The 144179-nt window shown below is 37.0% G+C and overlaps 1 long non-coding RNA gene across 2 annotated transcripts; it reads left to right on the plus strand.

The window, feature by feature from the left end:
* Positions 1 to 41728: 41728 nt before the first annotated feature.
* On the plus strand, positions 41729 to 97988 carry LOC116860450. Of its 2 annotated transcripts, none has more exons than XR_004381313.1 (3): positions 41729 to 41890; positions 45170 to 45396; positions 95357 to 95942. It is a non-coding gene; the product is annotated as an uncharacterized LOC116860450 (long non-coding RNA). The 2 variants fall into 2 exon arrangements; XR_004381312.1 differs by lacking the exon at positions 41729 to 41890 and adding an exon at positions 97891 to 97988 and having other exon boundaries at positions 44766 to 45396; positions 95357 to 95444.
* The last annotated feature ends 46191 nt before the right edge of the window (positions 97989 to 144179 follow it).

Genomic DNA, 144179 nt, shown 5'->3' on the forward strand with positions numbered 1-144179 from the left:
ATATTTAAGGTGGTAATTCAAAACATTGAACAATGAAAATGATCTGGACAACAGCTAATCATGAAGGGACACTGACCAATGAGAAAGGATAATATCTACATGCCACCAGGACTGTATTCTGATGTCTTCTGGCTAAATATCAGTTGGTATTTTATCTTCAAGATATCTTTGAAGATAGCCATTAAAATAATGAAAATGAGTGCCTAATTTCCCAAAATGTAGAAGGAAAAAAGGAATATAGAAATTTTTATCAGTTCTGCAAGATTAGGAAACTGAGGTCTAGACAAATCATGTGACTTTCTCACATCACATAGTAAACCAGATGGGGATAGGAGTAAACTTGGATTTTTAGCAAAGTCTAGTGTTGCTTTACTGTGGTATTTGGCAGTATAGATACAATTTTTTCAAATTGTTATTTTATAACCATCCAGTACATTTATTTTCTTATTTCAGGCATATGTATACTATCGTCATTATTGCTGATTCATATTTTAGTAGTTTTTAAACATCTCCACTTATGCTTTATAGAAGATTAACATGTGCAGTTCTAAATGTTAATGTTCCTTTAAAAAATTACCTGTAATTTAAATTTTAAAAATGTGTATATACTTAAATTTTATTAAATAGAAAAGTATTGCTGATTCTTTTAAAATCATAAGAAAATGGCCATTATTAAAAAAAATGAGAATTTGTTCTGTGTATTTATAAAAGGACTTTATTTCTTTTACTTCAATTTTCCTGAGGGAAAGTTATTTTTTCAAATTATCTCTCTCTTTTCAATATGATTTAATTGGGTAAAAACATGATTTTATTGATTAAATAATTCATAGTTTCCAAAGCAACAAGTTTGAAAGTGTAAAAAAATTCAATTTAGAAATAATTATCATTTTTTTATCTTACATTTATCTTTTGACCCCACATACTCCAGTAGCAAGGTAAGTTAACCTCTTTTTTCAATAGAAAAAGAAATAAGAAAAGTATATGTTTAAGATTCCATTAAAATTGTGTGGTATCACTGGGAAATTGCTATTAAAGTTCAATAATGATATAACTTTGCTTCAGAAGTTAACTGAGATTTTAGCTAGCATAGTTTTTAAAAGTCCAGTTAAGTCACATCAAACTATTACAAAATGGATATCTGTTATGTCAGGGAACAACGATTTTTGAGTGCCTACTGAAAGCTAACTACTCTTTTATGACAGGTAATTGATATAGTATCGGTAGTATTTTCCTTACACACAGTGCTGAGGAACTTACATGGAAGGGAAAATAAAAAAGAGAAGGAATGAAGTTATCTCAGGAGAGGGAAAAAAAAAAAGTCCGAGTAAGAAACACAATTACCACATTGGACCCAAGTTGGCCATTACCTGCAGAGGGATCCGATAGAAAATTGTTTTCTTCTCATGAATCAGCCTAGGTTTGGAGAAAAGAAATGTTGTTACTGGATGAATATATGTAATGAGGAATCAGAGAGAGAAGCTGCTGAGTATCTTTCTGCATGAAAATAAAGGATTAGCTTGGGCAGGCATAAGGGATTGAACCTAAAGCTATGGAAATTATACTTATTAAATTCCTAAAAACCCTTCGGGCCACTTTATTTAGTGCCTTCTTTCTCAGTTTCACACTCTACTTTCCTTCCATGTGTACACTGAGACACGAGTTTCTTCTGGGAAAAAAAAGGAAAGTCTGATCTCCTTGAAATGACTTCCAAGGCTGATTGGCCCCTTCCTCCTGCCACTAGCATGCCTTCTCTCCGTTACCCACTACACGTCTGGCAAGATGATAGGAACTGCTGCGTCAGTAGGTGATAATGTGTGCCAGGTATACAAGCTCTGGTCTACCTCTGCAACTTGGGTCACCTCTGAGGATGATGTCATGTCATCATGCTCCATCATTTTTAGTCATTCATTTTTTTCTTTAGACCTGTCAAACAGAGAGACTGTAGCGCTTCCGTAAGGCAGAGCCCACGTCTTTGGAAGACTGTTGTGTTAGCCATGCAGGTGACATTGCAGCTATGACATTATAAAGTCTACAATGAAAATTGCTCTTTGTCAGGAGTCTGGGTCAAACAGATGATGGTTCATTTGCACACAGACCACCCTTGGCCATAGTGTAAAATGGATTGCTTCCTTGGCACTAAGAAAAGTTGCATCTCCAAGATGTTGTTTTTGGATCAGAATCCTATTGAATTTGAATTTTAGGATATCTTTCTGTTCTACTTGATTTCCTTGATTATACAGCTTTACCTCTGGTATCAACTGTTCCCCATTACATTTTCACACTGTACGTTTACCAGAAAAATTCATGCCAGTTATTATTTTTATGAGTTTATACGCTCAAATACAAAACACACATAATAGGCTAGAATTTATTAACATGAAACATTTAATACAGAAAGAGATAGGGCATTATAAAGTTATATGTCACGAGCATATTGAATGTGTCCAATTGCTTTTAAATGTCTAAAGTATAACCATTATGTGCTATTATAGGGATTATAAACTATATTGAAGTAATATATTCAAGCATCCAAAAAATCAAAGTAAATAAAAATAATTCTGCTCATTGGCTCACAGTTAGGAAGGAATGAGAGTCATAACAATAAAATAATAATGTGCAGGCGAAGACAAATACATCGTACAGCAGCCTGAGCTGCAGCAGGCCCTGATTCAAGGGAGGGAGCCAGAGGCTTCCAAGTCATAAAAATGAATATTTGCCAGGGGAACACTGCACACATCGCTTTCCCACTCTTGCTCCCCAGGGGCCTCTTCTGACCTCCTTTTGTCCCCAGTGAGGAGGAGAACAGAGGGTCTGGATATGGCGAGGAACATTTTGTTCTGGGAGCTGGTGACTCCAGGAGCAGTTAGCATCTGCATCTCAGGCAAGTAATTTAGAGCCTGGATCACACTGACCTTGCATAGTGGAGTCTGTGATGAACATCTGACTTGGGCTTGGGTTTGTTCTCATTAGGAGATGAAGTGAGGGACCTTTTCAAGTCTGATCATTTAGCAAATGGGGAAACTTTGTTCCTACATGATGCCTTACTTTGATTTTTCCTAGAGTTCCCTTGCTGAAACCCAATGTCAGTATTGTCCAGGGTGGTGACTGCAGACTTGTTTTTCCAGAGCACAGGGTAGAGGCAGGTGTTGTAGGACGATGCCTATTTGCTGACTTATCTTGGGCTGCCTCAACCGTGCTCCCCGGCAGGGATTCCATGTACTCCTTCACCATGGAACCTCACTTGGGGTGAGCAGCGGGAGAGAGGCAGACCTTGCTTGGGCTGACAGGCTGGTGCTGGGGAAGGGATCAGGGTAGAGAACACTTCCTTGTCAGCCCTTGTTAGTCACAGTCATAGGCAGTACAGCAGAAGATCAAGCTCATTACAAGGAAACATTTTTTCTTATGGCAAAATGTATGAAAATCTTAAAGGTCAGGCTGTATGCTAGGAATTGTTGAAGAGCCTTTGAAGCATTTGCTAACTGAATCATGAATTATAGTGTATGTTAAAAATGATCATGTGTAAAAATAAGGCACATACAGGGTTGAAAGTGACTTTGAAATTCCCCTTATCCATGTATACATCTGAACTTGAAGGATGTGTATCCAGTTATATAGCTATTTTTAATAGAATTTTTATTTTAGAATAGTTTTGGATTTGTGGAATGATTGCAAAGCTAGTACAGAGAGTTTTTTCCACATATGCCAGACCCAATTTCCCCTATTATGAACATCTTGCATTAATATGATATATTTGTCACAAGTAATGAACCAATATTGGTATTTATTAACTAAAGGACATACTTTATTCAGATTCTCTTGGTTTTTACCTATTATTTTTTATTCCAAGAACTCATCCAGGAATGTAGTTTGCATTCTCCTGGTGACAAATTATGTGGATTATGCTTTCATATCCTTATCTGCCATCTATATGTTCTCTCCAGTGAGGTGTCTTAGATCTCATGCCCATTTTTCCATTCAGCTTTTCTCTCATTCTTGTATTCTATTCTGCGACAATCAGATTTATGTTTTGTAAATATTCCTCCAAGATATGGCCTGTTCCCTCATGCTTCCAATACTATTTTTCAAGGGGAAGTTTTCAATTTTGATAAACTATAACTGATTGATACTTCCTTTCATGAGTTGTGCTTTTTCGTGCTGCATCCAAACACTCATCACCAAATCCAAGATCACCTAGATTTTCACCTATGTTTTCTTCCAGAAGTTTCACAACCTTGGATTTTACATTTAAGTTTATGATCCACCATGAGGCAATTTTTGAGAAAGGTATGAGGTCTATATCTAGATTCAACTGTATGTATGACTGTCCTATGTTCCAGGACCATTTTTTATTTTTTTAAAGATTTTATTTATTTATTTGACAGAGAGATCACCAGTAGGCAGAGAGGCAGGCAGACAGAGAGGGGCGGGAAGCAGGCCACCTGCCGAGCAGAGAGCCCGATGCAGGTCTTGATCCCAGGACCCTGAGATCATGACCTGAGCCGAAGGCAGAGGCTTTAACCCACTGAGCCACCCAGGCACCCCCAGGATCATTTTTTGAAAAGAGTGTCTTTTCTCCATCAAGTTGTACCCTTATCCAACGTCATTTGACCATATTTGTGTAAATCTATTTCTGGACTCTCTATTCTATTCCATTGATCTTTAAATATTTCAGGTCACAGTCTTCTTTCCATGAATTCTGGTGGAAAATCTACTATAAATCTTCTTGTTATTTCTCTCTAGATAAGGTGTCTTTTCCTCTGTTTTTTTTTTTTAATATATTTTTTATTTATTTGACAGAGATCACAAGTAGACAGGCAGGCATAGAGAGAGGAGGAAGCAGGCTCCCTGCGGAGCAGAGTCTGATGCAGGGCTCGATCCCAAGACCCTGGGATCATGACCTGAGCCGAAGGCAGAGGCTTTAACCCACTGAGCCACCCAGGCACCCTTTTCCTCTGGTTTTGTTCAAGTTTTTATTTTTGATTTTTGGTTTTTTTTTTGTCTTCCATTTATTACAGTTTGACTATGATATGTCTAGGTAGGTTTTTTTGTTTTGTTTTAATCTGTGTTTTAAGTTCTGTCCTAAATCCTGACAATTTTAATTTAAATATTTCTCCTACTTTGTTTTGTCTTTCTTCTCCATTAGAGATACTCCAAGTAGGTATTTGATATACCTTTTGAAACTGTCCCAGAGTTCTTGGATGTCTCATTTGTTTGTTTTCATTCACGTTTTTCTTTGTATTTTGGTTTCTTGAGCTATCCCCAAGTTCACTGATTCTTTACTTGGCATGCTGGTCTACTAATGAGTCCATTAAAGGCATGCTTCATTTTTTACTATGTTTTTAATTCTAGCATTTCTTTTGAATTCTTCCTTATAGTTTCCATCTCTCTGCTTACATAAACCAACTGTTTTTGAATGCTGTTTTTTTTTTCCATTAAAGCTCTCAACATATTAGTCATAATTATTTTAAAATTCTGATAATCCCAACATCTGTGTCATTTCTAAGCCTGGTTCTGATGACTGCTTTCTCTCTTCACACTGTGTTTTCTTCATTATTTTTGTCATACCTTGTAATTTTTTTTTTAAGCCAGGCATATTGCATTGGATAAAAGCAACTGAGGTAAACAGGCCTTCATTGTAAGGATTTATGGACATCTGGCTAGGAATTTGGCTGTGTTTAATGATTGTTGTAGTTATAGGTACTAGAGGTTTTAAATCTCTTTCTTGCCTTTATTTTTTTTTTCCTTCTAGACTTTGAGCTTTGCTCACACTTCTCCACAGAGGAATCCAGTGCTTTGCAGCTTTTTCAGCTATAATCCACCATTATTATACTAGAGCCCTGTTGGTATGGTGGGAGGATATGAGGGAAGGAAAACATTCTGCTGTCTTCCAATTAAATATCCATGTTCCAATGGACCTTAGTCTTTTGGCTATGACCATCAAACATGTGTCTCGGGTTGTCTCACTCCGCTACCTCCCCTCTGGTCTCCTTTCTGACTGCAAACTTTCCACTCTTTTCCCTTGAAGCCCTGATGCCTACTGAATATATATATATATTTTTTCTCCTTAGTAAAGCAGAAAAGCTATAGGGAACAGGAGTAGAAAGGAATAGAAAGAACAGGGACAAAGTTCTGGCCAAGTCTTTCTCCCTGAAACCCATGTCTGTCTTTGCTATGGAGAAAGCTTTGGGAAATTTCACTATGATTCCCCTTCCCTACCTCTTCCAGAGCCATAAGCCTATCTTTCATAGATCTTCACTATGAGAACCTGATAGGGTTCTTGGTAGTAAAGTCCATGAAAGTATGAAGGCTTCCCTGAGATTGTAGTCCCTAGCAGTTTCTTACTATCATACAGTCCAAATTCAGTTTGTACAAATTAATCTTTAAAAGTTCCTACCAGCTTATAGTTCAAAATAAATACATCTTGGTTGCTGTATCTCAAGATGTTTCTGCTCTTTTCATTTTAGGATGACATTTTGCCCTGCAACCTCAGTGCTCTGAAAAGTCCAAGAAAAATCATTGATTTTCAGATTGGCCAGTTTTTTTTTTTTTTTTTTTTTTTTTTTTGCATGGATGGGGTGATGTGTTCTAAGCTCTTTATGAGTTGGAGCTGAAACTGAAAATCTGTATCTGCTAATTTTAATTTTCTTCTGAATGTAAACTGTAGCGTCAGTGATACATGCTAGATTTACACCATCATTATTTCTACTCTTGTCATTTTTTCTTATATTTTCTTGTTCTTATTGGAAACAAAATATTCAATCATCCAAAACTTCATAAGGCTTCATTTCTCTGTTTTGGAAAGCTCTTCATTTGTTGGATATCAATCAAAAGCTAAATAAATTCTAGGCAACTGAAAGAAACAAAGTGGAATACATTTGCTGTATTGGAAGAGTTCAAGGTCTAGTGGAATAAAGAGAGAGGAACTAGGACAAATAAATGAGCAGAGTGCTAAGAGCACAGAAAGGCAGATAAAGCAGAGACCTGGTTGAGGAAGGTTCTGGGACAAGCTGATGGAATCAAGAGTAGTTTTGAAGTAGGTAAAGTGGAGATTGAGGAGGTGGGAGAGCCATTGGGATACCCTGTGAAAGCCTGAAGGATCCGTGAGGTAGTATGTGAATGTGCTGTGGAGAGGTTGGCTCTGCTAAGGCATTTGATTTTATCCTGAAATCTATGTGGGAGCTATTGAATGATACCAAACTATCATATATTTGGATTTGCATTTTATACTGAAGACTCCTGCCATAGAGGGGAGGATGAGGTGGAACGTCTGAGACAGTGGCAAACTGGGCAAGGGGCTAGGACATTTGTGGAGATGAGAATTAGGAGGGTCTGGGTAAAAGCAGTGATGAGGGGGTGAACTAAGGCACAAATAGGTATGTTACCAAGGTGTACATATTGTGTATGTATACAGTATATGTGAGAGCATATAGGAATTAATAAAAATCCAAATGAGTTCCTGGTTTCTGTGATTTTGATAATAAGGGAGAAGATAGTGCCAACAACTGAAATGGGGACTGAGGGGGCAGGAAGAACAGGTTGTTTGGAGAGAGGGGGGGAAGGACAATAATAACTTTTCCCCTATATATTAAAACAAAACAAAACAAAACCAAGAAGTATTGTTTTAAGTATTCTAAAACCCACTATATGGAGAAGGAAAGGTATAAAAAGCAGTTGCTACAATAAATCAAATTTATATAATTTTCTATTCTTGAATAGAAATTGGAAACCCTTATCATAGCTAAGTTTCAAAATCAAATGCAGTCTCTTATTTCAGACCATAAGCCTCCATAAAGAGGGCATGTTCTACTCTGCTGTGGAGACTCCAGAAAGAACTGTTTTTGGCTCTCCTATACAATCAATTATTGGATAGGAAGACCTGGTTAAAAGGGTAAGAAAATAGGTGGTGGAAACATAACTGTAGGTTAAACACTTTCTTTAATCACTTCCCGACTGATAAATGAAGGTTTCGGTAAGGAAATTCCTGACTTCTGTAAGATTCCATCATACTTGGAACCACACAAGTAGTTGTTCAGGATCATGGAAAATTCTACTAAAATTTTAGAGGGGCATCTAAACTAAGGCCAGAATATTATTTCATTAGGCTAACAAATAGAATTTAGTAGATACTTCATAGTCCATGATAGATATGTTTCCTTTCCACCAACTACTCTAATAATCATCATGGTAAGTAATTTCTTATCATTGTTCAGGTATCATTTGAACTTCCTTCTTTGTTTTATCATTATTTTGCATGCTGTTTCTGTTTTTATTTTTAGACTGTGAGCTTCCCAGGAGCAGAAATGAGTAACATATAATAGTTATTAAGTTAAAATTAATCTTTGACGAACATTTATTGAGTATTTAGGAAATATAATATTATCACTGCCTTTAAGGAAATGGCATCTTAGGAAATGGCATACTTAGGGAGTAGATAAATTTTGGCTATGACTTCTCTGAAAAATCATGACCATCTTTTGAAAGAGATCATCATGTTAAGTAAAGCATTAAATCAGATATTCCTTCTCTGAAATTAAGAGAGAAAATAATTTTATTATGATCCATCAGAAAAAGCAGGCATTTTTGCTTTAAAAATAAAGATCTACTTTGTTGACAGAATTCATGTGGAAGCATATAGTAAGTCACTAAAAATAATAGAGCAAATTAAAAAAAAAAACTTGAGTGTATTGATATTAGAGCATATAAAATCTAGTCAAAAGAGATGTCCCAGGAATCTTTAGGATCAGTTAATAACACATACACAGTTTCAGTTAAGGATATCCTTACACTTAAAGTTCTAGTTCTTTGTACCGTAATGAGAACGTATATGCCTAATTATTATTTCCTATTTATCAAAGACAGTGAACTCTCTTTCACATTAAGCTATGCTCCTCTTTAAATATTGGATTTGGGAGGTTTTACTGATATTCATTTTCCATTCTGCATTGGCAGGTTCACCTGTGCTCTCTTCAATTCGCAGAATGAATGGAAACCATAAACTGAGCGTATACTATATCAGTTAAAGTTTACCAAATGAGTTCCCATGGCTTCCCTTTCTCACTAAATGCATTCCCTCATGTTGGAAAAGATCTCTGAAGCGGAATGCATCATGGTCTTTAGGCTTGAGGGTACATTATTTCAAGCATATCATGCTGCCTGGTCTAGTGCCCTTTAAATGGGAAACATCTAAAGACCCTGTTCCCTCACAAAGACTTCAATAAAAATCCAAATGAAACTGATTACTCCTTTGGCTTGGTTTTAACTTTGGAGATAGGAGCTCTGACGTACTTATTCTCTTACATTGTTTTAGCTCCCCCAGCTAAACCCAGGAGGAAGATAGCACAAATAGTTGGTTTACATAAATTGACACCGTCTTTTAAAAATCGTATGCAGTTTCCTTTTTATTAAAAACAGTTACTGTAAATCCATTAGTAGGTACTATTTAAGATCTACTGTAAGAAGTAAGATCTATTAATTACTAAAATTCATATGATATAAAAATAATTCTCTCTTGCAAATATTTAAACTGTCCTAGGTTCACAAGGCTAACTTAAATGAGTCTAAATTAATCAGATAAATGCCATATGCCAACTTCTAATGAATATTTTAAAAAATCCCACATTTTCTTGATTTTTCTCCCCTTAAATTATAAATAAAGTTACATATCATACCTTAAACTTCAAAGGTTGGTTTGTTGATTTATTAAATCAAGTAGGATATCAGATCATAGAGGTGATTTGCCTCATTTGGGAATGTCATTTGGTGATTTTCTAATTAATGCACTACCATGAGCAAAGGCGACAGATTAACTATAGCATGAACAGGAACATGCTAATTCTTCACCGAAACTCTCAACAGTTGAGTCACATGCAGTTCCAATTATTTTGCATGTTTGGCAATCTTTCTTCCCCAGTGGAACAATAAACATTAACTCATTACTGTGAAAGAAGCTTATGAAAACATGGTTGACATAAATTACTCTCTATTAAAAAAATTTTTTTTATTACAATGCCAGTTTTCCCTTTTGCGATGTGATAGAGTTGTATTTTATTTTTAAAAGAATATGATCAAACATCCCCACAAATATTCCAAATTTGTCATGGGCCACTAAAATGTCAGCTCTCTGATCGCTCTGTTAATTCATTCTTTTTCAAGACGATGTATGAAACATAGTGGGGAATGGGACATATGATAATCTGAAATTTAATACTTGAACAGAGACTTCTTAATGGTACTAAGGTGACATTAAAAAATATAATAAAATATGAAAAATATAATAAAATAAAAGATACTAAGGTGACATTAAAAATCTAATAAAATATAAAAAAATATAATAAAAAAGTAATAATGCCTTTGTATTCCAAATTGGTTTGCCAACACCAAACATTCCTAGGAATACTTAATGTCCTAATGTTTACAACTCTGATAGCTTTAACATGGGTAGTTTATGCCACGTTTTCCCTTCTTCGGTTTTACGGAAAACACAGATAAGATCATTGGACACTCTCTGCAGCCTTTTTAGAGGCAAAGCTGACGTCCGGGAAGGCTTTGGTGGGCGGCCTCGGCTGTCCAGGCCCCCTTGTGAAGGAACCTTCTGTCCTGCAGTGGGATCGCAGCTTCTTGGAAAGGGGAGCCATTTATCACAGTCCTAAATGAAAGCATTCTTTGAACACAAATGTCTTTTTCTCCCTTTGTCTAATTACTGAGAGGAAAAGTGAGAAGGAAATGTCAAAACAGAGAAACAGTGATGTATAGAGAGAGCAGCCACTCTGGAGCTCAACCGGCTTTTGTGAGGGTCTGGGCGATTTGTCAAATGGTTGTGGCATAAGTCAAGCTCTGAGGTTGAAAGGTCTTGACCTAAGGAGTCCTGGAATCAGACAGTGTAAGCAAGGGGTCCGCTAGAATTTTCAGCTGTAGTGGAGATGAACAATAATGGGAGCTGGACATAACAAAACCTCATTTGCATAATTCAGGTAAGTAATTTTATTGAAACTGACAAGGATGTGACAGGCTAAGAAAGAGACGAGAGCACACTCTTGCTGGGAACCACTAAAGCTCCTCAGTTAGGTATGTGAGAATAAATGACAGCTAATCTCTTCACTAAAAAATCTGTAAACAATGCTATTTTACCCAGGACTCACCCATGACCTTTTGTAGAGCTGGCTATAGATTCTTTCATTTAATCTTCCAGAATATAGCAAATAGAATGGACTAAATTCAAATTCTGTTTTAGACTTTAACTGGTAATAATTACTTCCCTGAATAGGAGATCTTTCCTAGACAGTTCTAAGGAAGAGAGAGTAGAAACTTTTGTAAGTGAATGGTTATCAAAGATTTGAGATCGATGCTATAAAAAACCTTATTTTTACTTAAGAATAGGTTTTTCTTGGGGGGAGAAATCTTAACTCAGGTAGCTTGTACTATGAATCTAAAAAAGTGAAATGCCTTTAGCACTTGAGGTTGCTGATATATGTTTAAGAGAACGTATTATTATCTTTACCAGCTGATCTTTTCAGCTGTTTCTGTCTTTCTGTTTCAAAAGGTGGGTATTTAAAGACCCAAATTTACTACTGATGCATATATTTTAAATACTGCAATATTTAATACCTAACTAATAAGTTCTATTTTTGAATCTTGATAAAAATCTAATGACATCAGCAAAATCTACAAATTGGATTTTATGTGGCCTGGATATACCCATCCATTAAAAAAAAAAGGCAACAAAAATGGTAAGGTTATCAGTAAAAGGATTTACTTATTTTAGATAAGAGAAAGACATTCTTAAAAGCACTTTCTCTGTCCTATATTTGGCTTTGCTTTTATGTGTGGATCACCAGGAGATAGCTACATATCTATTGTAAATCCAGGCTGCTCACCAGTCATTGGTGACTTTTATGGGCAAGGGCAGTAACGGATGGAAATAGTAATCAGGGTAGAGAAGAATGCTACTCAAACCTAGTTTGCCAGAGGAGAACCATGTCTGCTATGCCCTTCAAACATGAAAAAAATATGAAACCTACTTAGTCAGACACGAGTAGCAAAATCAGATTTTCTGGGTAGCTAATACACAAATACTCCTTCTGCAGTATATGGAACACATATATAGTTTGACCAAAATGTGGATCATTCCATCGAATGGGAAGCAGTTGAGAGTTCTGGCTAGATCAAATGTGGATCTCAGTATTATAAGCAGTCTAATGCATAATTCATGAGGCTTAATGAATATTCCAATTCATGACAGCCAACTGGCTCCATAGGTCACACCTCCTAGTCTCATATAAATAAAGAATGAGATACTGGAAAGCATACCAGCTGAACCAAACTGAGTGCCAAAAACATGCATATTAATGAGGCACTATAATAGATACTTGACTCTTTGGAAGTGCCTATATTGGTTTCCAGCTACAGAGGGAAAGAAAGTTCACAATGTACCTTTAAACACACCATACTGTGTACCATAAAATGCAGCTCTTTCTATGAAATATGGAATGAAATTACACTGATGTGATTTCAGATTCAGTCATTAACTCCATAACATCCTCTGACACTTCCATCAACACTGAAACGTTCTGGAAAGATCCCTACCCCCTGCTCCCATGTTCCTTTGCAAGACTCAACTTGGTAACTAGGGAGAGGAAGTCCTTCAACAGTGCTGTTCTTTTATGTGTTCTGTTTAGTCCTTGGATCAGGATGAATGGTAGCTCAGATGAATGCATTTGTGCCATTTTTCTTGGCCCCAGACTATGTTTCCTCACTACCATGACATCTGAACAGAAGGAGAAAACATCTCCCTTTTGTAGCAGGCTAATTTAATTTGTACCTTCCACCTAGGGGTAAATATGTTTGTCTGTCTGTCTGAACTTTTTGCCTACTTTCTTTTCTCACGGGAAACCCTACTGAGTCGAAAGCAGGAAATTGCTTAGTGCTTTAACTTTATTTTAAAGTAATTCAATTTTAAGTCTTCTCACACCCACCCTAAAGTGAAGCAACTGTTGGAACCCCCTCGGGATACCCTTAATGACTTCTGCATGTCTCCTGTGTCACAGATGTCAAAGGCTGGTTGTTTTGAAGGTATTTTATCTTTTGGAATAGATGGCTTAAAAGAGATTGCTTTGAGTTTTACTCACAGAAGATGTGTATTCATTTTAAAAGAATGAAGAAAAAAATCTTGTAGCTTTTACATTGACTCACATCCTTCCAAATCCATATTACAAGTTATTGATTTTTACTTGATCTTATGTTGATCTTGGGCATTATTTGTGGCTTGACCTTGTTTGATGTAGAGTTTGTCAAAGATTCAAAGTAGACTACCAAAAACACATTTTTTTCCTAGACAAAATAGCAGTACTTCATTACTCAAAAACTTTGAAATAGCTAGGTATTTGATCTGGATATTGTTACTATTTCTCAGGGCCTCTGGAGTGAGCCTCTCAAATGAAAATTATGGCAAGGAGTAAATAGTCTACTTATTAATAAAAGCTTTCAAATAGGGGAGAATTTCTTATTTATATGAAACGGACTTATCGATAAAAGCTTTCAAATAGGGGAGAATTTCTTATTTATATGAAATGAACTTATCAACATGCAATTTTGTTTCTTTTAATTGTAATAATTTTCAAATGCACTATAAGAAAAATATTGCTTTCTTATTATGTTTATGAGAACACGTTCTCATTAGTTTCCGTTTCATGGTACTTTTTATCTCTTTATATCACTTTTCATATGTAGAGATCTAACCACAATTAATAATTCCACATTATAAGAAATAAGACCTATTTGACATTGTATTATAAACCGAACTTGTTTAAAAGAGAAAATAACTTTGTTAAAATTATTTAATTAATTCCTATTCAATGTAAAAGACCATTCTGAAATATATTATTAGCTTATAATATAGGAATCTTTAACTGCTCATGGCCAGACCAATCTTAGTTTTTGGTATACCATACCATAAAAAGTTATATTTTTAATATATATATTAATATTAAAAATATAACTTTTATGGTATATATTATATTATGGTATATATATTATATATAAATAATATAATATAATATAATAATATATATTATATTATTATATTATATTATAATTATATTAATATAATAATATAATAATAAATTATATTAAAGCATATAATTTGAAAGGAATATCAATTTAATGACAAAATTGTATTACTTGGGCTTGAATTCCGAACTGTATGAGTTAGATCACAAGATAATTAAATATTTTAAAAGGATTTTATGTTATTGAATAAATACATTTGAAAATTTCTGAACATATCTTCACATGAAGCTGCATATTCAAAAACATGTGCAGAGATATGGCTTTTTCTAAAGAAGAATTCATAAGTAAGAATATTACAGTTGGGTATAAGAATTTTTCAGTGCTTCCAGAAAGTCTGAATTTTGCACTTCAGATCCATATTTCTTCAAAATGTGTCAAAAACATTTTTAATTCTAAAATTTTCATTGGACAACTTTATTTCTAAGGAACCCAAATCTAGTTAGTGTGATTATATTAGTAAGAAATTTGAGAATTTGATTTGTTGCTAGATAAATTTTTCATCTTCTTGGGGCTCTAAACTGGCACAAGAAGAAGAAAGGTATCTCTGGTTTAACAGAAGAAGAGAGGTATCTCTGGTTTAACAATGTGGCATTTCCAGTTGAATCCAAAATTGAATCTCAAGGCTAACCCCTAGTCCATTAGAATCTAAACCTGGGATTGACAAGGTATTTCTGTAAATGGCTAGGTAATAAATATTTTAGGGTTTGGAAATTACTATGGTCTCTGTCCTATATCTCTCGTTGTTTTGTTTTCTGTACAACCCTTTAAAATTTTGAAAGCCATCCTTAGCTGGAGGGCCATGCAAGAACAAACACTAACCCTAGTTTATGAACTCCTAATCTAAACTTTTAAAACCTGGTTTCATGTCTCAAAACATGTGCTTATCCTCAGACATAAGATCATTTCAAGCTCAGGATTTCTTTCTGATTTTATGCTGTGCCATAATTTATGGAAGAGTGTCTTATCTATAAGGCTCTTTATATGTATTCTAACTGGTGGACATGAAAATTTTAACTTCCAGTACGCATTCACAACAGTCCAAGAACTACTATCATATATCTTACTTATACTTGGTACTCTTCTGTCCAAAAGTTGAAATTGTTGTGGTGGTGACAGTGGGGGCTCTGGACAACTTTCAACAAAGCATTAGCTTTTCTATGTTGCTGCAAAGTGAATGATTCTATGTAAATGTTTTTCCAATTAACTTTGAGATAAAATACTAGGAGATACAATACTATATGTATTCTACTTCTGGAACTTTCTTTTAACATGCACTTAAAACCAAAGTCTTTTAATTCTAAATAACACAGGATCTCAAAGAATTCGGGGTATTTTTCCAGTAATTACTCCAAATATATCAGTAATATGGTTTCTCTAATCTTTAAACTCATAGGATATAGATTCCCTTGGACATACCCAAAATAGTATGTCTGCCAAGGCAAAACTCTCCCCTTTGTAAGAATGCCTTTCTTTAAATAAAAGGCTTTGGATGAAGTGACAGTTGTCTTTAAAATACCAAAATGCATTATCCAGTCTGCTTCTCCACCTTCATAATCAACACGGTGGATCCTTAATGACTGTGCTTGTGGGCCAAGTTTTCTCTAGTCCCACCACATATGCTTTGTTCCCCCACTGCCTGTCTCTCCCGGGTTCTCCACTCATACCATTCTCACGATTGTCCCTCACAGTGTCTGGGGATGGGGCCGCTCACGGAGCAAATGCAGAATGTGAAATAGAGATTCACCGTGTGAGGAGTGGCAGAGAATTTTGCCTTTGGGCAGGTTGTTATTTTAAATGCAGTGCTAAAGGTATTATTTCATTTTACAGAAATACTTAGGCTCTACCATTTTGTCTTAATACAAAAGAGATCATGGTCTAATGGCCACAGGGTTGATTCTTACCAAGAGGAGAAATGCAAAGGCTACTCAGACCCTGTGGAGGCAGTAGGGAATAAGAAGGGGGTGAATCTAAAGGGGAATCATGACCTTAGAAGTAGAAGAACAATTCAGCATCAGGCAAAGAACTGTAAGAATGAATATTTAGTTGTTAGCTTATCCATGACCTTTGCTTTTTTTAACAAAGGAGATTTTGCACCTTCCATTCATATGTCAGGGGTGGCTTTTTGGCTCCAGGGAGAGAACATGAAAAAGACTATCTTTGCCCCTAAGTATCTCTGAATTCTGTCTTCCATCTTGATTGGCTTTTATTCCCACACTTTTTCAAATCCTATCTTTCCAGTCATCACAGAGTGCTCCCAGATTCTAAAAGATGTATAATTTACTTCAAGTCCTGTAAATATCATGATCTTGCAAGTATAGTACTTACTGTAATCACTAGTGAATTTGGCTGTTTCTTCCATTAACTGGAGTAGGAGTTTAAAAATCCCCTGACCTACATTAAAAAATGTGTGTGTGGGTCCACATGTGCACTAGTCTGTCAAAAGACCCATAGAAATTTTTTCTGTATGTCAGAATTCCATAAATCCAAAAGAGATTAAGAAACAGTGAATTAGGCTTTCATTTCTTAAAGACTTTACTTATTTGCCATGAGAAATTTGGTATTACTGTGAAAATAACATTTTCCACACCTAATAAACTGAAACTTATTCCTGCATATCATCTCATGCCTGATCCATTTTCAGTTCTTAGATACACCCCAGATATGCTTTCCACCATCCACAGTGTCCTTCAATACCTTTTTGATGATGCTCAGACTTGCCGAATGGTCTCCACCAGGGATTTCTCACGTTGGTGGAAATAGTCTGCTCCCCTGGGTCCTTGTGTGAAAGAGTTGTTTTGAAACTGATGAATTGAACTTTTACTAGTGGGATCGGACAACCTTTTTTGTCAGATAGGGCAATGACTTCATCTGTGACAGGAGTAGGAGTACTGGGCAGTACGGAGCTTTGGAATTACCATGCCATCCATCCTGGGCTCAGATTTATTGTCCTTGGAAGATAACTGTCCAAAGTGGCTGGGGACAGAGTTTGGAGACTTTCTTGAGATGTCAAAAAACAGGATGTCTGACTCTTTTTGTGCTTCCTTTTGAATAATTATTTGATATTTGACAAATATTGGCTTAAACTTGCTTTCATTACAGCATTCCATGTTGTTGAGATGCTCAGAAGAAAAAAAAAGAAAAATTGAATTTATTCATTCTATCTCTGCCTTCTTTTAGTGTAAATAATAAATGCTTAATTACATCAATATCAAAATCCATACACACGACACAAAATAAACAAATAAGTGCATATAAAATTTACTTACAGATTTGTTTATTTTTGATGCCAACCAGTAGAACATTTTGGTATGGTCAGACTGATCCAGCCTCTACAAACAGTGTATAGAGACCGATAGATTTTTAGATATTGGCACATGTACATTTATAGCTATTGACAAAGCTTAACTCTTTTCAAGAACATTCCAACTAATATTGGCATTCTGTTTTATCGTTGACACTCAACATGATGTACTATGCAAGACTTTAAGACTTTCAGTGTTTGACTAAGCTTTACAGTCATTAATGTTTAATCACTTACAATTCAGTAAGCATTGTACTTTCATTTTTTATGTGGCTTGTTTATCTATGTAATGTAAATCAACAGTGCCTTCCTGATAGTCTCCCCAAGCGTTTTTAACCAGTCCCATTTAGTGATCAGCGATGAAGATGGACACAGCTGCTGTTTGGAATTACTTTATTGCTTCATACAGATTCTGAATTCAATTTCCCCTTCACAATAATTATAATAACAGTGAAGATGAGCCAAAGTCTCCTAATCAATGAACACCTTGGTGGGGGAAAGCCAAGATAATATTATCTTTTTTTTTTCCCCTAACATAGTGTTGAAAGTGTGTTGTATGTTCATCCACTATTTCTATATCCTAAATGAGAAAAATGGTGATATTAAACAGTATTTTGGATGAAAGAGATTTTTAGTCATCGAGAGAGTCAAAATTTTATAGTGCTCATCCTTAAGGATGAGTACGACTCACTCCCAGGAATGGTTACTCTGAGGAAACAATGAGGGAACCTCGAACCGTAGTTCTGCACACGCCACGGCAATGAATGCACACTATTGTGTCATCATCAGGGCACTAGGAAAGACAAAACGCACTTGGCCAAGGCTAGGGGAAATGAGGACACAAAGAACCCAATTCAAGCAAAGCATAGTGGGTAGAGGGCACATTTGTCGAATTTTAACAGACTCCTGGCATTTGTATTTACTCTTTGTTTACATTTGGGCTTTTGCAGAAATGCTGAAGCTACTTTGCAAGTCCTCTCTGTATTTTGAGAAACTGAAAATGTAGATAAAAGCACAATTTGTTGCTTAAGAAAATTTATTAACGTTCTCAGAAATATTTTTAAAAACTAGTTTCAAAGAAACTAAGAAACAATTGGAAACTATTCATATAACAAATAAAAATGTCATTTCCTTTTTACAGTGCTACAAATGGAAAAATACGGTTCTGCTTCTCCCTTTCATGAAACTGGCCCTAAGTGTGAACAAACAAGCCACAAGCAGGCTAAAAGATACTCAGTAATACTTTATTGCCATTAGAGCGCCGTGATCATGTCAGATATCATATTCTCCATTCATCTGTCTGTATTTGCAGGAAAAAAAGAGTCTCATGTGTAGCTTTTTTTTTTTTTTAAAGTCTGAATGCGTTGTTTATTCTGTACTGCCTGTTTTGAATACATTCTCATCTTTTACTGGCATATGATTCATGGTCACTGAAGATGGTGTGATGTCAGTAAGCAGAAGATGAGAAAATCCATCCATGGTAACCTTTGAGATAATTAGGTAAAAGGTTGAAGCCAGCATGTCTGTGTGCTGACCCAAAGGGTGGCCGTAACTGAAATGCTGGTAAGGGAGTGGCACGGCTGGCTTCCTGCTGCACTTACCAGGTTTGGCTGCGGAGCAGAGCTGTCTGGAGTTGCATAGGACTGCCTGGCAAGTCAGCTTCCAAAGTCAAACATAAGGCCCATTCTTGGAGGTCATTCTCTGGCCTCCCAGGCTGGTTTTCCAAGGGCCTTTAGACATGGCAATGCCTTACCTCATGTGCTCTCCACTTTGCAGCTGGGTGTCTCTGAGACACATCTATGACTCTTGTGTGTTGGTATGGGTTAATTTTTTTGCTTCCTCTGGATCAGTTAGTCGAAGACTTGTGTGCATCAGCAACTCCTGGGGGTTGTTACCCATTCAGGTTCCTAGGTTCCGATAGGTCTAGACAGGATCTAGGTTATCTCTGGGCCTCACTTTGAGAAATCACTATTCCTCCATGGTGATAAAGAAAGAGAAATTTCTTTTAGATTTCTCTTTACAGTGAATTTGTAAAAAGTCACATCACTTCTCTGGAATATTGGATAGTAACCCAGTTAATAATGAAATCTTTATTAGCTAGAGACCAAAATACTGACTGAAGTCACATTAAAATGATTTTGTTGGGGCCCCTAGGTGGCTAGGTGGGTTAAGCTCCTGCCTTCGGCTCAAGTCATGATTTCAGTGTCCTGGGATTGAGCCCCAAATCGGGCTCTCTGCTCATCAGGGAGCCTGCTTCTCCCTCTCTTTCTACCTGCCTCTCTGCCTGCTTATGATCTCTCTCTCTCTGTCAAATAAATAAATAAAATCTTTTTTAAAAAATGAAATGATTTTGTTCTGCATAATGATAAAGTTGTGCAGCATTTTCCATCATTAAGCAGGGAACTGATTGGTTAAGTCATACATGTTGGGGAGGTCTGAAACTCAAAGGAAATGCTTTATGTGTCACCAGATCACAGCTATCTGACTACTCACTCATAAGTGCTGAGGAGGAGTGAATTTTTTTCTTATTTGTTTGTTCATCTGCTAGGCTAATACAGGGTGTCATGGTTGATTTAATTTTTATTTCTTTCATTACTAAAGAAATTATATATTTCTTTTTCTAATTGGTCATTTATACTCCTGCTTCTTTAGGTTGTACTGTATATCATTTGCCATTTTTCTCTTTCTCATGGAGAAATCAGACTTGATTATTGGTTTGAAAGAGGTCTCAATATATTTATTATATTTGTTGAAAATTTTTGCTTCTCTTAGACTTTAAAATGGCATAGCAGACATTGCTAACTAAACCAAGATGAAGTTTTGGAATCATATCAGTACATCAATCAGACTGCAGCTAGCAAAAGATAGATATTTTGGTCAAACTGAAACAACCGATTTAATACTCCTGTTATAAACTTTTTTTTTTTTAATATTTTATTTATTTACTTGACAGCCAGAGGGGCAGGCAGAGAGAGGGGAAAGCAGTCTTCCTGCTGAGCAGAGAGTTTGATGCGGGCCTCGTTCCCAGGACCCTGAGATTATGACCTGAGTCGAAGGCAGAGGCTTTAACCCACTGAGCCACCCAGGCACCCCATCCTGTTATAAACTTTCAATTTTTGTGTTACTTTGCGATGGTTTTGTAATTAAGTAACATTTAGAAAAATGCACTTAAAGTAGTTTTTCCATGAGAGACTAGGGACTCTGAGAAACAGAGTTTTAGAGGGAAAAGGGGTGGGGAGTTAGGTGAGCCTGGTGGTGGGTACTAAGGGGGACACGTATTGCATGGAGCACTGCGTGTGGTGCCTAAACAATGAATCTTGGAACACGGAAAAAATAAAATAAAATAAAATAAAATAAAATAAAACATAAAAAATAAAGTAGTTTTGCTAGTATGGGAATTAACTTTTCCTTTAAATTTAAAGTGCTATTTCAAAAGTCATTCTGGCCCTGGAGTCTTCTTTAGAATATTATATTCTCTGTTCAATAATTACAAGTAGTTTAAGGCATTACAGGTTTACTTCCGCAGTTTGTGTCTGTTGACTCTTGTTTGTTTTTGCTTTTAAAAGTGCCAGGTTCCTGGGGTTCCCATCCTAGAACTACTTTAAATTAATTTTAACCTGCTCTCTTCTGTGTTCTAAAAGAACACAGTTAGTGGCTGTTTTGGATATGTAATACTAAGTTAATCAAGTGTAGATACAGAAATCAAAATTCTCATATACAAAACTTAGAACAAAATTTCAGGCAATGCATTAGACTTCTTTGTGCCTGAGGACATACTGGTCTCCTTGCTGTTCTTGAAATAACTTAAGTCCACTTGAGTAGGATGGCCTTGCACAGCCTATTCTTTCCTCCTAAAATGATCTTACCCTAGACTTCACATGCATGGTTCACCCTGTCTTTTCAGTGAAGTCTCTGCTGAAATTTGATTTCCTAAGATAATTTTATATATTTTTTAAAGATTTTATTTATTTTTTTGAGAGAGAGACAGTGAGAGAGAGCATGAGCAGGGAGAGGGTCAGAGGGGAGGCAGACTCCCCATGGAGCTGGAGCCCGATGCGGCACTCGATCCCGGGACTCCAGGATCACAACCCCAGCTGAAGGCAGTTGCTTAACCAACTAAGGCACCTAGGAACCTTCCTAAGAGAGTTTTAAAAAAGTAGTCTTCTGCTTTGTTTTTCTTAATACCATTTTTTATTACTTAACAATTCTTCAATTATATGTAATTTATAATTACTGTATGTATTGATTTGTCTCTCTCTGTATGTTATATGCACAGTGGTGTCTCCAGCTCTTAAAATATTTATTGAATTAATGAATATATGAGTAAATCTGAAGTAGCGAACTTAAATTCTATATAAATTTCTTCCAAAACAGTTTTTATTTTCAAATCTCACTAGTATGAGATAATATCAGCAAAACAGAGGACTGGGCAGTAAGTATGAACATTCTGAGTATAAATTTATCTTGGTGTCCTGAAACTTAACCAAATTGTGAATAGTAATAAAAAACTAATAATAATTAATATTATGTTCATAATTCATTAACATCTACTTGATAGCATCACTAAGATGGTTATTAGACAATTATCCTTTCATTCTTCATGTACATTAAATCTTCAATTCAATGCTCTGGGCACTATCCATACACCAGCAAAAAAGACTATTGATTATACAATTACAGCCCAATTGTTGCCTTTGTTTAAAAAAAGGACCACTTCCTCATTTCTTATTGATATAAGCTATGTTAATTTCCCAGAAGCAAACTGAAATGTAATACTTGACATTGGGTTACTTGGGCTACTCAAATTCTTGCTTGTATTAACTTTTTATGATTGGCTTTTTTTCAGCTCATCAAATAGAGATTGATTTCCTAGAATTACTTAATATTTGGATGATGGTGCGATGGTTGTGTTTCCTGACAGCTGACTATTTAATGTGTATTGCATGTGTGTGAGTTGTGGATAAAAATATTGAAGAAATCATCTCTCTAAATATATTTATATATGTATATGTACTATATATCTTATTTCTGCATTTTTGTCTGATAATGAATGCTATTACTATTCCAATCTATGAACTCTATTCTCTAACCCCCCTATTTGATTGCCTTTATTATTCATTTGATAGTTAATTGTCTTGTGTTAAATATATTCCCCATGTATCATTTTAACTAGATAGTTAGTTCTTTAGGGTCGACACCATGCCTTATTCTTCTTAATTGGTATCCCCCAGTGCCTAGTACAATGTCTAAGACAGTGCCTAACATGTGGTAGGCAGTAAACATTTTTCTTAAGAGTTTGACTTATTTGAGTTTGATCTATAGCTTTGTGTCCCCATGACTGCCATTATTGCTACTGATGTTACCATTCGTAATGTTAAGTACTTATTTTTGAGTGCTTACTATGTTCTAGGATTGTGCTAAATGCCCTCAGTACATTTTTTCTAACCTGAGTCTTACACTGATTTTATGATGTAGGGTCATTTTACTGGTGGAGGAACTGAGCCGTAGATAGACCAGCACTGATTACTTAGCTTTTAGGTCTTGATCAAGTTCTGCTTTAAATTCAAAGTCTTCACTGGACTGAGCATCCAGGTCACCTTCCCGAGTGCTCAAACCCTGTCTCTAAAAGGACAGTAGACTAATAAATAAGGACCTTGTCATGGTGACCACCAACTGTTTCTCTGTCTTCTTTATTCTGCTTTGTCTTTCTTTTTTTTTTTTTTTAAAGATTTTATTTATTTGACAGAGAGAGATCACAAGTGGGCAGAGAGGCAAGCAGAGAGAGAGAGGAGGAAGCAGGCTCCCCGCAGAGCAGAGAGCCCGATGTGGGACTCGATCCCAGGACCCTGAGATCATGACCCGAGCTGAAGGCAGAGGCTTAACCACTGAGCCACTCAGGTGCCCCTCTGCTTTGTCTTTCACGTGGAACAGAAAAATATTGGTTCACATCTTGACAATAATATGCTACATCAATTAGAAAAAAGGAATAAAAAGCCAAGAAATGATAGTGTGATAAACATTAATAAAAGCTGATTTGGAAATTAAGTCTTTTCCCCAAGAACTGAATGATTAGAGAGTAAGAGATTAGCTTATGGTGGGAAGGTTAAAATGATTTTAAAAGGGCTTTGATTAAAGTTGCACTCTTTTGGCCTTTTTTTATGGAAATATGGAATAAAGTAAAAAAAAAAAGCAACATCAAACATAAACAAAACAAGTAGGCTTCTTTAAGTCAGTAAACTTATTTAAAATGTTCCTTTTATTGTTGAACGCAGTGAAATATCTTTGCATCTTTCCAACTGTGTTTTTCCTACCCCAAGGGAAAATCGCTTTGAAGAATGCGGCAAATTATTTTGTATACTACATCCAAGGCTATTGAACCAGAAGAATAAGGACATACTGCTTGTGAGTTCAGCTGGATCAATAGCTCAGCCCTGGGATTTGCTCGTCTGCTAGATACTGAATGAAAAGCACTAAGCTGCCAGTTTGTACCATGGATATTTAAGACCCCAATGCAGCCGAGAGACATTTTTCATAAGACAGAAAGCAACTTACCTGTAAAAATGTTTAGATATATGAGCACACAGCATACAGAGACTATGAAATGTATTTGGCATGTCATATAGGAAATTCTCTTTCTGTCCTATTACTCAAGAAGAAGAGCGCGTACACATACACACACACACACACACACACACACACTCAACACAGACAACTATACATAGAAATAGATATTTGTAGAACGCCTTTATTCCGAAGGCCTCAAAGCAGTCCACAGACATCATCAAATTCATTCTTTTATCTCTGTGAATAGAAAGTGAGGGGTTGTGATTACCTCCTTTTTCTTGCTGGAGAGCATTACACAGTTGGCCACACAGGGTCGGGAGCCAGGTTGCTGGATCTCTGTTTCCCGGGTGCGCTCTTCCCCACTGGATAATGGTTGCGTAATGTGGGTACAATTTGATGAGTCATCGGATCAGAGTTCTGACAAATTGTTCCTGTCCGCTTTTCTGCAGTAAACATCCACTTGGACGTGGTATCCCAGCAGCGAGACTCACAAGCGGGCCTATTAGATTGGAAAGCCGCAAGAAGATACTAGATCCAGGCTTCCATGCTTAGCTTGAGATCTCGGTGGTACTGTCACTGATCTGAACATAAAAGCCTCCCCAAAGAGGTATTTAGAAATTGCCACGAGGAAAGGGACAATACAAATAAAGCAATTAAAAATGCAAAAATAAAAGTCATCCAGCGGAAAAATAGATATGCACTGAGGCAACGAGAAGTTTCTGGCAGTTGGCTGTGCTTATTATTCTTCCCTCTCATCCACAGAGTCGACACAGGCAATCCAGAATGATGGGATAAGTGAAAGCTTCCTACATCCCATTCAGGCCCAGTTGCCATCCTGAGGATGGAGGAGTGCTTTCCTGGCATGGGGCCCAGCCAGGATGTGCGAGAGAAGGAGAACTACCACTTGAATTGCTTTGTGACCGAAAAGTGGCCCTCGCCTCTGGCATTTTCCCCGACTTCCGCTTCTGCTTCAAGCAGTGACGCAGTGACTCAAAGGACAGAAATAATGAAAAAGCAAAGTGTGAAAATGTTTGGGAGGACAACTCCTTCCCCTGGAGCAAAAGGAAGATTCTGCTGTGGTTTCATAATCCATCTGCTCATTTGCCTCAGGGGTTTGGGTCTGACCATCACCCCAGAAAGGAAGGAGAGATCTCCCTTTCTCCTTCCTTTCTTTTAAGAAATGGTTCTTTGATCCTTTTTAAAGAAGAGATTACTGGAAATTTGCTATGCCTGCATTGAAAAAGTAATCCTGGATCGCGTAACTGTCAATCTTATTCTCTAATCAAGATAGTCTTTCAAGAAAGAGTGCCCACAAGGGGCCGAGATGCAGCTCACCCAAATGGTTATTGTCCCATGATCTCCAGAATCCATCAAAGGCAAGTCCAAATTTCTGCTTGACCTGTTAAACTGTATAACCTTAGGTAAATTGCATAATGTCTCCAGGCCTCAGATTTCTCCTCAGTAAATTACCAGGAGTAATGTTTTTGCCATATGGTTGTGGTGGAGGTTAAATTAGATACTGTCTATAAATGGCTCAATTCAGTGCCAGGCATTAGGTAAGCCCTTAATGAATGATGTGTGATTGCTACTTCCTGATGCTCCAACTTTTTTCTTTTCCTACCCTTAATAAAATCTTTCAAATCAGTGAACTGTCAAAGATTGTTCTGCCTATGACAAGGGCATGTTGATAAGCATAACATGGTGGTTTTTAAAGGTTTCTTCTCACAACTAATTTTTGTTGACTTTTGTATGCTGATTCTGAATGGCATAGTCTATCTTGATAGGAACTAAGTGGAAACAAAAAAGGAAAAACCAGAAGTAGAAAAGGCTGAATCAAAAAGAATGACTAGGGAAGAGGAAGGCCAAGGTATAACAGGAAATCCAGGTCCATGTTTAAGCAAGTGGGATGGAGGTTAAAGACCAGGGTGAGACTCAGATACCACCAGCTCACTAGCTTCCCTCTGCCACTTCCTGTTTATGTGGCCATTGGTAAATCATTTAATTTCTCCTAAATTTCCCCTTTTATCCCCTTCAGAAATGTAAGAATATTAACTACATTCGAGAATATTGGAACTATTAAACAAGGCTCATATCTCTTAGTTAAAATGAGATCTTTCTTCTGTATCTTCCTTTTGGAATAATATCCTTAAACATGCTGTGTGACCAGCTCGTTCACAACCCTTGACACAGTAAAATAAAGATGTACACGGTATAAACAAATAAAAGGCTAAAAAAAAGTTAAACATTTTTGGGTATAAAATAAATTACTTAAATGAAATCTTAATGTCTTCTATTCTATTATTTATTTAAATTCCCCAAACAAAATGAAGTGTTCAATTTGGTACCAAGTCTGAGAGTACAGCATTCCAGCCCTATCCACCAGCATACTGTATTTTTACCAATAAAATCTGAAGACTTCAACACAGCAAACCAAGGCATTTATACTAATATCCACTTCAGCCATATCTGTTGGCTAAACATGGACTCTTGACTGATTTTTATTGAGACATGATATTGAGATCCTAAGGAACAACCAGCTCATCAATATTACATAACATTGTTTTTTTATGTAGTGGACAGTGAATTGTGCTGAGCTCAAACACTATTTAGCCCAGTAAATGTTCCATAAAATAAAGCCTTCTTATCATGCTTTCAAATATCTTAGAGAAAAATGCTGTAAATAATAAAATATTTTAAATGGTATTAGAAATGTCCACTACAGCCTTAAAGAATGAGCACTGAAAATAAGAGTGTTACAAATAGACTTTACTGTTTGCTTTATGGATAGCACAGCAGTTTTTTATTTTTTATTTTTTTTTTAATGTAAAACTATAGAAAATGGCCACTAGCCTTCCAGTGATCAATCTCTAAGCTACCTGTTGTTTTTGGAAGTAAAAAATTGTCATAAAACTGCTGATGTCAATATAGCTTTTGGGCATAGGGAAATAATTAGGTTTGATTGCAAAATCAGACTACTTCAAGTAAAAGATTACTTGGATCTTACTTTAGTTAAATAAAAAACTTAAATAAATAATAATCTTAGGTTAGGCTGGGAAAAAGTTTTCTGCTTGTTCTTCTAAGTCTCACTAATTAAACTTCTATTTCTAATTGATAACACATTTTCAAACAACAAGCAAAATATCACATAAATGAAGCTCTCTGCTATAGTAGCAGAAAATGTAATTTTATAGAAATTATTTTGGAAAACTTAAAGCAAATGTCCTGGTTTAGTTTTCATCAGGCATCAACATACCTTCATCATGTAGGGGTTGAGACTATTAGATTGGCTGATATTTGAAATACATAGGGTGATTCAAAAGTGAGTCATAAATATTTTATAACATAAGGTAATTGGCTTTTCCCAATTCTTTTTAGTTGTATTAGTAATTTGGTGGCAAAATGATGATTTCTGTGTATAAATATGCATGGGGGTTCTGGCAGCCATTATGACATAAACCTTCTGAAATGTCAGCTTGGGGCCTAGAGTTCAAACATGTATCACAGCCAAAAATGGTGACTGGGATTTTCCAACCAGAAATTTTTCTGTGTAGTGGGAGAGTCTTCTACCATTTTACCTCCCTGTTTTAATGCTTTATTTATTTTATAAGAAAAAAACACAACTTTTCCCCAAGTTTTGTCCACCCAATTCTCTTGTATTTCCTCTGTGAAAGAAATCCTAGTCTGTTACTGTCACTCTATAAAAATGACACATTTTAATATAAATAGTGTATCATTACAGAATCATCTACTGAAACTTTTCTTTCCACTGGTGCCATTCTGCCTTTGTCTTGTTCTTGATGGGGTGCTAAGGAGACAACACACTCTCTCTTCAATGTCATGGACGTCACCTCAGACCATCTGGGGTTTCCATAGTGTCCTATCACAGTTGACCTCTGCTCACTATATCTAGATATTTCTGTGAGCCCCTGAGTTTTACCCTGGGTGGGGGGAGCCTTTTAGTCCTGATCTCACATCTTTCTTCTCCCCCTTGAACCGAAGTGATTATTCCCTTTGTCTTCCCTTCAGGTGAGAACTTGTCTCTATTTATCCTTTTTACCCACCTCCCCAACCCCCCGCTGTGACTTTCCTTGAAATTACCCTTTATTTCTGGCATAAATAAGCCTGTTAACTTAATGTTGGTGGCAGAAAGTGCATTGATTTAAAGTTTTCAAAATTATATTTCCAGAATATTATAATTGTGTCAGATACTGAGGTAGGTTCTGGGAAACCAGGGTGAAGAGGCACAAACCCAGCCTTCAAGGAGCTTCCAGTTTACTGAACAGACAAGACTGACTGGGAACAGAAGATAAGCCTTGGGCTAGGGGCAAGTGGAAGGGAAAGGGCAGGAGTATCATTGGAATTAAGACTTGAAGTTCTCCTAAATTGGCATCCTAGAGAGAAGAAACAGTATATTCGAAAGCCCAGGAGAGCCTGTGGTATGTGAGGAATGAGTTTAGTATGGCTGGAGCTTAAAGCATGAGGGCGAAATGATTGGAAATGGTTTGGATGGGTGGGCAGGGCTCCTTCAGGGCATGGTTAGTGTCATGGAGCCTGTTGTCATTGAAGTCATGCAAGTAATTCAAACTCAGATTTGCATACATAGATACCTCTAACCATAGAGTGGAAAATAAATTGAAGGTGAAGTTTGGAGTTGGGTGAGAAGAATTAGAATTTGAGAGGTGGGGAAGGAGGTTACTGAATCATCCAGGTGTTGCTAATGGCTGTCAAAGATCAAGTAGATGTGAACATTTTGGGAAGTGGTGTCCGTAGGTTTGGGGGTTGATTACATTTTGGGGTTATTCAAGAGTGAGAAGTGAGGCTGATTTCTGGGTTTCTGGGTCAGACAATTGAGTAAATGCCTCCCCCCCTGCCTATGATTCAGAACAAGAGAGGAGTTTGGGGGTAGATTTGGTGGGAGAGGTAAATGAGATCAAATAAGTTTGAATTTGTGGAATTTGGAATGCATGTGTTAGGACCCAGTGGACATGTCTTAAGGAGTCAGTTAAATATATAGCTGGGGGTTTATACATTTAGAGCAAGGTGTTTGAAAGTTGTGTACAGTGGCACAGCAAGGGTGAACTCTCGGGGGGCAGTCCATCCTGGGTGAAGGCAATAAAAAAGCCATTGGTTTTAGAACTAAAAATGAAAACATAACTAATTAAAAGTCAGGCTTCCTTGGCAATTTAGAGGGAAGCCATTGAAAAAACTCTTCTCCCTGAAAATATCTTTTGTTTGTTTAAGCTTTAAGCAATTGTTGTGTTTGCTGTCCCTTTTATAAAATCATGGTGGACATGCACTGAGAAGGGCTACAATATTACATACACTTTTGTTGTGGCAATCCAAAATTGACCAAACAAAATTTCTGAGATTGTCAATTAAGATAATCAGTGGTGTTATTAGGGAAACCCAATTGCGTTAGAACAGGAGTCTGGGGAGATGAAAGCTGAATTAGGTTATCATGGAAATCTATAAAAGACATATCTATAGATAAGGTAAATCTGAATTTATTTGATTAATTTCAGTACACATAGAGGTCTACCTGATGGTCCAATCCTGGGTTATTCCTCTAACTGATTGCTGCTGATGGCTTCACTCATGTTGTTTTTTCCCGTGTTCCTCATTCCTTGCTTCCTCAGGGTTTCTACAGTTGTTCTTCCCTTTGCCTGGAATGCTTTCCCCTCATATACTCATGACTTATTCATTCATTTTTTCTTCAGCTCTCTTACCAAATGTCTTCTTAATAGTGAGCTCCTTCTTGTTTACGCTATCTAAAATCATGCCTTCTCTCTCCACCACTCATTTGCTCTACTCTTCCATGTCTTTTGCTCTTCTTAACACTTAGCACTATCTAATGTCAGTAGATTTGATTTTTTTAATTGGTTCTTTTGTTATGAATTTACCCTGGAATATAGGAGTGAACAAGGATTATCTTCTTTCATTTATTGCTATATTCCAGTTTCTAGACGCTCACAGTCATAGAGTAGTTACATGAAAAATATTTGTCGAGTAAAAAGAGGAAAGATATTACATGACTTGTGAAAGTAGTTCTATGATAAGGAAAACATATATTAATAGAAATAATAGAACTTTTTTGTGGAAGGACCCATGTCTTAATTACTTTCACAGTGCCGACCTCAGTTTCTGCAGAAAAAATTCTCAATAAATGGGGTGACTGTATGTCCTGGTTTATTCCTATGGTCTCAGCATTAATTATTAATTGCACCTCCTTTAATTTTCATAAGTGTCTCAGGATAATAGTATGATCTTCCAATCAATAAATGTTTGATGAATGAAATATCGCAGACTACTGTGGAAAGTAGAGCTGTTTGAAGTACACCATACTTTGCGACTATTCCCTCAGCTAATTATGCATTTAATTGGGTGAAGTACCCAAAGAAAATAGCTTAATATAATTTTTTTTTCTGATTTTACCTTCTGTGACTTAGTTTTATATTTCCACTGAGTTATGATATATTATATATCATAATTCATTATATATATTCATATCATAATTCATAATATACATAATATGTTTATATTTGTTTATATGTTATATATATAAAATATATATGTTATATATATACTATATATATTCATTCCATTGAATGGTTCAGTTCACTCTAAGTACTTACTGAGGCCCTACAATGTATTTGGTCCCTTAAGGAGCTCTCTGTCTGGTTGGGGTACTAATGGAATTTTGGGGCCAAAATCATAAATGTAAGTACTTGATATTTTTAGAAACCTTTTGAGAAAAGGAAACCATGCTTTTCATGCAAATTAGAAAAAGAAAATGAAAATTAGCTGAAACTGGATTTTTCTAAAATAACAATGATGCTCTTAAACGTTTTCTTAACTCTGCCCTTCTATAACCCTCCCCTAGCCCCCCAGTCCAAACACCCTAAAAATAACACTGTCAGATTTGGCATTCATTTAAATCCTTATTTTATAAATGTTTTAAAATTTTATATTTATATACAACTTTTGTATCCCACTTTTACTTGTTCTTGTATCAAATGTACTTTTAGACCATCAAACATCACATTATATCATAAGCACACATCATAATTGTAAGTATGGCTGTAATTTATGCAAACTGCAGATCCTTTTTTTATAGACATTTGATTTATTATTACTTTTAATTATAGAACAATTTTACAATAAATGTCCCTATGCTTCTGGATTACTTTATACTATGATTTCCTTTGAGTAAATAAAAAGTAGAGTTACTCAAGTCACTGGATTTGAGCTAAACTTTTTATAACCTGTGATATGATCTTCTAAAATGTGTTTATAAATTTATAGCTTAAAAATGACAATTTAAGTGCTATGTATGTGTGTGTGTGTGTGTGGATATGTGTATATATATATATATATATATATATATTTTTTTTTTTTTTTTCCCCTAAGTCTAACCTTCATCTTCACTAACTTGGGTAGTATTACTATTTTCTCTCCTGTTACTAGAGGGCAGATGAAAAAATTTGCTGAGGAGACAACAAATTTTGTAATGCACCAACATATTTTTAGTATCTGTTGGTCTGGTAATATAATTTAGTGATTGAGAGACAAGATTTCAGGAGTACCTGGGTGGCTCAGTAGGTTAAGCTCAGCAGGGAGCCTCCTTCTCCCTTTCCCTCTGCCTGCCATTCTGCCTGCTTGTGTATGGGCTTGCTTTCCTCTCTGTCTCATTTTCCTTTCTGTCAAATAAATAAAATCTTAAAAAAAAAGTCTAGATTTCAGGGGTGCCTCGGTGGCTCAGTCAGTTAAGTTTTGGACTCTCGATTTTGGCTCAGATCATGATCTCAGGGTCATGATCTCAGGGTCGTAAGATCAAGACCCATATCAGGTTCCACACTTAGCTTGGAGTTGGTTTGAGATTTTCTCTCTCCTTCTGCCCTTTCCCTCACTTGCACTGTCTCTAAATAAATAAAAGAAATCTTTAAAAAAAAAGCCTAGATTTCAGATAAAATTTCAGCCAAATCTTACCTCTGTTTAGTACCTGATAGAATTTTGTAGTTTTATACAAATTATGTAATCTCATTGAACTCCAGTGTCCTAACATGGATACAATTCTTGCTTCACAAGATTGCCACAGCCTAATTATAAAACTGCTAGTAGAGTACCCATACATGGTAGGTACACACAATATTTTAGTTATTTGTATTAATAAACAGGAATTTGGAATAAGAGGAAAAAGGTACATCTTTGTTTTTGCTTGATGATTTTAATATTTATAGTTTAAATTTTTTGTGTTGAATGACTTGTTATACATTCCTATGATATTATTCAAGACTCTTTGTACATTGACAGAAACCATTGCCAAGTCGTTTTTAGGAAAGTCGCTTTTGGCAATTAATTGTAACCAATTAATTCATGAGTGGACTTGAAGTTGGCTGTCTTGAGTTCAGAGACTCTACTGGTATTACCAGGTCTCTCACGGCCTCTGGCCCTGGCTTTCACTCTCACGGATCTACCAGTACACCCTGCTCCCTGTAAAGTGCTCTCATTCGCTCCTATGCAGACAGATACCCTTCATGCACCTAAGGAACCTATTCACTATTGGTCCACGCTTCCTTGTTCCAACTAGAAAGAGAGCTCTTGTTTCCCAACATCTATGATTAAGTCTTCCGGGATCTCCCCTCTCAGTCCCGACCACGATTCAGTCAGCTTGTCTCAGCGGAGGCCCTATACCCTGAAAGCATCCAATGTATGTGATAAATGAACTCATCTCTTGCTTCCATAAAGGTACTGGTTTTGTCTTTTGGATTACTTTCTGAGTTCTCTCGCTCCGATGAGGAATTTTGGTCGAGAAAGTCTGGATACAGGTGTTGTGAATGTCTAGGCCAAGGTCAGAGAGGGGAGCGGGAATACAGGTTTGGAGAATCTTGTTGGATATCTAAAAACTATAAAAAACTATAGCTACCACCTATGCTTAGCTGTTGACATTATAGAGGACACTTTGTGTTTAAAAGAACTATGATATGCTGATTTTTCCTGGTAAAAATTCTGTTTCCTAAGGCATTCGCCCACAGTGCTGAAGGGAAGCCATTATTGCTACCTTCTGGGGGCCCAGAGGAAGAAGGGTTCGGCTGCGCACATTCTTCTGGCTGGCTTCCCAGGTCTTCTTCTTGAGCTCTTTATCGAAGTGCCTTAAAAAGTGGGGGGGAGAACTTTTTGAGGTAAAAAAGTAATAATATTCTTTTGGTTGCTAGAGTAACATTCATGCTCTGCCACAAAATGTCCCTTGGTGCCACTGTCAGAGCCATAATAAGGCTCGTTTGTCTGCTCCAATGTGACATTTCTTATGTTTCCTTATAATGCTTCTTAGATTACAATCCGTAGACAGTAATCATTGTCAGCGGGATCATCTTGGAAAACAAAGAGAAACATGAGCATCCAACACCCCAAATCTGAACTGTTTCTTTTGCTCTAAGCAGTATGCGCCTGCTGAGGTGTGAGTCGGCTGCCCTCGGCGTCATTTCAGTGAGGAAAGTGATTGAGTTTCCCCCTGCTATGAACAAGGCCCAAATTTTCATTCTGCTTCTAGGGCTGTTCACCTGGCCTTCGTTTTCTGGTGTGTGTGTGTGTGTGTGTGTGGCGTTTTTGCTTGGAAAGGTATTACCCCTTTGATTCGATTTTAAAGATTACAAGGACATTAGGCCAGGAATGTGAGGATTTTGCTGAAGCCTCAGTGAAAAGCAGTCATTGCTGCTCAGTTTCCTTCACACACATATTGACAAGCCGTATGCTTTCGCCCAAAGTATGTTACCTTGTTTACGCCTTCATCTTATCCTAAAAAAATCCCAATTTTAGGGATATGGAAATGCACGTAGACAATGTGGTTCTTGGTATCAGTTAGCAGGTAGTGATTTTTAGCTTGTTTCATTTTTAAACAATGTTCTTTATAGAGTGTAAATCACCTATAAACTCTCTATGCAGACTGAGAAAAGCAGAAAAAAAGTAAATCCGATAATAGACTTTCTCATATAAAATAGAGCCTGTTTTTGTAAAATATCCAACTAATTTGGACTAAAGCTTTTGTGTGAGTATTTAATTATTCAGATAATCACCTTAATTTGCCAGTGGAAATACAACTACACCTAAATGGAGTGCAAGTTGGGAAGGTTGCCCAGTGCTTTTGATTATGTTTTATTACTTTACTCAGAATATTGGTTTCTTCAATTCTCTATTGTTCTCCATACACCTTTATTCCAGGCAAATTTATTTTTATAGCCCCAAATTGCACTTATGTGTGAATAAAATCTAAACTATGGATAATTCCAATTCTGTCTTCTCAGACATTATCTGTCCCTGTATTCTAGATGCCCGCTGGACATTTCCATTTGGCCCACCATAGTCTCAGACTTCATGTACCTAAAATCAAGCTGTTATTCTAAAATTGCATTTCATTTTTTGACTCTGGATTATCTGGACTTCCTGCCCTCTCCACAGTACCAACTTCTACATCCCTTTCCGGCTTCCTCTTGCATTGCTTATAGCAATATTCTTCAGAGATGCTTATACTTGCAGTGTCCCAGTCTTCTCCTCTCTTTCTCTCCTGAATCCAATCTAACTGGGCTTTTGCCTCTAGCTCTCCCCGGAAACATTTCTTACCACTGATGACCTCCATGTCATTAATTAAATTCAGTGCTCATATCCCAACTCTCTTTTTACTTGGGCTATCATCAACTTTTCCTGGATATATTTTCTTTCTTTGGTTTCCAGCACCATCTTCTGAATGTCCTGCTATCTTTCTGGCTGATCCTGCTTAATCACCTTTGCTAGTGCCTCATCACTTGTCATTGGCAGATTGGACTGCCTTGTGGCTCAGCACTTAGACTTCTCTTTCAAATTTATATATATTTTTAAAGATTTTATTTATTTATTTGACAGAGATCACAAGTAGGCGAGAGGCAGGTGGGGGCGGGGGGAAGCAGGCTCCCTGCCGAGCTGAGAGCCCAGCTTGGGGCTCGATCCCAGAACCCTGGGATCACAACCCGAGCTGAAGGCAGAGGCTTAACCCACTGAGCCACCCAGGTGCCCCTCAAATTTATACTCTTTATGCAGGTGTTCTCTTTCAGTTTTAAGGCTTCCAAATATTGTCAGTCACTTTGACTTACACCTTTGGCCTGAAACTCCCCTTTGAACTCCAGATACCTCTACTTGGATGATAATCTCATAAAAATAAACATCTCAAAATTTATATGTCCAAACTGAACTTCTAGTCCTTCCTCCAAAATTTTATGTTTTCCACAGTCTTTTCCATTTTCCGAAATCCTTTCTTCCAAATACTCAAGCCAAACACCTTGGAATAATCATCAGCTCCTTCTTTTTCTCTTATATATGCTCACCTCCAGTATATTGGTAAATCCTGTTATCTTTCCATTCACAATTAGCGGGATCATCTTGGAAAAAAAAGAGCAAAACAACAACAACAACAACTGTCTACATAACTTGTAGCACCTAGTGCAAATAAAAATGTGAGGCCATTTACTAAAAAATTATTAAGAATTTCAAGACCGTGACAATAGAGCATTAAATCTGAGGTGGAATCCTGCATGCCAGCCCAAGATACCCACCCATGAAGCCCGTTCACAATGTAATGATTGTAGCTACTCACCTCTTCCACTTATGTGAGATCCAAGCCACCATCATTTTTTCCAGAACTTTTTAAAGATCTATTTATTTATTTTGTGGTGGGGGGAAATGCACATAAATGGGGGGAGAGGCAGAGGGAGATGGAGAGAATCTCAAGCGGACTTCACACTGAGCATGGAGTCCAACGTGAGGCTCGAACTCATGACCCTGAGATCGTGACCTGAGCCAAAACCAAGAATTCGATGATTAACTGACAGTACCACCTCGGTGCTCCAAATTATAAATGGGGTCCACTCAGGTGTTCCCATTCCTCCTCTTGGTTCTTTCAATGTATTCTCAACTGAGCAGGCAGAGAGACCCAACTAAAAGATAAATCAGATAATTTCACCCCTTTGCTCAAAGTCCAGTGACTGCCATTTCACTCACAGTAAAACCTCCATTTTTCTTTCCCCAACCTGAGTTAGTGTCATCATGTCACCCCTAGATAACTACAATGTCCTCCAAGCCTTCTTACACCTGTGTCTTCTGATTGTGCTCTGCCTGCATACCTTATCAAGACCAGTCTTTATGAAATACTATTTTTATCACTTCACTTCATAACATTCACTCCTTACCTTATGCTATTTCAAGTGAGAAACTCCTCTGGTTCTTACAGCCCTCCACAGTCTACCTCAACTATACAAAATAACCCATTGTCCATTTTTTCTCCACTCGAAAAGCTCCATTCACTTCAGTCCGGCCAGTTTCAGATGTACAGTTGGCACTTGAACAACATGGGTTTGAACTGCCTGGGTCACTTGTATGTGGGTCTTTTTTTGATAAATACAGTACATACTATAAATGTATTTTCTCTTCCTTATGATTTTCTTAATAACATTTTCTTTTTTTCTAGGTGACTTTATTGTAAGGAAGCGGTATGTGATATACATGACATACAAAATGTGTGTTAATCGACCGTTTATGTAATTGGAAAGTCTTCTGGTGAACAGTAGGCTATTAGTAGTTAAATTTGGGGGGTTTCAAATATTGTATGAAGACTTTCAACTCTGTCAGTGTCCCTACCCCCATGTCTTTCAAGGGTTAACTGTATTCAACATTCACCTATAATCCTGCTTATACTATTTTTCTTAGTAGGAAGCATTTTTTTTTGCTTTATGCCTGTCTTGATTGGGCACATCCTCCAAGGCTTACTTTGTTTCTACTTTCTCCCAAAACCTTCTCTGATGATCCTGGTTCTCACGTATTTACCCTGCGTTCTAGTATCTATTGAACTTAGATTTTGGTACTACCTACTTTGACATAAAGCTGGACTCTATTTGGTCACTGAATAAGTACCTTTGGGGGGGTGCCTGGGTGGCTCAGTCAGTTGAGTGTCTGAATTTCGGTTTCTGCTGAGGTCATGATCTCAGGGTCATGAGACTGAGCCCTGCACATTGGGCTCTGCACTCAGCGGGGAGTCAGCTTGGGATTCTGTCCTTCTGTCCCTCTCCTGGCTCATGCTCTCTTTCTCTCTCAAATAAATAAAGGAAAGAAGTTTTTTTTTGTTTGTTTTTGTTTGTTTGTTTGTTTTTAAATAAGTACCTTATGCACTGCACTGCTGAGCCCAGGGAAAGTGCTCAACACACATTCATTTATTAACTTGTTGTAGGCATGATATTAAGTCATCTAATGTTACTCATTTACTAAACATATTATACGTGTTAACAACGAGCTAAATATAAAACAAACCAAATCAGACCTTTTTGGAGTGTAGCAGAGATGGCATGAAGAATACACAAAATAATAAGAGTTATCATTTATCGAACATTGGCAAACACTGTTCTGATAGTTTTATACAGGTTAGTTTATTTAATATTCATAATAAACCTCTGCGTTAGGCATCACTGCTTTCCCATGTTAGCTATGGGGAACCTGAAGTTCGAAAGGGTTAAGGAACTTCATCAAGAACACAAGGCTAGGAAGTGGGTAGAACAGACTTGAACTTAAGTAGTCTGCTTGCAGAGCCCATCCACTGGGCTGAATTGCCTCTTCTAGTGTTCATTTGTTTGCCATAAAATTGTAAGGCCCTTGACCATTATCATAATTTCAGTACAAAGTTTCTTATATGCTTTCCTAAGCTACAAATCACGTCTTTTCCTTTTTGCTATATTGGAGAACTGTGGAGGCTTTGTACTTTGTTTCAGACTGAGAACCAGAGAAAAGCAGCCAAACATTCAACCATTTTCTCGGTGGCGGGTGCTTCGTAAATTGCTCTGGCCAACCCAGGGCCAACATGGTTTATGCATAGGCCCATCTTTCAGTCATTCTACACTGAGGCAAGAATTCCACGTATTTGCCAGTCTTACAAATTAGTTTCCAGAAAGCCTTATTTTCCGTAGTTGAGTTTAAAAACATTCTAAATTACATTTACTACAGTTTGTTTAAAGCTTTTTTTCTGGCCTATCTTTCTGAGTTGCAGCTTAATTTTTCACTGTCTCATTTTAATTTCTCTCTTTCTTTCTAGATTTCATCCTCTCATTCATTATTCTTTGTCTCCTTTCTGTTTCTGGCTTTTCTTCCTGCAGCTGGGCTTTTGTTAGAAGGGGTGGACACAGCTGCCCAACCGTTTTCACATTCTTCACTGGGATGATTCTCTTGAGGTAAAACATCATTTAAGTATTACTCTACAATTAAATACTTCTGTCGTTCTCAGATTCTGAGTCTGCCAGTGTGCCAATAAGACCCTTTGCACTTGTTTGTATCGGTTTGGATTGTTCCCGGTTTGCATTATTTTATTTGTTCTGTGCTGGTTTACGTTTTATGTGGTATTTTGTTAGAGTGCTCATTTCCTCTTTCTATTTTATCTCAGACACCAACTTGGTTTCCCTGTTGTCTTTCTTTTTTACAGGGGGAGATATTCACTGACGACTTTCCACTCCACATTTTGACTGCTTTTTAAACAAAATGTTGCATCGGTTTGATGGGCCAAGTTTTCACAGGGTTTGGGGTGCAGTCCTGGAGGCAGGAGATAGACTCTTTCTCCACCTTTGAAGATTCTAACTTGTCCATTAGTCTTTTGGATTGAAGCAGGAATGGTTTGTATTGGTAGCACTACTTAAGGGCACAGTGTTATACCACAAGAAAATAATTTGTGCCGGAAACTTTAGACTACATGCTTTGAGTCTTATTTCTAAGCAGAAGTGTCTTTTAATCTTTCAACAGTTATCCTAGACTTTCAGAGTGGCACATTAGCAGACTTTTCAATGGAACATTAGATATTTAAACGTCCAATTCTTATTAATGCATTGAATAGCGGTTATTCATTATGCCTAGTTTATCTCCAGATAAATAGGGAGGTAACAGGGTACTTGATTCAAAGGCTGCCATTTAACATTTACAGAAGGGAAATGGAGGAGCTGGTCCAGGGACAACACCAACATATTTAACAACCATGATCACTTGGGTGCCTGGGTGGCTCAGCGGGCTAAGTATCTGCCTTTGGCTCATGTCATGTACTCAGGGCCCTGGGATTGCGTCCTGTATTGGGCTCCCTGCTCAATAGGGGTCCTGCTCCTTTCTCTGCCTGCTGCTTCCCCTTCCCCCTTTGCTTGTTCTCTCGTTCTCTCTGTCAAATAAATAAATAAAAAACAAAAACAAACAAACAACCAAAAAAACACAAAACAACCACGATCACCCATGAATGAATAGAAGCCAGTTTCAGAGTTGGGTCTTAGAGAATCCTATCATGCTACTACTTAATACTTTGATCGCTGAATTATTGGGAGGCTGGAGTCCCAGTAGAGGGCACCAATGTGTGCACATGGAGTACTTGTGTTAGTATGGAATTAGTCTAATACTTTCATAAGTAGATATGTGTTAGTCTAGGTACGTGTTAGTCTTGGGTAAGAGTGTACTCACAGTTGATTTATTAAAAATAAATCAGGTGTTCAGGCATTGTTGTCTCTTTCCAAGTTACACAGTGTGATTCACAAGGAGGAGCATTAGAGTGGCATATGATTTTCCATGGTGGTTCCTAGTGAAATGTGTCCATATCAAGCTTAGATCTTTTTATTTATTTATTTTTTAAAAACTTATTTATTTATCTGACAGAGAGTGAGAGAGAACAGGCAGGGGGAGCTCCCAAGTGAGAAGGAGAAGCGGATTCCCCACTGAGCAGGGAGCCTGATGCAGGGCTTGATGCCAGGATCCTGGGATCATGACCTGAGCAGAAGACAGATGCTTAGCTGACTGAGACACCCAGGTGCCTCAATCTTAAATTTCTTTAAATTGAAGTTCTCAGCTCTGTGGTGATCAAAGCCTACCTTTGTCTGCAGGAGGTTTTTTTATATTTTGAAGGCAGTGAACTTGGGATTGGGTTTTGTTTGTACTGGTTATTAACTGGCATTTTGAGGAAATCTCTTAATAGCTATAATTTTCATGCCCCGTCTTTATCAGTAAAAAGAAGGGAATTGAATCAATGAGCTCTAAGTTCCCTTTAAGATTTAATATTCTCTACTCCTATTTAAATACCAGTAAGAAGGACACCTGGGTGGCTCGTCCATTTATTGTCTGGCTCTTGGTTTCAGCTTAGCTCATGATCTCAAGGTCATGATCTCAGGGTCATTAGATTGAGCCCTGCATAGGGCTCTGTGCTCAGCTTGGAGTCTGCATGAGATTCTCTCTCTTTCCCTCTGCTGCTCCTCCTGCTTATGCACTCTGGTTCTCTCTCTCTCTGTCTCTCTAAAATAAATAAATAATCTTTTAAATAAATAAATACCAATTAAAAAAACTTATTTAGCCTGGCACCTAACAGGAGATTGAGTAAAAATCAACTCTTCTTTTAGGATGCATAGGAAAAGAAAGAGTATGACCAACTTCTGGGCATATAAACCATCCCTGATAATTCTATACTCATTTTTTTCCCACATGTCCACCCATACTTGAAGACTATCTAACTAAAATCTTTTCTTCTCCTTTAATTTGAATACAGATCATACAATGATTGTGTAAAATAGTTTTTCTCTATATATTTAGCATTTAATTACATTCCAGTTCATCATTATAGCCTTTCTGCAACGAGGGTACAGTTCCTCTTCATTCTTCTCTCTGCTTATATGGAAGATGTAATTTTCATTGTTGATTTCAATTGAAAGCAGTTGAACTTTGTGGAAGTTCATTGTTTAGATTGCATTTGTCATTCTCAGAATCATGTAGAAGGAGCTGTTTTTCACATTAATGACACCTGTGCACTAAGTCAGAACTATTAATATGTGATATAAATAGTCCATGCTTTGGTGAGAAGGAGGAAACAAGAAAAGACCATTTCTTCTTAAACTTTAAAAACTGCTCTGAAATTAATCTGGATCACACCTAAGAATTCTGTTAGCTTTTGGCATTTCCATGGGTTTCCAAAGCAGAACAGCTAACTTGTTTAGGTCATGTGGTTCTACCGTCAACCTGATAACCTGGTTTACAGACAGAAGCTTGAGTCCCTAATGATCACATTTTGATAATGCTCTTACTTAGACACTAAATCATGATCTTTCACACAAAACTAAATATATTCCCCTTAAGGTTAAGACCAATATTCTGCCTGTCCTAACTATAGTATCAGTTATCATGCTTTAGGTCTTCTGTGACAAACATGCCATTAATGAGGAAACTGCCCTAAAAAAAAAAATAAAAATAAGAGCTTTGTTTATGGTTGAGGTTCAAAATATTTTTATTGACTTTAGGTATAATCTTTGTTGGTTCTAATTTACCTGGTTCTAATTTAACTATGTAACTAATTAAAGGATGAAGCTAAGAACCAGAAGCAGAAAACAGAAAGAGGGACTGTAATAGGGAACATCCAACTTGATGTTTTGGCAAAAATGTATTTGTTTTTCCATTTACTTATCTATCCACCATTAAAGAAATATTTATTTGGGATCTAATATGTTCTAGACAAGTGCTAACTTTGGTAATATAAAAATTCAGGAAACAGACTTTGATCCAAAGGAATTCATCTCTTGGGATACATCAAAGATATAAATTATTATAATATACTCATGTTTGTGAAACTATAGGATCATATTACAAAGCATGGTGATAATGACGTAAGGAAAAAAATATATAGGTCCTATCCATGCCAGACAATCATCTAAGCATTTTATATTTAACCTTTTATGATAACAAGTATGAGGTGAGTACTATAATTATTCCCCTGTTACAGATTGGAAACTGAAGTATAGAAGGTCACTTGTCCAGTGCCACTCAATGGTTCTGAGTACATCAAGAGGAATCATTTCTCATACAGTGATGATTGAACTTTCTCAAAGAAGAAATAGATTAACTCCTAAGAAGAGTCATAAAGGACCCAGCGCATGGCAACTACTGAGTGAAGTAAGTCCTTCTAAAATCACATCTGGTATAAGGATGTTTCTACCCACAATATCTAGAATGTTTTATTCTGATTCTATGTTTCTTGTACTCTGCATAAGGCTGCAATGGGCACAAGTCTTAACATCACATTTCTCTTTAGAGATACATGTATGTCACAATTTAATCTTGATTTTAAAAGTCTATTTTTTGAAAAGAGTTTACTTATCAGCTAATAAGCTTCCCCACTTTCCTATCTTAATCAATACTTATTGGTCAGGCATCTGATAGGATATCTATCATCTATCTATCTATCTATCTATCTACAGGGACAGAGACAGAGAGACTTACTTATTAGGAGAAACTGGCTACATGACTATGGAGACTGAGAAGTCTCACAGTCTGCCACCTGCAAGCTGCAAGCCAATAGTATAGTTCCAGTCCAAGCATGAAGGTCTAGTCCAAGGACAGGAGAAGACTGGTGTTCCAGCTCAACAGGCAGGCACAAAGAATGAATTCTCCCTTCCTCTGCCTTTTTGTTATATTCTGGCTTTCAGTAGATTGGCTGATACCCACCCACACTGGGGAAGAACACAAGCTGCTTTGCTCAGACTATTGATTCAAATGCTAGTGTCTTTGGGCAATGCCCTCGCAAACACATCCAGAAATAATGTTTAATCAAAAATCTGGGCACCCTGTGACCCAGTCAAATTGACACATAAAATTAACCATCCCAAGAACCAATGCATGAACCATCTGATTAGCACCAAGTATCAGGGACCCAAAGTGGGGGAGCACCTTTGCTGCTGGCTGATGTCCAGGTACTTTAGCTGTCAGCCCGCAGACATCTGTCTGGATGGTTCCCATTGCCTGGTGTTAGTTTGCTGATGCTGAAGACTGCTAGATAAACTTATCATTCCAGTCAATCAAGAGAAAAATCATTAAGGAAAATAGTCATTCAGCTGGTTTACGCAGAAGAAAGCTTGTTTTGTAAGGTTAAAATATTACATGATCTATTTTCCACCTAAAATAGATTCTACCCAATTTTGATGAGAAGGCAGGGAAATGAATTCACTTATCATAGTTGTAGGATTGTAAACTGACACAACCTTTTGTGAAGGATATATACATATATTTTGACATGAAAAGTTATAATAGATGTACACGAAGATAAGGGAATAGTTGTTAAGTAAAGATACTTTATTGTAAAGAAAAAATTGGAAAATGTACCTGGTATAGGGGTTTAGCCAGGTAAGTTATGTTATATCCAAACAATGGGATACTATGTAGCCCTTTAAATACCAAATTGTGGCAGATTATTGATTGAAATAAGGAAAAGTTGATACTATATTTAGTATTTTGTGAAAAAACAGCCTAATAATATATTAACATATTATTAATATATATCAAACAAAATATCTGATATATAATTTTTATAAAGAAAGGTAAGTATATATGTAATGCAGAAATTCTTTTTTCTGCTTGAGCATTCATTGACATGAATTATATAACTGGAAAAAACAGATGAATGGATAAAGAAGATGTGATATATATATACATACATGTATGCATGTGTATATATACATGTATATATGTATATGTATATATATATGTATATATATATGTATATATGTATATATACAACGGAATACTACTCAACCATCAAAAAGAATGAAATCTTGCCATTTGAAATGATGTGGATGGAACTAGAGGGTATTAGGCTAAGAGAAATAAATCATTTAGAGAAAGACAAATACCATGTAGTTTCACTCATAGGTGGAACTTAAGAAACAAAACAGAGAAACGTAGGGGAAGGGAAGGCAAAATAAAATAAGATGAAAACAGAGAGAGAGTTTCTTAACCCTAAGAAACAAATTGAGGGTTTTGGGAGGGGAGGTGGGTGGGGAGATGGGGTAATTGGGTGATTGGCATTAAGGAGGACACTGGATGTAATGAGCACAGTGTTCCATGCAACTGTTGAATCTCTAGGTACTGAGTACCTAAGTAATGAGAAAGAAATCCAGATAAAACCAAATCAAACAAAATTTCTCACTCTTTATTCATTAAATTACTTATTATTATTGGGTTTTGTAAACCTGGTCCTTCTCATCCAGGTTTGAGCTACTCTTTGCCCACACCATTTATGGGTTCTTTGGCTAATGCCCTGCCTAAAGTCTTTAATAAAGATTAGTATAGGTTGTTTTTACTTGAATTAACTAGTCTACTTTATTATCATCATATTCACATATGAGAAAAGGGCTCATAATTTATAAATGGTAGTGCTTTGCATTGACATTAATTTCATTTCAGTCGATTCTAGATCAGAAGTCATTATATGGCAATACTCAGGCTGAGGCTGGGCCACAGTATGGGGCTTAGCTCCCATAAAGTATCCTGTAACATTTAAAAGGATGAGTTTTTTTTTTTTGTATAAAAATACAGATATGGGGATTCTTTTGAAAAACAGATATTTGTCACAATGCAGTTTGAGTGCAAATGAGCACACTGCTCCAATCTGCTCTGTTTCCCACCACTGCTTACTTCATCTCAAGGATGAAGATCCCGTGATCCCTGGCTCAAATCCCTTGCCTAAATTTGTAGGCATTTTAGTGTGCTATCCCATTTTGAATCATCCTAATTTTCATCATTTTGAAGGATAAGGATGATAGAATTGAGAAATGAGTATTCTGTCTGCTGTCTTAAGTAACATCATCTAGATGGCAGCTGGAGAGAGAAAGAAAAAGAGAGACGGAGAGAAGAAGGGAAGGAAGGAGGGAAAGAGGGAGGGAGGGAGAGACAGAGGGAGAAAGAGAGGCAGAGGCGGGAGAAGCACACAAAGAAGGCATTTATCAGAGGAATGCATAGAATGTCAAGAAAACTGATATTTGGGAGATTTTTTTTTTCTGGTTTACAGCTTTATCAATGCCCATACCCAATTACTTTATTTGTATTTGAACAGTTCAATATTTATTCAGTTTGTGCTTTAACATAAATAATTGAGTCTTTTTTTTCCAATTTCCTCAAGGTATAGAGGCAGAAAAATAATGAAATATTAAAAGAAAACTAGCTTTGCAAATTTATTGAAATCAAAAACAGAAAAACAGATTAACTGAAAGTCCTACAAGGGACAATGATGCTTCAGCCCATTAGGACATTGAGGAATCAACCAATGTGCCATTAAATAATAAAACCCGTGAGGTGGCGATGCGGGAGAATAAAAGCCTATTAAAGGGCTCCTAAGAGTTAAGGCTCTTGCCAGCAGAGCCATCTGTCAAGAGATTATGGAGAAGGAAATTTCTGCAGGAATTTTCCCTTGGGACCAGATGCAGTGCCAAGAAAAGGTGTGTGGCATCAGGAGTGAAGACATACTCTGAGAGTCTTCTGCGGTGCTCATCACAGAGAGGGAACCATCAAGCCACTGAATGTCAGGGAAGAGGAAAGGAAGAGCAGACAGGGGAGTCTCTTCATTGTCTTTGGATGGAGAACCAAGGTCATAGGAAAGAGAGTTCGTGAAAACAAATCTCTTTAAGGTAAGTTGCATCGGATTCTGAGAATTTTCTGTAGTTCAAAGACAATGACGTTATTGACTGAATTTCAAGGGTACTAATAAAATAATGAATATGAAGTTGATGAGTCAAATTGCAGAAAGTAATCAAAAATACTTGAGCCAAAGTGGGAATATAATGTGTTTTTGCTTTATGTTTTTGAAAGCTTGTATCTTTGGAGTTTATGACAATACCGAGATATTTATTTATAAGAAACCCTAATACACTGTTTTTACTTATTTCTTCTAAATAAATGCTGGGTAAAAAGTAATCAAGATGGGCTCATGAGTATTTGCCTCTAGAGAATTAAGTTCATGCCATGCTGTGAAATAATTAAAAACCACACAACCGTGAAAGTTATAAGAGCTAATAATAAGAGCAAATATTTCATGAAGTTCCTAGAATCATGTCAGAAAAAGATACTTTAATTTATAAGATTCTAAATAGATATGAGTTAATTCCCTGAACTATGTTCCTGTATATGTTCTACTTTGTGTTTTTTTAAAATAATACTTATTCCTCATATCCTTTGTGATTGGCTTATTTTCCTCCTCTTTTTAAAAGATTAAAATGTTGATCATAAAGGTAGAATAAAAATATCACAGATTTTTAAAAAAACTACAGTTTTATTTAGACTTCAAGATAAATGTTACACGTTTTTTCCTTTTTTTTTTTTTAAGTCAAAGACAGTTGGCTCTTTAAATGTCAGGAAAATAAACATATAAGAGGTATATTTTATCCTAATTTAGCAAATGTTTTTAAACCTGTAATACTGATAAGAAATTGTTAATCAGAAATAAGGATTAAACACAGTTTAATTCAATTTTATTTTGTCCTGACCAAAACAAAGACATTTTGTTTAACCCATTGGTTACTTAGAGAAATGGAGATGAGCAGACATACATATAAATTCTAAACAGGGGCAAGAAATAATTTTATCCTGGGAAAGAATACAAAGTCAAATAAAACAGAGTTAGTTCTGAGTGATCACAGCAATCCAGTGTTCATGTTGGCACTGTGCCCATATCAGATTATTGTGTCTGTAAATGGAAAGAAATTACCTTGTGAATTTAAGTTAAATTATTCTATGAATTCAATTATAGTGGACAATTAAGTTCAATAACCCTGGCTTTTGAATCTTCCTTCCTCTCCTACACCAAAACAAAATGAAACAAAATAAAAAAATCAGTTTTGCCTGAATTATCAGGATATTGTTTAAATTCTTTTTATTTCATCATTTCATTTATTCTTCCATTCACTCATTCATTCAACCAATATTTAGCAAGCACTGTTTAGCTGGAAGATATTATTGGGCTAGCCATGAAATAATGAACATACAGAGTCCCTGCTCTCAAAGGGCTTACAGTCCCTTACATGGCACATAACTTCTACTTTCCACTTCAAAATAAGTTGAAAGACAAATATTATTTCGCCAACAAGAATTTAAGGTTAACAGAAGTCAAGTGATAGCAATAGGAAGTGTCTATGTTCATATTATAATTCAGGACTTTTAGTACATTGATTGTATTTGCACTTTAGTATCTGAAAAAATTGTTTCAATTAGCAAGGGCCAAGATGAGCATCATTTACTTTGCTCCTGTGTTTTCATGAAATATGGTGTGTGGCTCTTTAAAAAAACAAGGAATAGATTAATTTTATGTATAGAAAAGAACAAAGAATTTCTATGCCACAAAATGTAGACTCAAATTCTGCTAAAGATCTAGAAATGCTGCATTTTGTTTGTGATCAAAGACTTATCCCTGAATATAAGGATACTTCTCTAAATATTTGAAATTGGAAATATGATTCTTACCTGCTATATCCATTATTGTTTCTAAGATTGATTTGAGGACCTGTGTATTTCTAACATTTTTGGAAGTATTACAATGGTTGGTCCTGAACAAAAGTGATACTTGAGTTTTTGAGTTATGGAGATCCTCTCTGGGATCTCTGCCAGAAATAATGAAGTTCTTGCTTGGATGAATGGGTCTGGAAACTGTCACTTCAAATGAGATGTGCTTATTATAGAGTACAATCATCCTATCTTTTCAAAATAATAAAATACTAAGTTCAATAGTCAATATTTTGATAATGTAACGTATGTACAAAAGTACAAATAAAACGTTCTTGTCATAGAGAATGGGTTAGTCAGAAGGGAACAGGTTGGAATTAAAAACCCATACAACTATGAGGAATAAAATCTGGAGCATTAGGATAATAGTTCAGCAGTCCGTGAGCAAAGAGAGCAATGGATTACTCTTGACTTTTTTTTTTCTTTCAGATAAAATCAGTTAGGTTTCCAGTTAAGAGTTTGATGTGTTTAATCTTCATGTATTGGTCACAAAACATGTTCTTTTTTACAAGATTTTATTTTTATTTATTTATTTGAGAGAGAGAAAGAGTGAGAAAGAGAGAGAAAGCATGAGAGGGGAAAGGTCGGAGGGAGAAGCAAGCTCCCCGCTGAGCAGGGAGCCCGATTCCGGACTCCATCCTGGGACTCCAGGATCATGACCTGAGCCAAAGACAGTTGTTTAACCAACTGAGCCACCCAGGCACCCCACAAAACATGTACTTATACTATATAATTTTGAATGTTTCCCCTCTTTGTCTCTTGAGTACATGGACTCAGAGAACACATAATTTTTGAGGCTCCCTAATTATTAAGAGTCATGGCCACAGCCTCCTGCCTGCCTACCTACCACTTGAGTGCTTTGTATCCAGAGAAGTGATAGAAACCCAAACTTGGTAATGTGACTACTCCTTACATTCCATAAATCACTTGCAGCAGTGTGGGGTTGTAGTTAAGCAATGGGTCCTAATACCAAAACTCCTTAGCTTCATTCTTAACTTTGCTAAATACTACTTTGTGAGGGCAAGTCTCTTACCTGCTTTCCTTAGCAATAAAGTGGGTATAGTAATGGCACTATTATTATTGTGTGGATCGAATAAGATAAGGCACACATGGTACTTATGAGACTGTAGACCCTCGATATATTAATGATGGTGATGGTGATGATGATGATGACACATGTTTGAAGAAATTCAGGCCTTTTCTGAATTCTTGCATCGCCTTTAACTTGGTCCAGTTTGGGATGTCTTTATTGCGTGCCACCCAAGCCACCAAAGACAGCTTTCAGAAAGTGTGAATCTGATCTTGTTACTTTCCCAAAGTGGAGCTCCATTACCTTTGGCTGAAGACCCACACCCCTACCACAGACCACAAGGCTCCTTTCTCACCCCCCTGGCAGTTTTTCACGCCTCTGGGCCTTGGCACACTTTGGTTCCTAGGCCTAAAACCCTTCCTCTTTCCCCCCACCTGGCTCATTCAAACTTAACCTTCAACACTCAGCTCCAAGCTGTCAGGAAGACTTTTCTGACCCCACCTTCTCCCCCCTCTCTCTGTACTCAGGACTGTGCATAGGTCTGTCTGGGCTCTAGTTTTCCAGTCTGTCAGCTTGTCACGTCCTTCAAAAGACTGTGAACTCTTTGAAAACAGGGGCTATATCTTTTATCATTAACCCAGAACTTAGTACAAATTTCTGTCACGTAGAAGGTGCATAATAAATGTTAGAAGGTTGTGTGAACATTCTAGGGGGCAGGCATGGAGCCGTGATTCTTCTCTTACCACTGTGTTTGTCTCCCCTGTACGGATGTCATGCAGAGGGACTGACATAAACACACGGATCCATGAAAGGTAAGGCAAGAAGGGCCATTCTTGTTTTATCCTTTATAATGCGGAGCCAGAATAAAAGAACCAGCTATAGTGCTTTTAATTTTAAATGTAATTTTTAAAAACTCCTCATTGGCAGTAAAGAATGGATTCTTTTTATTGAAATTTTTTTTCTTTTCTTTTTTAAATCAAACTAGGTGGCCTGAGGTATTACCAAAGTGGTGCTAAGGAACTTCTGGGTCTTTGCTGTTTGCTCCTCTCTTAGAGGAGTTATGTTAGAACCTTATTTGGAAGTCAAGATTGTAATGATTGCTAGAATGGTTGTATCAGGCTGGATGTAAAGATGTGGTCTTAGAAAATAAGGTTAATACCAAAATAATATTTTATTAGGCAATTCGTGCTGCCATCAGCAAGTTCACGGTGTTTATGGAAATAATGAAGCTGTGTTATGAGACTCCTCTTAAAATTCTCACTTCACCTTGACATTTTGCATATAGGAATTGGGAGTTAATGTGGTTTGCATATTTTGAATAAGCAAATGTGGATGACTGAGGTGTGATCCCCTTTGCAGTATTAGTAAGCTGCTTCTAGAAGCTCCAATTTTGAATTTCCTGCACTTTGAAAAAAAAACCTGTTTTCAAACTACAGCGAGAGCCTATCTCCACAGGTTCTTTCCTGCCCTCTCCTCTGGCGCTTGTTAGGGGATCTGCTCCAGCTCAGGCACCTAGAGCAGCAGAAGAGGGCAAACATCTCAGTATAGGCCTGAGCTCACTGTGTACTGCTCTTTCCGCTGCTAGATGCAGAACATTGGCCCTGGCTTTCTTTCCATGTGGAAATGACCCTGCTTAGAGCCTAATTTTTTAGGTTCTCTACGCTCAGTACAGTATAGTGAACCAAGTCTGAGCACCAGTTAATGGTATGGGTCTTGTTCTAGCACTACATGTGTCAGGCAGCTGTGCAATCTCCAGGGGTTTTCTTTGTGGGTCCTTTATTTACTATGAAAAACCACTGTGTCACAAGCTGGTTTGGGATGAAAATATCACAACCCCAAACTAAATTGCTATGCGCACGGGTTATGTCAGAATAATCATGAATTAGAATAAAGCTATCCTACTTTCTGATGGAAGTATTAGCTTTCCTTATGTCCTTTAATCTTTATGATTTATTCCAACAGGTACCAAGAATTGTTTTTTTTTTTTCACACTTTGAATACCATTTATTTTCAAGATGTGATTTTTTTTTAGAGCAGTTGTAGGTTTACAGCATAATCGAGAGGAAGGTATGGACATCTCCCATGTCCCTTGCCCCTACACGTGTGCCGTCCCTCCATCATCGGCAGCTCCCACCAGAGTAGTCATTGGTTACAACCAATGAATCCACATGAACACATCATGATTACCCAAAGTCCTTATTTTACATCAGAGTTCCCTCTAGTTATTATACATAATATGGGTTTGGACAAATGTATAATGACATGTATCATATAGAGTGGTTTCACTGCCCTAAAGATTCCAGCTCCATTTGTTTACCCTCCCCCCACCAAGCCCCTGAAAACCTGTGATCTTTCTAATGTCTCCATTGTATTCCCTTTTATAGAATATCTGTATTTGTAGAGTTGGAATCATACAGTATGCAGCCTTTCCAGATTGGCTTCTTTCACTTAGTAATATGCATCTAAGTTTCCTCTATGTCTTTTCATGGTTTGAGAGCTCACTTCTTTTTCTTTTTTAATTATTTGTATTAACATATAATGTATTATTTGCCCTAGGGGTACAGGTCTGTGAATCGCCAGGTTTACACACTTCATAGCACTCACCATAGTACATACCCTCCCCAACGTCCATAGCCCAACCACCCTCTCCCTTCCCCCTCACCCCAGCAACCCTCAGTTTGTATTGTGAGATTAAGAGTCTCTTATGGTTTGTCTCCCTCCCGATCCCATCTTGTTTCATTTTTTTCTTCCCTACGCCCTAAACCCTGTACCCTGCCTCTGAAATTCCTCATATCAGAGAGATCATATGATAATTGTCTTTCTCTGATTGACTTATTTCATTCAGCTTAATACCATCTATTCCATCCACTTCTTTGCAAATGGCAAGATTTCATTTCTTTTGATGGATGCATAGTATTTCATTGTATATGTATACCACTTCTTCTTTATCCATTTATCTGTTGATGAACATATAGGTTCTTTCCACAGTTTGGCTATTGTGGACATTGCTGCTATAACTATTCAGGTGCACGTGCCTCTTTGGATCATTACATTTGTATCTTTAGGGTGAATACCCAGTAGTGTGATTGCTGGGTCATAGGGTAGCTCTATTTTCAACTTTTTGAGGAACATCCATGCTGTTTTCCAGTTAATTGTATGAATGCACCAGCTTGCATTCCCACCAACAGTGTAAGAGGGTTCCCCTTTCTCCACATCCTGGTCAACATCCGTCATTTCCTGACTTGTTAACTTTAGCCATTCTGACTGGTGTGAGGGGGTATCTCATTGTGGTTTTGATTTGTGTTTCCCTGATGCTGAATGATGTTGGGCGCTTTTTCATGTGTTTGTTGGCCGTCTGGATGTCTTCTTTGCAGAAGTTTCTGTTCATGTCTTCTGCCCATTTCTTGATTGGATTATTTCTTCTTTGAGGGTTGAATTTGATAAGTTCTTTATAGATTTTGGATACTAGCCCTTTAACTGATAAGTCATTTGCGAATATCTGCTCCCATTCTGTCTCAGTTGTCTTTTGGCTTTGTTGACTGTTTCCTTTGCTGTGTAAAAGCTTTTGATCTTGATGAAGTTCCAATAGTTCATTTTTGCCCTTGCTTCCCTTGCCTTTGGCGATGTTTCTAGGAAGAAATTGCTGCATCTGAGGTCGAAGAGGTTGCTGCCTCTGTTCTCAAGGATTTTGATGGATTCCTGTCTCACATTGGGGTCTTTGATCCATGTTGAATCTATTTTTGTGTGTGGTGTAAGGAAATGGTCCAGTTTCATTTTTCTGCATGTGGCTGTCCAATTTTCCCAACACCATTTATTGAAAAGACTGTCTTTTTTCCATTGGATATTCTTTCCTGCTTTGTCAAAAATTAGTTGACCATAAAGTTGAAGGTCCATTTCTGGGCTCTCTCTTCTGTTCCATTGATCTTTGTGTCTGTTTTTGTGCCAGTACCATGCTGTCTTGATGATTGCAGCTTTGTAATAGAGCTTGAAGTCTGGAATTGTGATGCCACCAACTTTGGCTTTCTTTTTCAGCATTCCTCTGGCTATTCAAGGTCTTTTCTGGTTCCATATAAATTTTAGGATTATTTGTTCCATTTCTTTGAAAGAAATGGATGGTATTTTTGATAGGGATTGAATTAGATGTATAGATTGCTTTAGGTAGCATAGACATTTTCACAATATTTGTCCTTCCAATCCATGAGCATGGAAAGTTTTTCCATTTCTTAGTGTCTTCCTCAATTTCTTTCATGAGTACTTTATAGTGTTCTGAGTACAGGTTCTTTGCCTCTTTGGTTAGGTTTATTCCTAGGTATCTTGGTTTGGGTGCAATTGTAAATGGGATTGACTCCTTAATTTCTCTTTGTTCTGTTTGGCTGTTGGTGTATAGAGATGCAACTGATTTCTGTACATTGATTTAATATCCCAACACTTTATTGAATTCCCGTATGAGTTCTAGCAGTTTTAGAGTGGAGTCTTGGGGTTTTCCACATTAAGTATCTTATCATCTGCAAAGAGTGAGAGTTTGACTTCTTCTTTGCCAATTCAGATGCCTTTAATTTCTTTTTGTTGTCTGATTGCTGAGGCTAGGACTTCTAGTACTATGTTGAATAGCAGTGGTGATAATGGACATCCCTGCCATGTTCCTGACCTTAGGGGGAAAACTCTGAGTTTTTCCCCATTGAGAATGGTATTAGCTGTGAGTTTTTCATAGATGGCTTTGATGGTATTGAGGTACGCACACTCTATCTCTACACTTTGAAGAGTTTTGGTCATGAAAGGATGCTGTACTTTGTCAAATGTTTTTTTTAGCATCTATTGAAAGTATCATATGGTTCTTTTCTTTCTTTTATTAGTGTATTGTATCACACTGATTGATTCTTGGATGTTGAACCAACCTTGCAGCCCAGGAATAAATCCCACTTGGTCATGGTGAATAATCCTTTTAATGTACTGTTGGATCCTCTGGTTAGTTTTTTGGTGAGAATTTTCGCATCTGTGTTCATTAAGATATTGGTCTGTAATTCTTCTTTTTGATGGGGTCTTTGGTTTTGGGATCAAGGTAATGCTGGCCTCATAAAATGAGTTTGGAAGTTTTCCTTCCATTTCTATTTTTTGGAACAGTTTCAGGAGAATAGGTATTAATTCTTCCTTAAATGTTTGATAGAATTCTCCTGGGCTCTTGTGTTTTGGGAGATTTTTGATGACTGCTTCAATCTCCTTACTGGTTATGGTTTTCTATTTCTTCCTGGTTCAGTTTTGGTAGTTTTGGTAGTTTATATGTCTCTAGGAATGCATCCATTTCTTCCAGATTGTCAAATTTGCTGGTGTATAGTTGTTCATATTATGTTCTTATAATTGTTTGTATTCTTTTGGTGTTGGTTGTGATCTCTCATCTTTCATTCATGATTTTATTAATTTGGGTCCTTTCTCTTTTCTTTTTGATAAGTCTGGCCAGGGGTTTATCAATCTTATTAATTCTTTCAAAGAACGAGCTCCTGGTTTTGTTGATTTGTTCTACTGTTATTTTGGTTTCTATTTCATTGATTTCTGCTCTGATCTTTATGATTTCTCTTCTCCAGCTGGGTTTAGCCTTTCTTTTCTGTTCTTTCTCCAGCTCCATTAGGTGTAGGGTTAAGTTATGTACTTGAGACCTTTCTTGTTTCTTGAGAAAGGCTTATATCACTATATACTTTCCTCTCAGGACTGCCTTTTACTGTGTCCCACAGATTTTGAACAGTTGTGTTTTCATTTTCATTTGTTTCCGTGACTTTTTAAAATTCTTTTTTAATTTCCTGGTTGACCCATTCATTCTTTAGTAGGATGCTCTTTAGCCTCCATGTATTTGAGTTTTTTCCAACTTTCCTCTTGTGATTGAGTTCTAGCTTCATTGTGGTCTGAAATGTTCCCAGAATGATCCCAAGCTTTGGTACCAATTGAGACCTACTTTTGTGACCTAGGATGTGATCTATTCTGGAAAATGTTCCATGTGCACTAGAGAATGTGTATTCTATTGCTTTGGGATGGAGTGTTCTGAATATATTTGTGATGTCCATCTGGTGCAGTGTGTCATTTATTTCCTTTTGATCTTTTGCTTGTATGATTTGTCCATCCAAGGACTGTTTTTTATTTTTAACAGTATTGAATGAAGGTCTACTATGTACCAATATTTTTTAAAGGATTTTTAAAAGAAGATTTTATTTATTTATTCAACAAATAGAAAGAGAAATCACAAGCAGTGTGAGTGGCAGGCAGAGGGAGAGGGAGAAGGAGACTCCCTCTTGAACAGGGAGACGATATGGGCATCCCTAGACTCTGGGATCATGACCTGAGCTGAAGGCAGCTGCTTAACTGAGCCACCCACCCACACCCAAGCACCTCTCTATGGACTAATATTTTGAATTCAGAATATACTCATTGGGTAAATGAATCTACATAGTGAATTCCCTGATTGCTTCTTTGTTTTTTCAAGACTTGGCATAATTTTTGGACATAGTAGATACTTAATCTTTATGAATACTTCAATAAACTAAACAGAATTTGACTACATGGTAGGTGTAGGCAACTTGGAGAATCTGTTTAGATTCTATTTCATCTTTAAGAAGAAAAATGAACTGGCATCAGAAAATAAGTGACAGAACATCCTCTGACCATTCAGTTTCTCGGAGATATTTCAATAAGAAAACAGTCACTAGAAGGAGTCTTGAGGCCCCACTCTGGGATATCCCAAACTGTCACTTTTTGAAGACTGCCTCTAAGTCATATTGAGATTAACTTAGTGGGATTTTTTCCCCAAGGGAAAAATTAACCAAATTTTCATTCGAAGTTATGTTTTCTATTATATGAAAAGCGATTGTCAATGAGACACTCAAGGTCAGGGTTGATATCTGGCTTTATCTTCCTTTAAAAATGAATTTAATGACTTCATTAAAATCTAGGGATATATAAAAGGCAGCAATGCTATCACTCAGTTAACAGAGATTTACTTATCAGAATTTCAAACAAGGAATTCATCAAGCCACAAATTCTTTCCAAAGAACAGAACTGTCCTGTATTCAAAGAACATGCGGGCCATATCTCCTGTCATGCCCTTGATGACAATTCTGTAAATGTATTCTAGTATATGGCTAAAAGAAGGCTGCTTTCTTTCTCATTTAGCTCAAGGTATAGGAATTGACCAAGAGAAGACAGACTTAAGGATTTTCTCTTCTTAAGAGAGAGCCAGTATGCTCAGAGCATCCTGGCATGTCTATTCTGAATCAGGTTTCCATATTTCCAAGTTAACCTATCTAGATGTCCTTAAGGCTGTTTATCCTTCTAGGTGTCCTTACGGCTAAGAACTGGCCTTTGAGTAGAGTCAGCTCCCACAGTGACTCAAGACCCAAGGCAATTTAAGAGAAAAAAAACAGAGACAAGTACAAGGAGACAGTAACTAAGAATTTGATAGATAGCCACTGACAAAAAAAGAACACAAACATACACACACATGCAGAGACAATGCACACACACCACTTATGAAGAGATTGAGACATACTATGGCAGGGATTTTTTTTTTCACCTTTAATAAAGAGCTAATGTCTTTATTATTTTTTTATTTTTTAAAATTATTTAGATATTTATTGTTTTTTTTTAAATTTACTTTAATTTTTTTTCAGTGTTCCAAAATTCATTGTTTTTGCACCACACCCAGTGCCATGAAATGTGTGCCTTCCATAATACCCACTACCAGGCTCACCCAACCCTCCACCCATCTCCCCTCCAATACCCTCAGTTTGTTTCTCAGAGTCCACAGTCTCTCATGGTTTGTCTCCCCCTCCAATTTCCCCCAAGTCACTTCTCTTCTTCATCTCCCAATGTCCTCTGTGTTATTCCTTATGCCCCACAAGTAAGTGAAACCATATGATAATTGACTCTCTCTGCTTGACTTATTTCACTCAGCATAATCTCTTCCAGTCCCGTCCATGCTGATACAAAAGTTGGATATTCATCCATTCTGATGGAGGCATAAAACTCCATTGTATACATGCGCCATATCTTCTTTATGCATTTGTCTGTTGAAGGGCATCTTGGCTTTTTCCACAGTTTGGCGACTATGGCCATTGCTGCTATGAACATAGGGGTACAGACGGCCCTTCTTTTCACTACATATGTATCTTTGGGGTAAATAGCCAGTAGTGCAATTGCAGGGTCATAGGGTAGCTCTATTTTTAATTTCTTAAGGAATCTCCACACTATTTCCAAAGTGGCTACACAACTTGCATTCCCACCAACAGTGTAAGAAGGTTCCCTTTCTTCCTCATCCTCTCCAACACTTGTTGTTTACGGTCTTGTTGATTTTGGCCATTCTAACTGGTGTTAGGTGGTATCTCATTGTGGTTTTGATTTGAATCTCCCTGATGGCTAATGATGATGAACATTTTTTCATGTGTCTGTTAGCTATTTGTATGTCTTTTTGGAGAAGTGTCTGTTCATGTCTTCTACCCATTTTTTGACATTATTATTATTTGTTTTGTGTGTGTTGAGTTTGAGGAGTTCTTTATAGATCTTGGATAGCCCTTTGTCTGTAGTGTCATTTGCGAATATCTTCTCCCATTCTGTGGGTTGCCTCTTTGTTTTGTTGACTGTTTTCTTTGCTGTGCAGAAGGTTTTGATCTTGATGAAGTCCCAAAAGTTCATTTTCACTTTTGTTTCCTTTGCCTTGGGAGACATGTCTTGAAAGAACTTGCTGTGGCCGATGTCGAAGAGGTTACTACCTATGTTCTCCTCTAGGATTTTGATAGATTCCTGCCTCATGTTGAGGTCTTTTATCCATTTTGAGTTTATCTTTGTGTATGGTGTAAGAGAATGGTCGAGTTTCATTCTTCTATACATAGCTGTCCAATTTTCCCAGCACCATTTATTGAAGAGACTGTCTTTTTTCCACTGTATATTTTTTCCTGTTTTGTTGAAGATTATTTGACCATAGAGTTGAGAGTCCAGATATGGGCTCTCTATTTGTTCCACTGGTCTATGTTTCTGTTTTTGTGTTAGTACCATGCTGTCTTGGTGATCACAGCTTTGTAGTAAAGCTTGAAATCAGGCAATGGGATGCCACCATTTTGTTTTTCTTTTTCAACATTTCCTTAGCAATTTGGGGTCTCTTCTGGTTCCATACAAATTTCAGGATTGTTTGTTTCAGCTCTTTGAAAAATGCCAGTGGAATTTTGATCAGGTTGGTATTGAAAGTAGAGATTGTTCGATGCAGTAAACACATTTTAACAATGTTTATTCTCCTGATCCGTGAGTGTGGAATGCTCTTCCATCTTTTTGTGTCTTCTTCAATTTCTTTCCTGAGTGTTCTGTAGTTCCTCGAGTACAGGTCTTTTACCTCTTTGGTTAGGTTTATTCCCAGGTATCTTATGGTTCTTGGTGCTATAATAAATGGATTTGATTCTTTAATTTCCTTGTCTGTATTTTCATTGCTAGTGTTTAAGAAAGGAACTGATTTTTGTACATTGATTTTGTATCCTGCCGCATTACTGAATTGCTGTAGGAATTCTAGTAGTTTGGGGGTGGAGTCTTTTATGTTTTCCATATAAAGTATCATGTCATCTGTGAAGAGAGAGAGTTTGACTTCTTCTTTGCCAGTTTGAATACATTTTATTTCTTTTTGTCTGATTGCTGTTGCTAGGACTTCTAGTAGTATGTTGAACAAGAGTGGTGACAGTGGGCATCCTTGTTGTGTTCCTGATCTCAAAGGGAAGGCTGTCAGATTTTCCCTGTTGAGGATGATATTTGTTGTGGGATTTTCATAGATAGATTCTATGAAGTTGAGGAATGTTCCCTTTATCCCTATACTTTGAAGGTTTTTAATCAGGAATGGATGCTGTATCTCGTCAAATGCTTTCTCTGCATCAACTGAGAGGACCATAGGGTCTTTAAAGAAAAATGGCATGATTCGAGTAAAACTATTTTGACTCAAAGAATCTATAGTTCTGTCAAGTTGGCCTTCTTTTTGCCATACTTGTCTTTACCTCAAGACCTTTGCATCAACTATTCCGCTACTTAAAATGCTTTTCCTCTATTTTCACATGACTGACTTCTTATCGTCGTTTGTAACTTTCAACATAAATATCAACTTCCTCAGAGAGGCTTTTCCTTACCACTGTAAAAAAAAAAGCAGCTCATTACTCACCTGGAAGTACCCTATTTTAATTCTCTGCATTGCATTATACTCATTAATATCTAATATTTCTTATTGTTTACCTTTAAAATGTGTTTTTAAAAAAAGTTTACCTAAATGATACCAATGAGTTTTTTTTTTTTTAAGATTTTATTTATTTATTTGACAGACAGAGATCACAAGTAGGCAGAGAGGCAAGCAGAGAGAGAGAGGGGGAAGCAGACTCCCTACTGAGCAGAGAGCCCGATGTGGGGCTCAATCCCAGGACCCTGGGATCATGACCTGAGCCAAAGGCAGAGAGTTTAACTCACTGAGCCACCCAGGCGGCCCTAAAAAATGTGTTTTTAAATCTTCTCCCTTACCTTAGTGTAACATAAGATCCTAGGAGTACAGGTTTTTGCTTGTTCTCTTTATACCCCTTGGTTGACACATAATACATATCCAGTTCACACAGTGGATGGCTTTTTCATCACCAGAACTTAAAAAATTCCTTGGATTGAAACTGATGTTTAATAGAGTTGTTTAACTGTGTTTGAAGACTTATAGTAATGGGAGGGATTCTAATAAACTATTTCTCTTTAACTCTCACAATTTTCTTTCACGTTGTCCTTCCATTTGTTAATTTGGTATGAAATGGCCTTGATTTTTTGTCTTAACTATTAAAAAAATAAAAATGATTCATACAAGTTTTACGGCATTTTAACATTATATTAAAGTTTGATTTAAAGGCTGACATGATTTTTTACATATTTCACAATTGATTAAACAACCAATCAGAAATACACGGAAGGGTCACATTGATAAGATTCCTTTACTTATGATTTTATATGTCTAGATTTTTAGATGAGGAATATAATATTTAGATTAAAAGTGTCATGGCATTACTTTTTTTTTGCTGTCTTGCATATTGCTTTTCTCATTAGTGTTGTCACTTGTGTGGCTTACCTCTATTGAATAACCAATGACAGTGGAATGCCACTAACATTTAATACAAAGTTTAGTTATCATGGGTTTATGATGATAAACAGGATCAATAACAAACAACCAACTTATTCTCATATTAAGCAGAATTATAACTGTCAAATATTTATCTGTTTTGCAAATCTAGTAGTCTTCTAAAATAACCTGTTTGACAATCTTCTATGAACATCAAGAGTATGTTATGACACCCGAATCCAAAAGTCTTGAGTAATTTAATTAGATATGCTGACAACAAATCTGTACCAATGGATGACAACAGTCGGTGCAGACAAAAGTTAAAGAAATGAAGGGAGCATATTTGGGTAACTAAAACATCATGATCAGACCTGAGACTGAGATCAGCAAACATAAAAATGTTGCTATTTCCTTCATCCACCACACCAGTATGTTTAAAGAAAACTCTATCATCAACAACTAGCTCCCCCCAAATATACCTCTAGTTCCACCTGCATCTGCCCACAGCACACAGTGTGTCTGTGACCCGGTCCTCATCGTGTGGTTGTTGTGGGAGCATGGTGAAAGACCACGTGAGGTGCACTTCCCTCCCCACTGCATCCCGGATCCCACCATCCTGCTGGATTTTGCTGACATTAAACAAAATCTGCAGGGTTCAGGAAGGTTGGGCAGACACATCAGAGGGAAATGTGCAACAATGTGGAGCGTCTCTGCTTGGCCTGTTGGGTTTGACATGCCAAAATAGCCCAGAAGGAATAGCAGAGCCTTTTGAAGTAGCTAGATGCTTCCCTGATGTCACTTCTCTGAGTTTTAGATCAATGCCTGGAAGATGAATCAGAACATGTGAGGAGAGTCACTGAGGGGAAATATGTTGGAAAGGTTGCAGGAGTGAAGCACCCAAGCCCGGAGAAAATGTGGGGTGAGACGAGCAAGCAGGAAAAAACAAAGGGCTGAGTCATTGGAGGCCTAATTGACAATGGCACAGCTGTGACAACAATTTGCTGGCGGCCTGACCTATTTGATGAAAGGGCCTCTGCTTTCCTTGGAACCTCAGTGTTGCAGTGGTTCATAGGAACACACCACTCATGTTTCCAGCTGGCTCAGCCTCATAAATACCTAAGCTCACAAGATGACATTTTTAATGCTCTGCAACTGCTATTCTGCGTTTATATTTATTGCAATTCCTCATATCCATTAGTGCATCTATCATTGATAAGTTTGTCACTGCTTTAGGAACACAGTCCATCATGCTGCATGAATTTTACTTTACAAGCTATTAATGTACTATAATGCAGCTTCTAATAGCATGTGGATATATTTGATTAGAAAGGTGCCAGAGTCAGTCAGATTGAACTGGGAATTGCAAGAGGACCCCAAATCTGTATTTGTTTATGGTAAAGATGAACAGCCTCGGTGCACAGTGACTGTGTTAATAGAACAGGTGTATCTTCTTCATTTTCTCAAACAGGCACTGAAAAGAACGAATTTAAGCAATCTATTTTGACTCACAACAGACTTACGATATTTTGTTGACACTTGACATGTTTATTCTTTTAGCAAAATTATAATCATGTTTTAATATTTCCCACATGCTATTGGCAGCTTTATTCAAGAGACAGCGATGGCATATGAGTCCAGAAGATAGGACCAACGATGGGTTTCTGAAATGAGGTAAATAAACATATTAAAATCTTAGCAAATAAAGCACAGCTCTTTAATGCATGACTTGAGATACTTCTGGATGCTGTAATAATTTTTGTTAAACATAAACGAAACAAAAGGTACCTATAACAAATGTTTGAAATTGTATAGAAGCTAACAATGCACACGAATATGGACTATACCATTTCACTCTACAATCAGAATCTGGCAAATCACCATTGGTGTCCACGGACTCCAGAGATGAACTAGGTCAGCACAGTCTCAGCTGTTTTAACATTTCTGGCCGTGATAAAATGCTTGAGTCACAGTTTAAATCTTATTGTACCATTTCAAATTATAAAGGAAGACCTATTATTATGCAATTAAAATCCTGTTTGTGACATATTATCAAACCCACCTGTGAAAACTGTTTTTTAGATGGTTAAACACAGTAGACAGGTATGCACTTGAATGCTTATTGAGTTACTTTTCAAATGTGTAGAATCAGGCAATGTGATAATGTCTTTAAGCTTCAATCTTCTGTTTGTTTACTGAAGATAATAAGACCCAATGCATAGATTGCTCTTAGAATTGAAATACTGGGTGTGGGACTTTCACACAAGGTAATATGTGGCTTCTGGAAAGATTTAGATGACCTTGGATGTGATTTGACAAAATGATTGCCAAGCACTAGATTTAAAACATCTAAGCTCAGACTATCATACCTACTAAATAAAAACATATAATATACATGCACAGAAAATTTTTGGTAGGACATACAAAACATGGATAACTGTAATAAGGTAAGATAGGAGCATAAGATTGGCTTTTCATAGCATGCCTTTTTATATTTGATGTCTTACTATTTGTTCATATTAGTTTTATGATAAAATCCACAATTTAGCTTTTTTTAAGGATGTAATTCTCTAAAAAGAGTAACACAGGGGCGCCTGGGTGGCTCAGTGGATTAAGCCTCTGCTTTGGGCTCAGGTCATGATCTCAGGGTCGCAGAATCGAGCCCCCCCATCTGGCTCTTTGCTCCGTGGGGAGCCTGCTTCCCCCTCTCTCTCTGCCTGCCTCTCTGCCTACTTGTGATCTGTCTGTCAAATAAAATCTTTAAAAAAAAAAAAGAAAAGTAACACATTTTCTGGCACATCATGATAGCTCCTTAGATGAGGGCTGTTTTCATAAGGGGGGTTATAAATGCTCCTTTTCCCCATGAAGTGCGACAGACATCTTTGCTGCTACTTAATGTAAGTTTGACTCCTAGTTTAAATGAGAGGAAGTTGTATGGGGACAGATGGATTTCCAAAGCCCGTGGGATAAGTGTCTCTAAGTGTGGGCGCATCGGGAGCCACCAACAGTATGAGGGGCTGCTTAAAAAGACTGATAGCAATTTGCGGGTGTCTTCGTGAACACAGAGCAGGTCGGAGGAGGAGGGCGGCAGTGCCTGTGTACTCTCAGCTGTCACAGCTCTGGAAACAGGTCCTGTTTGGGTTTCCTTTCTTATACAAGAGATGTGACAAATTGCAGTGTGTGTGGAGGAGGGTGACCAGGGTGGCACTGGGAGCAGAGTCCATATCCACACGGATAGGCCGAAGGACCTGAGGGAGCTAAGGCAAGGGGCCCTCCTAGTGACAGTTCCAGCGTTGCCACACAGTAGAGGGATTCAACTTAATCTGTGTTAGTTCCTGAGGGCAGAACTGGGACCACTGAGTAGAAGTTAAAAAAAGACGTATTTCGGCTTACAGCCGCAGCTAAAACCCAGCATGTCATGATTTATTGCAGCAAATGCTACCCTAGGCAAGGATAGACTTTTCTGTTAAATTCTGAAGATAAAATGTACCAAAGCATCTGGATTCTCACAGGATAATGTCCCAAACTTAAACTAAATAAATAATCCCTGCAGATACAGTGTTACAAAGGTTGGATACATCCGGCGGGTGAACTCTGTGTCCGCTGCAGCGCCCCCTGCCGTTGGAGGCTCTGGCTCATTGCCGCCCCCACCTGCATTCACAGCCCGTGATGTGTGATTCGGGCCTCTTCAGTGCCTTTACCCCACCCCTTCATTCTGGTATCACAACTTACAGAGTTCAATACTGGGCCCCCCTGCCCCCTGACGCTGGGACTGTCGCTTTGCCTCCAAATCCACTCCCTCACCCCTTTTCATCCTCTGTGCCCTCAGAAGATGTTTCTTCTCATTGAAATGTAAACTCTTTAAGGGTCTAAGTGCAATGTATATTTGAGTCCTAGAGCAGAGTAAACCTCCCTAAATTGAATCACACCCCTTTGTGAATAGTAAAGGGGGCAATTACAGATTTAAATATAGATTTAAATCTTTATTAGAAAACCATTCATTACCTCTTTCTGGCCCTTACATGCCAGGGATCATCTATCTATAAGGTCCTCAGCAACAAGAAAATATGAAGCATACAACAAGATGAGGATATTTATTTATTTATTTATTTAGAGAGGGACCTGTGGGCAAGTGGGGGGAGGGGCAGAGGGAGAGGGAGACAATCGCAAGCCGACTCCCCAGTGAGTCTGATGTGGGACTCGATCTCAACACCCCAAGATCATGACCTGAGTCAAAATCAAGAGTCTGATGCTTAAGGGTCTCAGCCACCCAGGCACCCTGAGATGAGGACTTTGAGATAAGGCATGTGTAAACCTGTGTCACTCATTAAGGAAACCTATAATAAGCATATATATTATTCTTTAAAGTTTCTAGGACTGGGTAAAGGATATTTTTGGATTTATCTATGGGTAATATTTCAAATATTTTACAATCATGGCTGCAAATGCACTGAGCAGTGCTGTCTTTAATGCTGGAATGGAGTTCGAGGTCCCCTTCTATGCTCGACAGTAACTCCCTGACTGTAGGGAGCTCATTATCCATCCCAGAAGTACAAGGAGCAGAGGCTAATCTCAGGAAGGCACAAGGATATATTACTTAGCTTATGTTGGGTAGCCAAACAATTTCCCTATGAGTGAGTCTTGGAGAAATGGGTGTGTCACTCATTCATTCAGGCTAGTGGAATCTTCCAGATGTTAAGCCTTGACAAGAGGCACCCTCATTTTTCTCTCTGGTCTCCTATACCCTGTTCAAAAGTATATTTGAAAGTTTTAAATAGCTAATGCAGGTTTCATAAGAACCCTACCTAAAACGAGGGAAGCAGGATAGGATTTTAGCTTATGCATCAAAAAGGGTGGAACCTCTGATTCAGGTTCAAATGTTACAGTAAACTACACCAAATGTTTGCTCTAAATTTCCAAAAATATAGCTCAAATCTGAAAATCTAGCACATTAAAAATAGCCTGTATCAGAAATACTTTTTAAAGAACTTTCCATTACTATTTGTTTAGGGAATGAAAAGCATATTCTATACTGATGGGAGGGGGAAAGACATTACTTCTAAAATTTCACAAATCAAATTGTTCTTACAACCTTACCAGAAATTGTTCTTACATTCATTGGCTCAATTTAATAAACTATTGTTATTGGGATTTGCTCTGTGTCAGGCATAGTCCTAACTGCTACTGGATATACACAGACTAGACAAGTCAGCCTTGATGGGGACTAAAGTCTAGGCTACTGGCATCTCTTCTTCTCTTTATCTGAATTTTAATTTTCACAATAATTTGTTTAACTTCTAAAATATCTCTCATCATGACAAGTGACTCCATAAAGACAAGAACATTTTCTGTCTTGTTTATTAGCAAGATAATACCAGCACAGTGATTGCCACATGATAGATGTTGAAAAAATATTTGCTGAATGGATGAATTCGTAGATGACCAAATTATTATATTTCAAAGTGGAGTAATGTAACTATTATGAAAGAAATACCTCCCAGGTACTGGGATTCAAAGATAGGCATCTTATATTTTAGGGTGGGCCTTAGTGAATGTAGCATTTGAGATCTCCTCTAAAAATTCATACCCCGCGTACAGAGACTGGATCAGCTTGAGATAACCCCTCTTCATCCCAATACATTCTAAAACTATGGTTTCACATTTCAGTCCCTGAAATGTCCCATCGAGTGGAGGAGAGATCTACAAAAGATGATATTTAATTATTGCCCCAACTTGCACCTACCTGCAGAGCCTGTGCAGTCATTGTCAGTGTCCTTCCTAAAACAGGGAGAGGGAGTGATCTTTGCTTGTGTTTATAGATGACAGAGCTGAAGGTATTTCAAGCCATGTGCATGAGTGCAGACCACAAGATCAATGGAGCCCTGCAGAGAGTTCCACAGGCACAGTATGAATGACTTAGTCCTTTCCTCGCCCAGGAGCTGCTGGTGGGCAATCCTTTTGCTGTTAGCGTCCCACTTGTGTGTTTACTCTTGGGCAGTGTGACATTATTCCTCTAGTGTGAGCCACCCCATTCTGAATGCTTCATGCCAGCATGCACTCCTGTTGCTACCCAGAAAATGACAGCTTTTCTGCGTTGCCTCTGGTGGTGACTCACAGCATCCCTATCACTTGTGATCAATGGCTTTAGCTCCCCTTTCCTCTGTTTCTTTAACATCTGTCTCTGTTGGTTCTCCTCACACTCTTAGCTCAGCAGTCCTTGGTGGTAATAGGCTTGGCTTTGATGCCAGTTGGCTTGCAGAGTAGGAACTCAGTGCGGGTGACCCCTTCTTGTCATTTGAGGTTACACAGTCATTACTGGCAAAATAAACACAAGAGATCCTGAACTAGGATGTGACTTGGAAGTGCCATTCTTGGCAGGGCTGGTTCAGACAAGAAATTTGGGGTGATTCCATTTGTTAGGAATTAGCAGTTTGGTACCCTGTGTATCAATGCATTTCTTGAAAGGCTCTCATTAGCCCTGAATTGCCCATAGGTATTCTGAATATATTCTACTCCTCTGTTGCATTTGCATGATATATTATCTCCTTTGGATTTATGATGAACAGCACCATGTAAACTTCACAAATAATCCATAATTGTTGATTTTCTCTTTCCGGGGATTAACCAGCACATATGGATGGCCATAGCACCTTAGAAATTCACAACCTAATGATATGGAAGAGCATCTGATGAATTTTCAAGTGGCACTTCCATGTTCTTTATCATATCTTCTAATACAGTCAACTAAAGGCACACTTCGCTTTCTGGTGTCATTTTGACATCAAACTTAGGGGTCACATTAAATCTAAGTTAGCAAACACAATACCACTGATAGAGTGTCTAGTAATATTGGCCATGTACGTAGATAAATTTCAGCCGATATTATAATATTTATTATTTATAAAATGTAAATACATTAAATGTAATATATTAATATGTTATATATAATTTATATACTATTTTGTATAACCTATTTATATATTTGCGTGTGTATTTTATATATATTCTCTTTGTAAAGTAAAAATCTCATTCTTTAATTCCCAGTGACCACTTACTGATAAAGCTATTTTCTTTCTTTTTTTCTTTCTTTCTTTTTCTCTTTTTTTTTCCTTAAGATTTTATTTGTTTATTTGACACAAAGAGAGAAAGAAAGCAAACACAAACAAGGAGAGTGGCAGAGGGAGAGGGAGAAGCAGGCTCCCCACCAAGCAGGGAGCCTGAGGCGGGGCTTGATCCCAGGACCCTGGGGTCATGAACCAAGCCAAAGGCAGACACTTAACCAACTGAGCCCCCCAGGCACCCTTGATTAAAGCTATTTTCAGTCATAATAAGAAACAGGTAAGGATTATTGCTGGAAGGTGTAGTCTCTAATTTTAGAGAAAAACTATACATTTTTCAATCTAAAAGTTTCCTCAAAACTCTTTTTTCTACCTCAATTCAATAAAGTGGATGAAGTATGTAGTTATTTAGTGCCTGACAAATGTAGTTGTTTTGTCTGTTAAGATATGTTCAGTCAGGCCTCTTTTGGTTTTAAGTCCAGTGGCTACTCATTTAATCTACATTCACTTAACCAATTCTTCAGTTGATAGATGCCCTCTCTTTCCCCTATAAAATGCACTAAAACCCACAGCCTGCTAAATATACACATTAGATATAAGTTTTTCTCTATCACTCTCCTGCAACTTTTTTCTATTAGTAAGCTGAATGCTTTTAAGAGTAAACGATGTTTGTTTCCAAACATGTTTATGTTTATTGTAGTATTATAATTATTTTATTTAATTTAGTATCTGGATCCTGATGGGTAAAAAGGAGAGTGTAGTTGTGGGTGGAAACTAAATGAAATACTTGGGAAAAGTTGGTAAGGGCAAATCGTTAAGTCAATATTGCTCAGACAGGGTGATGTACAAAAGTGTTGAACCACTATATTTTACACGTGAAATTAATATCACACTCTATGTTAATTAGCTGTAATTAAAACAAAAACTTAAAAAAAATATTGTTCAAGAATCAGGTGTGGGTAAGACAACTATGAGTCCAGAAAAAAGATATTTAAAATTTGGAAAATTTATGTACCCAGATTGCTTTACATTTGGCTTAAAACTCTATTTCACCTTAAAGAAGTTTAAAATGAGAAATCATGATTATTGTATTTTGGCTGTGGCTTGTGCAAGAATAGTAGTAGAAACTCCAAGTCACAGATACAAAAACAACTAGAAGTAAATGTATACATTTTTGTATTTCAAGTTGAAGGGTTTAAAGTGTCCATCACCTTTATGATTTCCCACTGGGATAGCTTATTCCTTTAACCAACCATCTCCTTTTTTAACTTCTTTTGGAAAATAGATTTCTCCAGTAGCAAAAACAGACTTTGGCTTGCAGTTTTACCAGAATAATGTTGAGTACAACAGTGAATCCAGTGATAAGCTGAACCACAACCCTGGAAAGGAAGGAAGCAGGAAAGCTCTGGAACGCTCAGAAGCAAGAGTTTGATTTGTGACTATCTCACTACATCCCTGCTCACAGGAGCCCTAGCACATTTCATTCCGTGTCTCTAGATTTTATTTTATTTATTTTTAGTATTTTTTTATTATTGAAGTGTAGTTGACAAATCATGTTCTGTTAGTTTAAGTGTACAACATAGTGATTCAACAATTCTGTACATTACTCAGTGCTCGCCATGATAAGAGTAGTCATAATCTAGCTCCAGATTTTACGTTTCAAGTTTCTGGAAAGGAGAAGTCGAATCTGCTACCCTTGAATCAGTCACCTGTCATGAATTAATCATTTATATTCTAGAAGAAGAGGTTGGTTTTATAATCATGAATCAAGGAACTGTTTTTGGAAAGGGAGAACCATCATGAATCATGCACCTGCCCCCAAGAAGCATGTACTACACCCTTAAAATTGATTAAGGGTTAGAAAATAATGGAAAGACATTTAGTGGTATATATAACGAGGAGGGACATTTTTCTCCACCAGAATTCTGGGGAGCTTTTCCCAAAGATTAAAGACGTTTGAGTGCAGGATGACAGTATAATTCCTGAAGACATGAGAGGCAGAGAGGATCACCTATAGCAAAAATGGGGCTGTTGGAGGGTAGGCTGGGGAGCAAGGGTCTGGGAGGAGGAAATCAAGGGGGAGCAATATTGTGCTGAATGGCTAGGAATGAGAAAGAGAGACAGACAGAGACAGAGAGAAATAGAGATAGAGAGATCTTGGCATCTGTCTTATGTATAGAACACTGAGGAAAAAGAAGATCTAAAGGAGATTTCAGAACATTTTTAGGACAAAGCAATCCATCAAAATTTATCCTCCTTTTAAAAAGAAGACAAAATATATGTCAATGTTATTTTTAAAGGATTTTTGATTATTGTTTTGGATAAGCAAAAGCAGGCCACTACAGCGCAGCCATAATTATTTATGCTAAAATATCTACACTGTAATACATACTGACCACAATATTTCAGATTTAGCATGCATTTAGAAATCATTCCTGTTCTCTGCTCAGAAGAGTTGTATTCAAGCACATTTATACCATTCAAAGTAAAATACAGAATTAGAAACTCAGTTTCTAGTCCTTGTTTCTACAGTTAATAGGTCTGCAAACTAGTATTTCTAAGCCTCATTTTTGTTACTCATAAAATGTGGCTGATGAATATGAGTAGCAAATGAGCTGACATGTGCAAATGTGTACACTACAAAAGCAAGATATTATTCTAGTATAAAATTATCAGTTTGCTTATTGACCATATAGTCTTATTCATTATAAAACTTGGAATTCTAGAAAGGTAGAGATAGAATAAAACAAATGTTAATAAATATTATTGGTAAAGGGATAGTATCCATTCCATACCTTTTACTCACTTCCCTTTTATTATTTCTTCTGGACGACCACAAAGATCACTCTTTTTTCTCTTCTCTAGCTTCCTCAACACATTTAGATCTCTAGCTTCTCCTACACACCTCCAGGTCAGATACAGCCTCCCTAGTTCTCTTCCCACAAGCTCTGAAACGAATGTGTGGTGTCTTTTTCTTCTTAGGGTTTTATTGCTAAGAGCTACCTGGAAATAAACACAAAGAACAAAAATAACACATTACAGAAGTTACCAGCTCTCAAGATACATAAGTATATTTTCAGCATATTTGGCCCTTTGTCTGTATGGAGGTGAGTATGTGTCTAGCCTGTCAAAATTTCTCATTAGCTTTTAACTTTAGAAGATCTTAGGGATGTTAGTATACCCTTGGTATTTTATTTATCTCTGGGTAGGGCTTCTAAGATCTTGATAAAATTTTCCAGTTCTTGAAGAAAAGAACTGGATTTGAGTAACCTCCTGTTCGTTCTCCTGTCCTTGTCCCCACACCCTTTTTGTCTATGGCGTGAAACCGTCTCATTATGGATGACGATGTGAGAATCCTTTTAGGACAAAACTGCCACATCCCAGTGTGCTCAGCATTGAGCAGATCCTTTGTAAATTAAGGAAACTCCTGACAAGTGCCTGCAATTTTAATATCCCTTTGTTTCTTGCAGAAAAAAAATCACCTTAGGTCATTTTCGACAGATATAATTTGGGTCTCCTGTATGTGTTGGATGAAAAGGGACATGTATGAATTAGTTTTTACTGCACTCTATATTGCAAAAAGATTATAGCTTTCCATAAACTTAACTCATAAAATGACATTCAATACAAGTTATTTCTTTCCAGAGAGATTCCCATGGAATGCTTCTAGTTTTAAAATAGGACTCATTGTTTATTGAACTAACTTAAAAGAAATCAAAAGTGATTATGCTTATGTTTTCTTAAAGAAGAAAAAAGTTAGATTTTAATCTATTCATGTTCCCTCTGTGAGAGTATGTTCCAACTGAGAAATGGGACAAAACAGGAAATACTTTATGATTTTTTATGTGAAGGGGGACTATAACCATCACTTCTGTTTAGTTTATAATTTTTCAAGTGTTGCCAGCCTTTCATCCCCTCCTGATGGGGCACTTCTTAACTTTCATCATATACAGTTATACAAATGGGTATTAACAGGGGGAAAATTACATGAATTATTTAGGAAAGCCAAATGCTTTAAGCATTACTGTGAAAAGAAATAATTCAGTATTATCCTTATCATCCTTTGAGTATAAAAAGCCAATATCAATATTTACTTACTCTGGGAAAAAACGAAATATATCCTTATGCCAAAGTTATTGAAAAAACTTTTATACATACATAATATATATTATGATATATATAGTATATATAGTATATACTACATATTGTGAGTAAGGTACATATTTTTCTAAAAATGTTGGTTCTCTGAATGTTGTATCTGTGAGTGGTATTTAAAGACCATTTATTAAATTCTACCATGTAATTCCTTTTGCATAATATAAATCATTCCAACCACAATCATTAAAGTGCTTTTAAACAGTAAAGTTCTATATCAGGAGGCTGTATTACTGTTATCACTTCTGTGGTTTATTTACACCCCTATACACTGCTTTCTGCGTTTTATGTATTCTTTTATTTGTGAAAATCATTGACAGCACAATGAACTTTCCAAATACTGGAAACTGTGCTATTCACAAGCAATCTAAGGGAATCATTCAGAATTTTTGAATAATAAAAAATGAAATCAATCTCTATTTGTGCATGTTCCTAGTGTGTTAGGAATGCAATGTGATCTTGGTATTTGCTTATCAAAGGAATATACTAAATATTGTAGAAAAGGCCATGGGGCATAGTGAACTCTATTTTATTATTTCACTGTCCTTCGAATATTAATTCCAAATTCCTCTCTCTTCTGTTGGTCTTAATGAAATTTAACAATGAGATAAAAAGTCTTCAGTCTAGTGTTCAACAAAAAGTGGTAGAATTTCAACATGAATGAGGCTTCATTTTATAGATGATTTTGCAGTTAATGAATAGTCTGCATTTTGATGTTTTCAGATCTTATTAAGAAAGCCTAACTCAACGAACAGTTTTCTTACTCAATGATTATTTTCTTGTGTACTCTTCTCATTCAAGTTAATTCAGTAGATATTGATTGAATTCCTATATATACTTCTGAGGTGGTCCTTTATAATGATTGTGTCTAGTCTTTTCTTCTCTTGTTGTATTCTGTTCTTATAATACTCTGCTCAAGATTCAGAATCCTAGTAGAGAGAATCCAGTTGGCCAGACTTAACTGAAGAGCTGTGATATGGTGGTGAGAGCATAGTTTTGGCAGGAGGATCCAAAACTGCTTTTACCTCTTTGAGGTAAGATAAGCACCTGAATTTATGTCCTTAAGACTGCACTCATTCCACCCAAAAGTAATATGGAGTGTGGTCAAAAAAGTGGGAAAGATCATGATCTCTATAGTCAAGAAGCCTCGGTGGAGGTGGATAGTAAGCAGAACATTAAATAAATTGTGGGTTTCAGATAGACAGAAAAGAAGCCAAAAGCATTTCAAGAATGAATCCAGTTGAATTACTAATATCCAATCATTCATTTTCTTATAATCTGTTGAAAGAGATAGCCATGCATCAAACAGTGAATCACAGAGACAGTAACATCATGAGCTATGAAGAATGTTTGGGTCCTCTAAGTTAGCCAGTTTGTAACATGAGTCTTGATAAAGGTTCCTCATTTACTTTATCTTTGACTGAATTTCACTTGGTCATTACTAGCTTTATTGTGAAATACTAACATATGTACAACTTTTCACCTTCCTTGCAGGGGAATTAAGACTACTGTGAGTTTTATTAATGACTCTGATGCCCTCAGAGGGAGGTTCAAAGTATTGCAAATAAGAGATGTGAGAAAATGATTTTCCCCAGTTGTTTCTCAGTTCAAGTTTCACTTGTGCCTTTGACTTGTTATGTGACCTTGAGTAAGTATGTTAGATAGTCCGGTTCTTCAGATCATGTGAATGTGTAATATTTATATCATTTATTATTTGATAGATATTGACTATAATAGATTATGAATTGTTTAGAGAATTATGTATTTTGCCAATTACATTTCTTCCACTAAGAGAAATAGATACATTCTGGGAATTAAAAACCACAACAATTTGAGAGTTCTGTGCTATTTTAGGGAAAAAAATAACCAAACATTTCCATATGAAGTATTGCATGCATAGTACAAGAATGACATTGAAGCTTTACTGTCCCCCCAAAATAGCTTTCAATAATCTTTTAGAACTACAATTATATTCTTAGATATTTATGGAATGCCTGGGTGGCTCAGTTGGTTAAGTATCTGCCTTTGGCTCAGGTCATGATTCCAGGGTCCTGGGATCAAACCCCACATTGGGCTTCTTGCTCAGTGGGGATCTTGCTTCTTCCTCTACCTGCCACTCACCCTGCTTGTGCGCTCTCTCTCTCTCTCTCTGTCACAAATAAATAAATAAGATCTTTTTTTAAAAAAGAAATTTGTATAAATGCTATTTCAACTTATCCTGGCATTTGGTAGGCCGGTGAAAAGATAACTCATTTTCCATAATCGACAATATCAGATTTCCTAGTTTAAAAAAAAAATAGTGAGAACAAATGAATAGTTCTTTCTCAATTTCTGCACCAGGGAAGCAATGATGTGTACTTTAAACTAGCAGATAATGTGAGCAATGCTTATGTGACCGGCTTGGCAAACCTCCTTTTAAGTGTGTTTTAATTCAGGTATTTCTGATTTGGGGGGAAATGATTAGTCAGAACCAGCCTTACATAAGTTGGATCAAGAGCAAGTTACTTGGTTATATGATATGACTTGAGGGGAAAAATCCAAAAGTATCTTAGTGTCCAAAATACCTGAAAATCTCACCAAACTTTTTGAAAGACCTGGTTAAGAATTAAAACCTTATCTTTGAAAATCAGAGAATTAATTCACTAATGCCCAGAAACATGTATATTCTGCTCCTCCCTATATTCAGTTCTATCTTCCTCTGCTTCTCCCTAAAGAGCCTCCTTCATTCTTTCCCAAATATTCCTGTATCCACCTGACTTCCATTTCTTCCTATTCTGGGATTGGCACCCCCCTTCTCTCTATTTGCTCTAATTCTATATTAGCCTTTAATAGCTACATTAAGCCTTTATAGCTAAAGTTCTGTCTTCCATAAAACCTTCATTGCTAACTCAAGCTGAAAGGCACTGTCCTTCTTCTGAACACATGTGAGCTTTGTGGTCTGTATGGATTCCTTCGTTTTTAATCATTTGGTTTTGCCATTTGACATCTGATCCATTATATGTTTATTTTTTAAATTATTCCTTTTCCTTTTTTTTCTTTACCCCCCCATTTTTCTTGTTAAATTTTTTCTTCACACACGATCGAGAAGGATCCTTCTAAATACCACTCACATGTTTAAAATCCATTGCACAACCGATTATATCAAATTCCTTACCTTGACTTATGAAGCTACATGGGTCTTCCAAATCGCACAATACACTGAGCTCTTTCCTCAGGGCCATTGCCAATACTATCTTTTCTGCCAAGAATTCTTTCTGCCTATCTTTTTTTTTTTTTTTTTTAATGTGATTAACTACTCATACTTTAGAGTTCACTCTATGTATTAACTTCCTTTATAGTCTTACTCTATGTCATCAAAGCATGATTGTCTCTGGGTTCTCTTTTATTTTAAAGTCATACTCTTTCGTTTCATCTCTATACTGATATTTCCACTTATCTCTCATAATTTACTCTTCACCATTCTCCACCGCCCTCTGCCCTGGAGACTTGCTTTGTGATTTGCATCATTGGCTTTCCTGCTCTCTGGATTTGGCCAATGAGAGCTGAGACTCAGACAGCAGGGTGTGAGGGCTCCATATTTATTCCCTTGGCTTCCCCTTTTCCAAGCTATCCAGTGTTGGTTGTTTCTTGTAAAGTAGATAATGCATATTTCCATTTTTATAGAAGAAGAAACAACTCAGAATGGTTAAGAGATTTACACAATTACACAGCTATAAGTATTAGTTTCAGGATTTAAATTTAAGCATTTTCCCTGCATCACTCTGTCTCATTTAACGATCAAAACAGTCATCTTGCCCAACTTTTATTTCTCAGTCCAGTTGAAAGCCTTTGTCTAAGTTTCGTTTCTCCATCTCTTTGCCTCTAAAATCACTGTCTCTTTGATTTACACTCACAACAGGGAATTGGGGGAGAAGTCCTCATAGTATTTATATCCATCTGTGCTGACCTGCAGAATTCATCAAATGTGTTTAAAATCATCTAGACCTATAACAGAGAACCAAGAGTGATTAAATTGAAACCCCACCCCGCACACACAAAAACAAAAAAACAAGACTAATTACTTTGAAATACATCCTGAGGACAAGTATAGTAATAGATTACTTTTAAGAATTACTGGAACTTAATTTTTAGATTAAGTAAAAAAATGCTTGAGATTTTACAATATTGAGCTCCATATATTGTCTACCACAACAATGTTAATCAAACTTGGAATGACAGAAGATTTTTGAAATCATCATGTGAGAAACCCTTTGGAGTTTCTATATGAGGTTTTGTTAACTGGAAAAGTTTGCTACTTGGATTTTATTGAGAGAAGAAATTCAAGAGCTAGTATATAAACTTGGGCAGAATGCAAAATTCTTACAGGTCTTACTTATTTGAAATAGTCTTGCAGGGAGTAATTGTTTAGACCTTTAAATTTGAAACTTTTTGCATATTTTGCTAAAGCATTTTATGTCCAATGCCTCACTCTTCCTTTAAATATGAAGAACCGTATGAAAAGGTTTTTATTCTCTTAAGGAGATCCATTAATCTCCTTACCCATAGGAAAGGCAAAAAACATGAAGGATAAGAATGAACCTTAATGTAAATACAGATAAATATGGCGACAGCTGTAGCTGAATAGTTACAGAATTGGCTTGAGAAACGAAACCTCTGTAGTACACACACACACACACACACACACACACTTTGGATTTATTTATGAAACAGCGTCTTCTAAACACAGAACCTTGCATTGCAGAAAAGGCAATTAAATAGAACAGCATGAGGTTGTCAATCACTTCAACAACTAACAAAAGCATCTACTATCAAAGCAAATAATGTAAATGTGCAAAAAGGTACCTTGCTATCAAAGCAAATAATGTAAACACGCAAAGGCAAAGAATTCTCTCTATCAGATGTCACCATTTTAATGTTTACTGTTTTTGTGACTGTTTTTGTATATGCTTGATACTATATCAGTTGTTCTAAAAATGTATACAGAATTGGCTATTATCACTTCTTAGAGGATTTGGTCCCTGTGTGAAGCTTTTGAAAGAGGCTGGGAATTTCTCCTTCTTTTCTTTCTTTTTTTGTTGCTGGTGTTGTACAAATAAATGGAGAGTCACAGCTTATCATCACTTAAAGATGCATGTGCATGCTGCAAGTTTACTGAAACATGATTGGCTGCTACATAAATCAATCTGATAGAGATCGGTTCCATGACGAAGAGATAAATCATTAGCCAGAGCTTTTGGAATGTAATTCATTTGAGATAGTGATTATTGATGATTTAATTTTAGCAGTACATGTACATGTCTAGATCATGATTTTATATAAAATGTTAATGCAGAAGAATATATTCATTTTAAAAGTGAGTATAAAGAAACCAATTGGAAGTTTACATGCAAACCATGTTAATGAAATGGCAGCCTTGAGAAGTCCCAAGTTCTTTTTATTGCATAAGCTACAATGGAGCACATTTCTCGGGAAATCTCTTAAATGTTTTCTTAAGACATGGCAGCACAAAGAAGTGGCCCCAAACTTCATTTGACTTATCATACCCAGGTGACTGAGGCTGCACATTTTGGATTTACATCTCCTGCGTCTGACCTGCATTCTACTGTTCTTTGTGCTCTGAGACCAACCACTTCTATTAATTTCAATTCAACAACATTGAGTGGTCATCCTCACGGGGAGAGATCTTGTACTCTGAAATGCACTGTTTGTTTTCTATCGTGTGGATAAGTAGGGAATGAGTCATGTGTTCAGTGGTGCCTAATGTCTGTGGCTCCAGGTGGCAGTACCATGAGACTGGTAAATTCATGTTGAAAGGTGGACCAGCTGGATGGTGCCCAGGGTTCCTGGTCTCTAAGGGAAATCACTGGGAAATTAACAAGTTGGAAGGATTCACTTTATTGGAAAATTTCCAAGAAAAGTTATATACTGTTGGGAGAAATACCTTTTAAAGTATTCCTCATGGGGTGGGGATGAACTGGTCAAATAACAATAGCTAGTCCCCAGAATATCTTCTCAGATATGTCTTTGATTTATTGAGTGAAGAATTCTAATTTGGGTCAGTGGTGTAAGCTGCCACCAATAGAAATCTTCCTTCTTAATCTTTCCCTCATGAGGTTCTTTCATCTTTCTTTCTTTCTTTCTTTCTTTCTTTCTTTCTTTCTTTCTTTCTTTCTTTCTTTCTTCTTTCTTTCAAGATTTATTTATTTGAGAGAGAGACAGAGCAGGGAGAGGGGCAGAGGGAGAAGGACAAGCAGACACCTGACTGAGTGCAGAGCCTGATGCAGGACTAGATCCCAGGACCCTGAGAACACTACCTGAGCTGAAGTCAGATGCTTAACGGACTGAGCCACCCAGGCACCCCATGAGGTCCTGTTTTGCATCAATGTGAACAAATATTTTAACCACTTTAGTTTGCAGGGGCACCAAATTATTGCCCTGACCAAATGCTTGATTTAAGTCCCTGAAGAAGAGGGCAGGCGAAATCACAGTGGCAGACCCCAGAGAGTTTTTATTTCATGTCTCTTGCCCCTGGCCAGTCCAGAGTTAGTCATCCTGGGTTTTCTAATCACTCTCCAGCCTTTAATAAGGAAGTCCATTTCACTGAGGAGACACAGTATATTAAAAATTCTACTTTCAGATCAGCTTTGTAGTTTTCTTTTCCACCCCCTGCCACTCCATACACAATCCTTCTAGTCTTCGCTTTTCTCCCAAAAGTGTCACTATCTCATCTAATTGCTAACAGTTCCTCCGTCAGTCTACAAAGCCTAAAATCTGAACTGATTTACCCGTCAGCCTCCAGAATCGAGTTCTTGCCTTCTCCCTTTATGCTTGCAACTCTGCTGTACACTTTTTTTTTTTTTTTTTTTTTTTTAAATTCTGAGTGATCTTAAACCACCAGGACTTCTCCTTAAATCACATTGGGTGCTTGATTTTAGTTGCTAACTCCCTGGTGGAATGGATTACCCAGGTAGATGCCAATATTTGATTGAAAATGAATGAGTAGAATCGAGAAACATCCTGTCTTTTAAACACACAACTCCCTGCCCCCACTTCTTGATTAAAATAAATAAAATAAGGCAAAGCAAAGATTTTATTCTGACAAAGTCTGAGCCATTGGAAAGAATGAGAATGTTCAGAGAAAAGTTGGCATATATGATAATATAAAGGATTATATTCTTTGAAGATCACATCAGGTTTCCTTTTAGGAAAATAAATATTCCCCTCTGTGGCAATCACAGAGGATTTGAAGGTCTTGATTCCAGATGAGAGAGAAGTAAGCTAGCCATAGCAACATGAAGTAAGAAGGGTGTGTGTATGTGTGTGGGGGTGTGTGTGAGTGTGTGTAAAAAAGAGACTTTAGTAAGTAATCCCTGTGGCGGTATACACATTCTGGAAAGAGTCACACAAATCTAGTATCCCGTCCTATATCTCTTTCCCTTTTTAAAAATTTTTCTCTTGTGATTTCCTTCCTTCTGTTACCCCTAAGGCTTCTACGAAATTTTGTTAAATATCTCAGCTTGCTATTGACTGGGCTCTGGGGAAAAACGAGATAAGCCCATGTCCACACTTGGCACAAAATGGCACGCGGGGAGCAGAAATGGCAGAAGTCAGAGTCAGGCAGCAAGAGGTTGCAGGCAGAAGGGTGTGGCAGCCGACAGAGACAGATGGCTGGCTGTGGGGGAAAGTGACAACCAGCACACATTCTTGAACATAAAAGCAATCTCGGGGACTCTCAGAGTTACTAGGGCACAAGAAATTGCTAAAAGACCAAAGTCCCTCAGGGTGGGGGTCTCTGAGTATTGTCGTAGAGTCATTAAAGGGAAGGGTGACCCCTGGAGGCCAGAGCAGCCTACAGCGCGGACTTACTCGGTTCACCAATTCCTTCAAGATGCATTCTTCGGTAAATAATAAAAATTGCCCACCCCGCCCGAAATGCCAGCTAAGCATTTTGAAAAATGCATTATTTTATTAGGCTTCCTTATTGAATTAATGTACAGTTAGGGCTAAAGGAATAAATGCAGACTTAGCAGCGTTTACCCTCCCGGGCGCCACCTGCTCCTTGATCCTCCTGAGCCAGAGATGGAAGTATCCTCACTCTCCCTGAAGAAACCGCAGAACATTGCCAATGGCATGAGTGTCCTCTTAAGCCCCTTCCGACCCTCGTCCAACACCCTCATCCACCACCAAAAAGAGGTCTGTTTGCTAGTGCAGTGCCTTATAACTAGCAGTGCTTTTGCTGGAGCTAAAGGTTTTCTTCTCACAGTGTAGTGGATAAACTTCTTAATGAGATTTGAATGTATTACATACTTTGGTTTTACCGGCAAGCCTATCGGTGGGGAGGTCTGTGTGTGGCGGAGGCATGTTCTTTACGGAAAATGAGTAGCTAGAAAGTTATGTTTGCTGCTTGATCTGGAGGCCTGTTGGGATCTGATGGGCTCAGGGGAACGAAGAACTGTAGCCAGGCCTGATGGATTATCTTTGAACCTTGGACAAATATACTAGTCTCTTTTCCAATAACACTTTCAATTTTGCCAGCTCTGAGACAGCTTTTGTGTCCTTAAGCACAAGTTATGAGCCCCCAAATGCTTCACACGTTACCTTTGGATCAAAAGTAGATTGGTTCTAGAGCTTGATTTTACTGAAAAGGTCTACTTCCTCTCTTTATCCTAATTTATGACTTAAAATAAATAATATGATGTATCATGCAATTCCTAATAGAAAATGTTTGTCTAAAGGACAAAACACAAGAATTATTTGATTAGTGTTTGATTCAAGGTGTCAAGTGCCAGAAGTGATATACATTGAGATTATTTTAAATCTATAATTTTATTTTTAAAATCTTTGTTAGTACTGCTGCTTAGGCATCAAATAAGTAGTGATAATATTCCCAGAGTTCAAAAATCAGAGCAAGAAGTTGTCATTTATGGTGATCTGACTTTATGGAAGTCTCTGTGAATGCTACAAACTTTCTCCAAGTGATGTTTTACAGAATTGCTTTTAAAAACCCCAGAGGGTAAATAGTATTCTCAGAATAAACAGAAAAATGCTGACCTTGTCAGATTTAGCTGCTGAAAGCCAAGCTGTTTTAAGACTTGGAGGATCAAGGGTCATGGTTATAAACAACACAGATTTAAAAAAAAAAAAAAAGGAAGAAAGTAAGGAAGCTAAAAGGAAAAAAAAAAAAGTATAGTAGGCTGCACCATGAATATAAATAATAAATATGTTGACCTTGACAAGAAGGGTATGGGATATATTTATGTAAAAATAAGGCAAAGGAAAAACAACCTCCCCCTCCCTCCTTCAAAAAAAAAAAAAACAAAAAAAAAGACAACCCTCAAACCCTGAGGCCCAAAACTACTTGAAAAAATGTTTTTTAGAGCATATTTAAAGCCGGAAATGAGTCACTTTAACTTCATCTGTTTTTGGTTTCAGAAGGGGAGAAAGGTCAAAGCTTCTTTGTTTTAAGTAGGCTGGTCACTACTTCTGAAGTATAACATGATAGGGTTCAGGATCCTTAATGAAACAGGCATTTCCCAGACACCCAGAGCCGCAGGAGAGTTCTCTGCAGTGGCCGGCAAGTGCTGGCCTTTCAGAAGATGTTTTAAACAGAGGCAAGGCAGAGCATGACCCTTTCTTGACTTTGGTATCTGGGTGGGTGTCTGCAGCCACTTCTGTGGAGAGGAGGAGGCTGAAACCAGCCACTCTTTTCTGTAGTTTCATACGCTATGACATGTTGTAGCCCCACAAGCAAACTCCTCCAGTTCTAGTCAGCGTGGGAACTACCCACAGAGCTTTGCATTTTACATGCTGCCCTGACACAAGTGATGTTTTTTGTGAAGCCTACACAAAGAAACAAGTTAGGAGACAGTTCTCATTGCTGAGAACACAAGCGTGAACTTCTAAAAAATTCAACAGTCCTTAAACCTACTAGGTTCAGCCTCCTTCCAAAGGGAATGTTCCAAAGGGAATGAGGCTGAAGCTGAAGGAGGAGGAGACAGATTTTAAGAAGAAAGCCCAGACCCTGCTCTGAGCCTTTCAAGGCCCAAACAAACCGCCGTCTTCAGCAGGAAAGCTAGAGTGTATCCCTTTGTATGTCTTCACCAGATTTGTCAAGGTGAGGAGGTCTAGACCCTGGGAAGAAGGAGTGTCGAAGCACAGAAACAAAACGTGTGAACGTAGTTAGACGTTGAGGTTGAGGATTCCCTAGCCTGTAACAGGACAGGGGGGCGGCTGGCCTACCCTTCACTGCCCCCTTCTCCTCCAGCTGGAACGTGCTATTTCACATGGACCTCTGGACTGTAGGCTGGTTTTTCCTGACTCTGACTCGGCAACCTTTTTCAGGCCTGCTGTATTCCTGACCTTGCTTCCTAGGAACAATATATTCACTCTGGGTCATCACTACCGTGCCTGTCACCATTTTGCTTAATGGCTGGAGTTTGATGTTTTTGACCTTGGATTGAACCCAGTCATGAATAACTTCTCTATACTGGCTCAGCGGCTGAATTATCAGTGCCTTTCCCTGGCAATATGCATGTTTTCAATGATTAGAAATGCAGCCTCCAAGTAAGAAAAAGGGGGTGATGTGTATGTGGGCTGGGCTTCGTTGCAGATTCTGGAGCTGGAAATATTCCAGCATGGACGCATGCTCACGGAAGTGCTCCAGACTGTCTAGTGTAAGGACAGAACCTGTCCAACATCTGGTGCGACCTGCTCCTTTCTCTTCACCCATTTGAGAAGGCTGAGAAATGTTTCCCAACCATGCAACTCTTTAGAGTTTCTCAAGATTTTTCATGGAAATTATCCCCCCCAATTCACCACGACCTTGAAAACTTAGTTGAGGAGATATTATTATCCCCCAAGATTATACCACTAGCTGATGGCAGGTCAGAAACAAAAATCCATGTCCTATTGTTTCCAATACCAGCCATCTTTCTACACTCTCTGCCTCTCTTTCACTATTGTTATAAAAATAGTAAACCCAGAGGTGCAGAGTTCTAGAGCTGTATGAAACTTTAAATACTATTTTAATATTATTATTGTTATCATCGTCATTATTATTCTTACAAAAGAGAAAATTTGGCTCTGAAGAAAAGAAGTGGCTTACACAAAGCTATTAGTAGAAACCACTACATCTTCTGACTTCAGATCTCTCTCTCTCTCTCTCTCTCTCACACACACACACACACACACACACGTGGAAAGTAAAAGAAGGGAGATCAAGATAGCCTAATAAGGCTTAGGATTATAAGGAAATACTCAATTCATAGTAGTAATTTTTTTTTAGTAATAAAATTTAATAAGGCTATCTTCCTATGAAAAACTTCAAAATAATTAGTTTGATTTTTCTTAACTATAGAAAATATAAGCAAAGGCTAAGTTAAAAAAAAATATTTGTGTGTGTGTGTGAGAGAGAGAGCACAACCATGAATGGAAAGGGCAAAGGGAGAGGGAGAGAGAAACCCAAACAGACTCCACACTAAGCATAGAGCCCAATGTGGAGGTCAATCTCATGACTCTGAGATCATGACCTGAGCAGAAACCAAGAGTCGGACATTTAATTGACTGTGCCACTCAGGTGTCCCCCAAAAGTTAAGTTTTTAATCAACTTTTCAAAAGTTTATTTCTTATAGTTCCTTTCTTTATTGAATATCTCCTGACCCATAAGACATCATTGGTGATATAAATATTACCAGATATAGAATCTACTCAAGGGATTGTGACAGCTTTAAACCATGGCTTCAAATTCTTTGACACTTCTCCCATCAAAATTCGGGACCTGTGACCACTTCCCATGAATCTAGGTGGGCTGGTGACTATTTCAACCAATAATGATGATGACACAAGACTTCTTAGCCCTATATGGTCATGCACTTAATGACCTCAGCTGACATGTAAGAAGCCCAGCGATCACCATGAGGCCACCACGCAGGAGAGACAACATACTTACTCCACATGTAGGCATTGACATTCCTGTTAACATTCCCAGCTGAGCCCAATCTTTCCATCACCAAAGCACCAGAATGTGAGCAAAGTCATCTTTGGCCCTCTGTACCTCCATTCCAGCTGAATACCACGGAGTGACTGTCCATATCCATGAAAGAGAAGAACCACCTGGCCAAACCCTGTCCAAATTCTTGATTCAGAGAAATCACAAGACATAATAAGATGGTTATTTTAAGTTACTAGGTTTTGGCGTTTATTATATTGCAATAAATAGCCAGAGCGAGGATATAATAAATAAGTTTTAAGCAATTCAGAAACAACAGAAGGCATTATCTTGATCTCTACAAGTTTACGATTCATGTGGGGTAAAGGGTAAGGATCACTCCTGAAGCAATTAGATCAGTAAAAACCAGAAAAGTCAAGGAAGTATTAGGAAAAAAGTTAGCATTAAATGGATCTTGGAGAGATAACATAATTTATTGAGTGGACAGCTCAGGAGAGGACACCATGATGATATTTAGTGAGTGTTAAAACGTGGTATTAAAAAAACTAACACTAACTGGTGCTAATTGTGGAAACAATAATCACAAATAATTTAGTGCTTCTCATGAGCCAAGTCTTCTCCATTTTATTTCATTTATCTTTCAATGAACTTTCAGGATATCTATTCTTATACCTTTGTACCAGAAGGAAATAGAACAATTTGCCCAAAGTAACACAGAGAGCGTGTGGCACGACCATGGCTCCAATGGATTATTATGTTTGACTCTGAAGTCCATACCTTAATGTTTGTTCTACACTGCCCCTCTGAAATCACTTTTCACTAAAGTGAGAAATACATCTGTGTTTTACATATAGCATTTCACAAAATTCAAAATAATTTCTTTAACTTTCTAGAGCTTTAGCAAGTAAATCAAAGATGGTATATATTTTAACTCCTCTTGAGTCCACAATATATATCTAGTGATTAAAATTATTTTATCAGTATTTTTGAAAAATCACACAAAATGTAATCTTTGAAAAATAAAACCTTAAAAAGTTTCCAATATTTTAGTATCATCTCTTTTTCAATAGCTTCTTTTAGCTTAAAAATCATTTTTCCCCCACCAATGGAAACATACCAACATGTCTACAAGGTACTCTTTGGGGGATTTTCTTCTCAGGTACTCAGAATATACGCTCTGTTATGGAGGTGAAGGCAAGATTAGTTATTTCACTGAGGGTATTTTAGCCTCTCTAAGCTATTAAACAAGCCTGAAATATGATGAAGAAACTCGAGCTTTAACACACTAAAATATATGAATAATCAAAATCATATTCTTAGATGTAACTAGAAAAGAAAACACATGTGAAAATGTGTGAAGATCTGCAGAAAGATAGGGTTTAAGTGAGCATCTGGTATAGAAAAGGTATGAGTAGATTGGATAGTGTTGTTCCCTATGATTTAAAAAGTCCTTAAAAACAGACTCAATCCTGAAGTGATAAATATAAGCTTTAAATCACCTACTCTGACTGTCTACAGAAGTCGAAAGCTCATCTCTTAAAAGGAAAAAGTAAAGCAACACAATGTGCCCACCAAAGAAGGCAGTGCTGTTTGAGCATCAGTGTTCTTGTTCATCTTTGTTCCAAAATGGCATAAAGTATATGGCATTGCTACAGAGAAACATCCCATAAATAGGTAACACTTTATCCAAAAATGAAGGGCTTACAACATAGCCTAGGAGTCTTTCAAAAGCAGAAATCTGTCACGCACACACACACACACACACACACACACACAATGCCAATGGTCTGTTTCTAATGATTGAATCAAGATTATTTGAAAATAGAGTAAATGTCTGTCTAAAGAAGTAAAATGGCTGTAGATGTGTTATTGTTTGACAGCCGGTATATTAGAAACATTTTCCTGTTATTATTTGTTCTATTATATAGAGAGACCAAAATGTACTAAGTTAATCCTCTATAGTTGGACATCAGATTTTCTTGTCTTTCATGAATACAAAGAATTTCCTTAAATATAAATTTTTGCAGATTCATAATAATTTTCTTAAAATGAGTTCTTATAAATTAACTTACTAGGTCAAACAGCATACATGTTTTTTCTGGCATTTTCTTACATATGACCAATTTGCCCTAGAGGAAAGTTGTGTCATTTTATGCTTCCACAGCCTGGGAGACATGCTTCTTTGTTTTTACTGAGTATAGCAATCTGAGGATTTTTCTAAAGTGAAAAATATCCCATTTTTAAAAAGTGTGAATTTACTAAATCTCTTTATTCCATGTGTTTTCCTTTACTTTTTTTCCAGCTGTATTTCAACCATCAATTTTATATCAAGTGTATTCCTTATGGGTTTGTTCTTTGTTGCCATGATGTCAGCTAATCAACTATAATTTCTTCTAGATTTTTATGGTTTAACTTAGAAAATTTCTAATTCACCTAGAATTCATTTTGATGTCTAGTGTGAGGGAAAAAATGTCTTTCTACTTTAAAAAAATTCATATATATATTAAAATCTATACATCCAAATGTTATTTTTCTCAAATATTTTTATTTTAGGAAGCCAATCACATATTCTAATGATACTCTGAACATATTTGTAACTTTTATCTAAAATTGTCTCCAATGTCAGTAGAAACTTATAAAGCCACATAAACACACCACTCTGAGATTTATAAGCAAGCTTTGATTTTGATTAGAAGTGGAACAACTCAGCTTGATCACTTATTTCATACAGCAGGCTTGGCTTTGATTGGCTTTTTGCTCTCTCTAAAAATAAAATCTGACCTCAATTGGTGAAGATTCACCATCACTAAGGATATTTCAAAGGACTTGTACCAGAGGTACCCAAAAATTCCCAAAAGAGGATTTCCAAAAATATTCTTAGCAGTGGACTAAGTGTCCTTCTAAAGTGCCTAATGTGAAATTGGCAACACTAATTTTGTTGTATATATTCTGGTTTGGATCTTAAATTTTGGTTTTATTATTTAATAATTGTACTCCTTTTATTTTTTCTAAGAACCAACTTGCTAAAGGACAAGAAAGATATATTAAATATCTTCTATGTGATTTCAAAAAAACCCGTTACTTGTGGGAAAAACCATTTATATCAAAACAAGGTGGGGTGTGTGTGGGTGTGTGTATGTGTTTATATGTTTTATACAGACTAATTCTAGGAATATAGAGCATAATATCTCACAGATATTAGGATTATGAACAACATTCTTGTTAAACATATATTCTTTTTCTGGTAGACTTAGTAATGAGAAGCACAGTAACTAAGAACATAATTCATACTTTATACTAATTAATAAAAATATTGTTCTAATAATACTCTTTTTTTGGACAGAAAGTTTATTTCCAGAATTACCAAAGAAAGAATAGGGATATATTCTAGGAAGTCAAGAAGAAGAAGAAGTTTTATTTAGAGCTGGCAAACTAGGGGGCCTAAATTCTTTCCATTCATTTATTATATTTTTTCCTGTCTTCAAATTGTCTTTTTCGTTCATTTGTTTTCAAAATGTAAATGCCTTTGGGCTATTTCCATATCCTGAAGCTAACACAGGCCCTTCCACTCTTGAGTGCAAAGGTATTTGAATTTGCAATCCCCCAAACTGGAATTTTTCAAACACATTCAGCACTAAGTAGATAAATAGAGCCCTATACATATGAGAATTATGGTTATTCTTTTGAGCAAAGGCTATGATTAGAAAAAGAGTAGAGTAAGGAATTTACCCTTCAGCTGTGAAAGGGAGAGTAATGGAATGCTTCACTGAATTCTTTATATTTGGAGCCCACTAACCTTGTGATCTACAACCTCTTAATTCTTACTTGGAAGTTCAAGGAGGCCTCATGCTTTGGGGTCAATTTTTTCTTTGGTCAGGGAAGTTCAAGGAGCACCAAGCTTAGAGTACAAATGGAAATGCTCTGACCATTTCCCTTCTCTTTTCCCTTCCAGCTTCATTCTGTACCTTGAGGAGGTCTTATGTGCACATGGGTAAGTATTATAGACACATGACCAGGTCTAAGTTCTGTCCATCTTGCCTTTTTCCCCAGAGCTAGTTACCTTGTAGCCTCATGGTGCCCATACAGCTGATGCTGTTAGTTATTGAGAAAATGGACAAGGAAGGGGCCTATTCAGGTCTCCTAGAAGCAGTCTCAGGGTCATTTGAGCAGAGTTTGGAAGGTTGGGTGCAGGCTTCAGATGGGTGTGTTCTCGTAGCATAGTGTACTCCTTGCTCCATAGAAGTAGCATGGCTGGAAGACAGCCCCAGAAGAGTTCGCTACAGGACAGGAATTGGAGTAGGGGAGATTTTTGCCTTAGTCCAATGGTGAGAACTATTTGTTGGGACTAGAATCTTCATGATTTATCTAGTTTTGCTTCCCAAACCAGCACTTTCAGTCTGCCATGTTCTTCCCAAAGATCAGTTTTGCCTGGGACTCTGATCTTTAAGACAATGTCTTTACATCCTTCTGCTGATAACTTGGATTTCTGCCTGATGTTTGCTCCAGGCTCCTTGAGCATCTTAGTAATCCTGAGAGTTGAATTCTCCACTCACCATCTTTTTAAAAAATGTATTATTGAAGTATGGTTGACATAGAGTGTTATTAGTTTTAGGTGTACCATATAGTGATTCAACAATTTTATACATTATTCAATATTCACCATGATAAGTGTCACCATCTGTCACTCTAACCATGTTACTACAATATTAGTGACTACATTCCCTATGCTGTACTTGTAATCCCTATGACTTATTTATTTTATAATTGGAAGTTCATTTTGAGTATGGTCATGTGCAGACTGCTGCTCTTAGCTCACACCATAGCCTACCTCTGGCTCCTTCTTCTGGTTACCTACTGTGCTCTAGTAGGCTTGTCTTCTAGTCCCATTGTCTTAGAATCATCTGGAATCAAATGAAGCTCCTACAGAAGAGATGCCAACAAACATACTTGTCCTGGGCAGGGTGGCTTCAGGCTCATGGAGAAGTCAGAAAACAGCAGCAACCCGGCACCCAGGAACCAGCATCTGACAGCTCCTTCTGAATCCATACTTGTTAAGTGATAAGAGGCCATTTCAAGGAGGGGCTCATGTTCTTCCTGAATGTATGTAAATTATCCTAAGAGGAGCAAGCAGATTTGCGTTTAGTGTAGGCCCTACCTTGTAGAAACATTCTAGCCTTCTTGCAAATGCCTGAAATTGCTTTAACAGGGGTACAGTCTTTGATTCCATAATTAGAGACAAAAGGCTTAAAATACACAAGCCTGACTATGGTTAGGCATTTACGGAATCTCATTCACACTCAAATGTCATCAGTCAATCAGTCAGTTAACATCTATAAATGGCAGATACTAGATCTCTTCCTTTTTGATGAGTGAGTGGGGTGGGGAAGATAGTAGAAAGAAACTAAGAAAATTCACGGCTTCGGCAGTATGGATGGAATTACCGTTGGAACGGGGAAAGAAGAACACAAACAGAAGGTTGGGAACCTAAAAGACAACATTGAAAATTTCATGGATTCCATCATCTTCTCATTGTCAGACTGAATGTGGAATTCAGTCTCAGTTCAGTCCTGCTGGAATTTGATTCAAAGAATATAATTTACAGGTGATTAAGCAGTGATGTGATTATGTTTGAAGAACAGGGTATTACGCTACAGATTCTGTAGAGAAGAGACAATAGCTATCTTCAGTTTACATTTTAACACCCAAATGCCCAGATATAAAGCAGCTTCTCACGTTGTGTGGAGTCCTAGGGTCAGTCACAAATTGAAGCATGGGATGAGGACTGTTGTACAAAGCTATCCTCAAAGACGGCTAACAATAAATTAATGTAGCAAGACATGGAATATGGCTTTTCCATAGGAAACCAAGCATAGCCACATACTTAAAATGCAGACTTCAACATGCAAGAAAGTTTGGTGTCAGTCTGCTTTTCAGGATTTCTCAGCTTAAAGGGTTTTATTTTTCCTGAAGAAAAACAAACTAGAAGGTTCGGATTAGAAATAGGCATGACTCCTGATAGGATGCTGGGAGGGGAGGAGCTGGGGAGCCACATTTTTGCCACAAGATGACTTGCTCCTAGAAGCTAACACTAGAGTTATGGTGGTGGTTAGGAAATTCTTAAAAATAAAAGCAACTAATTCATTAATTAATTCAGTCACTAATTACACAAACATTTATTGGGTATCAATGAGAGATAGAGTATGAGATGCCGTAGTTTGTTTTGAGGAAGATACTAATATTACTCATATAAAGGCTTCGGCTTTTTGTAATCTATCAATACAAACCAGCTGAAGCTAACATTGAATCCAGGCGAGATTTATTATAAGAAGATAAGGCATTCTAAGCAAGAGAGTATACCAAACCTCAAAACCTCAGAAGGGATGCTTCAAGAGGCCACAGAAGTGATTCCTGTAGAATTACTGGGACCACAAATACTGTCTCAATACCTGGCTTGTTTAACAATTATAGAAGATACTTGACTGAGAGTTGTAAAATAAATTAAAGGCTGAACAAAGAACAGAAAAGTCTGTAGCAGGAAACCCAGACAATTTCCTTGTGTCATGTCTTTGCCTTTCCATTTGCCTTCTCTCTGCCCACCTAGAGAATATGGCTGGTCTACCACGCTGGAGTTTAGATTTTACAATCTGATTTGCACGCCTTAACTGTATGTGATTCTAATTGGCTCAGAATAGATCTTCAGTCCCAAGAGGGGCTTTGCCCCCAGAGCCAGGAGTAGATTATGTGGAAAAACACGACTGTGGGGAGCACACCTAAATAGAATAGTTCGAGTGATGTTTTATCGCAGACTCGGTAAATAACCAATCTAAAGCTCCATCCTGCAGTATTAGGACCGTTAGATATGTATATAAAGGTAGGTTGTTTCTCAGTGTTCTACACTTGAGCTGTCTCTATTCATTCTCCCTGCAGACATGCTACGTACACCTGTGTTTTTAAATTGCCTCTTATAAGTTTGATTCCCAAACCCATAGTTTTAGCATACAGCTCTTTCCTGAGCTTCAGAGCCACACAACCATCTTCTTACTCAATTTTCCATTCATGTCTCTTAGACACCTCACTTTTGACATGCTCAAAACTGAAATAATCTTCCCTCCCAAATTTGTCCCTCTTCCACTGGTCTTTAAACTGTAAAAATGAATACATGTTTTTCAAATACACAGTAAAGGCCATGGCAAATGTTGGCAAATCAGTTTCATTATAGGCAAAAATATGGACACAAAAAGGACATCTTGGAATCTGGAACAGAAAATTAAAATCTGAAAACTGCCAGCAATATCACACATTAATAAAATATGTGCACACACATAGTCTGAAAACAAGATGTAATTTGGGAATTCAAATCAACTTATTTGGCCAGTGGAGCAAGACAGTGCTAGCATGACTATACATCCTAGTTTTCCTGAACAGTTAGTTTGTTCCTGTTGACCCAGCATCTGTCTAGTTTTATATGTATTTCCAGTGTTTTATTTTTAATGGAATATTATTAATAGATGAATTAAGCTAGTCTTACTTGAGCTCAGTAGAATCCCACTAGCTTCTGCCATGGGTTCATCCAGTAATGTGTAGTAATATGCAAGTTGAACAGAATTTTCATTCTCTCACTAGTGACAAACCATTTCTCTATTCCTAGCTTTTTCCAGATGCAGTGTGGTTAACCAACCACTTCATCCAAAGTAGCTAACTCCATGTGGTGTCCATGTGGTAATGAGAGGGTTATGCTACTCTGATACCCCTGATGGCACTCAGTATACTAACCAGCTGTGCCAGAGTCCATACAGTGGTCTGTGAGCTGCATAGAGTCATCCATCCATGGAGTCGATGGGAAGATGGGAAATTACAAGTTGTATACCCTTGAAACGTAAGCAGGTAATAATGGCTGAACATATCCTGCCATGGAAAACATAAAAAGGAATTAAAATACTTTTGTTAAAATCATTTTGGTATTTTTTGTATGTGCAAATCTATAGCTATTTTTATTTCTGGAAATATTTTAATATTTTGCAATACACTCCCTTTTAAGCAAAAAATTAAATGGAAAAGCAAAAGTGCATGTTTGTTGAACAATTAAATATTGGTTTATCATCTCTCAAGATATTTTGATGTTGACTATATAACTTCCAAAAAAGGTTAGCTGACATTTACTACCCACTATCCTCAAGGGACATAACGGTACATGTAAATAGAAGATGACACTTTGCTAAGCACCATCAGTATATAGTACAAAAGAAATGTCTTTTGGAGACTGAGTCCAAAGTAAACTATTTAAAACTTGCATTATATTCAGTATGTTTATCTACGACTCTTTGAAACATGAGTTTTCATTTAGATCAGATGACTGCTCATCTCAATTAATTTCACTTATTTTGATCCCAAGATTTCTTTTGTTTAAAAGAAAAATGAAGTCATTGCTTTTATTTTTGACCCATTAGTAGAAAAAAACTCCACAAAGAACTCCATGAAAAGTTAAATGAAGTCAATTTTATGTCAGTGTCATCAGATATTTCAAGTAGAAAATAATCCCAAAAGTGGTTTAATTTTTCCATCCAATTTACAGAATCTAAGTAAAGCTTTTGGAAGTGTATTTTGTCATAGATTAACTGCATGACATTATTGGAAATGCAATTGTAAATTCTTCACAAAGGGCAACACTAAAAATAAAATTACTTGGTTTTGCAGTGATCATAAAAAAGAAATTTGGAGTAATGTGACATTATAGTAAAAACAGTGTTTTTAACAAATTAGGAAAGTTATGGAGCAGAAACATATGCAGAGCTGGCCACAGTTATTTGCGCATGAACTGCACATCAAGTAGAAGTGGTACTGTTTTAGAAATAATTTTATTTTGGAAATTTACTTTTGAGTAGAGCTACTATATAGTCCCACCAATAAAGTAAGAACAGCAAATTACCCAAAGCAAAATAATTTTAAAATTTTATCACTCCCACTATTTTTGCCTCCTTTTTAGCTCTCACACCTGTCCTGGTTTGAATGGTCAATTATATGATTATCCTACCTATTTAAATAAAGGTATCATTGCCCATCCATTGAACAAAGACATCAACCAGAAGGTCATTTGACTCATCTTATCAGTCAAATATCCAGTCACTAAATAATCTTAATTTTAACTAAATTCCTACTTCTCTGTCACTACCTGAATTCAGTGCCTTGGCAGTTTTCTTCAAACTTGCTTCAAAAGACTTGTGTCTGGTGTTGCCTTCCGAATCTTTCATCTTTTCAATGTACCCTCCATACCTCCGTCAAAGTGATAGTTACTTAACATCATTTGAAAGTTCTCAATTTCCTACAGACTGAAGTTCGAGCTTGTTGTCATAGAAGGTTTCTGCTTAGCTTTCACACGTCATTTCTTGCCTCTTACCTCCATGCGGCCTTCGCTCCTGCCGTGTCTGTGCATCAGATATACCATTTTCCTTCAGGACAGGAGACGGACAGAGCTGGCTGAGTGAGTCCCTTAACAGGGTTTTCTCCTATTTCTCTGCTTGGCTCTTAGCCTATGGTACATTCCAGTACCATAGCAGTTAACATACTCTATGGTAATTGTGGACTTGCTATCTTCCTCTGTAAACTGAGTTTCATTAGAACAGAGTCCATATTTCCTTTAATATCCCGAGTAATGAAAGTACTCCCTTACACATCCCCCCCCAAAAAAAGTGTAAAAGTGAATACAAGATAGAAAAATGACTGCTGTAAAGAGAGAGGAATGAGATAACTTATCTCCAGACTGAGAGAAAGAGGGGGAAATTCACACAGAATCTGAATTTTTCATTGATTTTGTGGTGTGTATAGAATTTGAATGTGTAAGGATGGAGAGAAAAAAATCTCGGGCAGAAAGTACTGCTGAAGAATATAGAAAGTATCTTGGAAACAGTGAGAATTTAAGTGCGGGTAGAGTGAATTACAATACAAAGTCAAGTGGTGAAGGTGATCTGAAAGGTCCAGATCCAGATTCCTGCATGTCAGTCTGAAGCTCAAGCTTTATTCTCTTATGGATGGGAAATATTCTGAGTGTTAGAATAAGAGTTATGCATTCATGTGCCATCTCAAAACTATATGAGAGATGGCTTCAAAAAAGGAAAAGAAAAGGAGTAGTTAGGAAATCATTGCACAAGCTAGATGAATGAGAAACAATGCTGTCCTGGAGCCAGTCTGTACTTGCTAGTGAGAGCCAACGGCTAAGTTTTCAGGAATTTTGTTGAGTCAGTTTTATACATAGTCCTTATTAAAAGTAAACTTGCAGTTAAATAATTTCCATTAAAAATAAAGGTAATGAATACTCAAAAGTACCCACTTCATCCTTTACTATTATGTACGCATTTGTGGTTACACTTGTCTGTGTTGTGCACATAAACTAGAATGATGTACTCTTGAATATTTCATCCCAACACAGTTTTAGTGACATTGTGATGGTAGCTTAAAATTAGTCCTTATGGAGTATTTACACTACAGTGATTGGCAAATGCTACTACATCCTGACTTGACTTTTTGTCTTGGTTTAAGATAGCAATGAAGAAACTTATAATAATGAAGATTAAACTTAAAAGTAGGTCATATCCATAGTCATTCCATGGGGAATAGCACAAAAATTCATAGGATATTTTTCTAATAAATTTTATTACCTAGATGTTGCCCATCTTATTATTGAAGGAGTATAGTTCCAACATCTGCATTTATTTTTTAAAAATGTATCAGAACTTCTTTTTTTTTGTCACTTGCAACTGCTGGTTGGCTGTGGGTATGAGAGTATGACGAAAATGAACAAATGCATTGTGTGAGAATGAACTAGATCTGTGAAATTTACAACAAAGAACAGTATATATTTTATTGTAATTTTTAAATTGTGTGCTACACATCCTTTTTATTGATAACATTTGTAATAAATATAAGTATGTTTTCATGTGCATATATATCCATATACATTTTTTGGTGGGGCTGAATGTCATATTGCACACTGCTGGCAATATGATCTTAGCAGTAAAAATGGGGAAAAAAAGAATGCTTTCAAAAAAATATTTGGAGGTTATGTTACAGAATACGAAAGCTGAATGTAAAGGAATGAGTGGTGATTCAGAGTTGTATGAGGCTTTGAGGCTTGTTGAAATATGTACTTTGGAGAAATATAAAGCACAAGTAGAAAAGATTTATGTGGAATAATAGTTGAGTTTTTGACCACTGTATAGACTTGGGAGTCATCTGCACTGAGGTGTCCCTAAAGTCATTGTCAAAACTATAAAAGGGAGAAAATAGCCTAGAGAGATCTACCTATAAGAGGAAACCTAATCTTAGGGGAAAGGGAAAAAAGTGGAAATGCAGAGAGAGCATCAACAGTAATCAGAGAATCAAGAAGAGATCAGGAGACTATGGTTGGGGTCAAAGGAGCCTGGTAAAGAGGAAATGTCATGTAGGACATTATCAAAAGAAACGGGGAATTTGAAATCAAAATCTGTGAGTATTTTTGTTTGAAACCAGAAACCTAAAGGGGAAGAAAATTAGTATTTAGATCAGAACAGGTCACCATAGGTGACAGTGAAAGAGCAGATGATGTAAATGTTCTCATAAAAGAATCAGGAGTAACACAGGTAATTTGTATCCAAGAATATCTGTAGATTTGTTTAGAACCATCAATCCCCAATTAAACCTTAGAGGATTGCATTTAGCCTGCCTTGACAGAATCATAGATATAGACTGTAGCTTCTGAGAGTGGAAGAGCCTTTGAAAAAATTTGCCAAATACCTCAAAATCAAACCTAGGAATAGTGATAGTTGTTGGCAATTTCTGGCATTTGGGGCTCTCAGTTACTCACATGAGAGCAGACCCTAAAAGCTAATCCAAGTACTTACAAGGTGAAAGACATGTGGACTACACACCTAACACAGACACAAACTCGTAACTGAAGAAGTGTGAGCTTTATTTGATAAGTGCTGTGACAGAAAATGGATTTATAAGGAAACTGGACAGCAGGCTCTGCCAGCTTTCTCATGATTCAGGAGGGTCCCACCATACCGAGCAGCAAGAAGCAGCACTGCAGCAACATTAACAGGGCAACTCTGGCCTTTCTGTTTCCCACAGGTGCAACTAAAAATCAACAAGACCAAGTTCTATCTGGAAGTCTGCTGTGTCCCTCAGTTATACATGAAGAACTGGAATTTTCTAGAAACTGGAGAACTGGACCCAGCTAGTCCCTCCTGAGACTTGGAAACTTATGTCCTAACTATTCTGGAGATCTTACCTTGAAAATCTACTTTGAAGAGATTTTCCCTACAAAATTAGATCTCTAGAAGTGACTTGCTTTTTATTAGTATTGTTGTCAATATTATCATTTTATGATTTCTCTCTTGTGTATAGCAAGGTCACTTGATATTTAATATACTTCTTTGGCCAAAGCTGAGGTGGAATCACTGTGAAAGTATGAACATATTGCACAGTACTATTTTTTTAATCCATTAAAATATTTCTCTGTGTGAGTTTAAAGGCAAGAAGAATGTTATCTAAGGGGGGTAGGGAAAAATCAGGTATATATATATATATATATATATATATATATATATGCCCTCTTTCCATATAAGGTCACATTCTGTGGTTCTGAATGGGTATGAATTTGGGGGGGGGTGCTATTCAACCCGCAACAGCTCATAACTGAGTTCAAAATTTTAGGGAATATTAAAATAATAATAAGAATTACAGATTGAAGTTTTCTAAGTAATAAACACTATATTCGGATTTATTTTGTATCATGTTATCACTCATTTTTCATTTAGTTTAATTTCTCCTTCCGAAGTTGCTCCTGTCTCAGAAGGCTATGTGTTACTGATGTGAACGGATAAATTCACCCCTGTGGTTGGTATTTATGGGAACGAAGGAGACAGGTAAGCTGATGCACTCTTTCTAAATATTTGACCCACAAATGTAGCCAGACACTTAAAAATAAAATCTGTGTTTCCTAGCTGTGTAGCTATATTAATATCAGACTAAGTGACTTCAAGAGAAGAAGTAGTGCCAGAAATAAAGAGGGCATTTCATAATGAGAAAAAGTTCACTTTATCAGGAAGACATCTTAAATATGTATTTGTCTAATAAGAGTCTGAAATCCGTGAAGCGAAGAGGAAGGTGTACTTAAATCCATAATCATAGTTGGGCATTTTTAGTACTCCACTCTTAATAATTGATAAAACATATAGACCAAAAAAATAAGTAAGATAGATAATATTTGGATGGTAATAATTGCTTCTCGGCCTTTTGGCTAAGATCAGGTGTAATATATGGATGGTAACGTCAACAGTCTTGGTTAAGACAGTATTTTATAGAACATTTATCCGACACTGTAGAATACATATTCTTTTCAGGTACATATAGGATGTTAACCAAGGTAGACAATAGTGTAGACCAAAAATATAACTATCAATGTATTTTTTTAAAAAAGGAAACTGTACAGACTACATTCTCTAACTATAATAGAATTACATTAGAAATCAGTGATATAAATTTTCTTTCAAATATTTTGAAATTAAAAGAGGGTTATGTTCTGTGAATAAGATCTCAACTCTGACAAAGAGTGCCAATAAAACAATTTATTCAACTCTATGACTTCCAGGTAAGTAAAGAAAAATCTCCACTAAACTGATCAAGAAAATTAATACTCAAAACCAAGTAATCCTTTTAAAATTTATAAGTAATAGGGCTCTGCAAAGTTAACTTATGTACTACTATTAACATCAAAAAAAGATGCATTCAGCATTATAAATAATCCTTGCAGTTATTTTAGGATTATTTAGGGAAATACTCTATGTTACTTTTCATGGTCCCACCTTGCTTTAAAACCACTAGAATCTCACAGACCTCCCTGGACCTGCAGAGGACATTGCCAATCATCTTGGAAAGTAAAATAAATGCTTTTTCCACATATGTTAATGCCATTGTTTATTGACTATTTACTCAGCTCTGAGGTAATTGGGGTCATTAGGGAAAGAGAAGAAACAAAGGTCCTATCAATACCTGACCTTTTGTAATAGCGGGTGCAGGCTGCCTTACTGCGTGTCAAACCAGCTAGCCCTTCCGTGGCACACAGCTGTTCCCGCAGTGCAGGCAGAAGCAGAGGTGCCATTCCTCGTGGAAAACTTTTTTTTGGGGGAAAAAAAATCTTCTGCTGTAGACATGGTGTTTCAAAAATCAGACAAAATATATTTCATGGAAAATCTATTTTGAGATCGACATTCATTTGAAAAGCTAAAACTAGCATCCGGATAAAAAAAGGAAGGGATGAAACATCAAACTGAAAATATCTTTCTATATTGTGACATTTTCGCAAATGTAAATGAGACCACCTTTAAGGCTGTCACAAGCAAAGAAATTCAACTGGGGTCTTGATGACTGAAGGGATGTTAAAGAATCTCTCATCAGCGGACCAGAAAGAATAAAGCAGAAGCTATCACTGATGTGCAGATGTTATCAGGATGTGACTTCAGCACAACCTCACATCCCAACAGAGACAAAACGGCAGCTGTTTAATATATTACAGGAACTAACCACAAATTCTGTTTTGCTCTCCGACTTTATAGTGTTTAATTTTTTTAAAGACATGAATTGCACTTTTGAAGAACTTCCTCTAATCTTAATGACTTTGTAAGTCTGAATGTCTACTACTAGGACGCGGGGATTTCTGGGTAAAGTGGCAGAGCAATTCCCACCTGGGGGTGGGGCAGTGTGAAGGCTGCAGGGGAGGGATTTGTGTGAGAGCTCAGATGCAGATGGTGGGAAGGGAGTTCTCATTGTTGTGTGATAATGGAACCCTAGGTGTGAAATAGAGACCTTGCACTGATTTCACAACAAACCTACTTGAAATCTGCTCATGTCCTGGCAAACCAGAAGAATTCATAGAAACTCAAATTTGTTAAATAGAGTAGAAAATATTTGGAGATGTGAGCAAATAGTTCTGCCCAGATGACATCTTCTTTTTAAGTTAAAAATGATAAGAGTGATGAGTTAATAGATTATTCATGTTGTTTCAAAAGGAATTATTTGCCGTGGTGAGAATTCTCTTTGGGGGGGACTGCTGGGTTTTCATATTTATGGTCATGAAGCTAGCCAGTTGTAAAGTTGTGGAAAAGTTGTACCAAGACCTATATTTCTTCATTTTGATTAGTTTAGACACAGTCATTTTCCAGGAAAGTTTTGTTTTCCAAAAAACCAGTCCATCTACTCTGTTCAGATGCTGTTTTGACCCCATCTCTCAGTGGGTGTGGGCGGTTGGGGTGGAGTAGGTCAGGTGGGTACCTTCTCTTGCCGCCCAATGACAGTTTTTCTTCTCTTCCTCAGGGAGCCAACCTTGCCCTTCAGGGCCTTTGTGCCAAACAAGCCTACATTGTCTGCATCAAAAGGAGAGAAGATTACAGAATAAAAACGTAGCAAAAGGAGAAAAGGTAATTTTTGGAAAAAACAGGATGGCATCTTTGAGATTAAAAACATAAACCATGCTAATTGTTTAAAAATATAATTTACAATCAAAAGCGTAAACATAGGAAGTATATTCAAGATTTTCCTTTTCCTTTTAGTGGAAGTGATTAAGCCTGGTTTTTATAAAGATGAAAAAATCAGAGACCGATATCACCTAGAATTAGAACCAGTTTAATATGTATTCTTGAAAAAAATTTTCTTTGAGATTCAGGAAGGCATAAGGGGGGGGGGGTCACATATTGTACTTGATTCCAAAGGGAAGATATAGAGGAACAAAATAAAAAGTAAGCCTTGCTTTATCTTAGAGGGCTCAAATAAGCAAATTCTATTCTGATGATTAGAAACAAATCAAACCAAAGGCAAAGCAATTCCTGGTTTTAAACCAAAGACAAAGCAACCCCTGGGTTTCAAGCACATTTACATATTTATGTCCACATGGAACGAATGCAGTAGAAAATGAACACAATCCATCCGTAAAGGTTGGTTTACTGTGGGTCCGTGTTCTCTTTATGTTTCTAGTTCTATTGCTCAGCACAGTGCTGGGCACATACATTAACACTGTCCAATGATGTTTGAATTAAATCATTGAACAAGAGCAAAGACCCTGATTCTGGATATTAGACAAAGTAAAAGATTCAAATACTCGAAAGCTTTAGTACTCTCTCTGTCTGAAGGACCATCTCAACTTGTAAGAAAACTTTGTGTAATTTTATGCCAGGGTAGGCAACTACAGAGGGAATGAAAGAAGTTCTTCAGTGTAAGGTGGTTCCACCTTCTGCTAAGATGTGACCGCCAAAAAACTCAAAATATTTTGAGGAGATGCTATCTGCCAAAGGGATTACCACAATACATGTAGGATCAAAGAAAATTCCACATTTTACCCTGGTGATTAGCTGTAATTAAATAAAGTAAGTCTTTTTAAACTTCATTAACAGCAAGACGTTTGCTACAGCAGAGTGGGCACAAATCATCCATTCTTAATTAAAAGATAATCCACAGGATGGCCATAATCTTCTTCTAAAAATACACCATTTCCCCCTGAAAGATTTTCTCATCAAATAAGGATAAATAACAGTTTCTATGAGTTTAAGCCATGAAGGAATGGAAGCTCCTCCCGTTTGCTTGAGTGAGTGCTGAATGTGGCTGATAACATCACTTTGGCATGCTATTATCTAAAATGGTAGAATACCTCACTTCAGCAAAGTCTGACATAAATCTTTGAAAACAAAGACATTGCATATGTATGAGCTGAAATAGATATGACAGTGTTGGCACATTAATATTCCTGTCACTAGGGGGTTTCAAACTTTTAAGGAGAGAATGGGAATGAATTCAGACTGTAGCTGGTAAAATAGGGCAACATACAGTAGGACAATTAGGCATCGCGAACCGTAGTAAAATATGTACAGAGAAAGGGGTTCCCCTGCTCCCTGACTTTGGTAAAAAATGACTGTGAGATTATCTCTGGGGAATGCCAGGAATAATTAATTTGGTTTAGAGATTTGCACGGTTGTTCTAAGCATACTAATAAGAATGTTCCGTGAAGACCAGTCCCAATCAATAGACCAGAGAGCTGTGTCTTTCTTACGTGGCCACTGTGGTGGTTCATGGGTAACAGATGCTTCCACTTTATTCCACAACAACCCTCATTAAAAGTAACCATGAGGCCTAATTGAATAGTCCTCCTTTTTGTTGGATTTGTGCAGAAAATCGTCCTATTATTGTATGTTCTACAGTCATTTCTTTTCCCGTTTTTGCTTGCTGATATGAAGCGCTTTACCATAGCCCTTTTGCTTAACTCCCCAGGAAGAAGTAAACGGGTGAGAAAATAAACTTTTTACTCCCTCTGGCTCCGTAGGGCCTTACTATGTGTTGGGAAGTATCTACTTCAAAATGCCAACTATTTTTAGAAAAGCCTGATAAATCATCACATTCTCGAAAATCACCACTTACTGGGGAAGATGACATAACAGTTGCCTTCGATTTCCCTAGGTCTGGGGGTGAGCAAGAGTTATTCAACATTAGGTCTTAATGAAAAATCGTCACCAAGTTCCACTTACCGTGTTTGAAGCCGATGTTGAAATGTTAGAATTTTTCTTTTGGTAAAACATATGCATTGACCTGGTGAGTGGAAATGAGGGGGTGCATAAAAGATTGTTTTTGTTTGTTTGTTTGTTTTTTTTACCAAAAGCTTTTTGGACACGTTGCTGAAGCCCTGGGAGGCTTGGTCTGAGCCCTGAACAGCAGTTGCCCAGATGCAGAAAAAAGGCTTCAAAACCTCTCCTTTGACAAAGAGACATGAAATAATATCTGACAAAGGCATTGCAAGCAAACATGATGGCAAATCAGCAATTATACGGGCTACAAAGGAGAGCGCATCTCACTTCCAAATGTCTTTTTTCTTCTTCTTCAAATTTTACTAATAACATCTCATAGAGGTGCTTAGGTCAGTATTTTTAAAAACAATTTAATATATGACCATGCTTTGGGTTTGGTTTAACTCCTTTATTACACTAATGCTATTTGGCATTTCATGCATGTGTCAGCATTGTTTTTGAATGGCAAAAAAAGGTTGGGACTCAACCAAGCACAAAGAAAGACACTCGCAGCTCACTCTATGTAACTTTGTTTTAGAAAGGAAAAATATTCCACAGAGATTGGTTAAATGCCAATGCGCAAAATGCTGCTCTCTCTTAAACGGAGTCACATGTGAAGAGAGGAGGACCTATAATAAATGAAAGAATAATGGTGATAAAAATGGCAGCAAAATTGACCAGATCCAAATTGCAATGCTCCACTCTTTAATCTCAGAGTCTCTTTAAATCCATTGTTCTTGATCTTGGAAAACAAGGAAGAGGCAGGCTTTGAAAAAGGAGTTACAAGACTAAGTTTCAAGGTGAAAATATTTACTTTTTTTTAATCAGATAGCATACCATGAGCAATTTACATTTACAAAATGAATTTTGATCCCATCTTATAATAAATCTTCATTAAAACCGTTATTTGCCTGGGCTTTGACTGGGATGGATATGAAGGAAAACACTAATGAGAATAAAAATAATAATAATAATATCAATAATAATAAATGAGATGGTACATGTCCTCCACAAATAACTGTGTTACACACTCCCTCAAAATCTCAGCCTTTTTCTTTCATGGTGATCAATATGTTACTGATCAAAGATGTGCTGTATCTCAAATAAGCAAAATACTCATGGTATGAAATTATTGATTTGAACTGTAAATGAAAACAAAGCTACTTGGGCCTTTAAAATGTTCTCTTTCATGTTGATTCATTGCAGAAAAATAATGAATTGCAGCCTCTGCTTCTTCCCCTGACATATTTGGGATAGTTTACATGACTTTGAAATGGCTTGAATATTTTACCACCCACTATAGAATATTCTGAAGAGGGGAAGGAAAACATGCATTTGTTTTGCCAGTGGTCATTACTTACTGTCTCGTTCAGTGTGTAGGAACACAAAAGGTATACTGTTTAAAAGGAAAGGAGAAAGGATCTTCGGCAAACATATTAACGTACAGGAACCTAGCGGAAAGGTTAGATTAGAAGATGCTTGATAATGAGCAATCAATTCATTTACCACATGGTCTGGTCTAAGCATCCTGCAAGATCTCTGATAACCACATGGGCTAATCAAGTTACCTATTAAGTGGTTGTAGATAATGAAGCTCCTAAAATTATGTCACAGACTTCTAAAAAGCACCAGAAAGATGTAGCATTTTCTCAATCACATTCCCATAAAGAATTTCTTTTTTTTATTTATACCCTCACAATTTTTGGAGGGGATAATCTCTTCTGTCAGATCATCTAGACGGAATTTATTGTGATACTATGCTTTCTGATAACGGTGAGAATCAGAGATTCAGCATTCCACTGTTAAAGCTATCATATGCTTTTATTTATTATATATAACATACCTGTTGTGATTTAGACCCCCACAAAAGCGAGTACTTTATTAAAACATTTCAGACATACAAATGCAGTTGGTTTTAAAGATGCAGCATACCACATCTTGTTTATCTGATTAAACATTTGCATCACGTATCAGTACATCATGCACATTTCCTTGTTGGAATCGAACAAGAATGGCCATGAGCTGGATTCTAAATGGAGTTGGAACATTTCCTACAATGATCATTTCACATGAAATGTAGAAAAGAAATAAATCCAAACAAGTGTGAGTTTGGTATTACCAATGAAGAACACAGCCTAATTCCCTGGTACCGTGTCATGTTACGTGCTACGGCATTTCGTTGTCCAGCAAAACAGGTCTCCCATCTTCTCCTGCGGTTTTATTTAAATAAATCAAATACCCACTTCTTGCCTTATCCTTGCATTGCTTACTCCTCAAAAAAAGATATGTTTTATAAAAGAAGTTGTTATATTAAGATGTATATCTGCTTTCCTTCAGAAGACAGATGAGAGTGCTTCAGCTGCCACTAAAGTTGTCGCTCTTTGTAACAAAATGTAATGCTGCATATATAAAAATGCAAAGTGTAATGTAGAGTCAAATGTCTCTCAGCACAAGAGTTGTTCGTTTTAGCACCCATTTTGTTGGTATTTATCAACTTACTAATTATAGGCAAATTGCTTCCAACACGAAAACTGTGATGATTAGCAGTTTTTTCTGCTAACTCTAGTCTACTGTAGTTCCGGTAAAGAATGTCAATAATCCAGATTCCTTTCTTTTTCCTGGCTTAGAAAATGTAAAAATAAATTCATCAGGCTAGCATTTCTCAACTTTTGGGAAATGTGGTTTGGAAGGATGGGGGTGGCAAAAGGAAAGGGGATGGATTAAATATATCAAATCGGGAAGGTCTACTTGCTACCTCCCATCCCTTGGACAATCTTGAAGGCTCACCGAAGATTGGTCTATCGCAAAATGGAATTAGGCGATCCCAATGTAATGAACAGAGGAGGTGCATTTGAGCATTTGCACAGGAAATGCATCAGTTGCTTGAACCCAGCAGGCAGTCTCTGTATTAAAGGGAAGAAGAAGATCCTTAATAACTACCTCCCTTGCTATCACTGGCACCTAGCAAAAGGCTGGCGGCACGTACTGTTTTAAACGTCTCCTCTAACTCTTCAGCGGAGATATATGATATTGCTTGGTCAGACATAAAACAGTTTGTAACCTTCAGACCTCCATTACAGCCCTTTAAAGTGAGCTCAAATGAAAATGGGAGTCACATGCCAATCTAGGAAATGTTTTCATAACATGCAATACAATAAAAGGTTGGATTTTCTATCACCATTGCTAATTTCACCCATTTGTTTCTCATTACAATAAGTAAACAAGATTAAATGGAAAATCTTACAGTTCACAGAGTACATTACACAGCAGAAATGTCTGTAGCAAATACTGATTTAGTGTCTTAACCAACTTATGTGCCTGCCTCTAAGTGACTCTTCCTCCCTGCTATGAAGTTTTTACGATTTTAAAGTTATATTGGCAGGTTCCAGTCAACAATGATGTCTGTGAGGGCCTTCTTTGCCCAATACGTTGCTTTTAGTCTAATTGCTTATTTGCGGTCTCAGCAAGCAGAGAGAAGAATTTCATCCTCTTTGCCTTGTCTCTGAATACTAACTAGCTGGCCCAGCCGAGGCTCTCTAAAGAGAGAAACTGCATGAGAGACACAGTGCATTTGACACAGTCAAGAGGTAAAAGAAAGAGCAAAACAAAAGTCTATTCAGGACTGAATCCTCTGATAGTCTCCCCATCCCCCAACCCCTTTAAAAATAAAGCAAAAGGGGGGAAAACCCATAAATCCATGCCTGAATGCCTGAGGTTGTTAGAATAAAGGACAATGAATGACAGGTGACTGTCAGTATCATTCTGTCTCCAAGTTATCACTTTTTGGCACTATTGAACAAAAAGAGTGTATACATAACAAGGAAATCTATCACACATTCTCTATGAATGCACATAGTTCAATTTAGGAGACGCAGCTAAGTCCTTCCACATGGGCACCGGGCTTTCCCTTCAGTTCCACGTATTTTTGCCGGACAATGTTCTGAAATTATGAAGTGTTTTTCTAGTGACAATGATGCTAAGTAACTTTGGGGAAATTGCTGATGGGTTAGGAACCTGCTTTTCACTTCTTTTTGAAAGAATTTATTTAAAGACTAGGAGATCTGACTTGATAAATAAAACTCCTTGCACATGTTGCTAAAATTTTGGAAAAAAAAACAACAAAACAAAACAAAAAACCAAAACGGAGTAAGAGCCCACTGATGAGAGTTTTTCTGTTTGATTTTTAAAAGGCTCCTCTCAGGCGATTTTCCCCCAAGATCTCTTTACACTTTCATCTTCAGAGACTGCCTTAATCTTCCTGTCTTTGTTGTTCCAATGTCTGATCAGTTTGTTTTAAAGTCACATCTACCCCACATTTGCTAGAACTGAAACTTGACTTCAGGCACTTGCGGTTATAAATCCCTACAAACAGGCAGGCTTTCCAGAGAAAGGTGGAAAGTGCTGAAACAGGGAAGGGTTTGATGATTATTTAAATAATGTGCATTAAGTTGTCTGGTGCATGAACTACAGGTACAGAGAGATAACAAATGTGAAGTGACGGAGTAATTTGTAATTAAAATAAGTCTGGCCTCTCCTCGGATTACTGGCACACTCCAGTCTGTTGACCATCTGTAGTGGAAGGACAAAGATTCTGTTCTCAGTTCCAGTGGGCTAGGGAAGAGACACACCTGCCTAGAGCCCCAAGTTTCTAGGCCTTGCCATGGTGGGCATGAAGACGGCTCACTGTGGCCAACCTTCTGATGCCAGGTGTGGTCACACGATGAGCGGAAGGAGTATGGAGACAGTGGTCTGTGTCACGCTGAGTGCTCACGGGGCACCAATAAGGTAGAGCTCAACTGCTGTTTTTACCCCAGCAGGTGTTACGATACATTCCAAATCTTTTGAGAGAAATGAAGAGAGAAGGGAGAGAATAAAACAAAAAGTGAAATAAAGCAAGAGAAACAAGGAGAAAGTTAATCTACTGGTTCTATCTTTTTTCTTTTGCCTGCTATGAAGGAAGAAAACAATCTTAAAAGGATGAATGCAAAGGAATGCTGTGTATTTCACAATGAAATGGAGACAAGAATTTGTTTTACTTTTAAGTTTGGAAATGCAGAGTACCTGACAGGAAATAGTTGTCTTACACAGACGTCCACTCAGTCTTCTAGAAATCCATGTGTAGAGTATTTAATGAACTGATCATATGAGAATATTCCTTGTTGCATATAAAATATGTTTGCACAAATAAGTGAACGAAATTGCCAGACTCTGTTTTTATTTTTTCCTTACAGTGGGTACAACTTAAACTGCAACATTTGCACATTTATTTCAGAAGTGCAAACAGCAATGATTATATCCAACACCTGAAAGTGTTTTTGTATAGCCTTTATGGGTAGTAATTTTATTTCTACTGCCTTTTATAATGGTGTTCATGAAAAAAACTCCTAAGAAAAACAATAAATTTAAAAATCTTCATGTCATAATTGAAATTGACAGGTTTGTAGCTATTAAACTTCAAAGTCACAGATAAAATTGCTTTAAAATACAGGATTAGTCTAATATTGCTTTTGATTATTAAGGAATTCCTGGACATGGAAGTTATATAAGACACTGATATGAGACAAGGATTTTATGCAGGAGGGAATAGGAGACCAACTTTTAACTCTTAATAAGTGAAATTAAATATGTGCATGTTAAAAGAATGAATCTTTTTTTTTTTTTTTTTTTTTTTTTGTGGGGGAGAGCTCAATTGACCCAAAATTAAAGATTACTATTCAGTGGCTGTGTGAAAAGTTTTTCTTAATGATAGTCAGAAAGTAGGAAGAATTATGTTGTGAATAGTAAGTACTTCATACTAGAGCCTTTTCAAAATGAAGATATTTAATTCTTCATTTCATTTATATTTAATAAGATACCCACTATACAGTTGAGGAATTCCAATTATTTTGAAAAATAATGACCTAAGGGTCAGCCATATCTTGACAATTCCTGGTAAGAGTTCAAGGGAAAACTCAGGGTCTTAAAAATATGAAAACCTATGTAGATCACCATCATCATGAAATAAAAATAGAAAGCGTCATATATTTTATGAATATGATTATTTTCTGAACTATTTATTCTTATGAAAACTGTTAATTTCTTTCTCTGATGACAAAGAGCAAGGTGTTCAAGTGATAAAATATCCAGCTGACAGTCATTCTTAAATAGTAGGTGATAAATGCTTTCCTTCTGAAATCTGTTCAGCCTAAATACATTCCTGACTGTATTTTAGCCAATGTTCATCCTGTAGGTTACAAAGATGCAATGTGTCAGGGCTGAGGAGTTGAGCTAATAATTATGAGAGACAGAAAGTCAAGGACGTGGCATGGCAGAGATGGGGCTTGTACTCTAGATTGAAGGGAAGGAGGTTTAGGATAGGTCTAGGAGAGGAGAAAGGGCTTGTTGGAAAAGGAATGGAATGAGCAGACACAGATGTGAGGGTGAATATAGGTGGAAAATATCTGAGCCCTGAATTTCCCTTTGCACAGATAGATAGATAGGTAGATAGGCAGTTGAATAGGGAGATGCAGAATGTAGAACCTCATATTGGGAAGCGAAAGTCTGGGATGATATTTTAGTAAAGTTTACTACTTTCTATCTATACCATTTACAATTTATGAGGGAGATGTTTTATCTTAATATAACAAACTTTAAGGAATAGGGAAAGAAGGGGCACCTGGGTGGCTCAGTGGGTTAAAGCCTCTGCCTTTGGCTCAGGTTGTGATCCCAGGGTCTTGGGATGGAGCCCCGCATCGGGCTCTCTGCTTGGTGGGGAGCCTGCTTCCTCCTCTTTCTGCCTGCCTCTCTGCCTACTTGTAATCTCTGTCAAATAAATAAATAAATAAATCTTAAAAAAAAAAAAGACAAGGAATAGAGAAAGAGGGATTTGAAAACCCAGCAATAAAAACTTTATTGCCTTTCTGTCTGAGAACGGAAACTCAGATTAGATATTCATGCAACAACTGGAATGACACAACCATGTTCTTCCTCCACCTGGGCTCCAGGACTGAAGTTCAGAAGACAGTGGAGCAGTGACTCACACAGTGCCATTTCAGGATAAATTGGTATAATTCCTCTGAAGGAAAAAAATTAAATGCCCTAAGGTCAAAAACCTTGAAAGTGTATATAAACAAACGATTCTACTGCTTGGAATTTATCCAAAATAAATGATCAGACCATTCAGGTAATTAAAATAGAATCAACCTAAATGTGAACTGTAAAAGATTGATTAAGTAAATTGTGTTATATCCAGATGGCCATCATTGCTTAATTCCAACCGTGAAACAACATCACTATTGACAATTGTTCTAAGTTAGGGTGAAATGGAGCAGGGATTCTTGATCATCAACTCTTGAGATTCTGCACAGGGAGTCTGTGTGGGTAGCCCATACTTCGTATTTGATGCGATGCTTACACACGTGTGTCTCCTCAACTGTGTCAGATAGGGAAGCTGTTCCACTATGGTACATATGGCCGTTTGCCACCCATGTCCCTCCAGTGGGAAGGTTCGGTGTGGTTACCAAGTAGGAAGTTGCTCTTTACACTTAACAGAATTTTAAATACCAATAGTTGAGCAAGATACAGAAAGAAGATACAAGTTGTGTTCACAATAAGATGGTCCATAGAAGTCACTTTACCTATGCCCTAAAGGGAAAAAAAATAATAAAAACTAGCTAACATCTGTCAGAAAGTAGCAGAGGAATGAGTAAGGATTTTTCAGAAAATTATATAAAGCTATCACAATTGTAAAATTAAACTTTTCTTCACATATAGGTTATATGTCTTTTTTATGAATGCTTTTACACTTACTTCAAGTGTTAAAGTGAAAACCAATTGAAGCTAGAAATTCTCACAATTTTCATGGAGTGCTACCCTTGAAGGTTTCAAACGTCTGCTCATTACAGTTTTAAATGCCTTTATTTAAATCTAGCATTTATTTCCCTTTTCTACCTGTAAATAATACTTTGGAGAAGGTGCTGTTTCCTCAGAGAGCAGCTTTGGGGCAGTAGTCAAAAATCTTTTATAAACCCATTCCAAGAGTATCCCTCTCTACTTGAAGAGATGATTGGACCTTGTGCTCCTCAGGATCAGGCACTTGACTTTCACACTCTGTATTGCAGCAGTGCCCAACAGTAGAAAATACTGAACAAATGTTTGTGGCAGCAAGAATACTCTGAGACAGTTCCCATTTCATCTAAGTCAATCTATTCATGGTCCCCTGAGTACATTTTGCCCCTTCCCCCTGCCTACAGGTTATCACCCATCCTACCACACTTACTGAACCCCTGGTGTCACTATCTCTGTTATTCGTTCCTGGTTAGCTGATGCCACCACCACTTTTCCTTTCTTAAGACACATTGGGATTTTTGTCTGCGCCATTCCCCGTATCATGTTATCTTACTTTAAAAACTGTCTTTCATCGTTCCATGCATTATATGTCAGTAACCGTTCTTCCTTGTAAGCACCAGACGCCAACTCCAGTTAACCAAAGTGAAAGGGAGCTAACTAGAAGACTATCAAGGTGAGGATGGAGGCTCACATAATTAATAGGAAGCTGGTAGACCAGGCTTCAGATCGTGATCCAGGAGAATTCAGGAAGGACAGGGTTTAGGAGGTAGCAATCACAGTGACTTGTCAATAGCTGAAAATAGTGGTCAGAATATAATCACGGGGATGGTTGTTCTTGAGTCACACAAGTCCCTCCCAGTGATTTGACTCTCCTCACCTCTCTAGAAGGAAGAGAGTGGGGAGTGGTGTGGAATTCACATACAGAGAGAGGGAGGGGATTTCCAAAAAAGGAAATTGAGCACTCACTAGGAAGAAGCATGAATGCGGAGTGGCCATCTCTTTACTAAACTCTAGAAAGCCCACATGTTAACAGAGAATTGACATAATAATGCTGTTAGGGTAGTATCTACTAAAGGTATTCGGTAAATTGTAATTATCTTGAATAGTGGTTTATTATCAGAGTTTAGGCTTCTCCGCTCCTGCAAGAGGCAGGGCATCCTACATTTGTCTTTTTTAAGTTGACCCTTTATTGATTATCCAGCTTGTCCAAAAACCCCAGAGGAAAGAATAATCACTTTCCATTGGCAAGGTAAGACTCTTTGGTGATTTTTGGATGATCTAGCAGACATCAAACAAGCTAAAGTATTAGTCACCATTTTTTGAACAATTATTCAATGAATTATCTATCCAGCTGTTAAGTTGGGGCAAAAAAAACCCCCACCTAATAAAATGAGTCAACAGCAACAAAAAACCCAGTCTTCCCCCAACTCCAGAAAATTTGGTGGGGAGTAAATGCATTCTCCAGACTCATTTTGTGTCAGGAATCATTTCAGTGTTCTGGCTCTACTTAGTTTCTTCCTCATTTCAGAGTCAAACTACACAAGTAAAGGGGAGATGAGAGCGCCAGGAAACTTGCAGGACTATGCCAGCCGCCAGAATGCTGACCAAAGTTGAAAGGTCAGCAGTCATCTGTGGTAGATGTACTTCATTTTGATAAACATTGGGATGTTGGAAACAGGTCTGTTCTCAGATAGTTTATAATTCAGGTGAGGAATAGAACTGTGAGGGCGCTTTACTGCTGGGAATCTTATTTCATATTTGAGAGCAATTAACCAGCTGATAAACAGGCTTTTGTTTTCCATCTGAATGACCAATGTCCATCCATTTGGGATAGTATCTTGTCAAATGGACCACAATAACAATAAAGTTTATGTATTTTGGCTCTTTTCTCCTCTGAAAACCTGTAGTAACCTCCTGCTTTGGAATCAAGAAGCTGAACTGAGCATGCAAAATAATTATCTTCCAGATTCCACCTGATGGTGAGGCTATGGGAGATTATCTTGCTCTGGACTGGAAATAGGGATGAAAAGTGTCTTTTTATTTCGATGGCTCTTTATTTTTGTATGATCAGAACCTTGCTTGCAAGCCATAGTATTCTCCATTCCACATGTTTATACAGCTTAAACACAAAGTAAGATAGACACTACCTCATTTCAAAAGGGGTTCTAAATTTTAAATGCCGTATGAGAGTGTCTTAGTTTCTGAACTACCTTGTACCCATTTTCTAGCCACTTATTGATAATGCTGAGAACTTTTTGTGATGACTTAGTATCTTACCACAAACTGTAAATTTTGTATGTTCACTTTGTTTTTTTTCTTTTCACCCATATGTTTTCCAATGTATTCATATTCATCTTTCTTTTGTTTCCCCCTAAATAATAAGGTCATTTTTTCCTATTTTGGCTTGATGTAATATTTTCATAAATGAAGGTGATGCATGATTGTATTTTTTTTTCCCTCACATCAGTGATTGAAAAGCCAACTATATCCTCTTGCAAAGTTTCCCTTGAGAAGAATGAGCAAAGAGAGCGGTGCAGCCTCATAACCATGGAAGAAATTGCCTGTATAATGTTCACAACTTTGGTAAGGTAATAATTAAGGCCACACAAGTTCTGATAAAATTTCTGGGAAAATGGAAATTATGTGGTTACCTTTTATGTATTGATTCATATATGGCCAGATCAGCTTAAGAAGGCAAAACAACATAGATTTTCTTTTATCCCCCAATTAATAGGTATTGAGCTCTACTATGTGCTATTTTCCCAAGAATAGAAATATGATTAATATATGGTTTCAGTTCCCAAAGACTTAATAATCTAGCATGTTTGGTTGCACTGGTTGTAGTAGTGGTAGATAGTGGTGATGATTGGTAATGATTTTGGTTTGTGTTGGGGAAGAATTATTGGGAAGAAAATATGTCACCTGGGACCTGTACATATTATCACCTGGAATATGTACACAAGTTTAATTTCTCACTTCATCTATTACCACAGATTTGCTTTAATGTGATATTGATAATTATTGATTTCTATCACTTTAAAAATCTCATTTATGTTTTAATGAGCCTCAAGGTTCTCAAAAGATTTCAAAGGCTGGAGATATATATATACACACACACACACACACACACACACATACACACACACATAAACATACATGTATAAATACATGTTTATATATACATATACACACATATATGTATAGATATATATCTCCACCCAAAGGTGGGATCAAAACTTAATCAAATGTAGGAAACTTCAGGGTGCCTGGGTGGCTCAGTGGGTTAAAGCTTCTGCCTTTGGCTCAGGTCATGATCCCAGGGTCCTGGGATTGAGTCCCGCATCGGGCTCTCTGCTCGGCAGGGAGCCTGCTCCTCCTCTCTCTCTCTCTCTTCCTGCCTCTCTGCCTACTTGTGGTCACTGTCTGTCAAATAAATAAATGAAATCTTAAAAAAAAAACAAAAACAAATGTAGGAAACTTCTCAGCTCCTACTATTTCTGGGAAGTGCTTCATGCTTTATAAGAAATATGCTCGTTAGCATCAAGTGTCAAAATTCCCTATGGGAATGGGACATGCATGTATATATTTAAATAATATGCAATATACATATGTACACACAATGCTCTTGCATGTTCCTACACATAAAGGTGTGAATCAATGTGGTATAAACCATATATACAAAAGGATACTTCAACTCTAAATCACAGATTGCTGTGGGGTAAGGTTAGTCGTAGAGAAAGGTCATTATCAGATTCAACATAAAATGAAGTATTGAGCCTGTTTTAGTACAAAAGGAAGATGTGCATGCTCTCAGTACTGAAAATAGAGAAAGGGAAGAAGAATAATATTGAAGAATTGTTCTGGTGAATAATTTTAGGAAATGCAATATCCACCCAGGTCTTTGATTTCAGCCAGAGAATTGGTGTATGGCCCTATTTTCTTTAGGCTGAAATCTTTATGATGGAGAGTGACTGTTCTGACTATGAATTTATTTTCTAGTAACAATTACTCTTAGAGTATCAGTGACTCTTGACTTCTTTTGTTTAGTGGTTCTGTAGTTTACCTGTTAACTGTACTTGGTGTGTTTGGTAAATAGCTGTTTAGAACCAAAGAGTATTTGTTGACTTTTATGTGACTAGCCTTGGGCCAGGTCCTACAGAGCAGAGCAGAAATGTAAGACATGATTCTTTCCTGCAAGGCTATTCGAATATCATCGGATAACCTACTCTCTGGCAGTATATTTGAAAATACAATTACTGGTAATACGGAGAGGAACATGCTATAGGAAGACCTAGCTTGTATCTAAGGGCTTTTTAAAAACTGGAGGAAAATATAGTACCAGCAAGTAGGAGTCCGTGCTTCTGGCCTATGTCTTAGAGAGCTCAGTATTTTAAAATGTCTTCCACCAAATATTTTAAGATTGTTCCTAGAGGGCTAGGACCTACAGGATCCAGGAGCACCATCCAGGCCAGGCACCTAGGGTTCAGACCACAGTATAGATTTCAACGGATCACATGAGACTGAGCAACAGGACAGTGCTGACCTATTGGATTTGTATGAATCTTAGTTAGGACACAGGATGAGTTGGAGGCTCTAGGCTACTGATAGTCCACCTCTGACCTGGAGCTGTGTATGTGGGCCACAGAGTCAGTTCTCACCTCTCTGTGTTCGGAACATGTATCTCCTCTCATCTACAAGCACCAGATGGTGGCATGGTGGCAACAGGCATCCTTTGCTTTATGGTAACCTGGGACAGTTATCCTACTCCTGCCACATGCTTTGCACTGTATGTCAGGCATATCTCTGGGGTTGGCTGTGTCTGTCCCCTCTAAGGGTTTTCCAGAACCTTGTTTCTCACTGTTCATCAACCCTTCTGATCAAAGTTCTCCCTTGCCTATGATTGATGTGGTGACATACTTTCCTATGTTAGTCTTTTTTTTTATGGTATTTATTTATTTTTATTTAAATTCAATTAACATATAATGTACTATTTGTTCCAGATGTAGAGGTCAGTGATTCATCAGTCTTTTATAATACCTGGTGCTCATTACATCATGTGCCCTCCTCAATGTCCATCACCTAGTTGTCCCATGCCCCCACCCTTCTCCCCGCTAGCGGTTTCTTAAATTCCACATATCAGCAAGATCCTATGGTAATTGTCTTTCTCTGATTGACTTATTTCGCTTAGTGTAAAAGCTTCTCGTTCCCTCCATGTCATTGCAAAAGGCAAGATTTAGGTTTTTTGATGGCTGACAAGTAGTCCATCATATATATAAACCACATCTTTATCCATTCGTCTGTTGATAGACATCTCAGCTCTTTCCATAGTTTGGCTTTTGTGGACATTGCTGCTATAAACATTGTGGTGCAGGTGCCCCTTTGGATTTCTACATTTGTATCTTTGGGATAAAGACCAAGTGGTGCAATTGTGGGGTGATAGAGTAGCTCTATTTTCAACCTTTTGAGGAACCTCCATACTGTTTTCCAGAGTGGTTGCACCAGCTTGCACTCCCACCAACAGTGTAGGAGGGTTCCCCTTTCTCTTCATCCTTGCCAACATCTGTCATTTCCTGAGTGGTTAATTTTAGCCATTCTGACTGGTGTGAGGTGGTATCTCATTGTGGTTTTGATTGGTATTTCACTGGGTTAGTCTTAAGCCTTGTTGGAAATGGGGTGGACATTTCTTATTTGTATAGGACCATTCCTTTTGTTCAGCTCAGGGGCTCACCAATCCTCCCCATTGGTGGCAGTATATGGAAGGCAGGGGTATGGTCAACAATGGAAGGTATTACATTCCAGGAATGAGATGATTTTGGTTAAATATTTTGAGGGAAGACATATTTGGAATATGTGTTATCCTCTGATTAAACTCTAAAATTCTGTCTGATAAGATTAAAATGACAGAAAATGAATGATAATTCATACTTTGTTGCATATTCTGGGTAAGACTTGCATTTATTTGTGGTCATAATCAATGAAGTGCAGTTATAACTTTGATAGTGCAGTGAAGCCATTGGGTGATGCAGCCTCATGAGTAATGAAATAAGTAAATAAATGGTGTTAAGGAACTGAAGTAGCAGAAAGATCTAGCTTGTTTCAATACAAATACATTCTGAAGAGCTATGGCTTTATGAATAAAAATGGCGTTGCTACGTTTTTCATGTAGTGTGAGATATGAAATTATTTAGAAAATGGCACATTAGACAATAAATAACATGAAGAGATTGTTTCTGAATGTGCAGAGGAAGAGATGGTGCCTAGAAATTAAGAAGAATCTTCATATATATTGATTGGGCAATAAACAAATATGTAACTTCTTCTTCTCTACCCATTCTAAGACTCCTAAGTCTTCATTTCTACCTCATAGGGACCCATGCATTTGGTAATATATTTTAAATCTAATAGTTTACATAGACAGAAATATTTGTCTAGAGCACCTCACAACTAGGAATGGATAAATATATCAAAGGAAACCATAGATATCAAGAATAGTTTTGAGGGAATTCTCAGCTTCATCATTTTTGGCTTTCTTAGGACAGAATCATTGCTGGACGTTGTGGTTTATTACACCAACAGACTCTTGGCTCAGAATGGCATTGTTTTTTGGGGGTGCCTGGGTGGCTTAGCCAGTAAAGCATCTGATTCTTGATTTCAGCTCAGGTCATAATCTCAGGGTTGTGAGATGGAGCTCTGCATTGGGGTCCATGCTCAGTGGGAAGTCTGCTTGAGATTTTCTCTTTTCCCTCTGCCCCTCGCCTCATGTTCTCTCTCTCTAAATAAATAAATAAATCTTAAAAAAAAAAAAGAATGGCATTTTCTGCCAGATGAACACCCATACTTGTAATTTTGACATGCCTTCTTTTATTTATTTGTTTATCTTTTTAAAGATTTTATTTATTTGACAGAGAGAGAAAGATCACAAGTAGGCAGAGAGGCAGGCAGAGAGAGAGAGGGAAACAAGCTCCCTGCTGAGCAGAGAGCCCAATGTGGGGCTCGATCCCAGGACCCTGAGATCATGACCTGAGCTGAAGGCAGAGGCTTTAACCCACTGAGCCACCCAGGTGCCGTGTACATGCCTTCTTTGAAAAAACAACAAACATAAGCCAGTGTTTTATCATACCATCTGCAATGAATACACACTCAGCGCAGTTCAGCAGCTCACATTTATGGTGAAGTCCTGTTCCAGGTCGGTCTCCATTATTTGTTTTGTATTGATGACCCCATGAAACCCACACCTTGAAAACAAAAAATTTGGGTGAACTAGAGCATTCCAGTAAGAATGTTTTGTACAATTTGCCCAAGTTTATGAGTAAAAAAACAAATAGGAAAATAGATGCAATGTAGTCAAATTCTCAGCACAGTTTTGATTCAGTGGTAAATATTCCACCATTACATCTGCAGCGCAGTCAGGAGCAAATGTTGTTAATGATGATTAGGACTGCTGGGCCACGAAACATCAAGGAGTAAGGGTATTGTTTACATTATACATTAATATAAGAGAGCGTATAAATGCAGTTTTGAAAACTTTAGAAAGAGAGTTAAACTTCAAAGGAGTTATTGAAAACTTGAATACAGGGGCACCTGGATGGCTCAGGGGGTTAAACCTCTGCCTTTGGCTCAGGTCCTGATCTCAGGGTCCTGGGATCGAGCCCCGCCTCAGGCTCTCTGCTCAGCAGGGAGCCTGCTTCTCCCCCTCTCTCTGACTGTTTCTCTGCCTACCTGTGATCTCTCTCTGTCAAATAAATAAATAAATAAAATATTAAAAAAAAAAAAAAAGGAAAACTTGAATACTTATACCTTTGTTCTTTGGCTACTTAAAGTTGTCCTTAGATGAGGAGCTGCTGTTGCCAACATAGGGCAATCCCACAAACATATCCATATAACCACAAGATAGAAGACATATTGCAGAAATTCAGAATAGTCATTGATCACTCAGTGAGTGCTCCACGCTACACATTTCGACACATTTTTAAATTGTTCAAATTTATGTAGTATACACATTCATCTTGTTCCTGTGACAGAATTTACTGTAGGAAGTGCGACTTCTCTTTGAGACACTGTCACAATTATTGTTTTAATTAATTTTTATTTTGCTACAAATGTTAGATTTTTTTTTATTAGTGAGCTATAATTGACAAACAATGTTATAGTAGTTTCAGGTGTGCAACATACTAATTTGACAGTTCTGTACATTTCTCATTGCTGGCCACTGTAAGCATAGCTGCCATCTGTTACCAAACAACATGTTACAGTGTTATTGACTGTATTCTCTACGTTGTTCTTCTCATCTCCCTGACATATTTGTTTTATAACTGGAACTTTGTACCTCTTAATCCCTTTTCATCTATTTTGCCCACCCTCCTCCACCTCCCGTCTGGCAACCACCAGTCTCTTCTCTGTATTTAAGAGTATTTTTGTTTGTTTGTTTTTTAAGATTCCACATGCAAGTGAAATCATATGGTATTTGTCTCTTCTCTGTCTGACTTATTTCACTTAGCATAATACCTTCTAGGTTCATCCATGTTGTTGCAAATGGGAAGATCGTATTCTTTTAATTAATTAATTAGTTAATTAATCAAATTATTTTTAAAGATTTTATGTATTTATTTGTCAGAGAGAGAGCACAAACAGGGGGAGCAGCAGGCAGAGGGAGAAGCAGGCTCCCTACTCAGCAAGGAACCTAATGTGGGACTTGATTCCAGGACCCTGAGATCATGACCTGAGCCAAAGGAAGATGCTTAACTGAGCCACTCAGCCTTCCTGATCTCATTCTTTTTTTTTTATAGCTGAGTAATATTCCATTCTGTGCATATGTATACACACACAGACACAGAGAGAGATATCTATCTAGCTATCTATCTATCGAGATATATATATATGTATATATATATAAATATATATAGATGTAGATATGCCATATCTTCTTTATCCATTCATCTATCAATGGACATTTAAATTACTTCCTTATTGACTATTATAAATAATGCTGTAATAAACATAGGTGTGCATATATATATTTTTTCAAATTAGTGTTTTTATTTCCTTTGGGTAAATAACCAGTAATGGAATTACTCGCTTATAAGGTATTTCCTAATTTTAATTTTTTGAGAAACCACCATAGTGTTTTCTACTGTGATTGTACCAATTTACATTCTCACCAATAGTGAACAGACTTCCCTTTTCTCCACCTCCTCACCAACACTCATTATTACTTAACTTTTTGATATTAGCCATTCTGACAGATGTGAAGTGGTATTTCACTGTGATTTTGATTTGCATTTCCCTGTTGATAAATGACATTGAGCACCTTTTCATGTGCCTATTGGCCATTTGTATGTTTTCTTTGGAAACATGTTTATTTACATCTTCTGCCCATTTTTTAGATTGTTTGTTTGTTTTTTGGCATTGAGTTGTCTAAGTTCTTTATAGATTTTGGATATTAATCCCTCATCACGTATATCATTTATGGGAGATATCCTCTCCCATTCATTAGGTTGCTTTTTGGGTTTTTTTTATAGTTTCCATTGTTGTACAAAAGCTTTTATTTTGATATAGTCTGAATAGTTTATTTTTATTTCTATTTTCCTTGGCTGAGGAGACATATCCATAAATATGTTGCTAGGTCCAATGTCTAAGAGTAGTTTCTATATTCACTTTTAGGAGTTTTATGGTTTCAGGTCCCATATTTAGATCTTTAATCCACTTTGAGTTTGTTTATGTGTATGGTATAAGAAAGTGGCTCAGTTTCATTCTTTTGCATATAACTGTCCTGTTTTCCCAATTTCCTTATTGCATATTTTTGCCTCTTTGTCTTAAATTAATTGACCATATAGGTGTGGGTTTATTTCTGGGCTCTCCATCTTGTTTCATTGATCTACATGTTTATTTTATTTCTGTGCCAGTACCATACTGGGTTTTTGTTCATTTGTTTGTTTTTGCTAAAGTTTTGCAGTACAACTTGAAATTTGGGATTGTGATGCTTCCAGCTTTATTTTTTCTAAAGATTGCTTTGACTGGAGCTTTGTGGTTCCATACAATTTTAGTATTATTTGTTCTAGTTCTGTGAAAAGTGTTATGGATGTTTTGATAAGGATTGCATTGAATCTATAGATTGCTTTGGGTAGTATGCATATTTTAATCATTTTAATTCTTCCAATGCAGGAGTGTAATAAATCCTTCCAGTTTTTTAGTGTGTCTTCACTTTCTTTTATCAACATCTTATAGTTTTTAAACTATAGGTCTTTCACCTCCTTGGTTAAATTTACTGTTATGTATTTTACTCTTTTTGGTGCAACTGTAAATGGGGTTGTCTTAATTTTCCTTTCAGCTATTTTGTTTTTAGTGTATAGAAATACAACAGATTTCTGTATATTAATTTTGTATTCTACAACTTTATTGAACTTATTAGTTCTAATAGTTTTTGGCTCAGTCGTTTGGATTTTCTATATAAAATATCATAATCATCTGTAAATAGTGACAATTTTAATTCTTCCTTTACAATTTGGATGTCTTTTATTTCTTTTTCCTGATGATTACTATAGCTAAGACTTCCAATACTATGTTGAATAAAAGTGCTGACAGTGAACATCCTTATATTCTTCCTGACCTTAGAGGAAAAGCTTTCTGTTTTTCACCATTATGTAGGATATTAACTGTGGTTATTTCATATGTGACCTTTTTTTAAAGATTTTTTTTTTTTTTTGTCAGAGAGAGAAAGAGAACACAAGCTGAGGGAGCAGCAGGCAGAGGGAGAACCAAGAAAGGAACCTGATGAGGGGCTTGATCCCAGGACTCTGGGATCATGACCTAAGCCAAAGGTAGACGCTTAACTGACTGAGCCACCCAGATGTCCCATATATATGGCCTTTATTTATGAGGTATGTTCCCTCTACACTCACTTTGTTTAGAGTTTTTATCATGAATGGATATTGTGTTTTGTTGAATACTTTTTCTCCATATACTGAGATGACCACATGGTTTTTATCCTCCCTCTTGTTAATGTGATACATCACACTGATTGATTTGTGGGTAGTGAACTACCCTTGTATCCCTGGAATCAATCCACTTGATTGTGGTGAATGATCTTTTTAATGTATTGTTGAATGTGGTATGCTACTGTTTTGCTGAGGATGCTTGCATCTATCTTCATCAAGGATTATTGGTATGTAGTTTTCTTTCTTTCTTTTTTTTTTTTTTGGTGTCTCTGTCTGATTTTGATATCAGAGTAATATTGAACTCATAGAATGAATTTGAAAGATTTTCTTTCTCTTCTATTTTTTTTTTGGAATAATTTGAGAAGAATAGGTATCAAACTCTTCTTATATGTTTGGTAGAATTCACTTGTGAAGCTCTCTGGTCCTGAAATTTTGTTTGTTTGAAGTTTTTTTGATTATTGATTATTGATTCAATTTTGTTGCTAGTAATATCTCTGTTCAAATATTCTATTTTCTTCCTGATTCAGTGTTCTAGGACTATACTATTTCTTGTAGCTAGTCCAATTTATTGACACATAATTTTTAATAATATTCTCTTATAATTCTTTGTATTTCTGTGGAATTTTGTTATTTCTCCTCCCTCATTTCTGATTTTATTGGAGTCTTTTTCTTTCCTTGATGAGTCTAGGTAAAGGTTTATCAATTTTGTTTATCTTTTCTAAGAAGAAGCTCTCGGTTGCATTAATCTTTTCTTTTCTTCTTCTTCTTCTTCTTTTTTTTTGTCTCTATTTCATTTATTTCTGCGCTGATCTTTAGTATTTCCTTCCTTGTACTAGCTTTGGGCTTTTACTTTTTTTCTAGTCCCTTTAGGTGTAAAGTTAGGTTGTTTATTTGCAATTTTTCTTGTTTCTTGACATAGTCCTATATCATTCATTATAAACTTCCCTCTTAGAACTGCTTTTGCTGTGTCCAAATATCTTGGAGCATTGTTTTTCATTTTTATTTGTCTCTGTGTATTTTTTTAATTTCTTCTTTGATTTCTTGACTGATCCAGTCATTGTTTAATAGCGTGTTATTTAGCTTCCATGTGTTTGTGTTTTTTCCAGATTTCTTTTTCTTGTGATTAATTTCTAGTTTCATACCTTGTACTTGGAAAAGATGGTTGATATGGTTTCAATCTTCTTAAATTTATTGAGGTTTCTTTTGTGGCATTACATGGATATATCCTGGAGAACATTCTGTGTGCACTTGAAAAGAATATGTATTCTGGTTTTTGGATGGAACATCCTGTATGTATTTGTTAGGTCCATTGGGCCTAATGTGCCATTCAAAGTCCCTGTTTCCTTGTTGATTTTTGAGCAGATGATCTATCCATTGATGTATTGTGGGGTGTTAATGTCCACTACTATTATTATATTACAGTCAATTTTTCCTGTTATCTCTGTTAATAGGTATTGCTTCATGTATTTAGATTGCTTTATGCATTCAGATGTTTCTGTGTTGGATGCATAGATAATTACATTTGGTATATGCTCTCATTGGATTGATTCCTTCTTCATTATGTAATGCCTTTCTTTGTCTCTTGCTATGGTATGTTTTAACCTCTATTTTGTCTGATATAAGTATTGTTACCTGGCTTTTTTTTTTTTTCCCCTACTTCTTTTGTGTGGATTATCATTTTCCATCCCTTCACTTTCAGTCTGTATGTGTTTTTAATTCTGAGGGGTCTCTTGTCAGCAACATATAGATGGATCTTGTTTTTTTATTCATTCTGTCATCCTATCTTTTGGTTGGAGCATTTAATACATTTGCATGTGAAGTAATTTTTTGTAGGTATATACTTACTGATATTTTGTTAATTGTTTTCTGGTTGTTTTTATAGTTTTCTCTGTTCCTTTCTTCTTTTGCTCTCTTCCTATACCAGCGCTGATGGCCTTCTATAGTCTTTTTATTTTGTGCATCTTTTGACTCATTTTTGCAGATATAATTAATTTTATTACTTTTTGTAATAAAGTTTTTCCTTCCATGCTGGCTTTGTAAATGATTCATCTACTCCCTTTACTATTTATTTCCTTTTACTTGTGAAATTTTTTCCTTCTCTAATTTTCTTACTTCTAGTTATGGTATTTCCTTTCCACTTAAAAATTTCTTTAAAATATTCTTTGTAAGTTTAGTTTAGTGGTGATGAACTCTTTTAACTTTAGTATTTCTGAGAAATTTTATCTTTCCTCCAATTCTGAATGATAACCTTTTCAGATAGAGTATTCTCAGTGGTAGGTTTTTTCCTTTCAATACTTTGAATATGTCATGCCATTCTCTTCTGGCCTGTAAAGTTTCTGCTGAAAAAATAGCTGATAGACTTACAGAGTTTCTTTTGTATGTAACCATTTTTTTTCTCTTCTTTCTTTTAAAATTCTCTTTTAACATTGCGTTTTGCCATTTTAATTAATATGTGTCTTGATGTGGACCTCTTTAGGTATATCTTGTTAAGGGCTCTCTGTACTTCCTGGGTCTGGATGTGTGTTTACTTCTAAAGGTTAGGGAAGTTTTCAGCTATCATTTATTTGAAAAAGTTTTCTGCCCTTTGTCTCTCTTTTCTCCCTCTGGGATTCCTAAAATGCAAATATTGTTATGGCTGATGATGTCACAGGGCTCCCATAACTTCTTGTTTTTATTATTCTTTTTTCTTTGTGTCGTTCAGCTTGGTTGCTTTTCATTACCTTGGCTTCCAGCTCACTAATCTGTCCTTATATCTCCTCAAATCTGTTGTTTATTCTGTTTGGCAAATTTTCCATTTCTGTTGAATTCTTTAGCTCTGACTCTTTTTTTTTTTTTTTTCCTATTGCTTTGTTGAAGTTCTTACTGGAGTTTATCTGCTCTCTTCTCAAACCAAGTGAATATCTTTATGACCATTACTTTGAAGTCTTTATCAGGCATATTGCTTATCTCTGTTTCATTTAACTCTTTTATTGTGATTCTGTTTTGTCCTTTCATTTCTGACATATTCCTCCATCTCCTCATTTTGTTTAACTCTGAGTTTGTTTCTATGTATTAGGTAGGCTACCTATGTCTCCTGGTCTTAAAAGAAGTGACCTTGTTTAGAAGAGGCCCTGTGGTGCTCTATAATCTAGCTCTCTCTGGTCACCAGAACTAGGTGCTCCAGGGGTGCCCCATGTACAGACAGGTACTTTCCTGTTATGACTGAGTTGCAACTGCTTTTAGCCCAGCTGGCTGTAATAACCAGCTTTACCTGCTTTGGCTACACTGGGAAGGGTCTTCTTCCCACACTGTTGATAGGCCCAGCTATAGACCCTGTGAGCTCTTTGGTGGGCAGGTCTGGCAGCCAGCCTAGCTGTCTGCAGTTAGCTTCTCTGCCATAGCTGCAAGTGCACCAAATGGCAGGGATTGCTTCCCATGCAGCCACCTGGGAGACCTGGCTTCAGGAACTGCAGGCCTACTGGTGTATGAGGTTATCTCCCTGTCTTTGCAGGCCAGGAGTCTCTTTGAAGAGTCCCTGACCCTGGGTGGGGCTACCTGCTATGTGTGGTGGGGGCAGGAGCTACTTTGGAGAGCTGTATGCTGACATAGGCAGTTCAGGTGAGGCAAGTCCAGAGGGGGAATGCTGGGGCGGGCACAAAGTGCTAGCGTAGTAGATGAAGAGTGTCAGTACTGGCTCCCAAAAGTGCTGGGCTATCTAGGTTGGGGAATGAGAAAAGAAATGGTGCCTACCAGCACTTTTATTCCCAGAGAACTCTCTTCTATATCTTTGTCCCTTTGCCACATTTTCTAAGATTAGTTAATAAATCTTTAGGTATGCCCCAGGTGCTTTTCATACCATTGCTTCTGTGCTATGTCTCAGGCCATTATTTAGTATTTTGGCTCTTTAAAGTCAGGGAGTTGGTTTCCTATTATTCTCTAGTTCTCCCAGAGTTTAGCTCTCTGCTTTTTAAGTGATATTCAGAGCCAGATGTTAATGGGACTTTTTCTCTCAAGGTGGGTCTCCAGTGCTGGGTTGCCCAATGTCAAGTTTGATCCTCTCACTTCTTCATGCTTGTGATATCCCTCCCATTTGTGGTTAGTCATGCTGGGGTATGGTTCCCAATGGTGTCTCTGCCCCTTCTCTCCTTTTCAGTGTGTCCTTCTCTCTATGACTGGCTATGGAATACCTGTCCTGTTGTCTTCAGGTTATGTTCAGCATTAGTTGTATAGATAAAATTGTTTCTCTGTGTGTCCAGGGGGCAAGGTGAGCTCAGGATACTCCTATTCCATCATCTTCTTGCTTCTTCCAGATTTTAAATTTTATTTCTCCTAAATATTTAAGAGTCTTTTCCCTAAAATTATTTAGAAACAATTAAAATCCTGCTACAAGGAGAAATTGTAATCTAGGACATTATCACCCAAAAACCTTAAAACTCTATGTTTTCTGCATGTTTTATGGTCCTGGATTAATAGTGAATGAACACCATAATAATGTTGAGAAACCATGAACTTGGTAGTAATAACTCTAAATATAAGATTAATGTTTTATGACAATTAATTTTTCAGTATGCTCAGGAAATCTTAAAAAGCTTCCTTGTTTTCCTTTGCTTCCTAGTTTTAACTTTTCTTTTAAAAGAAAATAAGAAATTATTTGTGATGATTTCAGCTGAGTACATTTCTTATGTTTTAATGGTAATTTAAATAACTTAAAATAAAACCATGGCTGAAATAAATGGTTCAGTCTAATGTTTCTCCTATCATAATGAAAAGAATTTATTTTAGGTACCCAGCTGCCCCACTGATTATTTATAATTTTTAAAGGACCATTTTATGCATTTTAATTTTTGTGTGATAGGCCACATAAAGATGGGGAGACTATTATAATATGACAAGGAAAAATCCTCTGATCATACTTGATTCTTGTAGTCACCAAAGGTGTTTGCTTTCAAAAGAATTATACTTCTAACTTATTTGCCTTGGAGAATGTCAATTAAATCCAAATTATTTTGTGATAGAGATTTTTAGAGACCGGTTAAGTGAACTAGAAATGACAAAAATCAAATGAGAAGTGAAAAAAATAAAGTTTGATATTTACCTGTAAATTGCTTATCTTACAATTAAACACTGGCTTACCCTTGCCAAATGTCCCCATTTGCAGATGCCTATTAAAAAATAAGCTGTTTTCATTTCCTGCTAGTACACAGCTTAGCTTCTTTTAGTGCATGCTTGTGTTCAGTGCTTTCAGAAGAGCTTTGTGTTATCTCTGGTATCTTGTACTTATAAAGAATCACTTTCAGTGTGTGTGGCCGGCTTCCTAACAGTCTATCGATTCATTGAATTTCCTGAATTTCAGAAAGTCACCAATTGATTCTTTATGCTGCCTGGCAGAGCAGTTCTTAATTTTTGTCTGCTTCATCCCAACATCATTCTTAAGAAGAAAAGGTTTTCCTTACATTGCCTTGAAGGGTTTACTGAATCATACATCACCAAGAACATTTTAAAGCTTTATTTTGTCTGTTATTTAAAGTGGAAAATGCTGTCCCTTAAGACACTGGCACTCAGCCATTTGCCTCCAGAATATTTCATGGTTCACTGTCAGGACTGTTGCTTTTTCTAGAAGAACATATGGGCCATTTTGGAGAAGTTTTCTGTAACATTCAGATGCTGAACATATATCTATTTACATTTGGTCTCCAACAAATAATTTTTCTGGAATTTTTATACCTTATGGATTCCTTGGAACTTACTGAAAAGGATATTGGAGCCTGATGACGCCAAAGGAGGCTTGTGAGTTGGAAGAGGACTAAATTTAATTGAAGCAAAGTTTAGCATCATTGGAATGTATTACTGTGATTTCATTATTTTTCACTGGAATATTTCACCTTCCTCCTCTGCCTCCTCCTCTTTCTCTTCTTCTTCCTCCTTCTCATCCTTCTTCTTCTTTTTTAGTGATTTCAAATAGTCAGTATAAAACGTTTAAGTAAAGGGGAAAAGATCCTCCTGCACTCTGTGATGTTGATAAATAAGTCATTGGAATGTGGTAGGAGTTAGCACACACTTGAGGATGATTGTGTCATTAAAATTGCATCCAGTCAATCTGGAAATACCTCACCTGAATTGTTCTGTAAACACTCTTCTCACTAAAACACCTGTTTAGTCTGATTGTGTGTATTTTGAGTTAAAAAAAAAATCAAACAAAATGCATTTAAAACAAGCAATTAGAACTAAAGTACAACTACATTCTGAATGGAGCTGCTAATTGCAATTCCAAGGAAGAACAGTCTCCCCTTTTGTACAATATATTGTATTGATGACTAGAATTGAACAGGTTTTAGTGGAAAGAGACTAATTCCTCATATTACTGTTCTACCACTAACGACCCGTTCTTGGTCATTTGGTGAACAACTAATTGATTTGCTAAGTTATAGAGTTAGTTGGCTCTTAAGTGAGAGTTAATCTGCAAATGGTACTATGGCAATGAAGGAAAGAATGAGGACATAAAAGAAAATAAAACTAAAGAATAACAATCATGTTCTAAATCTGGAAACCATTAGTAACACCGTGGTCAGGGCCCTCAGCATAGAAAGTCTTTTGCCCAAGCAAATCTGAGGTCTTTTCCAGATCCAGAAGACTGGAGGAGTTGGACAGAACAGAAGTGGTGATGGTCAGAGCAAGATAAAAAGGGAGAATGAAAGTACATGAAAGAACCTCTGTGTCATCACAGAAGGCATGAAATCAGAGATAGACTTTAGAGAACATGCCCTTTAGGGAAACCCAACATTAAGTATGGCTGTATGCCTTACCACGTCAATTATTTGATTTTCTCTCATATTAGAATTACATACATGTCATCTTTTTGTCATCTTGTTCTTATTCCATGTGTCTCATTTTGCCATTTGGCTACAGCAACAACCAGCTTAAGAGGAAGAAGGCACAATCATCTGTGGACTCGTTGTATGGGTAGTGGTGTCCACTTGCTCCCTGACGATTCCTTTAAAAGAAAGGGAATAGGCAAGCCTTGGAAGGATCCCATCAGGCACGAGTCTAGAGAATCAGCTGAATCTTCAATCACCCAGGCCACATAAAATGAGGAAGACGACCATGTAGATTATTCACTCTACTGTATCATAGTTGACAAATGAGGAAAGACAAAGGAAGAAATGACTTGCTAACCCTTACCTTTCAAGAGAGAAAAGCAAAATTGTTGAGAAGGTTTCAAAGTAGTTGTTTAATTTTTTCCCCATAGATCACAATGTGGTAATTTATATATGACCCACATTATTCTGGTCAGTGTGTCCCCCTTACTAACATTTGGTAAATGAAAGTATAAATATGTTTTTATGAAACCTTCAAATAGGTATATCCTAGAAAGGAACTTTGGAGTAGAGCAATATACTATAGCCTATTAGGTACATCTATACCATTATTTATGTCCCTAACCATCACCTTCCTGATTTCTCTTAGATATTTGATGCTTTTTTTTTTTTACGATTTTATTTATTTATTTGACAGAGAGAGAGAGATCACAAGTAGGCAGAGAGGCAGGCAGAGAGAGGGGGGGAAACAGGCTCCCCACTGAGCAGAGAGCCCGATACGGGGCTCGATCTCAGGACCCTGGGATCACGACCTGAGCTGAAGGCAGAGGCTTTAACCCGCTGAGCCACCCAGGCGCCCCAGATATTTGATGCTTTGATTTTTATTTGCCAAGACATTATAATTTGGAGTTAGTACTTAGAGGGCAACACATGATAGTGTTTCACTAGCTTGCTTACCAAATAACAGACAATTATTTAAATATTCTTATTCTGGAGGCATGCCTTTGAATTCTGTATTTGGATATGTGTTATGAGCAACATGTTCCACATTTATTAAAAAATTCCCTAATCTTGAAATGTATTAAATGGTAAGACTGAAACAATTTTAAATCCTACTAGCTCAGGAAGCTCAAGATATTCAGATCTACATCTATAATGTACACACATAACTGCATCTCCACCCCCAGAGGCAAGATGATTCTCAGCATGTGTATTTTGAGAGAAAGAAAGAATTAGAAGAGTAGGGATGACAGACCCTGTGGTGTTCAAGCCAGTAAAGCATATTACATCTTAGATTTTCTCAAAGGGGGTTTAGTTTCCAAAAATACTAGGAAGACCTTGATGTAGTGAAGTCTCACCTGTGACATGATTCTTTGGTATTTCCTATGTTTTTGCCTTTCTGATTTAAAAGTTATGCTCCTGATGGTGTTAGGTGTTCGTCAGATCTCTGTCCATCAATAGGCCTCATGCCTGGCTTGTTTACACAAATCCTGACTTTCAGGGAACATTGGCAGCCAAAGAACACAGGAGGGAGGCCATGACAACTGTAGAGAGAGAATGTCACTGTGTCTTCTATCATGCCCAGGATATATGCCCCATGTCCTCACAGACAGAGGCATCAGATGAGGATAATTACATTCATAAAATCATTTAGAGGCATTAAGTCAATAAATTCTTTAAAAATTTCAGTGACTTTATTCTTAAAAGAGTACAAACAATGATTCTTCCTTTTAATCTCTAATGGGTATGACCATTTGATTGTAGACAGTGTTCAGTGTTCCTTTTTACACAGTTTATTTTGATAGTCATCCATTTTTTTCCACCTTCAATCATGCTAAAAAGGCACAATCAGTACTCTCCATTAGCCTGTGACTTGTAGAAGAGAAGTTGAATCTCACCTTGACCCAGGCCCGAGGCTCTTTATTTCTGTGAAATGCACAGTCTCTGGGCTGTTGGGCCATAGGAGAGCAGGCCATGCAGTATTGTATTGCCAAGAAGCTTGTTTTCTCAGGCCTTGTGAAAATAACATGAGCTCTAGACTATTGGTAGAAAATAAACAAAGACCAACCATATAGGTTGTTCATTATTGTACTTTGATTATCACCACTGGGATAAATCTTCTATCTTCAAATAACAGTTTTATCAGTCTTATTGCATTAGTTAGCAATTTAATAGGGCTCATGTACTTTGGTATAAATGCTGACCATGTTCGAGCCAAGCTTTATGCTAATTTAACAGCTGCCCACAGTAACCTCCAATCTAAGGTTATATAGTAAATCTTGGTTGGACTGAAGTAAATGGTCCAGGTGCCATGGTAGAGAAATGCCACCTTCATCTTTTACCCACTTATCCCTGTCAAACTATTATTTTTTCACTACTAAAAGAGAAATGTTTGATTTTGTCTGATTGGTGATAACTAAAAATATTAGCTGTCTTCAGTATCTCATAAGGCATATGATTTCTATAATCCACTCAAGTATTCCAACATCTACTTGAATATTTCAAATGGTTAAATCAGTTTCCTCTTTGACACACTTAGAAGAGACCCTAGGTTTGACTTTTTATGCTCTCAAATGCACTATGAATCATTTCGCCAAACTCTTGCCCTTCATGTGAATGATATATTTTATTTACACTCTTAGAAAAAAATCTATGCATGGCCATTATTAATCACTCACACCTTTAAGAATGATCTTACCTTTTAACTATTCATCAAAATTGGTTTCCTTCCTGTTAGAAAGAGACACATCATAACTGATGTACAGTCAAACCGTAGATGGGTCCAAGTACACGGCTATTAGCAGAATAGATGTCTCTTCATTTTAGGATTACAGATACACATGAACGTGTGTGCATGGTATGCATGTGCCTGTGCATGCGTGTGCACCATCCCCCCATCTCTGTATGCTGTATCTCTTCTAGCAACTCTCTTTCAAATGCCAGACTGCTAAAACTATGTTGGCTTTTAGATAATATATCACTCTGATCGAGGAGCAGCATATCATTTCCAAAAGCCACTCCCACCCTGAGCAAGGTCAATAAGACAAGAGACAACTGGATTAGCAAAGGTTCAAAGACTACCATCTATGATTTTTATCAAAAGCAAGGGAGGGGAAAAAATTGGTAAGTGAATTAGCTTCCTTTGATTATATGCTAATCTCAAGAGAGGGCTACTTTGTAATTGAATCGTATCTTATTTAAAAAAATCAAGAAAATAATTTTTTTTCTGCCTTTGATCATAACTAATACATGCTTTCATTGGCAAAGAAACTTTAAATCATTCATAAAATGTGTTTGAAATACCTCATTTTTGGGTAGATATTCTCATAAATCTCTAAAATGCTGGCTGGAAATTGGAAAGATGATGCTTATATTAGCCTTAGGGAAACCAAAATAGAACAGGGATTGACATATTTTCCATTCTCCCTTTTTCTTTGGCTACTATTATGATTTCATATGAAGATGAGGACTAGAAAAGGCCAAAAGTTTGAATAGTTTCTCAAAAGTACTAGATAATACATCAAAATGAGGTGAAACGTGCTTGAGAGTAGGATTCTGATTACACATCTATCTATACAAATGCATACAACTTTAGAAATACTTTAAAATAAACACATCATGAAAGAGACATTTAACTATACAGGTAGCACTTTATAAATTACAAAATCAGGAAAACACTGCAGTAAGGCTTTGAGTCTTAGAAGATGCTAAAAACTCTCTTTTCAACAGAATTTTAACTCCCTGGGCATGAAGGAATTACTTAATAGAAAAGAAAATAACCCATAGGGAGAAATGTAGCCAGCAGAAAAGCTGCTTACAATTTTTGATAGGCTCTAGTATAGGATAGTAGAAAGGCAAATGATTCTACGCTCACTCCAAAACTCTGTATCTTAAAAGTTTCTCATTCATTAATTTTTCTGTGCTGGCATTGAAAGCTTCCAAAGAGAAAGATTAAGATATTGATCTTGTTACGGATATCCTTCTTACTGATTTCTTTTTTTCCACTTCATGGAAGGCAGATCTGCAAGACACAGGACCTAATCCCAGTTTAGAATTTTATAAACCCTAATGCAGAAAAAAAAAAAAAGGCCATTCCATGGAAGCAGTTACGGCAGGTCACAAGGTTGTATCAGTCACCATTAAGTGTGTTAAACACAGAGAAGAGTCAGCCTTTCTTAAGGTGTATTTAGTAAATTCTTACCATGTGCCTGGAGTTGTGTGGTTTGCTCTTAGGAGTAGGACTATGGTGAGTAAAGGTTTCCTTTTTCAGGAAGCTCACAGTCTAGTGTATCACACTCAGGTGCAAGTAACAACATTGTAATTTGGCCACAGAATCGAAAGGATACGATGCCATAGAAACAAATACTCTTCAAAATTATACTTGATGTGGGCTTTAAACGCATTGTGCAGAAGCTACCCTACATCTTTTAAAAATATTTTCCTGAGAACTACATAATTTTGTGGCTTTGTAGATTATGCTACTTTAAAAAAAATACTTTTCCTCCTATCAGGCCAGCCGTCTCATTCAGTGAGGATGTTCCTCTGAGGTGTGAGGAATTCAGGGCAGCCACCTTCCCCGTTTTCTGTTTCAGGAAGGCAGAGACAAAGGGATACCCCTTGAGGACCTGGCTCACTTTAGCCTGTTACGTCTTACCCGACAAACCTGCACAAGATGCAGCCAGATTAGTCAACAAGCAGATGATTAGAGATAAAAACCTCTCATCTTGGGATAAATTTAATCCAGGCAGCATGTGCTCTTTGGTCATTTTATAAATATAGCATTTTAGAACAGCATTCTCAGAGATCCAGCAGTGCCTATCTAGCATTGTAGCTAAAATATTCAAATAGAAATAAAAATAACTCCCCAGAAAGTTGCTGGCATTCATGTTTCCGTTGGAGAATAATTACAGAAGTCAGTTTCAAAGCTAGCATAAAAGATGTTGAAAACCACCTCTCACCCCCACAGAAATGCTAATGACTCGTTGTATTATAGTCTTAAAGCAAAGGTTCCAAAACCTCTTTCTCAGATTTGTGGTGTCACAATAACTGGCCATGACCAGACTCTCTGGAAGGAAGCAGAGACTCCTTGGACAGTGAAGAGATCCAACCAGGTATCTCCTGCGGCAATAGAATTTAGCCCTGAAGGTTTAATATTTCTAATCCTATTATGTTCTAATCCTATTACGGAACTGTTGAGGTGAATTGCATATATTTCCTTCTTTATCTCTGTGCAATCTCACATATTTCCTTCAATAATGGCTTTCGGCTGCCCCTCACAAACAGTTTAGCTTCTTTAATTCTTAAAAAGAATATATAGACGATCAAAGTGAAATCTGTTTATAGCAACATGTAGTGCTGTGTCTCCTTAGGATGCCTCACGGGGAAAGTGGCACTGCGGTGGCTAGGCATCCCACCCCTGATTTCTTGCCTTTTGTTAACCCAACTGATTATTACATCAAAAATCATGGTTTCCATTGACGACAGAGTCCCACTAATGTGTGTGTTTATGTGTATGTGAAATAGCTGCACAATGAGTTATTGGGTTGTATATAGAAAAAATGCTAGGCAACTGCAAATTACAAGGATATAATGCCATCAGGGGGTTTAATGGTGACATCATAAATCACAAGAGCAAGGTATAAATGGACTGGGCTTCCCTACAACTCTATGATGCCACTGGAGCTGTGATTTTAAAGGTTGTCTACTCTCCCCAATGATCATTACCTTACACATGGATAATTTGTGTTATAATTTCCATCGTTTCCCGTTCTCTCTACTTCTCCTCGTCAACTTCAAACCTTTTTTCTAAACCCAGAGAGAATCTGTTTTCCCCACTGTGCGATTAGAGCAGCTATATTTAAATGTTAACACTGGATTGTCTTCAAGTTAAAATAGAACAATTCTAAAAATCTTGCCATTCTGGGCTAGGTGTCACCCTCATGCGATATGACAGACAGGTGGCAACAGACCCAAGGCTTAAGAGATTTTCTCTTCTTGGATAACCATGCTCCATGCACCTCTTCTCATTTCCTCTAAGAGCAGGGAATCTAATTACATAGAGTACCCCTGTAAGGATGGCAAACATAGAAATGATTTTATAGTTTTGCTTTTTTTCACATCTGAAGTTAAGCTTTCCAAGTAATATTCTAATTTATTTCTGTGTCCTAAATGATTCCTTTTTCTCTCTGATGCTGTCTTATGGAGGAATATATTAACATAAAATAATAACTGGCCCAAACTTTTGTCCAAATTTAAATATGTCCTAGCAAAGCCAGCCCCATTCTAATTGCTTTTATGTGTCACTTTAAAGTAGAAGAACCAACCTCCTGGCGGCTTTGCTTTGGGTCTTAATTAGCCACTTAACTGCAAATTGGTTGGCACCCTAGTCCTTTCATCAGTTATTACCCAAATAGCATCACCAACTTCGGATAAAGAAAAGAAAGATCCCACATGTAGCAGGTCTTTCCATCATGATTGGCCTTTAATACAAAGAGGGGGGTTCCCAACTACTAATTAAGGCTACGTTTTTTAATAGGCAATTGGCATCTTATTTAATTCACTCTCAGTGAGATGTCTTAAAGGAAAAACAATCACAGTAATGTGTGTACAGTGCTAAAGAATTTACAAAATATTTTCATCTACTTTATTAATCTTACGTAGTATCTGCTCTAGCCATGTATTAATCAATACGTTTTTATTGGTTGCCATGATTTAAGATGTGGATTTTATTTCAGTCCTTATCACATTCGCCTGTGTACCCACAAAGCTATCTAATAAAATTAACCAGGCCAACCTCCCGTATACAAAAGGGAGCTGGCTTCTTTATTTTTTGTTGCATTTTTAAGGAAATGGGCAGACTGTTAAACATACTGTATAGGTAGGTACTTCTTTACAAAGCAGGCATAAGTGGTTAGTGAGCAGAAGACTCAGAGGCTTGGTTCTGGGAATATAGAAATAAGGGAGAAAGAGACTACCGATAGAGATCAGATCCAAAAACTTGCCAAAGGGGATAGAATTCAAAAAGAACGTGACAGTTTGTTTAGTGTTTTAGCAGGAAACCCTCAGTTGATACTTTGCACGCCATATGATATCATGTCCTTTGTTCATGCTAGAAAAGAAAACAAGTCATCATGGTGACTTTTTAATGACCAACACCTTTTTCTTCTTCTTCTTCTTCTTTTTTTTTTTAACCTGTCTTGCACGTTTATAACACATTTATAAGTTTTAAACTCTGGTACTCTTTTCTGTTCTGTTACTTGATGTCACTAGGAACTGTATTTGAGTACGTAAATCCAGACTTTCCCCGTCTCCCCGAAAGACAGGTAAGTTGAGATTCTGCACGTCCCAAATGTCTTCTGTCCATCATAGTGACCGGGAGCCCAGAGCCTATCCACAGACTGACCTCGAGTGAGATGGTTCCAGGCTGTGTGTTTTGGAAGACTTGGAATTAGTGAATTATGTTTATGAGGTTCATTTCTAAACTGTACCAGAGCTTATAAAATATTAGTATTTACAATATCCTGGAACAACAAACACAGCGTGGAGACAGCTGCCTCATCAGAGACGGAGACGCAGTGATCTCACACATTTGTCTGTTTATCATGGACTGGATTTCCTTGGCAAACAATTCAATAAGGAAGATGAGCACGCCAGTCTAACGCTCTGCTCGACACTGCAAGAAAATGTGCTCCTCACCATCCCTCCAAACGCTAGTGCTTCTACTCTGCAATCTCACTGCCTTTAAGTTGAAGTGTGAAGAATAGCAGTGCGGGACTGAGATCAAATGAAATCAGGCCTTTGATTAAATGTGAAATGAGAGGTGTTTCGAAGAGAGCACAGATCTTTTTCTTTTTGGCCGACGTAGGCAGTATCTACAATTGAATCTCAAAAGGAGCAGATGTATGCTCACAGGAAAGATGTGAAAGAAAAATCATTAGGAATTATTATGCTTTCGCTACCTAAAAACAAACTTGTTCCTGTGAAATATATGAGTTATTAATTCTGGCAACACTTGAGCCTTTTTCCTTCCATATGTGATTATGGAGTCCCCAGCTTTTAAGTATATGATGCATTTGAATTTATACAACAAATTCTCTTCCCTAAATAAAAATTCGGTAATCTACTGGAGGAAGTTTCATGATAATGCAATAGTTGTGAATTACTCAGCTAGCCAACGATTTCATTTTTCTACAGCAAACAAACAGATGAAGCACTTTACTTAGCATCTTTCAAAGCGTAGGTATTGCATAAAGTTTTGAATCAACAAAGTACATGAGAAGAGAGAGTTAGTCTAATAAGAGAATACTTCTAGCCGATGCTACATGGTTCCACCTTTGATATCTAAAGAATCTTATTTTAATAGCCCCAAAAGAAAAAAAAAATCTTGTTTTTGTTTAACTGTTAGAATGATTCCAAGTGCAGCCGCTTGCCCACAAAGAACCTTGACCAAAGGAGTGTCCACCTGAATTAGTGTGCAGCCAGAAATGTAGAAACAAAAATCTGAGTGTTCCATTAGGACTTTCACGTGATAGATACTACCCTGGAAAATAAAATGGATAGTGTCTTTCCCTCCCTCTAGATTGAGTTTTTTCTGGCCAAAAAACACATTCCAGAGTTTTTCTAATTTCCTTATGGCTGGCTTCATTTGTAAGCAGCCACAACAGTTGGCCAAGGTCAGCAAGTCAGGACTACAATGCCTCAAGTCTCTTGAGAGTTGTAATTTTTATATCAAAATGGAGGCTATTAGGGTGGTTTATCTCCCCAGCTGTTTTTAGACAGACAGTGTGCTGACCACCCAGTGGATGAGACCAGGATGGGTGGAAGTGGAAGAGACTATTTGATGTGACTCAAAAGAAAAAAATGCAAGATTCTTGGGGGAAAGTCAATCATGGCAGGAGACCATGAAATACTTGTCTAAAACAACTCATCTTATTTTGTACTCTAGATTGTAAACCTACCTCCTGTGAGCACCCCTTAAAAATCGAGACAAAATAGAAGACAGCACTGAGAATAATTTAAGAAAGGGAGGGCTTGTAGTAAGAAGAAAGGGAGGGCTTGTAGTAAGGTCATGTCAAGTTCATCAAATAAAGAAAATACAGAGATATAATCTCTTAGATATTTTTAGTTTGTTTTGTTTTCATCCCGTTTTGAATGGTATTGAAAATTCAATGAATAATTTGACATTCATTTAGTAAACCTTATGTAAGCTCTTCTAGTTTCCTAATTTTATAAAACTGGATTTATAGGACCGACTCATATAAATGACCTATCAAGTAGATTTACTATCTGTAAATATTTCTGATTAAATGATTAATTTAAACCTTAATTAACCTTTGTCTAACACAGTAAAGAGAATTTGGTTTATTAATAGAGACATGCCCATTCTTATTATGTTACAGAGAATGTAAACTTCATATATTAGGAAAACAGGCTTATTCATTACAATAGTCCTAGCACCTGGAACAGCCTCTGACAAATAGTAAACATTAGACAAACTATTTGCTGAATAAATGCATCTAAATCAGTGATTTCCCTGACCAAAAAGAGACAAACTGTAAAACAAAAATGAAGACAAATCACATCAAAATAGGAAACTTAGGTAGAACCCAGAAATTTGAATGTTTTAATTGATTGCCCAATGATTTTGATGATCACCTAATTTTGGTAACCACCAACTATCTGTAGCTTGGTACCATGTATCAGAAACCACATATGAGCCCAGAGACATGGAGCTCATTTAAAAAAAAAAAAAGAAGAAGAAGAAAAAAAAAAAAAGAAAGAAAAGAAAAGAATGTCTTTAAAAGAGGCATAACCCATCAGGTTAACACATATTTTTATGTCACTCTCTACTGTTATACACAAATTCCATTTTACTCATTTTCTTTACCTGTCAGGCAACTGAAGACATAGGGTTTCCAATCCCTGAATTATGGATGCTTATAACTCAGTTTTGGCAGACTTTCAATTTATATGAAAACTTCAATTCGATATATTTTTTTTGTTTTATTTTTATATTTCTTATAAGAAAAGGAGTGCATTTTTGAGATTAAAAAATAAGAAAACCAAGAAGAAACTTGATCTAGATGTCTTTCAAAATAGCTTTTGATTTTGAAGTTCATCATGAGTGGCTTTATGAAGGCCCCTTATGAGAAAGGTCTCAAGTATTTAGTACATCTTTCAGGTCTCTAATATTGCCTTTATGTAGAGAGGGATGCAGAAAATACAAGCAAAAGAAGTGGTTAATGCATTAAGGACTGAAAATAGTTCTGCCTTCAAATGCAGGAATCTCGGTAGGTTTCTTAAAATATAATGTTGTTTTAAGAAAAAGGCACTGAAGACTAAGATTTACCGCTTTCAGTTTACCAGTGTGACAATAAACTCAAAAATTATTTATTAGTTTGGAAGTGTGTAGGGTTTCTTCATCTGGCATTGTTTCTCTTCAGCCTTATCTCTTACCTCCTCTTACCTCTTATCTCTTACCTCCTCTCTGAACTTTGACCTAAATATTTTCAGTACCTGGAAATATTGGTAATATTGGTAATATCATCTGGAATATTTCTCTCACCTCCTTCTCTTGACCCATTACCTTCTTAGATGCTCATAAAAAATCACTGTTTATCTCTAAGGGGAGAAGAGGTCTGATGTAATCCACAGGGCTGGTTGCTTCAAGAAATGGTGCTCTACCATGGACTTAGGTTCAGTCTTAGCCTCTGGTAAACATTAAGATGTGGCAGTAACTAGACTAGCCTTGGTGAAAAGGAGCCCATGCATAGCTTCCACACATCCTGGCCACTCTTTTCATAATCCCATTGACCAAGAACATTTAGGCACTGGGGTAGCAGAGGAACCACGTTGGCTAATATCCACAAGAAAATCATTCTATTCATCTTCTTATTTAGCACTTATTCTGTGGTGGGCACTCTTTGGTCCATAACTGAGCAGCCAAGGCATTTCTCATTATCGATACGTCCGTGTATAACTGTACTTCAGATTACTTCTCCTTCCATATTAGGTGAATGACCCAGTATACTGCTCTTATCTCTGCCTGCTAGTAAGATTTCCTTGAACACCATCCTCTAGACAAATTTAAGTGGAGATGTCATGGAATGGTAGTTTAGTTTTAGCTACCACCAACATACATGAAAAAGTCCAAGTTTCTTTCTTCATTATAGGATTGTAAAAAATCCCCACCTCCAATAGGGTCACAGTTAGTTGAAGGAGAAGTGATTTATGAGCATGAAATAAAATACTATCAGGCATACAGTTGGTTGGAGTCCATTCAGAGCTAGTCATGTAATGGGCACTGAGACAAGAGACAGGTGAGGTAGAGAGGACCTTATGTGTGCACGTGAAGTACCTGATACACACCCTCACTGTCTCCACAGTGTCTGACTCATGGCAGGCGCTAACAGTATTTGTGATTTTTATCACCAGGAGCATGATACCATCAACAGCAACAGAGAAAGTTAACTCTTCTGTGAAGTTTTAAGGGGAGAATCTTCGAAACCTTTTAAATGGAAGGAGCTGAAATTAAAATGGCTACAGTAGACTGGAAGAGAGAAAGAGGTGGTGGCAAAAACAGAGACTCAAGAGATGTAATAAAGAGGATCAAGTATGCCTGAGAGAATAAGGAAGGATGATGAGGTAAAGAATGAGGCAGGGAATTCTGGAAGTTCTGAAGCACAGTGTGAATATTTACATGACTTGGGATCCGCTGGGAGACCTGAACAGTTGTGATAGTTCATTTTATGTCAACCTGACTAGGCTAAGGGACGCCCAGATAGCTAGTAAAACACTATTTCTGGGTGTGTCCGAGAGAGAGGGTTTCCAGAAGAGATTAGCATTTGAATCAGCAGACTAAGTAAAGAAGATCCCCTCACAAAAGTTGGTAGGCATCATATAATTGGATAAGGGCCCCCAAAGAATAAAAATGCACAGAAAGGGCAAATTACGTCTGGAATGTTCATCTTCTGCCCTTGGACATTGGAACTTTCGGGACTTGGGCTTTCTGACTCTGGGGCTGGTAGCACTGCACCCCCTTCAGAGTGGAGGTTACATCATCACCACTCATGGTTCTTAGGCCTTCTGATTGGACCTGAGTTATTCCTCTGGCTTTCCTGGTTCTCTAGCTTGTCGACAGCAGCTCATGGGACTTCTCGGCCTCCATAATCATGTGAGCTAATTCATGTAATAAATCTCCTGTTACTTCTCCCTGTATTTATCCTATTGATTCTTTCACTGAAGAACCCTGACTAATACAGGAGTGTAGTGAGTACTGACATTTTTAAGACTGCTAATTTGCAGAGGACTAATTTGCAGCAGTTCTTGTGGGTTGTAAGTGCAAGCTGTTGCAGTAAGAGCTGTGAACTTGGAATCTAGTGGTTGGTGTTTTAATCTTGACTTTGCCACCTAGAGCATTTTTCCTTAGCTGCAAATGTGAGAGATGGAATAGAAGGTCTTTGAGCCTCTTTCAGGCTTGATCATTATACAAGGATGATTACAAATTAGAATCCTAGAGTTCTGTGACTATCCCAGTGAGACATCCTCAAAGTTTGACAAAAGATAGAATCACAGGGTATACAGGTGTGGAAAGTGCTATATAAAACATAAAGTAAAATGATTAGATGTGCAAGTGATTAGATAGCTAAGTATCAGCTTGCAGAAATGTGATAGAGAAGATGATCTTACAGGGCATAGGGAAGAACTGTAAGAAGTTGCATTTTAATAGGGATGTTAGTGAGGCATTCCACTGAACCCAATGAGAGAGAAAGTGAGCAACAGCAGGCAGATTTTGTTGATCTCTGTATGTCCATGTATCTGGTAGATAAATTCATGTGAGAAGATAAAGCTATTTAAAAATCTCAATTTAAGCATCTTAGATTGGAGTCTCATGAAACTTCCTTTACAAATGAATTATATGATATGTTCTGGAATAGTGACTTAGTAATATAAAGTAAACTGCCACAACCAACACTGCCCCTCCCCCCATCCCTGACAGCCCATCAGTACGTAACTGAAGAAAGAAAGAACCCAAAAGAGAAATAGTTTAGTCTTGCTAATGTTGAAGTAACATGACAAAACTATTGTTTCACATAGAGATTCACATTAGTGACATATAAAATGATGGTTAGGAGAAAACTTAGTTTTTAATGCAACATTTCAGTATGCAAATTAAAAATACCACAACTAGACCATTGCTTTTACTCTTTCTAAAACTGCTATTAGCTTGATTCAGGAGAAATTCTAGCTATTCTCTCATGGAATGGACACCAGTACAATCGGACTGGTCTTTACCTTGGGTGTGATAAATTGACTAGCTGGCTATCATCTGACATTATTTAGCTACTTCCTCCTCTTTTCATACTTTTGGTGCAATATTATGTGAATAATATGGCATTTGCGTATGAATTCAGGTTAGGCAGGATTAAATCAGAGATGAATTCAAACATTTTCACTCAAAAGTTAAGTGTCAATGATGGGATGGCAGATGACTTCAGTATGCAAATATTTTGGTTTTCATGGAGATAGGATGGATTCTAGCACAAACTACTTCCACCTGCAGAATTTTCTCAATAAAAATATGGTCATGTTGTCTTTGGTCCACTTTCTTTATAAAGACACTCAATTTTCTTCACTTCACTATAATAATCCTGAGAAGCATTCTCCATGACTAAGGTTAAGGTGGAGGATACAGACATAATGCCATACTATAAAACTGTAGTTTTATCCATCTGGATCAACTTTCATGTTACTATTATCCATATGGGAAATTGTAAAGAAAGCAGAAATATGACTATCATTAGATTTATAAAATACACTGAAATAAAACAGAATAGGTTTTCTATCAACTTTTTTGTCATTCTGGACAAAGGAATGTGCCAATCATCCAACTATTTATATTTCCATATACAATTGATTACTTTTAGATATTTACATCTAGATATGTTGTCCTAGGGAAAAAATCTTTCCTAGTTGTCTAGTGTTATCTGACTCCTTCCCACAACTATGGCATATTGTAAATTGTCTGGAAGAGTCTAGTTACAATGTTTAGTTCTTTAATCTCACAGCAAACTGAAGGTTGATTTGACCCATATTAAATAAGGGTAGAAAAATAGAAAAGACATTGGTGATAAACAGTGTTTAATTCCATTTTGGAGAAAACAATCAAGTCTCTTTCTGTAGGATAAAGCTGAAAATGGCAAAAGCTCACACAAATATACAGTGCTGTATCATTCTCAGGTTAATAAAAACAATTTATATGCAGGATAGTGAGCAAGAGGAAAGTTATGGAAAACATTTCTCACCCAAGGACAGTGTACCAGATGTGTTAAGACTTATGGGAGCAATCAGAGGGGACCAAGTCTCAGTGGCGGGCCTTATTAAGTTAGACAGTGACCCAGCACCTCCAAATTATTAAGCTGTCGAGAACTTCAGTGATTAAAACCAAAGAAAGGTCAGATACAAACCTTCAGGATGTCCCTGCACTGGTATTTTCTTATAGGCATTAGACCCTCATGGAAATGTTTCTCTTGACTTTAAAAAAATTAGGTATTTGAACTGGATGTATCCAAAGCTTGAGAGAAATTTTAGTAGATGATGCTTCCTCAAGACTTCTCATATTAGTTTCTTAACTTGAATCAATATCTAAAGAAGTATCCTTAGAAGGTTTTGTGTATTATCAGAACTGAGGCCAGAAGAACAGCTTCATGGTGATGTTAACATCTTCAGATAGGACCTAGAAGATGAGTGAGACTTACAGCTACTGTTAGAGATACTGGGAATAAACTTTCAAAACCTTATAATTAATACATGTAAAAGTTAAAGTTGGAAATTTAAATCCATTCCAAGTCATATCCTAGGCTTTAAATAGTGTATGGGTTTAGATAACTTTTCTCTGTCCTTTTCCTCTGTCTCCTTTTCCAAATGTATCTGTCCCTGTGTTATGATATTTAGCTACACGAAACTCTGAATCCATTGACGTGTAAATGTATAGGTATAGGGGTATCATGTATATGTAAATACATACTATATATCTATCTAGGATAATGTTAAATGTTAGGTTTTCCGTTGTCTTGGAATCTAAGCAGAAGTCTCAATTCCATATGCACCTGAACCCTTCAGCCCCATGGCTGGAAAGTTGTTACACTGTTTCTGCAGCACATGCCAAAGTATTGTGAAACTGGTTCTGCAAACTTTAGCCTGTTGTGGATCTATAGGACCTGAAAGAGAAAAAAATAGAAAGGGCTATTTACCACTACAAACCTCCCTCCTACCACCACCACTGCTCTACCGTATTTCCATTACTTTCTTTCCAGGGAAGTTTGCCTTCAAGAGAAGAGTTTTGCAGTTGCCTAGAGTTTGAAGGTCATAAGAAGGGGCCACTGCCCTCTGTAGGGAGAATTCTGTAAGCAGCATAGCAATGGAGAGAGGGCCCAGAGGAGAGTAACCTGCAACTACTCATGGTGCAAAGGGTCAGTGGGAACCCTGAGGAAGGGAAACTTGCCTCAGTCTTCTCACAAGGGACTCCACTATTTCACAGAACCAATTCCAGGGCACAGGGCTATAGCAGAGGCCAAATTACCACTAACAGCGGTGCTGAAGGGAGGGAGGGTTGTATGGCAGCTAACTGGAAGAGGCTTCTGGAAGCCCCAAAATTCCCTGTGAGAGGGAAAAATCAGAACTCTTTCAGTACATTCCTCCTTCTTATTCCAGGATTTCACTGGGTTGGGGAGAAACTTAAATTTGCATCAAAATTTAGAGTTAGATGATACTTCATTAACTGGACTTTTATTATGGAAGTGCAACCTGACAATTTTTGGGATCTGGCTCTGCACTAAGACATTTCCATACAGTGCTCTGATAGGAGTATAAATACAAATACTATTTCTGGGAAAAGACATGGCAATATACATTAATAATTCTCTCAGAAATTAATATTATTCACTTTTTATCTTCCTATGAATTGATCTCTAAAAAATAATCCAAACTCAGACAATAGCGTGCATCATGATATTACTTCTAATAATAAAAACACGGAAACAATTGTATCTTATAAGAGAATCGTCCAAAACATTATGGAATATCAGTATAATGGAGGGAGAGTACATAACCATTTAAATTATTATTTTCAGAGATTAATATATGAGCAAATGCTTAGCATATAATGTTAAGTGAAAAAGAAAGATTCAAAATTATACATGAATTTTAATATTTATGATTGCGTAAAATATGTATGCCTAAATAAAAAGATTGAAACAAAATAAGAAGTGTTATAATCAGTTGGAGTATGGGTTGGTGATTGTATTGCTTTATTTATGCCTTTTTAAATTTTCGAAGTTCTATTAAATGAACATGTATTGCATATATTATAATTGGAAGACACAAAATATAAAGTGATTTATTTTACTGATACAATAAGCAACATTTTCCCTATTATTTATGTTATTAATAAAGGTGGCATAACAGAACACATTGGAAATTCCGAATTCAATATATTTTATTCTATAAATTTAAAATCTTACTTTAAAACTATGTTTTGACATGAGCAATGTAATTTTAGATACAGGATTTCATAGAAAACTTATAGATTTGCTGTCATTTCTTAAAAAGTATTTTTGAACACTTTTGTAATTTTTCTATCCAAAAAAAGAAAATTTTTTACTGATATAAATGATATTTTCACATATGGGTTTTTATTAAGATATTAATTCATACTCCTTTAAGATATGTGATTCCTATTCCATTTCCTATGCATCTTAAATTCCTATATTTCTAATATACTTAACACAAAGAATGATTCAGTTTTGGAATACAAATACTTAAACACAAAATTTTACAGTTTGTATATGTGAGAAAACTATATAGATGATATTGTCTTCATTTGGAGACACAGATCTCACAATCATTTTTCAGATTCCTAGCTGTTCCTTCTTTTTCTTTATCAGTATTCTCCCTGTGTTGTTTTCTCCTGGCTTTCTGACTTAGATGAAAATCCTTACCACATGGCTTCCTAGGTGGCCATCAAAAGGTTGTAAGATGCAAACTGGCACCTGAGGAGTTGACTGTCAGTGATGTGACCCTTGATGAAAGGGAAAAGGAGATTAGAAGGTGTCGGGCAAATATATTCCTTTCCTTTTCTTTCTCTTCTTCATTGAGTCCTCAGAGGCTTGCTTTCTTCTTGCAAACCCTACAAACAAGTTTTGAGGGCGAAGTAACACAAAGACAAGTCAACCCGTCATCTCTGTGGTTCATTGTTAAGCAGAAACCAGTGTGGTAAACACATCGTGGTGCACTGGTTTCTCCTACCTTTGCTTTGTTTCACTTTTCCTGTCACCTTCCCCATCAGAGCTGACACCTCTCAAAATGTGTTAGCACCTTAATCCTTGTCTTACGCTTTCCTAGTTGGAAGAACCAGTTTATGACAATTTCCATGTGGGGCGACTTCTTTTCCTATCAGTTGACTTGGTATAGTTTGGGCCATCAGTATTCTGGAGAAAAGTTTTGCTAATGAATCTGTCTTTGCTATTATTTTGATAACCTGAAGGGAAAAAAATGTATGATCTGCAGAATGGAAGCTTATTTCTTTAGACACCTGAAATCATGACTGAAAAGATGACTCTGTTGGAGTCAATTTTAAGGTTGTGGGGATAATACTAGTATTCTGGTAGGAAGAGAGAAAGAGTTTCTTTAGTATAGTCCAGGGGAAAATGACTGCCTTCAAATTCATTATGTTCAAAGTTGCATAGCGCAGTCCAGATTATATCAGAATTGTGGTTTCCAACCCAGAAGTTGATCTCACATGTTATCTGAGACTCAGTGAACAAACTAAGACCCATGAGATTAGAAGTGGATTTAATCTAGATTCTATTAGACAGGGCTATTTTATGTCTAAAAATCTTGATTTATCTCAGCAGGGGCCACAGATGGACTCAAGAAGATCATGGTGATGCAAGCATGGCTATGTGGCGTGAGGTGAATGTGGTGAGAACTTTGTCCTTTATATTGAATTCAGAATGAGAATGGACATGGACAATGGCGTTTGGAAGGAAGTCCATAATTTGGTGAATGAAAGTGCCTGTGAGGTGCTAAAACAGAAAGGATAAATACATTTTCTATTGGTGTGTGACTTATCTCATTGAATCCACCTTTAAAACAATATCTAGGTTCATCCAGTATCAGTGATTAAAAAAAGGTATATGGCATGCAGGATAAATTCTTCTGACCCTAAGTGCTCAAGGATTACCTTTTGTTATCATTAAGAACACGAGAGTAGATATATTTGACATCCAGAAGATCTAAAGCAACTATGATATCTGTGTTCTGTGCTGAGGAAATGTAGCTCCAATGTGAGTAACTGAGCATTCAGTTACCATCCATATTCATGGATCATACTTTACTATTTCTTTCTACAGCAGGAATTTGGGCCCATGGTAACAAAACATGCTAATAAAATGCTTGCATTTTAACATACGAAAGAATTAAATTGACCACCATAATGTGCC

The sequence above is a fragment of the Lontra canadensis genome, unplaced genomic scaffold (genome assembly GCF_010015895.1).
Source record: "Lontra canadensis isolate GAN:19392208 unplaced genomic scaffold, GSC_riverotter_1.0 scaffold4, whole genome shotgun sequence".
Classification (NCBI taxonomy): Eukaryota; Metazoa; Chordata; class Mammalia; order Carnivora; family Mustelidae; genus Lontra; species Lontra canadensis.